Source organism: Adelges cooleyi, unplaced genomic scaffold (assembly GCF_023614345.1).
Source record: "Adelges cooleyi isolate 19-005CV unplaced genomic scaffold, UGA_ACOO_1.1 ACOO_flye_CR_arks_rails_tigmint_CR_PRNA_8, whole genome shotgun sequence".
Classification (NCBI taxonomy): Eukaryota; Metazoa; Arthropoda; class Insecta; order Hemiptera; family Adelgidae; genus Adelges; species Adelges cooleyi.
Genome location: NW_026096513.1, coordinates 2,927,230 through 3,030,933, shown reverse-complemented (window position 1 = coordinate 3,030,933; position 103,704 = coordinate 2,927,230). Strand labels below are relative to the sequence as shown.

The 103,704-nt window shown below is 30.2% G+C and overlaps 5 protein-coding genes across 18 annotated transcripts; 3 read left to right on the top strand and 2 right to left on the bottom strand.

Annotated features, from left to right (window-relative positions):
* The first annotated feature begins 2,296 nt into the window (after positions 1-2,296).
* On the top strand, positions 2,297-23,448 carry LOC126845667 (guanine nucleotide-binding protein G(o) subunit alpha). Its single transcript, XM_050584474.1, has 9 exons — positions 2,297-3,016; positions 4,263-4,305; positions 7,226-7,367; positions 12,787-12,947; positions 16,619-16,747; positions 16,812-16,941; positions 20,852-21,005; positions 21,271-21,503; positions 22,325-23,448. The coding sequence occupies exons 1-8, from the start codon at positions 2,899-2,901 to the stop codon at positions 21,456-21,458; spliced, it is 1,065 nt and encodes a 354-aa protein (XP_050440431.1). The 5' UTR covers positions 2,297-2,898; the 3' UTR covers positions 21,459-21,503; positions 22,325-23,448.
* Positions 23,449-27,381: 3,933 nt separating this feature from the next.
* Positions 27,382-72,282, top strand: LOC126845968 (pikachurin). 4 transcript variants are annotated; one of them, XM_050585058.1, is made up of 15 exons: positions 27,382-27,794; positions 41,496-41,612; positions 46,806-47,051; positions 56,614-56,815; positions 56,877-57,021; positions 58,219-58,408; positions 62,477-62,613; positions 62,810-63,033; positions 64,139-64,238; positions 64,698-64,826; positions 66,119-66,354; positions 68,982-69,212; positions 69,289-69,392; positions 69,994-70,142; positions 72,088-72,282. In XM_050585058.1, the coding sequence occupies exons 1-14, from the start codon at positions 27,677-27,679 to the stop codon at positions 70,137-70,139; spliced, it is 2,325 nt and encodes a 774-aa protein (XP_050441015.1). In that variant the 5' UTR covers positions 27,382-27,676; the 3' UTR covers positions 70,140-70,142; positions 72,088-72,282. The 4 variants fall into 4 exon arrangements, with proteins under 4 accessions (XP_050441015.1, XP_050441014.1, XP_050441013.1 ...); XM_050585057.1 differs by having other exon boundaries at positions 71,835-72,282; XM_050585056.1 differs by lacking the exon at positions 72,088-72,282 and having other exon boundaries at positions 69,994-71,804.
* Positions 72,283-72,871: 589 nt separating this feature from the next.
* On the bottom strand, positions 72,872-79,885 carry LOC126845967 (GPI ethanolamine phosphate transferase 2). 3 transcript variants are annotated; one of them, XM_050585054.1, is made up of 13 exons: positions 79,252-79,885; positions 77,825-78,023; positions 77,542-77,751; positions 77,302-77,484; positions 75,677-75,828; positions 75,411-75,607; positions 75,139-75,335; positions 74,834-75,052; positions 74,189-74,510; positions 73,952-74,126; positions 73,583-73,874; positions 73,266-73,414; positions 72,874-73,186 (listed from the first exon to the last, which is right to left on the bottom strand). In XM_050585054.1, exons 1-13 carry the CDS (start codon positions 79,425-79,427, stop codon positions 72,952-72,954), a joined length of 2,706 nt encoding a protein of 901 aa, XP_050441011.1. In that variant the 5' UTR covers positions 79,428-79,885; the 3' UTR covers positions 72,874-72,951. The 3 variants fall into 3 exon arrangements, with proteins under 3 accessions (XP_050441012.1, XP_050441011.1, XP_050441010.1); XM_050585053.1 differs by having other exon boundaries at positions 72,876-73,186; positions 74,807-75,052; positions 79,252-79,882; XM_050585055.1 differs by lacking the exon at positions 77,825-78,023 and having other exon boundaries at positions 72,872-73,186; positions 74,807-75,052; positions 79,252-79,362.
* A 195-nt stretch (positions 79,886-80,080) lies between these two features.
* Positions 80,081-82,276, top strand: LOC126845969 (ubiquitin-conjugating enzyme E2 N). The gene is made up of 2 exons (XM_050585060.1): positions 80,081-80,634; positions 81,868-82,276. The coding sequence occupies exons 1-2, from the start codon at positions 80,537-80,539 to the stop codon at positions 82,223-82,225; spliced, it is 456 nt and encodes a 151-aa protein (XP_050441017.1). The 5' UTR covers positions 80,081-80,536; the 3' UTR covers positions 82,226-82,276.
* A 1,415-nt stretch (positions 82,277-83,691) lies between these two features.
* On the bottom strand, positions 83,692-99,750 carry LOC126845618 (uncharacterized). 9 transcript variants are annotated; one of them, XM_050584385.1, is made up of 24 exons: positions 99,152-99,750; positions 98,662-98,726; positions 95,202-95,395; positions 94,816-95,124; positions 94,609-94,746; positions 94,085-94,322; positions 93,800-94,012; positions 93,584-93,733; positions 93,233-93,397; positions 92,937-93,149; positions 92,418-92,568; positions 92,093-92,330; positions 91,981-92,018; positions 91,827-91,909; positions 91,448-91,597; positions 90,346-90,385; positions 89,842-89,862; positions 87,712-87,833; positions 87,219-87,521; positions 86,280-86,462; positions 85,782-85,994; positions 85,595-85,714; positions 85,387-85,527; positions 83,692-84,621 (listed from the first exon to the last, which is right to left on the bottom strand). In XM_050584385.1, the coding sequence occupies exons 3-24, from the start codon at positions 95,357-95,359 to the stop codon at positions 84,550-84,552; spliced, it is 3,459 nt and encodes a 1,152-aa protein (XP_050440342.1). In that variant the 5' UTR covers positions 95,360-95,395; positions 98,662-98,726; positions 99,152-99,750; the 3' UTR covers positions 83,692-84,549. The 9 variants fall into 9 exon arrangements, with proteins under 9 accessions (XP_050440342.1, XP_050440337.1, XP_050440343.1 ...); XM_050584380.1 differs by lacking the exon at positions 89,842-89,862 and having other exon boundaries at positions 87,712-87,854; XM_050584386.1 differs by lacking the exon at positions 89,842-89,862.
* Between the last annotated feature and the right edge of the window lie 3,954 nt (positions 99,751-103,704).

The window sequence follows — 103,704 nt, the reverse complement described above, 5'->3', positions numbered from 1 at the left end:
TCGCGCTGCCGCCAGGTTACGTCAAGTCTCGCTCCGACGGCAGATCCTGGAAAAATTATTGATTATTATTTTATACGATTAAAACTGTGGACTGTAAGATGCTGCCATCTACCGGGTGACAAAATATTTAAAAGTTATCCGCCAACACAGACTATTATTGTCCTGGAATCCCACTATTTAGCATATAGTACTATGTAAAAATTTATAATTCTAATAATAAATACAATGTTTGTATAGATCAAACGCTTCTTTCTGTAAAAATTTTAGTTTGTACTATAACGTTGTGTTAAAAATCAACATGTTTATAAATTAATGATACCTGCAGTAAAAGTAAAAATATCCTTATCGTACATCTAAATGTTATTTTTTATAGCCCGATCATTAAAAAAAAAAAAAACTCAAACATCTTAAAACACTGTGCACTGCATGCGGTTTTTTGTCATTGTTCTTTACCCTCTTGTTCCCCTGACCTCTCGTACCGTATGATTTAAAAATAAACAATAAATAATTGGGCCATTAAAATATGGCGTAGCGTTAAACCTAAATATTGTAATATTAAGCAAAAAATTTGCGTTTTTTAGATTGTGCTATCGATGTGTAGTCCAAAATCAAAACAATATCATTCAACAATATTTTCTCTAAAAGGGGTGGTTTTCCATCCAGTTTCTTGCGTGTAGTTTAAAGGTTTTGGACTTAAGATCTAAAGCTTAAACTATAGGTTGATCTTGTGTTACCCAACATGTGCATTATTTTTAAAAATACAATTATAAAAAAACAATTTAAAATTAATGGCTAAAATTAAAACATAATATAAGTACTGATAACTATAGGTTTATATTAAATGTGATATTTAATTTCTTAGTCTTCATATGAGACATTGGAAATTTACTCATTTCCCTAATTAAAATGTTGAAAATCCAGATGTTGTCTAATTCAGAATTTAAATAAAGTGAACTATTATCCAACGTTGCTGCTTGTATAACATATTGCGCTATCTATTGGATTATTAAATCAAAACATTTTTGTCCTCGAAAACAATACTAGAGAACGGGTAAAATAGTCGTTTTTTTTTAACAAGTTAGGTTATACTAATTATGTATAATATGTAAATGATATATACTGAAGTCTCACGAAATTCATCAAGTCTCAAGATGATAAAGAAAGGGTAATATAGTGAAGGTTTATTAAAGCGACACAAAAGCATACATAATGAGTTATACCGTGAACACAAGTTCGAAATTATCTGTAGGCTGTAAGATAATATATTGTGTTTTATGGTATCTAATGACAATAATAAATAACTCATAAGTGATATGATGGAAAAACGTTAGATATATGAAATTAATAAGTCAACATAGTATAATATTATGACTTATAACAACATGGTCGATTGGATTTAATATTTTTTTTTTCACAAAAACTTTGTAATGAAATTAAATGTTTATTACTTACGAATAGATTAATAGTACAACAATATAGCTAGAAAATAACTAGATAGTAGTATTTTATATTTTAACCTAATTTGATTGAACAATTAATTCTTAATTATTTTGAAATAACTATGATAATTATTTAAAAAAACTGTTTTATTTTTATGAAGAAATTATATATTATCATTCATATTTATTAATTTTATATGGTATTTCTTATTTTGTCTGATAGTAATCTTTGCTTATGCGGCTAAACAGTACATCTTTGTAGTTAAAACAATGACAATAAGTATACGACTTTGAGGATTGAGGTCCCTTTTGCCGAGATCAACTAATGCAGGCTATTATTCGATTGGAATTTGGATTAGACCTACATCCTAATTTTAGCGATTCCCAACTACCGAGCAACAAAATATTGGTACTTGGCAAAAAAACACGATACTTTCGATCTTAATCGACCTTTTTCTCTAAATCAACTTTGACGATAGAGGTCCCTTTTCGCTTTCCTCATCACGTCATATTACCTATTTTACAAACCGCCGCCGCCATCGGCTACCGGCAACATGTTATTATGAACGGCAGCGAGCAGAGACGGGCGACGGCGCGCGCCGGCGTGGGTGAGGAAGTCGGATTGAATGAAATCGAACGGATCCCTGGCGACCCGCCGCAGTACTGAAACGGGACGTGCCGCTTGCCGCACAACACCGAGGGGTCCCGTTAAGTTGGTCACACCCAACTTGAGCAGCACCGCACCGTCCGTGCAGCCGGTGCCCGCCGCCGCCGCACTCGCACACACACACACACATCCTTCATCCGCGATCCGGTCGCCAGCGCACGCGCGTATACGCTGTACGGTCGGGCGTCAGTCCGCGTTTTGCGCTTGCTCCACGCCGTTCGCATTCGCCGACGCCGCCGCTGCCGAACGCACAGCGGTCCCCCACCCGAGTAGTAGTGTAACCGCTGGCCGTCTCCGGTTTATTATTTGTTGTAATAACTACCAGTCCGATTAGTCTCGTTGGGACACTGAATAATTACAATACAGGACGTATTCGGTCGGTCTTCTAATATAGTTTATTCGTATACTACCGGTATTAATCGACATATTATTATTTACAACGTCACGAGCCGATCGAGACTCGTGAGTTTGCGTGTACGGGAGTGCGTACGCGAATTTCGTCCTACGACTTGCGTTTACATCCCAACCGGAGGATTTCATCCTGTCCAGAACCTCGTCGAACAACGCGTCCTGTTAGTGCTTGTGCGTGAAAGGCCCGCATTCAAGGGACGGCGACGACGATGATGCGTTACGCACACGGTACTGGACGGTGTCGATGACCGGCGGCACACCCCGTGGTGGTCCGGCATCGTTGCGATCGACGGTCGGTAGCGGTGCAGTGTCGTCCATCCCCCGGCACGTATAATAGCCGCGCGCGTAAAGATTTCAGCCCTAGCAAAGGTCGGTCGCAAGATGGGCTGCGCCATGTCCGCAGAGGAGCGGGCCGCCCTGGCCCGGAGCAGGCAGATCGAGAGGAACCTCAGGGAAGACGGCCTACAGGCGGCCAAAGACATAAAACTGCTGTTGTTAGGTGAGTAGCGCGTGAACGCTCGCGTTAGCGGCCCTTACTTTACTGGGCGGTACGCACGACACGACGACGTGTCTTGGCAATGGACGCGCCGATTATTTCCGTTCGAGAAATCCGAATGTCCCGTCCCCTTCCTCCTACGCCATCGTTCTGTTTCTCCTCGTGATCCCTTCGGCCTGCGGTTTATGTTTTGGCAACTCGTGTCTGTACTTTCTGTCGCGTGGTCCAGACTAACCCGTTGTTATAATTAGGATTAAACCAAACGTCTGCAGCTGTAGAACGGCATTGGGAATATATGACAATTCGCGGAAGGGGTGAAAAAGGGACAGCGGTGATAATTCGGTGGCCTGGTACGTGTCGTTTGATCGTCACCCTGTGAAAGTCAAAGCTTTTAATGATTGTGTACAAGTGTTATTATTATTATCGGCGTCTGACGCTTTCCATCAGAAGTGGCACTTCTGCGTGCCATCAGTGGCGGTGCCCTCCTCCCCCCCCTTTCCCTCGAGAAATCGATTCACCGTTGCCGACTCTTCGGCCGCCTCTACCGCATCTGCTAGATGCTTTAATGCGCGACTTTTCCGCAAACACCGAGAGTTTCTCGTGCGCGTGAAAAAGTAAAAAAACAACAAATAGACCGTCCGTGATGTACGGATAAAGCACTGGGTAAATTGTCGGGGTTGTACACAAAATTTGAACTTTCTAAACCCTCATAAAAAGGCACATGTATAGGCCGACACTATACTGCCCTCAACTGCCTCTAAAACAATTGAAAGTAGTTTTCAAAATACTGAAACTGTGGATGTAAATTCAACGTTCGATAAACGGCGATTCAGTGCTGACCGGCTAGTAAATTGGTTGCTCGTTTGAGTTGTTATTACACCGAGTTTCGCCCGTATAGAAAAATGGTTTGTAAATATATTAAGCCCCGTCAGGATCAACACAGCTGTGAGAAAGGCCGAATAACAGTGCCGTTGTTTTCGATTAAATTCGGTTGTGACGATACTGTCCTATCTTATAGTATGCTATTTCTCTGATAAAAACAACACTATTGCATAACTTTCCAGTTTCGCGCAGTTACAACGGAAACTTCTATGTGAGATTGGAATATATTTAAATGTAATGACTAATGAGCCAATGCCACTGACTACACAACATTTCCTATACCTAATATGATAGAAAAAAAAATATTTCGTCACACAATGCGCGTTTACGTATATATTTTTACTAATTATAGTTATTATGATTTCAGGTGCTGGAGAATCAGGGAAAAGTACAATAGTGAAACAGATGAAGTGAGTTATCCAATTATTATTTTATTACACCTATGATAATAATTGCTATTATAATTTATTAAATGATGATTAACTGGTAATCAATACGCGTATTGTACCATATCATTACACTCGAGATAATACTTTAGTAAACAATAATTATTATTAAAATATATTAACTTAATATATGTAGGTATATATTATAGCTATTATTGTTTTGAATAAATTGGTCGAATAATCAACGAATTTCATTAAACTTTTGCATTAAAACTTAAGTGAACTACTAGAATTCTCAACATACTATACACCTGCAAATGTTAAACAAAATGATGCTAAATTATAACTGATATCTTACAATACGATTCTATGACAATAGAAAAGTTTTTTTATTGGATTTTATCAATCATAACGAAGAAGCACTCGATAGTGTTTGAAACGATTAAGCGTGCCTTACCAAATTAATCCTTAATGGATTTGTTAAGGGTAAACATAATAATATTTTTATATTTATCGTATTACCCGGGCTTTGTCATTTTTAAACGTTGGAAGTACCTAAAGAAGGTGAATCTATATTAAAAACCTCTTAAAGGGTTAATCAAACCATATTACTCTTCGGATAGTGATACAAAATTATCTAATAAATTACCAGAAATTTAATTTAAATAGTGATAACAAAATCATTAGCAAAATCATCATCAAGTCGATTTTTTTTCTTATTGGTAGGACCTATTGTACTTTCATTTTTTTAATCAACCATCTAAGTATCAAAGTGTTGATTATAATAATAATAGACGATTTCAAATAATCTTTCTTTGAGCAATTTTAAATGTTCTATAATTACCATAGTAAACCATTTAATGGGGTTTTTTTACACTTGAATACAGTAAAATATTATACTTCAATTATATTGAATTTATATAATATATTTTTTTAATTTAAACCAAACTTTATCAGTAACGTTTTTGGACATCGACCACGCCCCGGCATTAAATGCACCGATGTTAATGTGTACCACAAAACAAGGTTTTATGACTCCTCTGTGGCGGCGGTGGCGGTGCTGCCGGTAGTGGTGGTAGAGTCGCAGGATCGATACTTCCATGCGTCCCTTTCCAAGTTGAGCACGCGAACGCCGTCGACGTCGACCCATCAGTGACCGCCGCTGCCACTGGTCCTATGTATGAAACGTGCAAGTCATTCGGGCCGTTTCTGTTTTTCAAATGAAATCATTGCCGTATGACCAATTTAACTAATATTACAATATGTGAACGTTACTGATGATTTCGGTAATTCGGAAGTCGAGAAATATTTGAAAACAAGATAATTATCTATTTAAAAAAAAACGCCTGGTAGTCGATGATAACAAAACCATCCGTGTCATATGCCTAAAAATTGAAATGAAACCAGAAAAAATATTATACCTACCATTACTATTAGGCGATGTTATAGACTAGACTGTACGATACTTACCGACGCCACTCAAGTTTCATATACATTACAATACCTCTGCACACTTCAGAAACGCCGTTTGTAATAATAAACCGCGATAAAAATAAGCTGGTATGTCAGAAGCCCGTGTATGTAATTTCTATAGTATGACTGTCGGCTTGCTCTCACAGAAAATACACAAACGCTAGAAGAAAACATAAAATACCTGTTGTATATTTTGATTATCGTGAGGTGCTGGTGTTCCTGTTTCTTTCGTTGAGATGCATTTGTTTATTTTTTTTTATTTATGAATTCAAATCGGGCTTTAGTAAAGTCTTAATATTCGAGGAAGCATAAGAGATTTGTGTAATATTTTATTAAGCATTACATCAATTATCATAGCTAAAACTAAATTGACGGAGCTGGCTTACAGTTGACAACCAAGAATAAAGAGTCCAAATAACGTTTGCATATTTATGCTAATTAGCTTAATGTTTAATACCTACTACAGTTTGTGGCTTATAATATATGTCCAGAATAGAATGAAAACGATAATAGAATAGAATAGATATGCTAATATGTATGATTATACATATTTTAATATTATAGATGTACAACTAAATAAATTAGATATGAAACATATTCTCAATTCGTTTAAGTATTACTTTTTGTCAGTCGAACTTAATTACTATAATACTTGACTTTTAATCAATCAACCCCAATCACGGTAATGTACCTTTCTCGGAGTTCATAATTAATTTATAAGATTGGCTTATGGTAACTGGTAGATTAATTTTTGATTGGTAATTGTAGAAATATTATGGACCATTTAAAAAAAATACGTAGGTTTTTGTATGTATTATGTTTTAGTTGTCATTTGCACATTTCTATACCTAATATTATCAAGCATTAGTAGGACATTACATTTCTGGAAACAATAATACTATCAACACTTCCGGGCGATATAGTTTTGACTAGATGTCTGGGCAAAACCTGTTTATATCGTGTGATACGTGTTTTATTTAAAAAAATAATTTGTATCAAAATCATAATTTAAAGTCATTGCACGATTGTTTTGAGTGTAATGAAACCGGTGTTGAAAAAACTCGTTGGAAAAAATATTAGCAATGATAATACTCATCGAGTCAATAGCAGATCGAAGACCAGATCTACCGTTCCCGTGGCTAAATAAATGTTATATTTTTAAATTAGCTCTCTTAAGAGACAAACTAAAAGCTATACATAAATTTCATTTACAAAAATGGCAGCATTCAGCCTGAAATTAATCGCCCCGTTAGGATTTGTCCAGTAGCTCGATGGTTAATTTCGAATCAAGTGCATTGCATTGGTTTGGCATTAAAGTTTTGTTATGTAGTATTTAGCATGTTTACTCAAATGGGCGTGTAGAGCACTATAGGGTTTAGTCAGATTATTCTGAATAATATGATAATATTATAACGACGCGGTAAAAAATGTTTTACATGGTGTTAAAATGTGTTTACTTTGTATTTTCTAGAATTATTCACGAAAGTGGGTTCACGTCAGAAGACTTCAAACAATACAGGCCCGTCGTGTTCAGCAATACCGTGCAGTCGCTAGTCGCCATATTAAGAGCTATGCCAAATCTAGGGATCGGTTTCGGCTACATCGAACGAGAGGTAAGCAAAGCAAGTACATACTTGACTTTAAGTTAATGTTTTGTTTTTTAAGAAATGAGCCGATAGGTGAAAATCGAATTGGACAGTTTTAAATTAATGGCTTTCTAGTCAAAACATAACTACTTGTTAGTACACTAAAAGCTACATAAAAAATAGTGTAGAGTTATATTATTTTGTTCAACGCGATCTTGTTTTCATATTACTTTAAGTTTTAATTTTGTGGCTTTTAAAAAAAAAGATTTTTTCACGAAATTAAATCCTTATTACAGCCACCACATAATATAAACCATTTCAGAGAGTAAATGTATTTACAAGTCAAATATAGAGCTACCGGCGCGAATTGTTTTGAATTTGAGAGTAGACAAATAATAGGGCGTTATCGTGACGTGTTTCTAGATTTAAACACGTCGTCGATTTGATAGCATTAGTAGTGTAGGTACGTACTTCAGTAATATTCGTATTTTCAAGTATAATAACTACAGCTGGCTAAAGGATTAGATAAGCCGAAAAGGTTTTTTTTTATTATAAGCTTATATAACTCGCTTATACATTTTCACCGGGAGGATTAATAATAATAGTTGCCGTCAATGCAATTCGCGTATGAGATCCACCAATCATAATAGATGTAATGGAAAAAAAAGTACCGACATATTTTTTACATTATACCTACGTGCATCTAATAATAATAATGTACCGGGGACAGTCTTAGCACGCGATCGTAGCCGCCTTAAAAATGTTGCACGCAAATCGTACCCACATACAACGGACGATCGCAATTTAATTGATTAAACTTACGAAAAATAATAATAAAAAAAAAAGTCAATATCTAAAAAAAACCCGTATCACGCTGTCATAATATTTTAGAACCGTTGAAATGTAAAGACGTCTAAAGTATAATAATGTTCGGCTAAGTATAGTATACCGTTGGGTATAGATATTGTATTCATATAATACCATTGAGTATATTTTGTATTGTACGATGCCTCAATGGCTATATTACGACATAATACAACTTATATTATAGGGTTGGCAGTGTTTGCAATATTGGTCTGGGGAGGTTTTAGTAGGAAAATTGGCATTTTCAATAGTTTCCGTTAACAAACAATGCATAACAAGCTGGGGTACTACTTGATAAAATTACCGGTGACTGGTAAATATTTAACAAATAATATTGAAAACGAATAAAATAACAATGTAGGATAGTCGACAACTAGTTGACTAAGTACAATCGATAATACAATCGGTATAGATAATTTAAGAAAATTGAAAAATATCGATTGAGCTATAGCTTTCAGTCGATTGCGCCGAATTAAGCGTAAACTTGGTTGTTTGTAAATTTAGTTGAACATTTAGTAATTATACCACTATGAATACAATACACACTTACAATACGTACTAATAATAGCGTTGAATTTAAACTTGATGGATATACTTATATGTCGTTTTGTGGAGTCTCTAAGATTGCACTTTGTGACTATAAAATAATATTTTTTTTTCCACCAATCGGACTGATTGGAGCTTAAAAAAATGGTGTGTATTGAATCTATCGGATCTCCGTAAAGTAGTAGTCCCTTGTGAAAACCTTTAACCAACCGTGTGTATAGGACAAAACGCGTACTGCAGCAATTAATTTGACCTACGCTCTGTGATGGCCAGCAAATCTGGGAAATGAATTGAGTGGAAGCGCAACGCCACCAACAATAATTATTATCGGCGGGTGCTCCCCCATAGGCGGTGGCCGCGACCCTGTCCTAATTTTCAGTTACCATAAAATATTTCACACTATGTGTGCCAAAAAACAAAATAAAAACAATAGACAAACCTATCGAGAGATAAATTTATTCGCAGATAAAATTATAATATTCAAATACGTATGTTATGCGTTTATAACCCAAGACGTTTAAGAGAGTACTGCCAATTTCGATTTCTTAGAAAATTATAACTCGCAATTATTGTCTGTAACGGTTTTATATAAACTGTGTAAGCGCTCGCCGCAGTTAAATTTTATAGTTGTGTAGATATTTTTTTTTAGTTTGAAAACAATCGACCAAAAAAAAATTTTACTAACTTTTACATATAAAACAAATATATATTTTTTATCCTGTAGGCTATGGAGACATCTGTGAGAGATACGGAGAGTACCGTGTGATGGTACTCTTTTTGGTCACATATGATTTACATATTTGAAAAGTTTTAAAACTCGTTATTATTTTTGTACGCGGTATACTGTATGTCCCTGTCGTCTGTTGATTTAAACAGTGCATCAAGTTTCAAAGACTTCAAAACAACATCAGAAACATAGCTCATTAAAAACAGTAGGATATAGTTTTCCTGACGCCTAATATTTTTTAATTTTGATAGCTAAATATTTTTAGGTCAACGAATACTGTGAATCAGACATTCCAAGACATACTGTATATGGTATTAGTCATCACTGATCGCATGAGAAATGCTATACTTTAGAATATAGATTATATTTCATTGACCTTTTTTAACGGATTATTGATGGAGCTGGCATAATAAGAACACCAGTTAAATATAATACAATTAATTTTATAAATAACAGTTTACAATAATACTGTTAAAAGTATGAAAAATAAACCTAATGACTAATCTAACCTAAGTTGTTTTTACACAAAACGGTGTACATGCATTTTAGCTTACTAAAATGTAGGAACATTCACCCGCATGTACCTACAGGCTTACAAATAATTCTCTTGATGCATAATATGCATCAGCATAATATTATTATGTTGTGTTATTCTAGTTCTATCCAATAGACTTCTGTACATTGACCGTGTTCAACTGAAAATCAGATGGATAAAAATAGTTTTAAAATATTATACCAGTTATTGGTTAGAATGATTTAGAGTTTGTTGTTCATCTGCTGGCAAAAAACGCACAATACATTATAATATTAGATTTTAATTTTTAAACACATTCCGCTGCTGTAAACTGTCGCGATGAAAAATGCAATTTTTTTGTTTGAGACCAACTATTAAAGGAAAATGACACATTTTGGTTATCATTGTAATGTATGTATGTATATATTTGAAACATACCGCGTTCTCGCTATAAGGAACACGATGCGTGTATTTCAAATTCGTTTTTGTTATGAGAAGGTTAGAGATCAGAGACGACGTTGTAAAAATATATATATAAATAATAATATTACATATTTTAACAATCTTATCTAACTAAAATTAACACTAACGTGTACACATTCGAGCGGTTTTAAGTTCATAATAATAATAAAACTTTCAACGCACTGATATGTGTGTAACCCACATGTACTTTCTTAGTGGCTATTGTACATTTTTTTTAGGTAATATTATTACCGTATAGTTAATGTCAACCTCTCAATAGCGAATAACTACACGATTTTGACGCTAAATTGCATATTATTACATTGGGTATTTGAACTCCCGTCTATTACTATAATAGTAATGCTAAATTATTTTATAATACACGCATGTGTTTAGAATAAATCAATTTTATGACTACATTTTATTTTTATTGAACATTTGGTTTTATTTATATTACCAAACAACCCGGCTATTTTTCCAAGTACCGATATTTACTCTCCCCCTCTAAAAAACTATTTTTTACGATGTCACGACCGATCAACAATCGCATGTATACCATATGGAGTACTCCATTAAAAGCACACACATACACACGTGTAAGCTATAATATAGTGTACAATAAGATTCTAAAGACACGTTATATTGATATCCGTCTTCAGACAATTCTTAATATGTCAAATAGCTTAGATCATTGTTTAAAAAAAAAATGACAAGCACGTAATTTTAATTAATTTTTCGTAAAATGTCGAATTTGGTATTACCTACATTTTTTAAGTTGTTTTAGTAGTATAGACTATTTGCGTGTTATAGATTTTACTATAAAACAACATTGTATGGTTAGATAATAAGTTTACATTCACGTTTATCCTTAATTATTCAATTAATATATGTGTTTTGTATAAATATATTTGTCAATTCTATAAAACACGATCTAGTAGTAGTAACTAATAAGTTGAATACTACCAATTAAATCGAATATATTATAAATACCAACAATAAATTACTAATAAAATAAAAACAATTTTTTATTTCAAACGTTTTTACACTGATATCATGTTAAAAACTATAATATATTTTGTATACACATACTACACGAAACATGCTAAAATAATTGGTTAGCTAATGATATTAAATATTACATTTTAACTAGGTATTTGTTTAGAACCATTTCAATTACTCATGGGTTATTAGTTATTTGTTTTTTCTACAGGGTTTTAAATAATTTTAAATCACTTAAGGGTTTGTTAACTATTATGCGTGTGTGTGAGTAAAAAAAAAAAATAATGAATATAGTATAAAAAGGTTAAGCGTAAAAAATAATACATTTATTACTAATTACCGGTACATAGTAATAATTTATCGAGGACGAGCATTATAAATATTTGTAATAGAAAAGGTGGGTATTCCTTAAGTGTAAATTAGGAACCATCTGTTACCTACTATATGGTCATGATTATTTTCACTGGAGACTACATTAGAGTAAAATATTTCCCAGTACTGGAGTGTTGTCAATTTACTTCTATAAGAATATTAAGTATGTAAATATGGCTTTGTGTTCCGGAGAGAAACAGTACAACGGATATAGTTTGAAATTCGAAATACATAATATTGTTAGGATATTTTTCTATTAACCGGCACTGAACGGAGTGTACCTATGCAAATGGTTTGTATAGTAATAGTATATTATTGTAATTTCAATGTGTAACATAATATTATGCAAACTGTAGTTAGTATGCATTCATAATTCTATTATACGTAAACGATTTTGGCGAGATAAAAATGAAATTCCATGCAGACGTGTACTTGGTCTAGAATGATTTTAAAATTCAAATCTGTCACACTAGCCGTCTTAACCATACTTAACCATACCTATCCGAAAATGTATTTTTGAACATTCCATAATACGTGTCTTTTAATCGTATTTATTTTACTCTCAAATGAAATTCCGTTAGGTAAGATAAGGTTATTTCAGTCCAATAGCCGCGTCGTATATCATACATACACAGTATAGTAAAATTTATATAAATACCTAATTTCATAAAAAATATGTTAATTGTTCAAATAGTTTCTAATAGTTCAATTAATATGTATAGTATATACTGTTCAAGTTTTGTGTAGTAATTATTCATTCCAATACTTGAAGTAAATTACAGGTAATTAAAAAGTTAATCGTGTATCCCATAGATGCCAGGTGACTAACAATGTTGCTTCAAATAAAATTCACTGTGATATTATAAGCTTGCCAGTCTATGCTAAGATGTACATTATAGTTGTCATTAGTACGATAACTATATTTGTTTCTTTTTCTGATTTTCTATTTGTTTTGCGTACAGACTGATGCGAAAATGGTATTGGACGTAATACAAAGGATGGAAGATACCGAGCCTTTCTCGGAAGAACTTCTATATGCCATGAAAAGGTTGTGGGCCGATCCGGGCGTCCAAATGTGTTTCTCTCGATCAAATGAATATCAGCTCAACGACTCTGCGAAATAGTAAGTTGCAATTTATTGGTCAGAACAATATCAGAATAATAATTAATACACATCAATAACATACTCTTTAACTATAGGAAATGGAGACTTTCCTTTCCGTTCGTAAGCGTTAATGTCAAGAAAATATAATTATGAATGGTCTTGACTTTATTCGATGTTTATTTTTTTGTATTACCGTATGCTCTTACTACTCGTCATAATTTTGTATTTATGTCTTAATAGCTTGATTGTTTTTTTTATCGCTTTGCCATCTAATAATCATTATCAACGACACACAATAGACCTGTCAATATTATAACATCGTATATAATATATAGGTAGATAGTGTATTATTAGCCGTTCACACTGCTCTACATAAACGATGTAATAATTTGATTCATAGGGGAATCCGTATGATAATCGTATTATTGATCCAATTATAATGTCTAATGGGTATTTGAAATTTTCACTACTAACAAATGTTGATATTATACAATTGTTAATTATAATTAAACGCCCTAAGTTTAGAAAGCTTAACCGCCGTTAATTAGGCCGTGAGTTATTTTCGCAAAAAATGAAGTAGATTGAATAACTGTACACATAATAATGTATTTATAAGGACCTTTTTTTAGAACATATAATGTTCGTCCTGCGTGCAATACCATTGGCGTAAACGGGTTAATTTTGTGTACTACCCAAGTCTATACACTTTAAAATTTGTGTATATTCACATGTCTGACGGGCACCTGAAATACAAAAATAATTTACGTTCTGGAATAATATGACTATACCGAACACGAGTCGGTGCTTTGAAATTGAATTCGATTTCCCGCGACTTCAAGTGTGTATTGTGTTCGGTTTAAGATACCACGATTTTTAAGAAATCACAATTGGAATAATATACATCTTCTATTGTCGATACGGTCCGTGTCATCAAACGCAAAACCAATCTTGCAGATCATGTGTGAAGATTGAACACATTTTTTTACATTAACTGGATATTAATAATTGTAGTAATATTTATTTTTATGATAAATCGGTACTCGGTTTCTTATCAGTGGTTATACCACATTATAGCACAATAATTGAAAAAAAAACAAATAAATACGGGTACCTAATTTGACAAAATAACATAATACACCATCAATTAGAAGAATTTGTTCAGGCGCGTATTGGTCGGCCGTTTCAACGTTTCATTAATTGTGATTTCGAAAAGTTTTCTTTTGATTTGTTAATATATTAACCTTTGATGATTTTTTTTTTCACAAAAAGGCCAATAATTTAACGTTGTTGTGACAATTATACTCGAGCACAATTGTAGCTTTTACCGATTAGAAAACTCTTATCGGTGTGTGTGTGTGTGTCTAAACAGTATTTTTTTGAAACAGCTGCCTTTCCGTGTGAGTCCAATTCAGTGTTGTTGGATATAGGGGTGCGAGGCACCGGATAGTGTAGTTGCCGGCGGACGGGCGTGGTCCTTGATGACGTCATTGAATCGATACTGCCGTCGCCGCGCCGCTTTCCGCCGAGGGAAACGTGCAAACCCGCCGATCTGTTAGGCGTTGTACCTTAAAATATATATTATCATCATACCGTGTATCGCTCATTTACCGACAACGAGAGCCAATTAATCTATTAAGTTGTCTCTGCAAAGACCCAAAAACATTTGTAAATTTCTTTCTGTAAACGCCGGTAAAAGCACCGCTTTTTTTATACACTTCTGGCAAAAACAATCTCCTCCCAACACTCATGTAGGTTATTATCTCAAAAAAAAAAAAAAAATGATATCTCGACTAATGCAACCTATAAAAGTTATATTTTAATAATATTGTTTTAGTATAATTATTATTTAATAATTTTTTGTGCTGTAATATTAATATGTTTATAAAAATATAATATTTTTACAATACATTAATTATCTTTATATTTTAAATATTTATTAGACAAAATGAACCACCAAAATATATGATCGATGCAATTTGTTTTCAACATTTAATTCACGAGATGGGTTAGATTTAGTTCAGTACTGTTGTAGTTATTTTTTACAATAAAGTATAATTATTTTTGGACTTATTAATTAAAAGTTAGTAAAACGCTGTGAATGTAGGTACATAGTATAGTATTAAAAAGTTATTGTATGCGTTCTGTGCATCTGTATCTGATTTAAAATTCAATTGGTAAACCAATAATACAAATAATTTGTATTCCAATATTAGAGGTGCACGGTGTTATGAAAATTAAAGTGATAAATTAAGTGGAACAAGAGATAAAGTATGAAGAGTTTTTTAGTAGGCCAAAAAGTAACGCTGATTCCTCGATAAAAAAAAAATGTGAAACACATTATTGTAAAACCTTATCAACTTGTTATAAACGAAAAAAATAAAGATATTATATATATACACTTCTTTTTACAAGAATTAACTACGGTGTTGTCTCTATGATGTTGTAGATATAAAACATAGATGGAAAAACTCAGTGTTTTAGTAGAGCGCGTACAGTAGTCCCAAGTTCAAATAATATGATTTCCTAGTAAAGTTTAAGCGTAATAACTTGTAGCAAAAATAAAAAAGGACAGCTTAATATATAATGTTGCCTTACCTATAGTGGGACAATAACGAAACTTTTATTATTTTTTTTAAATATTAAATTAGTGTATCAAAATTAAGTGTTCAATGTTTGTTTAATATTTGTTTACAGTGTACATTTTATATATTCTGTGTAGTTGTTTTAATTCAATTATTTCTGGCTTAAGGGGATTGCAAGCGGTTGGTTTTTAAGGAGTTTTGTATAGGCAATATTTTAAGAGAAAAAAAGTGGTTATAATAAAATTCCACCATGGCAATTAATTTACCGGTTAATTTGTATAAGCTTCATGGTATTATTTTTAATTTAAATTATTTTGTCTATGAGTAAAAGCCATTTTAGTTAATATAATGTACATTTTTTGTTCCATCGCACAGGCTGAACCAGTGATCCGATAAGTAATCTGAAAACCGATTTGAATTCGTCATGAAGTTTACTTGAGATCGTTCAGCGAACTTTTTTTTATCTTATTCCTACTATGTAAAAACACGTTTGAACATTATGTAAGATTTAAAATTTTAAAATTAAATTTGGAAAGAGTTAAAATTAAAAATTTAAAAAGTACCCTGACCGATCGTAATTGTAGGACGTACACTAGAACATTTAAATGATAAAGTATACAATATTTTAGGTACCTACTTATTAACAAAAAACGACTATTATTTATGACACAAATAACACGGCGTATAATAAAGACAATTATATAAAACCAGTGCTCACTCTTGTAAAAACACTTGTAATTTATCTACCTTAAATTTAATAAACGTGGATAGATAGTCAAAATATTATATTTATTTGTTGAATAGTTTTTTTTCTGTATTTCCTTCGGGTTGAACTAAAAAAATACTTTTGTAAATTTGTTAAGACAACTGGCATGTGTGAACGGTTGTTAGGTACCAATACAATATTATTGTTATACCCGATAGTGGACATCATATGGGCACTTGCATTGTTTTTACATATTTATTTGAATATAATACATGAGAGGTTCTGTTATTAGAAAGGTCTTTTTTTATTTACGAAGTCTTCGGTACAATTTTACTTCCAGTACAGTAACGTGCTATTTTAATGAACTCAATACTCATGGGTGTTATTTAATTTTTGTTTAGTTTTTTGGACGATCTGGACAGGTTAGGGTCTAAAGATTACCAGCCCACCGAACAGGACATACTGCGTACCAGAGTGAAAACCACCGGTATCGTCGAAGTACATTTTTCGTTTAAAAACCTTAACTTCAAGTGAGTGTGCGGACTTGATAGATTTTTTACGCTTGTGTACTTAACTGTTGTATGGTTTGTATAGATTATTCGACGTCGGCGGTCAGCGATCGGAGCGAAAGAAATGGATCCATTGCTTTGAAGATGTCACGGCGATCATATTCTGTGTGGCCATGTCTGAATACGATCAAGTGCTTCACGAAGATGAGACGACGGTAAGATCCCATTTATACCGCAATAGTTGTTTCCATTCGCGTGCGCGACCTGATATGTCTGTGTTCAGAGTTGGGCAAAACAAGCATTATCAGAATTATGAAAGTCCCAAATTCACACTTTTAAAAATCTATGCATTTCTTTTAACCTAACAAATTTGGTTCAAAATTCTGCAAACCCAGGTTTTACCCAACCCTGGTAGTTATTATAATTAATGTAACCACAAACCCTTTATTCCCGTCTCAATTACCCAAAAATTTCTTATACGAGTGGCTGTATTACAAAACTTATCATTACTGAAATTAAAAAATTTGAGTTAGACATGAAAGCCTATTGTTAAAACCGCAAAAAGGTAAAAAAAATAGGCTCTTTACCCAAAAAAGTGGTATTCCAGTATGAAAACCGTATGTTATAGGTATAGCGGAAAAATACATATTTATACAAAAGCGAGTTAACTCCATTTAAGGATAAAATGTTTTATTGCCCATGGTAATAAAAAACAAATAAACCAAGTAATTTGCTATTGCCTAGTTATCACTTTTGTGACCTATAGATTTTATAAAAAAAAACCTTAATATTATTTTAGACCTATATAATATAGTTCCACAAGACATCAAATACGTGGAGCCGAAAAAAACTATCCTTAATAAAAAAACAAGTGGCAATGCCATGTTTTGGAATATAGCCACAAAATGTATTACTCAAGCTCGTTCGTAACTAAAATACTTCAATAAGTTCGGCCTCTAGATTTATAGTTTTGAAATGGATTCCCTCCTATTAGAAGCGAAAAAACGAAACTATGGTTAGCATAGTGTTTTTTAACATATTATAAAATGAAAAAAATATCATTATACTTAATGGCCCTTAAACTTTATAATTTTCTATTTCTAGAATACATAAATTTAAAAATTCTATAATGTATTTATTCTAAAAAAAAAACTTAGGCTACCCACTTCATTTACCTACAAAAATTTAATAAATTCGAAGTTGAATATAATAGTTAACTTGTTGATCAAATTATTCAAATAATGTACGTTTATATAGTAAAAGTCATAAGCATTTTACAGATGTACCAGTTCTTTATCCTTTCGAATAATTACCACGATAGTGAAATAATTGTAAACTTATCGATAACAATCGTTGGCTTTATAGTAACAAACCTTATAATTTTTAGGTACTAGACTAAAAAAACTGTAATAGAGTACGCCCGTGATCAAGCATATGTGTTAATATTATAATTATTTATAACTCTTTGATTCATTATAAAACGGGATAAAGGGTATATAAAAAAAAAAGAGGTCGTCAAGACTCGTATTTTTTTTTTTAATGGAGTGGTTTAATTCACACTCTCGAGACGGTCGACCCGCCTTGGCGTTAATTGATCTTTGACATTTAATTAAAACTATACACGTCGCTGTAGTTCAATAAATTATCTCATTCGTCAGACATACTGACTATATTATTATAGTTGCATGTAAAACTACAAAAACACTTGCACCGTCTGTTCAGTAAAATGATGCGAATTCTCCCACCTGTTTGGAAGCGTTTGCAGTTTTTGGCAACGCAACCACTTAGTGTTAATCAATATCCGTTGTTTAGCTCATGTTTCGATTAAAAATGAAATATTGTCCGAGATCAATAATCTAGAAGGAAACATTCAGGGGTCGTGTTGATGTTTTCTTTTTTATGTTTCTTCTTGTCACTTTTACGATTATTCAAATAATGCGATTCGAGAACCTTTGTCGACGACTCGGCTTTGAAATTTTAACGTGACATAATCCATATTAGATAATCTCAATAGAGATCACGGTGTGTAGTGTTATCCCCGACAGCTACTTTTTATACAAAGCATCCGTATTGACTTGTTGAACGTGCATCTAGACCCTGTCTTTGAGGTTTTAAACAATTTCTGATTTTCACGATCACTATTGAGTAACCAACTATAATAATTAGTAATAATAATAAAAAAAATGTATTCTGATCGGGTCGTACAAAATGTGATAGCGTATAATGTTTAGTGACCTTTTAACTAATTAAATAACAAATCCCAGTTTATTTCCTTTTATATTACAGCCCAACAGTTAACGCATCGCAATATGTTATAAACAAATAATACTAAAAAAAAAAACGAACAAATTTATTTAGCATCAGAAATTATCTTCATCTATTTGACCGTAGTAATTACGCCATTGCGAATATATAATACTTTTAATAAAATTAAAACTTTTTTTAAGTCTTTACTTCATCTTTTAATGAAAAGTTTACTATACCTTTATTAATAACGATTTTGTTGATATTCCCAAAAAATGTTTGCTGGTATTGTATACATTTTATTTTTTCGGCTACAGCATACATTATATGTTGAAACTTAAATTGCTGCACCAGATTTTTATCATTGACTGTTATTGTTATTACCCTATTCTTCCCTCGAGTTTTTGAAAACATTGAACTTTTTGGTCACATATACACATAACTGCATCATTCCCAATCAAATCAGTATATACTTTTTTTTTTTTTAAGCTTAAAAAAAGTATATTATAAACGGTAATTTGTTTTGTGCGAATGCGGCAATTATATTTTAATTTGTTTTTAAAAAAATATTATTATTTACATCGAAAAAAAAAATGTTACGAGTAAATTTTTGTAAAATACCCTTTAAATATCTACACATATACATACATACATACATATGAAGATCTTATCTCCAACGCTAGCGATGGTCGTCGTCAAGGCAACACCGCTTACGATCGATACCACCATCACCGGTAGTATTACCCCTCTACTACTTTCTGCCATGCTGCCACATTATACCCTCCTCGGTCAACCCTTAAACTATATTCAATACAGAATGTTTTCTTAACCAGTGGTTTTACTACTTTAAGCATCCGGTGTATTAATATATATATATATATATATATATATATATATATATATAAGTTGTTAGTATGGTATATTTATACAATACAAATAAATTTACCGGTTAATGATTAAAAACATAAAACTATAACCACCAAATTAATAGTACAATTAATATTATTATCAATATAATAATTTTTATTTTATTTTTGATACTATGTATTTGTATAGGCCTTCTTCTTCTTCGCCTTCGTTCCAACTATTTGGGGTCGGCCACCTTAACACTAAACTTCTATTTTGTACGACTACGGATTACCCACATCATCCAAGCATACACCAGCAGTCCTCACATTCTCAAATGCATCCTACCCCCTCTTTTTCGGCCTTCCTCTACCCCTATTTCCTCCTAAGTTGATTCTCATTACTATTCTTAGTCTTTTTTCTCTCATTTTTGGTACCATTTTTTTAGGTAAAATGTATTATAGTTAAAACGAACTATAATTCTATGTATAATTATGTATTCCTAAAAAATAATTCTTTCTAGTTTTTTGTTTATCGATTTTAAAAAGAAGCATTTTAGAGTTGTGTTACTACATAATATAGAACTCGTTCAGGAAATTCGTTTAACTTTTCTTTTTCAGTGCTGATAGTCAAATATGTTTTACAATATTAATTGTAAATGTAATTTTAATACTTTAAAATACTTGTATTTTTATAATTAAATTGTATAACAACACCACAACATCATCCAATAAACATGACATAACAGCCAATAAAAATATTTATTTTTCTGGCAGCTGGACCTTTTCCAAATTTAGTATTACAACAGTTTTTGACGAATAATATATATATATATATATATGTTTATAAACAATAAACATACATAATAAGGCTATTTACTAATCTAATTTACTAAGAGTATAACAATTCATACTAACGAGATGGACGTTAATGAGATGGCTTATGCGCGCATCATGCTTGTGTAAAGTCTTCTACAATGGAACCTGCTCGCCGGGCCACCTCAAAATAGATACATATTTTATATTTATGTTGTAGAATCGTATGCAAGAGAGTCTGAAGCTGTTCGATTCGATCTGTAACAACAAATGGTTCACAGACACGTCCATCATATTGTTTCTAAACAAAAAAGACTTGTTCGAAGAGAAAATCAAAAAATCGCCGCTCACCATATGTTTCCCGGAATACGGAGGTACGTCAAAACGTTATTACACACATTTTAAGTTCGGTCTAATAGATTTCAACAACAAATCAATTGGAATGTGTGTACAGTTATTATTAAAAAAAAAGAACAATTTAAAAATAAAAAGTTTATTTCTGTCCTGAACTCCTCGCGCACAGCGTCACTAATCACTATTGCGAATTGGCGACGGCTCTGCGCCATGTTCAATACGGATGTATAATTTTAAAAATAATAATATCACTAAATAATAACTATTATGTGTTCCGTTTTTCAGGGGCCCAAGAGTATGGAGAGGCTGCGGCCTATATCCAGGCGCAGTTTGAGGCCAAAAACAAGTCCACTACAAAAGAGATTTACTGCCACATGACGTGTGCAACGGATACGAACAATATACAATTTGTGTTCGACGCTGTTACAGACGTCATAATTGCCAACAACCTTAGAGGATGTGGACTGTATTAGACTTCGTTAACCGGAAACGCACCTATCACGGTTGACACGCTAAAGGTCTGGCATAAAATCCAAACAAAATATTTTACCTACGTTTGCCCAGTACCCCGCATCGTCATTGCTATTCAAAATATATTCTATCTACACAAAAGCTGCATTTAAATGGCATGTGGGTGTTGGTTTTGTAGCAGCAGAGTGTCCACTTCTAATTGTAAAAAATCTATGCACACAGTATCAGGCCCTTTTCTTTTTTCAATCTCAATAGATTATATAATTTTGTAACAATAAAAATAAAGTAGCAAACATTATTTTTTACAAATTATTATAAAAAAAACATTTTAAAACTAAATTATATTTTATCTTCTCAATTTCACAGAGAATTATATTGCAAAGAATTGATTTATAAAATGTCAAAAAACAAAAATTTTCTATCACCTATGTGTAAATTGTAATTAATGTTTTAACTCGGTTGAAAAAACAAATATTATCCGTAATAATCTACAATTTTATGTTCATATTGCAACTTAATACTAAATAATTAAATGATCTTACTTACGACGAATTTTCAGACGGTTTGAAATAAATTAGAACTAATAACAATTATTATGTTAAAATAGCTAACCTTTCATTAGTGTCTTCCTGGTTACATATATGTTTAGGCTAAGCAAATCCACAAATTTTCAACGGTTTTGAATAATCTTCAAATGTTTTAAGCGTATTTAACAATAGGTGTACAACTCTACTGACATAGTAAATTACAACTTTCGCCATTGAAACTGTGTAGTATAAAAAGTCTATTCGATTGATTAAAGTCAGCTAAATGTAGTATTATGAACTAGTTTTATTTAAAAAGATAATTCATGTTTTTATGTTTACAGATTTTATGTACCTACACGAAAATTCAATGCACACATTTCCAAAACAGCTTATGCGGTATTAATATGTTATTTTAAGAAGTCGTATCGTACAATACATTATATTATGTTAATGCACACAATATTACCTATAAAACGAACCATAAACGTGTTACCTAATCTATTTTCCAAACATTTTTTTTTTTTGTTATTTAAGTTTTGTACCACACTCAATACTAGCACAAGTGAAATCATTTAACAATTAGTAACTAATCGCGATACAAGTACATTCAATTGTAAACATTTTCAAGCTGTATAATATATAAATTATATTCCCCCCCCCACCCCTATTTTAAGTTTGTATTCCATAAGGGAGGGACACTGTGGGTAACAAAATGGCAACAAATGGGAATTGATTCACAATAATGGGCAAAGTTGTACGCTAAAAACACACAGTAGTTTGGAAAATCTTTTTAGGCGTTGTAAAATTTTACATTAAAACCATTTTTTTTACGAGAGGACCAAGCGGCGGGAGTAGACTGGAAAAAATCTGGCAATATTAATTATCTAATTTGTTTTGATTACATCCCAGTAAATGGTAGTGTACAGTCGTTGGTTTTTAAATGTACAGATAAGCCGGTAACTATTTTTTTTTCGAATTCCCATTATCAACAAAGGTATCCTCGTCATAGTTCATAGACGGGCAGGAATTTCGCATAAAATCGGTGGTCATTCTTGTTTATAACACAGCTTATCTATACACTGGAAAAGGTATATTTTAAAATCAATCGTACAGTTTGGTAATGTGTACCGTATCTTAAAAATATGTAATTTATGTAATCAAATGTTATAATCAAATCCGCATATCGTCCGCATAGAAAAGACACGGTTCCACTAAGATGACAATTTTTCAGTGCCTATTATTTGTTTTTATAAAGATCCAAAGTTAATAATGTAATTCAACCGTAGCGTTAGAATTCTCTTTATAGATAAATTTTTGTTTTGTGTAAATATTTAAGACAAAAATATGAATGCGTAGAATAGATTTGTTTAGCTTTTAATCACTTTAAATTAAACTAAATATAATTATTTACAACAAGTTTACAATTAGTACAGTGAATGTGAATAAAAAGTTTTACATATTATGATATTATTATTATTATTATTATAATTATTATTATTATTATAACTATTTATACTAAGGCACAACGATTTTTATTCAATGTCTTATTTAAACAAAAATGTTTTGAATTATTTAAGCAAAAATAATTAGGAGTAAATTATATTACATTGTTATTGAGACTTTCATAAAAAAAAACAATTTTTTATGTAAGTGTCTGTATATACATTTTTTTGGTGTTTTATGAAAAAAAAATAATAAGTATAACCACTTTTTTTCCATTTTGTACAAATCTCATTTTCTTCTCCAAACAAAAAAAAACAATTATAACGGAGAAAGAAAACTATGATAATAATTTATTGTTTCGCATTAAAAGTTGTTGGTTCTTCTTCGAGTGCAACATTTCATTACAATTATTATGTTTAAATATTTACCCATTTTTATTTTAGTACTATTTTATAGGTTTATTTTGTACAAATGTTTTTAAAAGCTCCATGTAAACAAATTCGGTTCTAGTCATAGAAATTTAAATTTACAAAATTATTATTAAATATATTATATAATAATAAAAATAATATTAAAAATACTACTTATAAATAATAATAATAAAATTGTCTATAAAAAACGGGTTGACGTCGTTATATTTATAATGTATTATTATAATGTGTTTGATTGAATTATTAAAAAAAAATACAAGTTTAGCTTTGACTAAATAATTGTACCCATGTTAATAATCATACTTATAAAGAACTATACCGATTCTAAACAGCCAACAAATAAAAACATTTAAAATGCTATGTATAATTTTTTTTTTTTTTGTAAGGTTATGAAAAAAAATCTACCTTTCTATTGAAGTTTATCAAGTTTATGCGAGAGGGTTTGATATGTTAAATATGATGGTGAATTTATAGTAGACAGCTAAAGTATGTTTCGTTGTACTAATGTTTTTGGCAGAAAAACAAATATTATCTTTACAATTTTCTTATGAAATTGTAAATGGGAGTTCCACGCAAACGTGTAAATATTTGTCATTTATATAAAATTATTTATATACTGACGTGTACTTGAGTATTATGTTATCTTAGTAGTTTTGTGTGCCCACTGTAATACTCTTATTTAAACATTGTTTTGTTGGTGACGCTGCCTTGTTGTTGTACTCCTAACAGTTGTATGAATCATATTAAAATTTTAGTTCTTAAATAATGGATATTAAAAAATAAGTCACGACATTCTCATATTATAGACGACTACGGGTATTTTTAATTCGAATTTCAAATATATAATTTTATTTGTTACAACAGAAAAAAGTCACTAGGGGGATTCTATATAGTAGCAAAATGACATAATACATATGAAAGCAATTGCATAAAAAGCTTTGTATTATAATTTTAAAAAAAGATTTTCAAAAAAAAAGAAGGGTTTTTATTATTCTCAATAATTTCAGGTGTTCTATTTAATTATGTATCACAATTTTCAAGGTTAATCATCACAATCACAATCTAGTTCGTATACCAACAATTAATATTATACTAGTGTAATCATTATAGATATAATCAACAATTAAATATTTTTTTTCTTTTTTAAAAGGCAATATAATTTATTCTCTAGGAAGTTTTTGGTACAAAAGTAAGACACAAAAATATTATACCTATCTGTCTAATATGAATTAAACTGACAATGGCAGTCGCATTCTACAAGCTAAAATATACTCGTAGAAAATTTTTTTTCATTAAGATACCACATTTTATTTTTTCATCATATCATCATAGTGCTAGATGCTTTTTGTTCGACGACTGTTGTAATTATTAAACTAGGATACAGCAACTGTCCAGAGAAATAATAATATAATTTCCAAATGTAAATTAATTTACAATTATTAGATTATTATATTTTGTTAGTGATTTACTATAATAATGTAAAGCCATTAAAGTATGATATAGTACCAGACCTTGTTCAAAAAGTATTGAGAGGCGAGAGCTATTGACCTACATTTTACAAAATGTATTGAAGACTATAAAACATGCTTTAATCAACATAAACCAAAACGTTTGTGAAAAAACTTATCCATGCAAAAAGTAATCAGCTGTTAGTGATGAGTACAATATTTTTATCGAACTGAGACCTACGAGAACATAAACAGTAATTGTACTATTAACTCAAAATAATAAGGTTATATGAATTGTATTCTATTCGAAATACTTGGGAACCATCTTTATACCTACTTAAAATTACATACCTACATAAATGTTTTTATGATAAAAAACATTTACAAGGTATGATTTATAAGGAGAAAAGTTTCACGATAACAGAACATCGTTAATTTTTGTCATAAATCGATTTTTTACTAAAAATATCATTAAAATTATGTTTTAAAGAACAGGAACCATTAAAACCATTAATTTATAGATGACCCATTGCTACTGGTTAGTAGTCTAATAACATTATTAAACTGGCCTAACAGCACTTTGAAATTTTGAATACACACTTTCACATAACATTTTTAATTGTTGCTTTGTTTGACTAAATGCGAATTTCCACACTGCAGTATTTCAATGCTGTATACTATACAGTGTATAGTATTGTAACATATTATATTGTATGTTCATTTAAGAAATAAATAGTTACATTTTATAATAAATATTAAATTAAATATTTACATAATACTACCTACTTATAAATATCCACGAGTACTTGTAATACAAAATGTGGGTACACGTTTTATGTTCTACAATATTGTTTTTTTGACTAAGTAGGTAAGTCTTACGAAATTCACAACTAAAAAAAAGCACAACAGAAAGTATTACAGCGCATAAACATAGATATTATTTTTGAAAATAGTAATAAGTTTGAAAGTTAGTTGGAAGTTAGAAAAAGTAAAATTTTGACATTTTCAAAACTAGTAGCCATATTGATCACGCTATGGCACGGTCAATCAATTGTTTTTTTGACACAAACTTAAGTAAAATTATATTGTTAACAAAATTACATACGTTTGTTAAGTCTGTACACCAAGTTTAACCAAAATTTTAACGATTTACCCCCAAAAATTGCCATTCAAATAATACACTTTTATTTTTAGTGCAGACAAAATAACACAGATCACATATTAGTACAAAATAGTAAAGATAATTTCACTATATCAGACAGTAAAAAAGCAAAATAGAAAATTAAAATTTTAAATTTACTGTACTGAAAATATAACAAAATTTCAAAATTGTATTATTCATTTACCATCTGTTAGAAAAATAGTGTGTTTTGATTTTATTTGTTTTCTGCGATGATATTGATCAATATGTGCCGAATAGTTAAAAACCAGTTATAGCAGTCAAAGATTAGTGGGTATTTCTCAAAAAGATGAGAGTACTAGTTTAGTTAGATTTCAAATAAAATATATCCATTTAATACCCTCAAAGATGTTGCTTCATATTTCAATTTTAACTTTTTGATGAGTAATATACGAGGTAAATGTGCAATTTAAAATAGTTATTATTAAAAAAACTCAACCAATTCGCATAATGTGATATTACAGTCATATTATGGGAAGTTGGTCAAGCATGGATTTTATGCCCAGAATTATTTCACTTAAAATTACTTACACTCGTCTGGAAAACATTCAAGACGAAACTGTAAAACTTAAAACCGTTTTTAGTTGGTTAAAAACGAATAGAGGTTAATACAGATTAACATTTTTGCTCAAAGTTGTACAGTACAAGTATTAAGTACAGTATTAAGTAAGTTAGTACAACTTGTACTAACTATTGTTTATATTGCTATGACGATATGGCGCCAAAACCTATAATGATTGTGTTCGGAAGGTCTTTGGAATTTTCCAAGGGACTTTCAGTGGCAGACACGGCTGTTGGCCATAACCGGTAGATGGCACGACTACTGGCGAAAAGCGTCGACGATTTCACCTAGTGACTATAGTGTGAACAGGCAGACTGTCAGTCGCCTAAAAGAACTTGAAAGGTCCGCAACGCATCGACTAAGGGGGTCGTGTTTGGTTTTTTTTTTGTTCAAATTTTTGTTTATAGATTTTTTTTTTTTTTATTCTCCGTTTTAAGCATATCCTGGGTTAGTCGAGACAGAATTGACGGGTTTTTTTGTTGTTGAAGAACAGTCATGATTAGAAAGTTATAATGAAGTGACAAGTTGTCAGGGAAGACAGTATGACATTTCCGCCGAGAAAACGCAAGGGCGCGAATAGTAGTTGTGGATAAATGGTTTTCGGTCATTGAAATTTGTGCCAAGTTAATATGAGTGAATATCGGTTGACCGCAATGGCCATAGCCGTTTTTTTAACGGTGGCGGTAACAGTTGTTTGCGAAACACAGACAGCGGAAAAAAATTTACAATTCGAGGCTGCATTTCAGGGTAAGTCCTCAGATTTATTAATAATTTCATCATTCGATTGTTTCTGGTTTTTCAATGACTTATGTTATAATTAACAATAGTTGCGTAAAACGTTGTGGCTAGATAAAAATGGTTTCGGTAAGACCGTTTTGTCAACAACAACGTTGAACTTCATAATATGTAGTGGCTAAAAGGGTGATACGTCTCATAAGGACCACAGGATAAAAACACTTTTTTTTGTTTTAACTTTTATTATTAGCACCTTGTTGTTTTTTAATGGAATGTTTGTCCAAAATAATTTTTTCCTGTTGGTGTTGCAGTAGTGTTTGATCGAAAACTTTTTTACGCCGCACCGCTTTTATTTTTTTGGAAAAATGTATGAGAAACTGTTCACGATTCAAACAATTACAGATTGGCTAAACCTAAAATGTATAAAAACGAATTATATATTTCAAAAATAGTAACGTGATCACATATGTCATATCTAATATATTACCGTTATAAAAAAATAAAATCATAATAAAATAAAGTGTAGTTGGTGTAAAAAAATGTAGGTCGCTGCTATCCATTATCTTATTTATATTCTTAAAATAAGAATATAATAAAAACAAATTATGTATATATGTTTAGACTAACGTTGTACGCTACTTTTACGTTAAATATAACATACATATTGAACATACATATTAAATGTCGTTTATTAAACAGGTTTTAAATGAAAAAAGGCGAACCGGCGTTTGGTGTTTAAACAAGGCGCGTTGTATATGCAAAATGAATGCAGAAGTGCGTTGCGTACTATTTATTTTAATAGACAAATCTGTTTATCACTAAATAATAATAATACTGACGTGTAATAATAGAAATGTTCCTTCCTCGCATTCCTAACCTTCTATCATAATCTGTTAGCGAAGTAACATCTAGTTAAACGTAATTACATGGGCCAACTTTAACAAAGAATTAAAATCTCATTTATCACTAATGTCAGTAAAAAGATACCTTGTGGGACTTGGGGCGGTAGATTTGTTTGGAATCGAGTTACGACCGCCACTTGACGGGTTCAGGTAGCCTTTGGGATCTTTAAAGAATCATCAGTCTCTCTCTCATCCATGTATGACATTTACAGAGTCGTGTTAAGTGCAAAAACAATTTTTTTTTCATCTACCTACTTAATCCTAATCAATACGTATTTAAGTAACGGTATACACTGTAGAGCATGTTAATATATTTTACAGAACTGCCCGATGTGTGTATAATACAAAACGGTTCATATGATAAAGTCTGGTAACTTTTGGCAACATAAAAATGGTTACTTTGTGATAATGTTGTACAACAATAGCTGTACAATATTATTATAATAATTGTATAACAATAGCAATTGTTTTTTTTTGGAGTTTTGACTAAACGTAAAGACGGTGAGCTAAGTTTAACAAAGCAACGGATATCCGGAACACCCTGTACATACTATATTATGCAGAAAAGTATACAACGGGAATTTTAGAATTGAATTCCACAAGTAAAATATAAGGATCGTGAATAACGTCTTATGTATGGCGGGCGGGGCTGGTGTTTTAAAGAGGTTTATCCAAACGACAGCCGTTCGCCATGAGTGCGATAAATTATAAGGGGTTAACCACAAGTGTTGGTGTGTGTGTGGGAGTGGAAACAAAGAAAGGCCAGTTTGGTACGTTTAAACAAGCATAAACATGCGGTAATTGCATGATACTTGTTAGAGGAAATTGCACACCCAAGGGTTGACGGACGCTGCCTTGAAAGTTTTGTCCACCCACATAACTGAGTATACTTGAGTACCTTTAACATCAAAAATGCATTCAAACCGAAAGTCCTTTGTCTAGTTTATATAATAAAAACGATTATTGAGGTTATTATAAGATTACAAGTCTAAATCTTGTTTTTTTTATTTGTCTTATTATTTGCATTGTATAGTAATTTATGGTAATAACCTTAACATTTATATTATATAGTCTCGGCCTGTAGTAAATTCTCTAGAACACTTTTGCCTGATTTAACATTTTTTATTGAGTTTAACTTCTATCAATTAAAAAAACAAAACTTATAAAGAAATTTTTCTTAAATGTATTAGTACATCAATTTTTTTTTTATTGAAACACGATTTAAACAAAACAATTGTTTTCTTGTATTGAGATTCTAATGAAATTATTTTTTTTTATCAAATTTTGATAAAAAATCACCAATTCTATATTATTAAAAAGGATTTGTTCAATTCTGTTAAATTGACACTGCCAATTTTTTAAAAGCAATATTGAGTAGGCGTCCGCTTAAAGCGACAATGAAAATTAAAATAAGGACCACCCTAATACACACCAAAAATTATTATTATGAAATCGTTGGAAAATCCAATTACGTGTTGGGGGAGGGCGAGTTCCATAAAATTTAATTTGAAGCCGGCTGTGAAGTTTGCAATCAGTTGGTAAGCGCACACGTACCAAAAGTATATAGATTTGATCTCGTCACACTCATAATCGCTTTGTTTGCCGATAAATATTAATAAAAATATTAACAATGCCAAACACCGTATTGTATGCATTATACACGTGTAAGTATAATACCCTAAAATGATAATTAATTACATGCATTCATTGTGTAAAGTCACGCCGTCACGTACAACGGTATAATAAATTACAATATAAATTATAATACATTATATATTATAATCGCTGTACTTAGACTTTTTGTACTTAGTAAACTATTTATTTTAAAGTTCTTTGAGTGACTATCCCACATTTATTCGATTATATTCAACTATCGACTTACTTGCGTTTTGCGGATTTTTTAATGCATATTTAAGCCCATTATTATAGCTATCTTTTTGTATTCTTTTATTCTATATATATATATATATATGTATATATATACATTAGTTCTTTTGAACCTAGAGTTTCATATTGAATAGCCAACCTAAGACCAGCATTGCATAGTGTACCGACCCCAGGGATAACAGTAAGTGCTATAAAAATAATTCTTTTAAATTATTAATAATAAGTTAAACAAATAATATTATTGTAATTTATACTATTAATGTTTTATGTTATTCTAGTTTTTATAATAATGATTAATGTTGTAAGACTTCTAGTTTCAAACTTAAACCATAGTTAAGTCAATTGAAACTAGAAAGCATTATTTTAAATCACGTTTTCCGCTATATATACATTCGTAACTCGATTATCGATTGTGTTTCTTTGTTGCATTATTATTTTTTAATTTTTTTTTTAATTACAGTATGAACGTTTTTGTTATGCGCTTTGTTGCGTTTAGGTATGTAGCACAAAACCTTGTCTTATAATCAATAAACATACACACACGCACACGCATACGCCGAACACGAATCAGCCATCAGCACACATTTAATATTGATAAACTTATAGCATTACTTGCAATGTTGCAAGTCTATCAACTCATAAATTCACATTTAAGACTACAATAATTTATTATCGATGAATTACAGTTTTACAAACTATTACTTTTAACGGCGTATCATTAATATATAATGATTAATATATTTATATACTTACTGCCAGTGAGTTTCTACCCTTTAAATAGTAAGTTAGTTCTATGTAAAGTTTTGACATTTTGTATATTTTTTTATTCTCATAAGTACGATTTTTAAACAAGAACCAAGATACATCAATTATTTTTCCGCTAAACTCGCATCAAAATTTCTCTAGCGCCTCATTTAGTTATTTTTATATCACTTCTAAAATATTAAATAACTTGCAAAACAAAAATCAGAATCTTCTATTTTTTTTTTGTGTGTGTACCTGTAAATATAATTACGAATTGATAAGCCAATACGATAAGCCATAAGAGGATCGAAAGAATATTTATCATTTGCTATCTATTTTCTTTATTTATTTTAAAGTGACTTCCGTATTGGGAAAAATGTATATATATAATACTCGTGTATTTGACGAAAATATGTGATTATGATTTATATTTTAATGTTTCGTATTCGTGAATAAGTCATTACATTGTTGTCTGATTTAGTTTAATGTTCGTTTGTGGCTCAAAGTATAGCGGTCGCAGTCGGGGATAATTGGCGAATGCGACAGCGATGGCGGTTCACAGGTGTGCAACAACAGGGCCGGCTAAAAAAAATCAATTCCGACATAAGTTTGGCCAAGGTTTAACAATCGCGTGGTCGCTTTCTTTCATTTTTTACACCTCTACGATGCAGATTTTGTAGACACTTTCGTCGAAATGAGAGAATCTTAAACTTTTCGTTGTTCGAATTTAGTACGCCGATAGAAAGCGTCATGTTCATAGCTTATTCTGGTCTAATTGACTGTGTAAACGCGGGATGTCCTTCCTAGCGCTTGGTTAAACGTTTAAAAGTGTTAAAAGAAAATACGGGCTTTATCCCTCGTCAAGAGGGACAGAACAAAACACTCGAGGGCCTACTACGCAAATAGAGCAACAGGTCCGCGTATAAATTGCTGTAAAATGATTTATACACTGGCATTTTAAAATTTTCTAAAATATCGACAATGCAAACCACCTGGGCGAATCGAGAACAGACTCGGATTGATGCTTACAAAGACCATTCGTCAAACAGCAAACGTCGACGATGACGTGAAGGGGTTTCACGTGTTTCGGCCATAAGGTCGTTAAACCTTTAAGTGGGGCGAGTGATACGTATTATATACATACAAAATCCATTTATATGTTTAATATGTTTATAAGTATAATGTACATATTACTCTATTAGAGGTACCTGTGTGTATATTCGACGGCTTTTCCTGGCGTCCTTGTGTACCGCCGCGGCGACTGCCGTAACAGTCTCGTGTATTGATTAACAACAAATGCCCCGGCGACAGGAACGGTCGGGGGTTCGGTTCACCCCCAAACACGTCTAGCTATCATCCACCACACAATATACCACAAACTATAACAATGATGATATGTTGTGCCCACTCGCACTATGACCATAGAAAAAAGAAATCGTTTTTTTCTTATGCATCATTAAGCACAATCACTCCAAGGTGAGATCTTATCATCACTCTGATGGTGAGAAAATGGCGTCTCTATTAATAGTATTATAAAATATTATTTTCAGATCACAAGAGTTTACTGTAATGGACATATATATTTGTATTGGGTGCAAACGAGTGTAACTTAAATCATCGACCATTCCAACAGCATTTAACAACACATTCATAATGTGTCATTTTTGCGCAATCATATTTTGGAGGAAAAAAGCCAGTACAGTGGGGTCAAGGCATAGTGGGGTCGAAGCATAGTGGAAACGGGGAGGTAACAGGTCAACAGGAATTATTGTAATTGAATGAGTTCAATTTTACTCACTCATTACTTGTACTTTTACTTTATGACGGTGTCTACAGTAGCTAACTATAGGTATTGTAGTGCAAAAGAAAACAAGTGATAATATTAATAGAATGTCAGACAATTATCGTTTTGCTGCATGTATGAACTATGGAATCATCCCCGATTGCCCGCAACCGGTTAATTTCTGTTATTATTTTAAATGTACATCTTTGGTTGTATTTTAAATGGTGACACGGATGTGACTCGCGGCCAAGCTGATAGATATAATCAGTATACTCGAGCTGCGAGCGCAACCTGATGATGGTGCTCAAATTATTATTGTTCATCTAATCAATTCTATGGACCCAAAACCAGTTATCAGCTCATCACCGACTACTGATTTATTGATTATAAGTTGAAACCAAATAAATTCGATTTTAATTGAGCGCGCACCTCCCGTCTGGACCTTTACACAATATTACCTAGCTACTATATTTAAATAAATACATAAAAAAAATCACATTAACGATAAGAGAATGTTTAATATATATTTTAAATGACAAACGCCAGTTGTGTATCTGGTTTTTTCTTTTTTAATATTTTCCAAAAAATTGTGTGACAGCGATTTTTTTTTTTTTAGTTTATTATTTTTCGTGTTTGCTTAAATTATTTTAGTCTACGTACACACGTATACGGTTATAAAATAAAATGACACGTTTTATAAATTTTATTTGTTACCAAATTGTTATTACATACAACAAAAATATCTACAAGTCAGATATACATAATATTAATTCGATTAATCTACACTGCAAATCGGTAATTCGGTGCTAACGGTATTTAAATCAATCCCGATTGTAACCTTTCCCGCCACGTCGTATGCGAAGCCCAAATTGTAGAACCAACTGCCCGAAATTTCACTAACGCAAATTCAAGATCTCCTTGTATCTTCCCACGACGTTGGATTTGTCCACTGGCTTCCGGTTCGACGATATGGCTTCAAGTATTACGGGTATGGGATCCGTGATATCTTTGCCGTTGTTTATTAGAAAAAAATGTATTATTTTGGAATTATACACAATAACAGGTTATAAACTAAATTTCAAGTTTGTAAACCTATAATATTATTCAAAGTCCACATTTATTGTGTTAAAATTTAAAAAAACACTATTTAGGTTTTTTCATTATAAATAAAAAAATATGACTATAGATTTTGTTTTTCTTACACATCCTATAGATGATAACGGTAATGATTTTATGCATTCATGTAACGATAATTTACAATTCTTTTTATTATTATTATTGTGCATGTATGGATAGAGGCATTTCTAATGAATGTTCTATAAAAATTTCGAATTGATCCGATCATTTTTCGTGAAGTTATAGCTAATAAAAGTTGACGGTTGAAAAAGTTTTCCCGGTTTTGGGGATGAATGAGTGGACTTTTTCTACTTTCGACCTACCAAAGAACCATCTGCATAAGATTTCAGATATGTAAAGAGAAAAAAAAATACATCAATATAAAATCAATATCTTCTCAGCTATCGCATCAAAGCTAAAATATTTTCCAAACGGTCAAACAATTTTTAAAATGAAATTATACTCCTTTAAGATATTTAAATACAGAATATTTAAAAATGTTTGAAACAGTTTTTATACCGTAGCTCGTATAGTATTTGTGTCATAAAATTCTGAAGACTGTTCAACAGTTTAAGATTCCAAAAAATGAACAAGAAAACTCGGATAAATTGCTACCTAAGACTTATAATTAGTCAATTTTTTTCAAAATATTCCTCTCTAAATTGATCATTAGAATTCCATTAACTTATATAGTTTTAAAATTCACCTTCAATTTTTAATTATTTTATTTTCTTAAGACAAAAGCTTTTATAATTAATAAAGTTTTAGGCAAGGTGAAATTTAATATATTATTTTTATTAACACTCTTAGCTCACTCGTACTACAACGCTAATCCTTATTTTAAACTGCATTTAATTTGGGAAATAATTATTCATAAATGCAATTTTTATTTGATAAGAACCTTTTTAAAATAAATAAACAATTAAATATAATAGTACCGGATTAAAATAAATAAATTAGAACTTACATTGGTAATAATATGACGCAGTTTGAAGAAGAGTGCGATTTTGATACAACTTAATTAATATTAACAAATATTAACATGGGTAATAGTAGTTTTACAAACTATATAGAAGTAGACGTTAACAATGGTATTTTTCCATAAGCAATCAAAGTTAGTACTGGATTTGTATTTAACCATTTTCGACGATAAATAATACATATAAGTTTTATAAAACCGAATTGGCGTCATCACGAGGTGTGCAAACGATGAACAATTGTTACCTGATAGTTTACAAAAGTACACTTAGTTTGTTATATGTATTTACATAAAAACTATTGTAGGAATTATTTACCTATTAACTAGGACAAAAGTGTTTTGAAACAACTGAAAAATACACTTCCTGTATTTTATAGAAAACAACACTCTTGTAAACTACAACTTACATTGTTACATAACATTTTTAAATAAATACAATTTTCTTCTTAACTAAATATTAGACATATTACAAGTAAACGAATTATTATTGGTTTTTAAAAACTACATTGATATTCTCGTGTGCTTATATAAAAAATTGTTGAGCTTCGATTATGACCATTTGTTAAAATGCATTTAATGCTAGTAAAAATTATTTATTGATAACCTCTTAAAATATATTATTGTTAATGTACTTGTTATTATTAGTTTTTTCTAATTGGATTAATTTATTACAGTGTTTTAATATTTAAAATATTTACTTAAGCCTTTGGGGCGTTAATTTATTATAGAAGTTATCTATGATGTATATTTTTCTTTTAAAGGTATCGTATCTATCGTTACTATTTTTTCTCGAATTCAAACTTTAGCATTTTATCAAAATGGTTATTATCATTTCTATAGTCACACTCACACATATTATACTTTATGTGTCGCAACCATTTTGAGCGAATTACATTTTAACCCATATAAATAAAGCTATAGAGATTTTCTTTATTATAAATTTAGTTTGTTGCAAAAAATATTAAAATATATTTTCGAACTTAATAAAAGATAGCTTTATGTGATTATCAGTTTCGTCTTAGATACTAGAAAATATATAACAACGTTGGTGTTTTATACGTATATTTTCTTTAAAGATTAGTTTTTTAACAGTGAAAAAAAAGAGTAAAACAATTTTTTGTCAGATTAATTATTGAATTTAGTCTGATGTTGAAACTGGTAAGCAAAGATTTAGGACTGTAAGATTTTTAGCCGTTCCTCGAAAACAATGCAATTTTAATGAAAATGGATACGGTCCAAAAACGTTTAATTGCCTTTGCCGTGGTACTGTGGTAGTATACGATCTTTTGGACCGTCTATCTTTTAGACAGAAGATTAAAAGCCTGTGCCAAGACACACGTGTTGACACCAATTAGATTATCGCCTTTCTCTGTATAGCAAGGTGGAGGGTTGAAATTATTCCATTAAAAATAGTTGATTTAATTCAAAGAAAATCCTACCTTCAATTTCCTCTCATCCCTTGAAACTAAACGCTGCTTCTAATGTAATATTTATTTTACACAATAAACAGCGTACAATAATAATCTTTTAAAATGTGTTTTTATGAATATTAGTGTGGGAGTATATTTTTTCCGACCATAAATATTAATATTAAGCATTGAATATAAAAAAAGATATTATACTACAAAACAATTAGAAATAAAAAATAAAATAAACGAAATAAGAATGTTAAAATGTAAGTAAAATTAAATACAAATTTGAAATGGGAATAAGTGTGGGGAGACAATTCGGAATTTGTATCAGAAGGAAGAACTGAAGGAAGTTAAGCTCATTAGGTCAGAGCGTACTGAAAGAATGGATACAAAAATTAAATATAAACGAAGAGGAGAAAGTGTGACTATAAGAAAGCAGGGAGTATGAATAAATATAGACAAAAGAAAAACTGAGCCTTAATAATACGCTAGGTTTGTGAAATGGATAAAGTGATGGCGGAGGATTCAGAAATATGAATGTAAATTATGAATGAGATTAATAAACCCCACATTAAAATAAAACAAAATAAAGCGGAAAACTATGTAAAATTGTATCAGTTATAAATACAATATCGGTTCTAAGTGTAGAAGGAATGAGAATATAAGAAAATCATGAGCTTTTGACTCCGTGATTTCATAATAGTACTTACTACTTACCTAATATGGTAAGTCTAATCACATATAAGTTAATTACCATCAGATGTACTTTTTACACTGTACTACAATCAACTCGTAATAGTAAACCAAAGTTACCAAAATACATGTATTTATTTTTTTTTACTAAAAATAGGGAAATCTTTTTGAGAAATTGCTAATATTAAGTAGGTATCGTCTATGAACTGGAAGAAGACATTTTGTTACAAGACCGGTGACCAAGATGGTTATTTCTTGACCGGATAAACAATATCACTTGTATTACGACAAAAAAGTTCATGATGTAGTAATATAAACATCATTCTAACTATGGCTGCGTTTGTATTGTTTAGTAATAAGACGTTTAAATAAATAACAGTTTAAATTTAAAGTAAAATAATTTAATTACTATTAATTTATTGGTTAACTGTTAATTGTATGATAAAGTTTTTAACTAATTTATGTAATACAATTACTCTGAAACTTTGCACGAATGTCTGAATATATTATTAGCAAACACCTGAAGCTCAGTTATGCCTGTTTCCTCTTTGTTAAAGTACTTGAAATTAATTTTTAATATTATTAAATGGCGGTTAACTACCTACTAACCTCCTTTTAGAATTTACATGAAAATCACATTATGTGATTAAAAAAAAGGTTTTGAGCGTTGTGCATAATTAATTTCAGTGTCGAAAACCTGATCTAAGGATTTTATATCCGAGCAGGGATGTTTCGTAGGTTTATCAGTAGGTACTTCAAAACGGGTGTTTTACCGTTAGAGTTGGAGTTGCTTGCAGTTATTTCTAGTTATCTAGTTGAACCACATGATTTTTAAAGGGAAAATCGGTAATTTTCATCGAAACATTTTTAGAAATCAGACCGACAATAATAGGAAACGGTTTTTCGTATATGAGCCATTTTGGTTTTAAAAGTATAATATATATTTTATGTTCATTCGTACATTAGTCACCGCCGCCGCCGCCGCCCTTGGTCGTCCAGAATAGCAGTAACAAGAGAGAAGGGTAGTAAAAAAGCTGCTTTGATAACTTTTTTTTTTTCGCTCGTCCCGATCGATTAGTTATACACTCTCGTGTACGGTGTATTATTTATTATTGTTGAGTGCGCGAGGGGTCGCTGCCAAATTCGTGAGCAGGTAACATTAATAATAAAAAGCGTTACCGAACAAACGAGTGTATCTGTTTTAAACACACCGCAGTCGTACTCTGCATATATAGAACCCGAAGAATGTTTTTAATAATTTATGTACAACACAAGCCGTGTAAATGGAATGAAGGGCCCTTTAACAATACTACAAACAATGCGAAAATGTATAAAAACGAAATAGCTGTACACGCTGTGCTGCCAAACGTAATAATAACTATTGCATGTCCCCATGCCGATAGGACTTCAATTTGATAATTTAGCTATTTATAGTATATTTTGAGAAACAAAACAAGACGAGTGGACAGAGTAGTACCATCTGCTTGGCCATTTACTTCGTAGTAAATTAAGGGAAAATTAGTTTTTCGTCCCAATATATTTTTAAAGTCGTTCTCTACACATTTAGGTAAACAAAGTCTTACTCTGTCTACCGTGAAAGCACTTCTATTTAGAGTATACGAAATATGAACCCCGCACTGCTCTAGTGAAGTTCTACCACTGTGTATCCCAAGATGGCGAGATTTAATTAAGTTAAACTAGTTCCACGGAGTATGCTTTGATCTTTCATAACGAGCTTGACAGATTTTCAAAATATCAGGTTGAATAAACATTTTGATAGATTTACGTTACATTAAAGTTTAATTGACAGACCATGGTTTAATGTTTGATGTCTCAGACTATTATTATGAATGTTAGAGGGCTCATTAAACTTTTAATGAACGTTTACGTTTTACAATATTATACAATCTCACATTAACTTCCTATTTTATCTAAGAAATGAGTATTGTGTTGTTTTCTAAGCGTATCAAATTGTATTTTTCTATGAGTCCGTTCACATTACTTTCCTATTTGGCACTATCGATTTTTGATTGCCTAACAGCACCACAACTTGTACGGTTTTTTCTATTAATACTGAATGCACACACAATATGGTGATGAGGAGTTGGCAATTACTAACTAACGTTTTCCTCGGTGGAAGTACCGCGACTACTATGTATATAGACGACTGTATAAAATGACAGTATAACATTATTGTAATAGTGTTATGTAAACGAGAAACATAGTTTACGCATTTAAACTCAAACAACTCATAACCATCTAAGGGCGTACTTATATAATCGTACCCGTAGCTCATTCTTATAGTTATGTTCTTGGCATCCAAGCTTTTATTTAAAAGACTACACTAAAAAAAAAGTAAGGATCGGCTAAAAATGTACTTTTCAATACTTAATATTAAACGTTTTCATGTTTTCTTTTGTTTTAATTTTTAACATAGATTAAACTATAATACAGTTAACTCAGGGTAATTTAAAAATCAAAGTTAAAATGAAGAAAAATAAAAATATAAAAACATTTTAAATAGAAACTTTTTTACAGCGTTGGAAGTTAAAAGAGACAAATTACTTGAAAATGTAAAACATTTTATTTTGTTTAAGTTTGTGATATTGATAATCAACTGTTTTTTATTTGATTTTAATATATGTACTTTCGTCAAGAGCTAATAAACATCCATTTATCCATTAGTAAACATTAATCAAAAGTAACCAGCATACATATAAAAAAAAATATCTTCTTAACGATTGAAAAACTTTTGCCTCATTAGACAGTAAGGATCAAATAAAAAAAAATGTAGCATTATTTTTTTTTAAACATTTTTCACGCTTCTCGCGTACTTATATTTTATTATTAATATTGATCAAACATAATATATACTTTAAAGTACTAAAATATAACATAATATTCTTTCTAAGAATATATATTTTTTTTAACCCAAAATATGTTTAATTCTTAAGAAGTCTGTTTCTTTGATCATAATAAAATTATGTAGATGCTTTGCATATTTTATACAAGCGATGAAAGGAAACTTGTTTTGTTCATGTATTTACACCAAAATAATCTTAAGATATCATTGTTGGTTTTTTGTACTAGTAAACTTTGTAACTTTTAACTTAACTAAGTCTAAAAGCTTCGATAAAAATAAATCTCTTATCGAAGAATTGTTCTTCATTGATAAAAATAATATATATATATATATATATATATATATATATATATATATTGATTTTTAACAGGAAATATGAATAATATTACTCTAACAACTCTTCGATAAGAGATTTATTTTTATCGAAGCTTTGAGACTAAAATGATTAAAATTATGTGGATATGAGGTATGTCCAGGAAGTATAAACTAATAAATAATTTATGAAATAGCTAGACGTAACTCTTTAGTATAAAATTAAATGAGAGAAAACAAGTTAAAAGATGATTGTTACTAAACAAAATGGAATTATTGGTGGTATACGTGAGTACCCATTTTGTTTTAGATGTTGTATTCATATTTTTCATCTAGTAAGTGCATGAAAGTAATAAATACAAATCATTATTATGCTACAGTATATGTGTAGTTTTAAGCGGATTTACTATTAAAAAAAAAAAAACTAAACAACCAGAATATAGACCAAACTTGTTGGTTGTAATATAATTATCATTTTAGATAAAATATTTTAAAACGCACTTTTTAGTCAAAACTCTTCTATGGTTGGAATAAAGATTATAAAACGTCGCAAATTATACTTTATACAAGAGTGCAAAGCCTCTGTAGAAAAAATAACAATAAAATATTTCAACAACTTCAAAAGTTTAATCTCCTAAGTAAAATACGCTTTCAAATAAAAACCAAGGGTCGAGATAATCAACATTTTCCTAACGACCACCACCACGCCTCTTCGTTGCTATTATGTCGTAACCGTGTTCAATGTTTCTTCTTCTTTGGCTTCTTGAATCTTGTTAGATTATTATAAAAACAAAACGAAAATCATATAATAATATATATATATATATATTATTATATGATTTTCGTTTTGTTTTTATATGTATATATTATTTTATTATTATTGTAAACGAAAAATATGTGCGATTATCGGTGTTAACGTTTATTTTGTGACCACAACGGTAACACCATTGATTTATATTTAGCATGTTTTAATTTTGCGATTTTGGCTTTTTAATTTATTTAATTCTCGTTATTTTTTATAGGTCGTTGTGCTATTGACAGCCCGTGTCAACAACTCTGCTACGAATTACACGACGGCATTATTGAGTGCGACTGTAAAACAGGATTTACGTTACACGAAGACGGCTATACTTGCACAAGTGCGTGTGCATGATATAAAAGCATAGATATAAATATTGTCATTAAGGCGATTTGTGTTGCTATTTATTCTATTTGGGTAGCTGTAATATAGTAGTGGTAGTGATAACTCGTAGATGTAGTATAATGCCGGGTCGCACCAAATACTATTTGCACAGAGATAAACTCGTTTGACTGAAGTGAATATTAATTCTGTTGCATAAACCATGTTTTAAAATTGTATTTGTTGTTAAAAATATACTTTATCACGAGTTAAATTACACGGTCACTTATCGCTGTGTAAAACCGTATATTATTAAATAGTTAAATTTTGTTATCGATAAATGATGATTTACCAGGCATTCGGTCATAGGCTTCCCTAGATGGTCAGAAGCTCCCAAGTTTCCACAGTGGTTACTGTTATCACAAAATATAAATGTTTTAACTTTCAATTATTAATGCTAAATGAAAGTAAAGTATTACTAAAATTAAATTTTAGTCTAGCATTCCAGCATAACTTCTGGGAGAGATAAACAGATTTCAGCATTAGGAGTCTAGACTGGATTAGATCACCCATTTAAGATCACTCACATTATACATTTTAAGTATGCTAATATTATTTAATGTGACCACGAATTCTTAAGTGTAGCTTATACGCTTTATATATACATAAAAATGTTGTTTACCAATCGTGCACTGTACGAACGAAAGCCCAATTAGCCATAAAGACATAGTTGTAATTGTTATAATCCAATTAAGTCTTCAGAAATGCACAATATTAGTACCTACCTAATATATTTTATAAAACATAAAATACAAAAAAAACGCAAAAATAGCAAGTGGATTATTAGATAATAAAGAAAAAGCTATGCCAAGTATAATTGACTAGGAACAGAACAATTTTAGAGACTTGCAAAGTTTAAAGAATAAAACTACTATAACTATTTATTTCTATAAGTACTTTTCATAAGATAAATTATATATTTGTTACAGCTTAATAGAAGTTTATAATGTAAGAACATATTGATACAATTGAATTAAAAATAAATAAATTTATAATAGCTAATGATGAGTTTCCCAAAATTAACGCGCCTCATCATGCTATTGACATAAGATATATTTTTTTGTTAACAAATATTATTGATGGAGTTGGAAGAGCGAGAATGGGGCAGTTGGTGTTTTGTTTGATAACCCATTCATCAAACAAAACACCTTGTCATTTGAAATAAGAAAAATATGGAAATTGGAATATAATTCCTTTGACTTGCGATGAATTTTGTAATATTGACCACTAGCTTACTAACTTTATTTACTCTTTAAAAAAATCTTACTAAAAATAAATAACGAGTTAACGCCAAAGTAGTGATGATAAGTAATTAAAATAAAAACTATAAGGCTTAACAAAAGTTAGTTTATTATGATGGTAAATAATTTACCAATAGATAACGACAAGTTTGGTGCAACCGGGCATAATAATATTATTAGCAACAGACTGAAACCGTTAATCTGTATATTAGAAAATATTCATAAATAGTCACACTTCGAGTTATACCTATATCATTGGAGTGACGCCAAGTTATTTTTTAAGTGTGTAATGAAACATAACTCCTATACTGAGGTACGCGTTTATGAGGAACTAGGCATTATTTTTAGTTTACAACATTATTATTTCTATAATACTCTACTACTTCCAGACTAGCATTACGTATAATATTGAGAATATAGAGAGCTGTTGCTTTTATATGCAGTGGCGTAAAAATAAAAAGTCGGTCCAGATGCGATTATCCAAAATGGACCTTTCTTATTCAGTTTACACGTAGAAAAATAAAATTAGCTACATGCCTTTAATAGTGATGAGAATCCGAAATTCAGATTTTCACAAAAAACCGCTATTTAACAAATTAAAGCCCTAAAACTCGTTTTTATACAAAACTAGCTAATCACAATAGTTTCCTATATGTTGTTCATTAGTGAACCTCATAAAAAATATTTAATATTATGAGTTTTGTTTGAAACGGATACTCCTTAACAATAAAAATTCAAAAACGATTATCATTGTTTTATATGAAACTTTATTAATAAATGAACATAAATAATATGTTTAAAGGTAGTTTTAGAGAGTAGTTTTTAAAATGAATTTAAGAGCAATGAATTAACATCTCAAGTCATTTGTAATTATAGATTAATTGATAGGCACAGTATGTAGTTATATTTAACAATATCCAAATTAACGGAAATTGTTTTTGAAGTGGACATTAAATTATGATCCCTAACTTTTTAAATATTACCTGAGATTTTTTGGTTCTATAACCGAGAGAATATTTAGTGGAGTATAAGGTAGAAACCCCATTCGAATTTCTCTTTGCTCGCCTTGATCGAAATTGAATACTTCTACTATCAAACGTGTTTTGGATACGTAAATGATTAGGGAAACAAAATATTTCCGCATATAATTAGTTTGGAATATGAATAAAATAAGAAGGTCTACTCAAATTTCAACAATATTTCATATAATTGTGACTTGTTAGCTGTTATGTTCCAAAAATGTTGTGTCAAAGTTTAATTTTAGGGTTTCAATCACTATAAAGTATAAAACGTTTGAAACAAAGGTTGTTCTCTGTCATATCATAAAAGTTATTTAATTACAAAAAAAATAACGAAATAATAAAAACGGCAAAGGACCCTCTAATTTTCAATACAAAACATCAAATTTTTTTGTACAAATACTTTAGTATCACCATTATAAAACGTTATACATCTGCATTGTATATTATTTATTAACCGTTATTAGCAATTTTTACTCGGGTTTTAGAAAGTTTCATGATTCATGTTGTTCCTGTAGAATACCATAAGAAAATAATATAAAATCTGGGCAACATTAAGAACGATTTCGAAGAAAATAGCGGAACTTTTAATCATAAATACTAATATCGCGTTCAAATTTAGTGGGTTGCAGTCGCATTACCTTAAATGTAAAGCTAATACATATTAGCATTTGAGTTTACGCAATTTTTAATCCGGGAGTAAGTACTCATTTTTCAATAAAATTAAATCTTATTCCGGGATTAAAAATCATGTATAAAGTCCCAAGTGTTATAATGCGAATTATCTTTGAAAAAGTTTTGTGCTTGATATAAGTAGTGGGATTTGGTTAACACGGTGTTACATAAAACGAAATTAAATAGTAATAAGTACTAAAATATTGTCATTAAAGACCTCTTTATGCTAATTATTGTCAAACATTAAGAGCTGTAATTTAATGTCAAATAAAATATAAAGCTACCCTGAGGAATATTTTCTGGATAATAGTCATAGGCTTTTTGCATACTTTCAGGTCTTGCCGTTGTTCGGTTAAACGGGCTATTTTTACTCTCGAGAGCGTGCAACATAATAATGCTGCTATATTTTTTAACGATGTTGTAAACTGGAGTGTTAACGATGTTTTGACTTTATTCATAAATATTATAGCTAAACACAAACGGCTTGTTTTAACGGGTGACCGGATGAATTCACATCAGAGGCGCATAAATTATCAGGGTTCTTACGGAATATAGGCGCATAATTATTTCAAAAAACCATTTAAGATGGATTTAAAAATAACATCTTATTACACCAAGCTAAAATGAGAACAACACAAGCTGCGGGAAACCGGGCAGTATCCGGTGTCAGAAGTCACTAGTTTTTGTTTTACCTAAACGGCTAACAAAATACGATCAATTGATATAATATAATTAAAAAAAACAGATAAAATAAATTTCGATTACTAATTATTAACTAATATTATAATTACAGTAATACGATAATTTAGTATTTCGCTATAGTAGATATAATAAGGTACGGTCTAAGTACATGACGTCATTGGATCCAGTATAATCCGGTTGAAGATTATAAATTGTTTTAAAGAAGTGTCTCTAAATTAATACTGTAATCGCTCGCAACCCCTCCCAGCCACTATTGTCTCGGATTTGGCCATAACTCTAGTTTGTGCGTATTGTCGTTGGATCCACCGCATTTTCTGGCATTGTTCGCGAGGTTCAATTGTTCCAATTGTTCGTTTTGTATGTCGAAATCGCACAATCTGCACAATAAAGAATCAAGGGTAAAAAGTTTTTAAGAAACACGGGTCTCACGCATGCCGATCGCTAACCTAACTTCTATACAATAAAATCCATAGTAACACACTCGCCCTCGGTCCCTTACCGTTTGTTGGGATGGTGATGTGTAGACGGGCTAGGAGTCCTAAGGGAAAGGGGATGAAAATGAATCGTTATTAATAACGCGTTCCGATTACACTTTGTGCTCCGGGTAGGTGGTATACGCTAGTGGTTGGAATGATTTTTTTTTTCGAAGAGATAGAAGAGAGAACGAGGAGGATTAAATTTCGCTTATGGTAACTTTAATAATTATTTATATAAATGTGTGTGTGTGTAAAATATGTGTTATTTAATTAAATCCGTATCGCTGTTGTGGACCAATTAAAACGCGAGGGTTGCGTTAATAACACACGGTCGCTCAAAGTTTTCCCGTGGGGTGGCGCCATAAAAATTCGGTAAACCTTTATTGTCCATTGATTGCAACCCGAAACACCTACTACCGCACCTGTGCCGACGACCATCGACCGACCGTATATAACCGTTTAACGGTCCGTTTCCGTTCCTGAAAATATTTTCCTCGTGATTACTGACGACAATAATATAATTTAATAGGCCATTTAAAAAAACGACATGAGTCGTTGTTTTTACAAAACTTACTTTTTATCAATTTCGATACTTATACACGTAGCCACATATTGTATATAAACACTATGTTATTTTTTTATTATGAACCTCTAACCCTTTCAGACGAACCACCGGCAAACGGCTTGCTTATATTAACAACTATGGAAAACTTTAAAATAGATTTTTTTTCAAAATATGGTCGAAATACACTTAATTAGGATTCTAACTGTACAGGTTTCATGTTGATACCACCATTAGCGGTTAAATTACAGTCGGGAACACGAGGTGTTTTATTTCACCTTTTGTGTGTCGTTTAGGACCTATAAATAATGTATGATAAAAATGTAAAACATTTTTTTAACTATGTAGCACACCCATTAGGTGATTTCCCGTGAAATGTCAAACATACCGTGTAGTCATTTGGTAGTGATGTTATTAAATACAATGATAAATTAACTTGAATTTTAATAGTGGTTTTATATGTATATGGTTACACAGAAAACGATTCGGTGACGGACAAGATCAAAGAGTTTGAAAGGGACATTGGACTGACGTTCATCGACTCTAATGACATTGACTCGGAGGACAGCGTTAGGTTCGTCAAACCGTCGGGTCTTACTTCCACTACGGGCAAACCGGCCAAGTGCACCCGTCAATGTGGCGAGGGTGCTTGTGTCTTTGACAGCCATGGCAAACAGGCTTGCCGTTGTCCCTTTGGCAAAACAGGATCCAACTGCCAAACGAGTGAGTATTGAATAGTATTATGTCTATAACGGTAGTTCATTTTTATTTGATTATTTTGAAAATGCTGATACAAAGCCAGCCACAAACCCGTGTCGATTTTACAATGATGTTTTTTTTTAAACGTGTATGACGCTATATCTACTGGAAGCTTGCACCACTGGACCTATTTACATATTCTACTTATGAGGCCCACTATATGACCGCAGTAGGGTAATATTATAAACAAACAGGGACAATATAAATGCAATTTTTAATTAATATACTACAAATTCATATATTTTTCCAGAAAAAGAAAGACATTTAATAGCATATTAAAAAAAACAATCTGCCGTCAAATTTTCATTATATAAACAATTAAAAAATATAACAAATATCACATAATACCAAATAGGTCTCCGGTATCCTTATAACTGAAAGGTTATGTTGCATCTGTATTGTGTTATTATTTATAAGATTAAAGGATAACTAAAAATCCTATTTAGTTTTTGTAGACCGTGGTATAAAAAATCATTTTGTTTCATCTGTGCGTTCATCCTAACTTTTTTTATATGAAAAATTGTAAATTTGACCGAATCATTTGCATTGTTAAAGTAATATAAATATTTTACAAATACAGTTTCTCTATTTAAGAAATTTAGAGCCAATACTATTTTATCTTTTAATATATCAACACCTAATTATATGTAGAAAATTATAGTTTTCTCAAAAACTCCAACGAATCTTTTTCTCTAATTATGTCAAAATGTATGATTTGTATTTTCGTATTTTTTTTTAAACCTTTATTTTGGATTATCACAAAATATAATCATATAATGTTTAGTTTGAGTCGGTTTTTTTTGTAATTGGTTTTACATGTTTTTGTCGACCAAAAAATAACAATAGTATTTTAACAAATCCATTCCTTTCTATATGTTTGATATTCTTAATATTGCCAGCTCGATGAACAGTGTTACATTATCGTCGCTCGGAAAAACTTAACAATTCTGGGAATTCTTTTATTTTATTGGAAATCATCAAGTTGAACTGGGATCTAAAATCAATATTCTCTACCTGTTTAACACGTGTTAAGTAATTTAAACAGTACCGTAGCATCATTATTTTTAACATTGAAATAAAATGACATTGAACGTTATATAACGCACTGATATGTCCATGTAATAATGTTTCTGGATATAGCAAATCAAAGTTGACGGTTAAAAAACCGGTAAATTTTTTTTCTCGGTTTTTCCTGGTTTTGAAGACGAAGGAGTTAACTTTTGCTACTTTTGACCAACCAAAGTACCATCTGCATGCGATTTCGGATCTATAGAGTTCTGTCCACAGGAAAAAAGTTATCCATGTCTATAAATTGTACGCCATGTGTTCCTTAGTTACGCAGGTTTTTCATTGGGAATTGGCCGTATTTATGTAATTCAATAGATACTATGCCATCATGTTAAAAGTGTTTCGACACCACAATGGAATTATTTACCTTTTGATTTAACATTAGGTTTTAAAGTGCTAGTGCGCAGAATAACGAAAGATACCATTCTCGATTCGAAAGAACACATTATTATAAAACCAGTACTTTCTCATCTAAGCTAAAAAAACATCAACTACAATTGCCATCATTCTCGATGTTATGACCTGTAAGAATAAAAAAACGTCTAAAATCATTAATATTTCAGGAGTTGCCTCGATTTAGGATGGTAAAAAGTGGGTTTCGAGCTTTTTAATTTCCAGAATATCAACTTAATAGGATTTACGATAACAGTATAGAGGTGTGTCTCAGAGAAATTCCAGTGGTACTTGATGTATGGTACAAACATTTAAAAACAACTTATAAAATCAATACAGTGACTGACGTGGGTGCAGGGAGGCAGCTACCCCTGGGCACATTCTATTTTAGGGCGTTTTTGTTCAGTTTACTATACACGTTAACATGTAATATAGGGCGCAAAAAAAATGTCTTGCTCCTAGGCGCTTTAGTATCTAGTTACGTCACTGAATCAATACCCTTTTTAAATCCGTTATTAGAACGATTTCTTACATTGGGACTTATAAAAACATTCCTTAAGTACACGCAAAGGTATAATCTATTAAAACCAGGACCTGATTTAATGAAATTAAGGCCAAGTGCACCAACTTCGTTTGAGGCCCCAAAGTCAAAAATTTTCCTGAAAAAAATCTGCAGAGAGTGGAGGAAAAAACGTTGGTAATCAAAAAAGAACTTTTGTTTAATATGTTAAATACTTATCTAATAACTGTACTATAAATACAATTTTGTTACCTACTTGGTTATGTAAATTAAGGATAATAAAGATATAATACTAATTAAATAATATTACAAAATTATACTACATTAAAACATTAAAAATACTTACGAATTTCAATATAATTTAAATTAATTTGCAGTCTTGCATAAAAACGGAAAACTAACTTATTAATTTAACAGTGTGTTTTATATAGTTAAATTTAAAAAAAAAGGATGATACATTTCTTTTTTTTAAAACATTTTATCATTAAAAAGTTTAAAAATAACAAACATTTATTTTTTCACTGCAAAAGTTTCAATTACCGAGTCAAAATTGAATGATGATGTTACAATATACTGTAAAAATATACTGAACTTATATGGATTTGATGAGAAAAAAAATTGTCTGCAGCTTGCGGGGCCTTCAGCATTTGGGGGCCAAATGCAAGTGCACCTTCTGCACTTGCATCAGGCCCTGATTAAAACAGTAAACAGTAGACTTCGATAAAGGTCTAGAAAATAAATAAATGTAAACACTGTTAAGTATTCAATAATTTCATATTATGAAATGAATAGCAACGAAAATTATAACTATAACAATACTGAACCTAAGAATGAATGAAAATATAAAACTCAAATTTTTTATCGTTATAAATATTCTAATACAAAATACAACGTTTTCCCTTTTTTAGGTAGTTTCAGTCGTTCCTACTTATACCATGTTTATGCAACACTTACCTACCTACCTTGTTAGCATAGTTTTTTCTCTCTAACTAACCATTTTAAAGTACATAATAATAAAATTCAAACTTAACTAAGTATAAAAAGTGATAATGCAAAAACTTGAAGTTAAATTGGCCTTAAAACAAAAGTAGTTTACATAAAATTTAGGTGCATGTAACATCTTATATTTAATGCACAAGTGCTTACGCGTAAAGTTTTTACCAGTAGTGCATTATTTTTTTAATTCTCAAGAGATAAGTTTGTAGAATAGTTTTTAAAATAATAACAAATATTCACACTATTTACACACTTTGCGGTTACTCCCATTTGATTAACTTGACTAGTTTGATGTTGCTCATACGAGCAACATCCAACCAGAGCCCTGAAGATGGAACACACAAGTGTTTCGAAACGTTGGTGAACCAGTGAAGATAATCAAATGGACTTAACCCCAAGGTGTGTAAATAGTATAAATATAATACCCAATTCAAGTTTTAATAATTTTTTAACATAATATTTGTTTTAATGAAAACAAATTAGGTTGTACCTACTACTTACCATACATATTTTATTTGAAAAATGCTATCATCCTAATTGTTTTATTTAATAAACTATTGTTTATTGCTTTGACAGATTAACGTATACTAATTCATAATTATGAAGGACTATAATAAAGGAAAAGTTTTTCAAAACATTATCTCACTTTACATTGGACATTTGGAATAAAACTTAAGTTTACATTAGTTGTATTGTTATACTTGTCAACTAGTTTATCAGACGTTTTTAAGTTAAAAAAATAATGCACTTGGGGACATTAATTTTTAGTGAACCGGATTTGAAGAACCCAAGCATTGTCATACATTTTAGTCGAGGTTAAAATCTATAGATAATAACGAACTTTGACATAGGCTTTAAAAATAGGTTCCTTAACCCAATGATTTTATTTCTGAGATAACGCTATAACTTATGGCTGTTACATCCAATATAGGTCATAAAAACATATTTTATACCCTTTATAAATTATAAAATATGGTATAATATGATATAAAAATGATTGTAGAACGTAAATCGCTTCTATAATATATTAATAATAGTTGCCCGAGAATATTCTAATATGTTACAAAAAATAGGATACATAATATAAATATTTGATACTTATTAAATTAAGTTTAAAAATGTTTAGCATGATGACTACAGAATTGGCTATTAAACTTTATCATGTTTCCGAAACGTATAACAAAAATAAATAATACTTAAAAGAAAAGAATATAACTCAATATAACTGATTTAGAAAACATAATATTGAGTGCTGATATTTTTTGTTTCCGCAGCTGTGATTTAAACCGTTGGGGTTCAAATTGACAATTTTCAATCTATTTATTTTTCGTTAATAACCTATATTGAAATATTTATGCACTATAGCTAAAATGTCATCTACATACTTAAAATAGATTTTCGGAAAATTATTGTGACTATTTTTAATACATATTTTGAACCTATTAATGAAAGTTTTTGCCAAGAAATATGATAAAGAGGACTCATTGTTGTGTCTTCAGTTTGTGTAAAAAACTCATTCTGAAACTAAAACACGTTTTCTCATACATCATTTTTTTTGTACTAAAATACTCCTACGTACAACTTCTGTAAAGTGTACTATTTGTACGACAAAAGTTATTTTTAATATTTAATTATTTTGTTACTTAACTATATTATATTATCACGAGTTTTGCGCAGGTGTTTTTTAGAATATATAACAATTATTGTTAATTCATGTTATTTCATACGTATCATACAATTTACCTCCACAATAGAAATCTAAATATTGCTGTGGGTTTTCAACGTCGAAATGTATGAAATGAAGCTCCTTCAAATATTCATTCGGTTTCATTTTAAATTCTAACGTCTCCTATGCGTGTTACACTTAAATATTTCAAAATGAAATTCGATCCATTCGAGATTCTTGTCCCACTGAGCCGCAGGGATTAGGTTGGGTCGACAGCTGATTTATCAACTATATTATAATAAAAAAATATGGCATAACGTTATTTAAATTTATTTTTAAAAAAACTAAAGAATTAAGAGTGTTTCACACGAACACATAAAATATAAAATGTTTTAAAAATAAAAATAATGTAGGTCCTATACAAATGACCGAGTTAATCCGCGTTTTAGGGTTTTAGAACGTTCCTATTACATTAAACGGGACATCTAAAAAGGTTTAATCTCATGGCGGTAGATTCAGTTGACAATGTTGAAATTCAAAAATAGATTTACACACTTACAAACTTTTTTAACGATACGGTCATATATATTTTCGAAAGGCATTCGATACCGTTCATCATAATAAACTATTGTTGCTATACTTATAATCTTTTGTTTTCGTGAACCAAAGTAATCATGGTTTTTTTTTATTTCCAAGAAACAGATTGCAGTGAGTTAAGATATTTGGAACTAGATCTAAAGTTTGTCCTGCTATCTTAGGCATGCCACGTCGTTGCTGTTTTCATTATTTGTCAACAATTCAGTACAGCCCAGCTGCCTATTTTGTTTAATGTTTTGCATCCATTAAATGTTAATTTAAAATTAAACATAGCTAAATATCAAGAATAAACATATTTGGATGGCATATTTAGCTATTTTTTGTATACTCTAATAATGGTATTCCTCTACTTGTGGTTGACACGAGTATGCGTGATCAAGATTTTGTTAATAATTGTACTCAATCACTTAATCCTTGTACACACATTATCGATGTCACATTGTCGTCACATGCAGTGTTTCGGCAGTAGTTTCTCGCTGTAATATTAAGTACAAGGCGTAGACACTGCTTGATGGAATAGGGGCCAAATGAGCTGTAGTGAGCTTAATTCCCAATAATACACTCTTTTCATCTCATACAACGGTCATACCCTCGCCGTGATAAACCAGGCCTCGGATGTATCATACGCTAATCCACATTGCACCATTGTTTCAACCAATGTAATAATCACGGAAAAATGACCTACACCAAATGGTATTTAATTTACTTTTGTTGTGAACCAGCTCGTTTTATTATAAATGAAAAAAAAAAAGAATTATTTAAATGAAATTTATGTATTGGTCTGCCCAATAATTGTCAATAATTGAAATATAATATTTTTACACTTTTTTTTTTTTAATACTTACAATCTGTTAACTCAAAACAATAAGAAAACTTGAAAACATAATACATTTGAATGGCTTGAAGAGGGGGCTGTTCACTAACGGCACCTCAGAATTTAATAAAATAATAATTAAAAAAATACTTAACCATAAAAATTATATACTCTCCGCGAATACGAACGATGTTGTCATCTTCAGCGCTCACGACAGACTGAGTCTATACTGAGTTATATTACATATAAGTGCTCAAGTTTTTTCTAGACCTCAGAATTTATCTTTTAATAATGTTGTAGTTTGTATAACATACAAAAAATAAAAAAAGAGTATATTATACTATTTTTTTGTAATTTCCATTTTTTTTTATAAATCCTGACACCAATTTCTTTTTAGACGACGTTGGATATTGTCAAAGTTGGCTGTACCACACAATTATAGTTTACGTATTGTCACTGCAAATTTTATAATATCATATTGATGTATTGGTTATAGTGTTTTTAACAATAATCTCTTAGGCAAAATCATTACACACAAAGATGCTTAGTGGAATGCGTCAATCTAAATGAATGTGTTAGAATGATATTAATTCCTAATATTAAAAAAAAATGTTAACCTTAACGTAACGGTTATTACCTTAATATGTGTAATATAAAATATTTAAAAGGAACGTGGAAGTTGTATACTTGTCTCCAGAGATTCAATATCTTTTGGTTCAATGGCTTAAAAACGTTTACAACCTTATACATGAACTACACTACATGTTTGTATATAACATAAATCACCAATTGAATAAGTAGTTAACCTAAAATTATTCGGTTTGTTTAAACACTTTTTTTTTTTTAATTATCATATTTGATAAGATGTCACGGGCGTCATTTCTGGTCTTGCAGATTTCTGGCAGCAATATAATATTATGTATACTTATTGCGTTTATTGACTGTTCGGTAGCGCATGTCAGGTCATACGTGTCAAATCAGGTGTAATGAATTGACTGAATCAAAATATAGTCATCAGAAAAACCGTTGCCTTGATAACCATTAATAAGAATACACTTGACGATAAGAAGATAAGAGTGTTTTATTAATGGATTCTATAAAAACCCAAATCCCTGTATAAACTCTTTTACTTTGTCATCAATAAACCAAATATTACACTAATAAATTGTTTCCTCTCTCACTAGTGAACAGTATATGTACTTTATAATTGCATTATATGGATTCTCTCTTATTATACCGTTCCCTATCATAAACGTTGAAACGGGTAGTATGCTTCTGCACTATAAATGAGGGCCAAAGTAGCTTTTGTGTAATTATAACTGTTATTTTTTTTAAACTAAATTCTAAATGATATTCATTTATTTTATTTTAAGTAAGACCTTATAATAATATTGGACCTCTATGGTTAAGAATGGGATGTCGGACACCTTTATGCCCTTTTTTTGAATTTGCACTTTTTGTCCAGAATGTCTCGCCACGCCTATTTTTCGTATTGTCATGATTAGATACTATATAACTGAATGTTTCTTTATTCTACATTTTTTTATCAATATGAGTGTTATAGGAGTTGGCGAAAATCGGAAGTGAAGATAAAAGCTAACCTAACCTAACCTATCTGTTGGGCATTGATACTAATAATAAGTGATTATAAACAAGACTTTTTTCGGTCCGTGATTAAAACGTCGGGTCGGCACGTGACCTCGTGTAAATTGTGAAAGTTCAACAGATTCGTGACAAATGTGTTTTTGACCCGAACCTAAGGGGCTCGCGTGACCGCCAATACTGGTGGCGTGACCGCACCCCGACACACACCCCGGATGTTTATGCCGACCACCCCAGAGGGCCCGCCTTTGCCACGAAACTTACAATCGTGCCTTTAAAGTAACATCCATTAAAATATATATATATATACCGATACTATGTATATAGGTTATAGTAGGTGTATATTATATTATGGCCGGACATCAAGAAAGATCTACAGTTATTTTATATGGTGGTACGTGTGTGCGGGTTATACAGTTGCAGTTTGCCGGCCCTATGTAACAACGGCGAACGCTTCGGTTCCGATAAAAGTCTGCACCTCCGATAAATTAACTATTTTATAGCTGCCTAATGTACGATATTGCTGGCGGTAAAGTTTCAAACCGAACTCGGCAAGCACTTAATAGGTATACAAAATGGTCTAGACTCCGAGAACTTGTTCGGCAGTTTATTACCAGCAAACACCGTCTCCGTAAATTTATAATTACCATATTATTATTACAGAGGGTAGGTTGTATAACCATAGTTATAAAATAGCCAATATACTGTTGTAATAAGCAGGGCTGTAAGCGAGTGGCTTAAACCTTCGTGTTCAACTTACCGAACGTCGTGGTTATAAGCACAAGTCTATTGCGTTATCAGACCTAAAAGTCAGAATAATTGTACCTGCAATTAAAATTACTCGATACTATTATTATTTTCAGCTTTCAATAAACACCATTTCCACTTCTTCTTAAATTATTCATATTATCAAATGCAGTGGCGTTAACGCCAACTATACTAAGGTCAGACCTAGCTACCTTTTACATTTTTATTAAAGTTTTAAACGTAAAAAATCTAATCAATTTTAAAAAAGTTATGCTAATCATAATGAAGTATCGGTTCGGTTCACAATTTCTGTTTGATATACAATAAATCGGTTCACCGATTAAAAATATATAAAATTCGTCGAAACTAATTATATATTCTGAACGAGTTTTAAATTTGAAATGTGTGCGATTTCAGTCATAATTTGTCAACATGTAATGCAGTAAACTAGGCTTTAAGATAAATTGCTCCAGAAATGAAACATTATCTTGTATAATGATTTTAGAGTTTTGACCCAAAAAACAAATATTTACTGTAATAAGTAATACCCGAAAGCTAAAAATTAAGCTATAAATCCCCTAATAAATTAAGTAGATTACCTACAATATAAACAGTTAGATGATAATAAAAGTGCATCGTTGGCTGTAAATGGACAGATAGCTATTTGCACTCCCTATTACGCAAATAAATACAGTCCACACCATAACTTAGGTTTAATAAAATAAAAATAGCAGAATAAAAATATAATTTTCTTCTGTTTAATGCGTCATAAAACTGTATGAAGTTTTTAAACTCTACTCATTAAGTACGAAAAATTTTATTTCTTTACGTCTCGTCCCGCAATATTATAAATTAAAGCACCGCAAATTTCCCTGCACGCCGAGTCGTTGAACCGCAAAATATGCTAATAGTGTTAAGGTGCTAATGCTAATGATTATAATTGTTTAAAGGATTAATGAATATAGACAGCAGAACGCGGTAAAATAAACGTTTCCTTTTCCAGTTTCGCGTCTGACATTTTCACAATGCATTTTACACATTAACATTATTAGGTATCTTATTGTTAGCGCAAAACCAAACAAATGATATTGTCCGCTCAACCAATGTACATTTTATTTTGCAGCTAATCCAATCAGATATCCACGGTTTAACGGCCTTGGTTGGCTGGCGTTCCCGCCACTTCGTGGGGCCTACAAGCACGTGCAAATTAGCTTAGAGTTCAGGCCAGAGAGCTGGGACGGCATATTGTTCCTAGCTGGCGAACGAGACGATTTGGTTGGAGATTTCATGGCGATTCTGCTTCACAACGGTTTCTTGGAGTTCAGGTAAAATACTAAATCAACGTTGAAACTATTCATATCGTATAACCGTTGCTGCTTAATGTAGATTCGACTGTGGATCCGGATTGGGAGTAGTCAAGTCCGAAGAGACGGTCGTTTTGAACGAGTGGAACACATTGTCTGTATACCGGCACAGGTGGGACGCGTGGATTCAATTGAACCAAGGAAAACGCATTGCTGGCAGGTCCAAAGTAAGTTGATTTATAACTGACCACAAAGGCTATGTTCAATATAGAATGATGAAGTGTTATCATTAACAACCGACCAAATTCCCATGTATCTTTTTAAAATCGGGAAACCAGAAGAAGCCATTGAAAAAAAGAACCTTATGTCAACAAATTTTAGCTAATAGTTATTGTTTTAAGTTTAAACTTTATGAAAAATTGCCTACACAAACATCTCTAATAAATAAATGTTGTGTGGGAATTATTCTCTTAATGAAAAGCTTAAATATTAAAGCCATTACGACTCTTCACACAGTTAAAAATTTTAATTAACGTAGATTCGTTTATACCCAGTAAGTTTTTGAATAATAATGATATTATGTTCTCAACAGATTATTCTAAATTTATATACTGAAATATATTGACATTTTTATTAACATAGATATATCTTATGGCTGGGGTCATTCTGAAAATTTGCGACATGTTATACTAGGATATAACCATATATATATATAAGGATAGTTAAATGAATTTGTTAGGTACTTTACTATCATCATATATCGGAAGGAGATTATAAATCGGAATTAATCTTATAATTATTTAGTTTTTTATAATAACTAAAGCTAGAGCTTTTAATGAAAAATTAAACATACTTAAATAAATATTTAAACATTTTTGTACAGTAATTAAAAATATGTATTTATTATTAGTTATATGTTTCAATATCTTCTCAAATTTTGCCAAATTTTGTCGTACAATAAACCTTTGTGCTTTATATAAAAATAGTTTAAATTTTATAAATGCAGTTTTTTTTTTATTAGGATTAACATTTTATTAATTTAGTTTTGCTAAGCAGAACTAAAAAATAAAGAAACGTCTTCATATTTTTTCGTTAAATTAAATGTACTTAATTGTCAACTTACGTTCAATTATAAGCAGCCTGAGGCTTTACGACCCCAAAAAATTCAATTAACTGCTTCAGCTAACAATTATGTAAATGCCGGTTCCCTGAACATTTTCTTTTAGACAATTACCTAGTCTAAAGTGATGTCTCGACAGTGTTAATATATTTAATAAATGGTTAAAATGTTTTTTGATACTTTTTAAAAGCTGACTTTTCAATTTTATTATTTAAATATACACGAGAAATGATTAATGTCGCGGCAACACTTCTTGCGTTTTTTTTATTATAATTTACGACGTTAAATGTTTTTTTTTTTAAAGGGCTTATTTTCACGGATCACGTTTCGCGAACCCGTGTTCATAGGTGGTTCGGGAAATACATCCGGTTTGTCCGAACGTTTACCCACTGACCGTGGGTTCGTCGGCTGCGTTCGACTGCTGCAGGCCAACGACCATAGATACGATTTTGGCGAGGCACCAGCCGGTGATACGGTCAAATCTCGAGGAGTCGGTAAGTGCATAAGTACACATATAATAATATAGTATATTGTATTATGGCGAGGATAATCGTGTATCGCCTTTAAATCATAATAAGACAATGCACGCGAAAGACGGGAGAGAATATTTTAATTAGGGTCGAGTTGGGCAACGCCATTTCAAAACAATTACCCAGTAAAAGCTTCCGCGGATCCACCTAAAAGTACCTACTCTTTTACACACTTTACATGGCCGTTTTTTCATTGCGACAAATCGATCCACAGTGGATCATCCACTTGAAATTAATTTTAAAAACTTGATTGATTTGCTGTCGTCTGAGCTGTTGTTATGCGGACTGCAGATTGAAAATATTATTTCTCCGCTGTACGCATTGAATACGGCGTAATGGTTCGACTAATCCGGAAGTGCACGAGGTTCATTTGAATATCGGCGTGTAATATAATGTATCGATTTATAAGCGTCGGAGGGAAAATATTTACCTGCTCTCTTACTTGTCTTTTTTCGCAAAGACACCCGCTGGAAGACGGGACGGGACTTAAAATATTCACGACGGTGCGGTAGGATAAACGTGACCGAACTTAGAGAAACCTTGCAGCCAGAAAAATATAATAATATGTACACTCATCTTAAAATATTTATAATATCGAGGAATATACCATAACAACGGACGGGATAATCTCCACCATAAACTTTGCAGAATCTCTAAACTGTTTAATTTGCGAAAGACTATGCGAGAGGGGGCGGCAATGACGAAAAGTTTTCCCGGAACTTACATAATATTTCAACGGTGGTGTGTGCAGGAACTCGACCGAATTATAAACCGTATAGAACACATATGGGGCGCTCGGAAACTCCACGGTAGTAATTACATATTTGTTTTAATGTGTTGTTTTCCGAGGTGCAGAAAAACTTTAGTGATGCTGCGAAAGCGCGTTTATTTCCCACACGGCTAACCACATATTATATTTATAACAACTATAAGGATTAAACAACGACAAGCTCGGTGATGGTTCTTAAAGTCAAACAAGCGAAATAGCGCGATTTAAAAATTATCCAGCACTCTGCCAGAGATTTATTGTCAGAGCGTGTTATACACAAAAAAAAACATACATAATGGAAATATTTCAATAGCAATATGTTAAAAAGTACAGAAATTGAGTATTATATATAGTAAACAAATTACAGTAGTAGTTACAAGGGTCCGGAAATTGTTCTTAAAAACTTCCTATCCGATATAATTTTTTTCCGTGACAAATAAACTTGTTTGTTCCGGAACAAAAAGATGAAGAAAAATTAAAATCAACTTTGAAGTAAACAGAGTGATTTTTTTATCGTGAACCTTTTTACAATGTGATCTAAATTTTCCACAAATATTTATATTCTTACCCCCCAACCGAATTAATTTTTTTATATCAATTTTTGGAACTTAAACGGTAACGCATACATTTCAATAAGTTTTTTAATTAAGAATAATGTACTAAACATTTTGACTGGTCAACACCAGTTTTGGCTAACTATTTTTGAAGTTTAAGTTTAGGGCAGGCGTAAAGGTGAATTGTAGTATTATTTTTATTTGCGCGCACTTCTTCTCTCGTCGTAACTTTTCAACTTGTATAACTTCAAAAATACTTATTCAAACTAGTTATTAACCAGACGGCATTTTTAATTTAAAAATAAAATAAAATATATACGTTACCGTATAAGTTTCTAAAGTTGATATAAAACTTTAAATAGTTTTGCAACCCCCCCCCCTTTATCCGCTTAAGTGTTGATTTTGGAAAATCCTTACTTAGCGAATACCAACGTCGTAAATACTGTATAATAATATATTAGTATACTTACAATGTGTCTATAATATCTATATACAGTATGGTTATATTATAAATGATTACAACGTGTCAAACGACTAATTAAAATATGATTCTTTAAATAAAAATAAATATTTGTTTTTTATCGTGCAATAAATTCAAATGCGATAATGAGTGTATTAATTATAATCGAATTATTTGAAAGAATACTGCGTTATTTTTGTATTTCAAATAATGACACGATCGATACAGGTTATGGTAAAGGGGTAGCTGCTGGTTGAACTTGGAAAAAATAAATAAAAAACAATCACTGAAGGCAAAGTTGTATACTAGGGGTAGGGTATATGTTTATTAATGTATAAAGTTAATAATTAACCTGGAAACGACAACAACGCTGAGAGAGTGCAAAAAAACGGCACAGATCAAAAGCGTTCAAGGTAGCGAAATACCTTTAACGGCAAAGCAAGAAGAACGGGTGTATACCAGCACCCCTTCTTGCTTAGCACATTCCACCGATAGTAATTAATTTTCCAGAAACCTTCATTGCTATCGAGTGTTTGCATTTTATCATTAACTAATCTGCTGGCACCGAGCGTTAGAACTGTAAATAATAATAAATGACCAACCAGAAGAAACAACCGATTATTTTTCAGATTCTTCAGCGAGACGATAACCATGAGTTTACTTTTTATTTTTGCTCCTTTTGTAAATAACATTTCTCCTGCTGATTTTTTAAATTTTATTTAGACAGCAGATGTGAGTACTTTAAAATCGAGGACCTGTATAAAAACTATTGTAAAGCCCTGTTGACATTCAATAATAATGCGGACTAATGAAGCTATTTCCAGAAAGCTTTACTAAGCAAACTTTCCAAAGTTAATTGATCTGACACAAGATCCAATAATGAATTTAGACGACAAGTTAAGTAGAGCTTAAGAGAAACTTAATCCAAACACGTTTTAATGCTGAATTAAACACCCATTGATAAATAAAAACAATATCTCATCCAATAACATTTAACAAAAATAAAATTACCAAATCAATAAACTCATCCCGTTCATGTCAATAATGTATCATTTAGTCATGTGGTAAGTTAAAAATGATTTAAAGAGTAATTAATTTAAGTTAACAGTTCAAAATTAATTTAAATAAAAGTTGTATTCTATGCAAACTACTGATGTTTATTTTTTTTACTTACAACATTAAATAGTACTACAATATTTATAAGAGCTGATACTTAATAATAATTATTTTATCATGGTAGAAAATGTTTTTGTCATAAATTAAATGATATGATTTTTTTTACAAAGGCCTGATTTCTTCATTTTTAGAACGATTTAAGATATTGCAATAGTTGGGTATTAAATGTATCAATTTTATTTACTTATTTAATAAACTGTACCTATATGTTTAAATCATATAAACTAAAATATATAACGAATTTTTTCAAATAAGTTGTTTGTTATTAGGTATTCTAGAGATAATTCATTACACACACACACCAAACACTGCGGAAATCCGATAACGTCGTTTCGTTCTGTTTAAAATTATACTTAGGGACATCTTATTTATGTCTATGAAACTTGAAATTAAGTTTGTAGAGATCTTGCAGATACAGATAATCCCATTTCTCAACTTGATAATGTACATTTAATCCTATTTCTTCATATATTTTATTGTTAAAAATTAAATAAAACAACAATTCACTCACATGGAATGTAATTTGTTTAAAATATACATATAATATATAAGTAAAATTTTAGTAATTTTATCTATTCAACAGTTGTAATAATTTACTAAAATAAAGAGAAACCTCATTGTTGAAAACAAAGTTGGCCATAACCAGTTAAGTCAAATTTCAGAAAAAAATAAGAAACCAAATATGTTGTACTCGGAAAAAAATTGATCTACACGCATGTAAAACACTTGAACAATATGAAATTTGAAATAAATTAACATTTTATACGCTATTTTGAAGTTTTAATGAATTTAAAGATACAATCTACGTTTTAAAACATCCCCTAGCTGTCGAACAATCGTAATAGTTCAATTTTTTTATATCTATCACAAAATGAAGGGTCAATCATAATTCATATTTTAGATGTCGTTGTATCGAGTTCGTTTAAATAAAACGTCGTTTGATTTACTCGTCGAGTTAGGTCATCATAACATAAGAAAGAGAACACCCAACGTCAGACGAATAAAAGAACACTGCACGATAGTAACTGACGCGAGGGCAATGCAAAGTTTATCCGCATGATTTGTTTTTACAGAGGAATGTTCGACGGACAGGTGCACCAGATCTCCTTGTCAGCACGGTGGAAAATGCGTTACATCAAACAAGACGTCACTCTGTCTATGTCCACTGGGATACACCGGAGATTTGTGCGAGACTATATTGGATTTACAGGTAATTGTCTACGTTTTGTCCCGTACAACAACCTTTGAGTTATTGTTTAACCCGGACGAAACAAAATTGCAGTGGTATATCCACTATACTGGTGTGTATAGTGATGTCCACAGTCCATAGTCTTGTTAATTAGTTTCTAAAATTGATTTTACTTAAGCTCTCGTAAGTATAATTAATATTTTATGTAATTTTACAGGTGCCGTCTTTCAATGGATCCAGTTATTTGAGGCATCCAGCTTTGGGCGATACAGCTTTGTCGTGGCTCAATTTGGACATATCGTTCAAAACTCAATCATCAGATGGACTCATATTGTACGAAGGATATCAAAAATATGGAACAGCAGATTTCATAAGCATTTACATGATCGGCGGTTACTTAGAATTCGCGTATAACCTAGGCACGGGAACGGCTTTTTTAAGGTACACGAAATACTATAATAGTAATTGACAATGATTATATAAATACTCATATTTATAATCAATGTCAATGGTAAATTCAATTTTGTCTCATTTCGCCTCTAGATACAATATCAACGATAAAAACTTAACAGCTTTTCAAAATTTTTAATATATCACTTAAAGACTTACAATTTAACCGAACAAAGCGGTAATAATTATTTTTGTTGAACTACAACGCATTAAGGTGGTGGCACTTTTAGTACTTTGGTATAATACACGAGTAGAAAAGGATTATTTGTGTAATTACAAAAAACTGTTGAAATTAAATTAAAACTCCTTCCTACAGTTATATATACCCACGGCAGTTTTAAAAACAATGTTGTTAAGGCTTAATGTTTTATAAAGAACACCTTAATTGAGTTTAGACCAAAACCCTAACATACATTTTCTCGCCAAATAATTACAATTTCGTAGTCGTTCTTTTTGAAATATTTGTTTTTATGTTATTTCAAAATATCATACAATTACCAGATATTTACCTTTTTATGTATTTTCCAACTTTTTAAACTTAAAGGGTAGCGTATGTATTTAATTAACTTTTTAAAATGAGAATAATTGGCTAAACGTTTTGACGGTTCGATAACCAGTTTTGTATAATTACTTTTAAAATTATTATTAAAGTATAATATTTAGGACGGATGGAATGTAATATTACTTTTTATCTACGTGCGTTACTCAACCGCATTCTACTTGCTGTCCTAAACTTTAAACTTTTATCATTTTTAACAGCGTAATAAAAAATACCAAAAACGGTAAATACTTGTTATTTATATAATATATAATATTTTACCCTATAGAAACAGTGATATCGCATAATATTTCTTTACAATAATTACAAGTGAATTCAACTTTCCAATCGAAAAAGTAACTTTGCAAAATATATTTTTTTTATAAGGCATTTAATTTTGTCGAATTAATCTTTTTTCATTACAAATTAAACACCATTAATTTGACGTTTAAACAAATTAAATTATTTTATATTATATGCTTGTATTTATGATTTTTTTTTTTTAATGTATCGTCGATCCTATTTTATTATACGGTTGTATTTTTTATAATTATGTAGGAGCACAAAGCCAATTACTTTGGATGAGTGGCACCGAGTGTGGATATCGCGAACGGGACGACTAGCAGTCATGCACATGGACAATCAACCGCAAGTACAAGTAAGTCGAAGTGGTTTTTAAAACAACTTTGAAGTAGTCGGTTTGCTGCCAGTAGGCAATTTTGAGTTATTTTCACTATACTGTAGACAAGACTAATACCAAACAATAGTTATATAATTTTTAAAAAGCAAATTACTTATAAATTAAGATGCTTAACGATGTTTCCCTAAACAATAATAATAACTATATCATAGTATTTTATCAACAGTGATCGCCACATTTAAATATATTCAATTAATCAATAATAATATATACACTATTTTATACTAAAAGATATAGTAAAATTGAACTAGAACTCAAAAGTACATAGGATATTGAACTCGTATTCTGAATGTTGAATTTTTTTTTTAACATTATAGCTATAGTAAAAAACCCGCATGGGAATTGGGTGTTTACAAATAACATATTTTCGTTGTTGTTACAAAGTACACCGGGGTTAACGTGTAATTTTGTATTCAGGCCATGTCACCGGGAGCGTTCACTCAGCTGTCGTTACCTCTGAGCATGTACATCGGAGGCATACCGGATTTCGGAGTGGTGCCGCCGGACGTGAAAACCAGAGCTTCGTTTAAGGGCTGCATTCAAAAAGTAAGTACAACCGCACCATAGGGGCTATGGGAAACTTAAAAAAAAACGTTTCGTCTCAAATACATGCTGAGGATGACTTTTTATCGCGGCGACCAGACAACAGCCGTAATGATGTACTCCCGGATAGGTTTTACCGGTGTATATTGCGGGGTCGGTGCTACTTTTCCAATATAATCGGGTTGCAGATGTTACCGGACAATCCGGGACAAACGGGCAAAAGTCAACGGCGTCGTATCTCATATTATGTGTAGAAAACATATAATATTGAACATTTGACGCTACCGAAATTGACACCCCATTTGGTACCTAGTTATCGAAAAATGTCTCTCACCTACCCACACACTGTTTTCTGGTTGTTTCTACTTGTGTGGGCGAACGACAAACGTGAAGATATGCTATCGATTCAAAAAATAACAATAAATTGAATGTATATCTCATTTTATAAGTACGCACTTTTTGATATTGCCTTCGTTTTTAACCCTACAAACTATCTCAATGTTCTTGTGAAATTGGATACTTTCCATTATGGTCAGATTTTTTATGACAAAATTCTTATATAAACGCCACCTAAGACGGTAGTTTTTTCTCGCGTTCATCTATATAGTGGGTAATGTTTCTGCCAGAAGTCAAATAAACAAACAATTTCCCCGCGGAAAAATTTATCAAAAGCGTTCGTAGGATATAATATACTGTGTCACAACCAAGTTTCAACAGAAAAACGTTTACAATTAAAAAGTGCATGTCCAAAAAAAAATTGGTTGAGTTATATTTGAACGTAATAATGCATTTTCCTTACTCCGTAATTAATGTAGTTTCAAAATAATTTTTAAATTGCATTTCTCTTATGATAAACTAAAAATCACCTCCATAAAGCCAATATTTTAGACACGAGATATTGGTATTCCATAGTTCATAAATCAAATTGTACATAATTAACGTTTAGTCAATGGATTTTAGTAGTTCGATATGTTTTTACAACAATAATATATAATCATGGAACATGTCAACTATAAAAAATAAATAACGAAAAGTAAAAGCCAAGAAGGTCTTACATTAAAAAAAAAAAAGTTACTTTATGTAAAAGCTTCTGATTTTTAATTTAATAATATACTAGGTTGACAAACGTTTGTTTAAATTTTAACGGTTCCTTAAATTGTTGTTTATTGTACACAGAACTGAGTTAGTCGGGTATTACATTCACAATGATTTAATTGTCTGTACTGTATAGGTTTTAGGCTTGAGAATCGAATAAAAATATTACTACATTTTCTATTTTTTTTTATAATTCACAGATAGTGGTCAACGAAAAACAATTGCGAATCGTACAGGGTGCGCTTTCGGGGGCAAACATCGCTAACTGTCCTCATCCATGCGTGGCAAAACCTTGTGGTACAGGTGTTCAGTGCATTCCTGTATTCGACAAATACAAGTGCGTTTGTGACAAACACTGCAATTCGACCGAGAGCGACCAAGTGTCGTTCGACGGTAGCTCGTTCGTCCATTACACCAGTGCGGAAATACAGAAGAGGTGAGCAGCTTAACGTTCTACCAAAACATTTATTTCACATTGCTTCCCGTTGGCCATAACAAAAAAAAAAAAAACATTAAGATGAAAAACTTTATAACCATACAAAATCTAAAGCATGCACCAATTAACAAACACAAAACGAATCATAGCTTGTAGTTTAAGAGGGCGTCGCACCGCCTATTTTTAAGGAGTAAAGTATAGACAATTTTTCACAAAATCTTAATTTAAAGGTTAAACTGTGATGTGTAATTATTAGTTCAATAACTAGGACTCTATTTTGGTAGTTAATTTATTTTTCGAACTATCACAGCATCCTTGAAAAAGATTTTAAAATGTTTTTTCATCTCTACATGTTTAAGAAGACTGAAAATAACTCACTTAATTTTGGTTTTTAAGTAAAAGCACCCATTATAAAATTAAAAGAGAACAATATTCCGGAGGGCAAGACGGTACGTTTTTTTCATTATTCCAAGTAAAACGCTCAATACATAGTTTAGAAGTAACGAATATTTTAATATTTTTAAATAACTGTAACTTTTCAAAAAAGTTTTTTTTTTTTAAAACGCACCGTCTTGCCCTCCGGAATATTGTTTTCTTTTAATTTTATAATGGGTGTTTTTACTCTAAAACTAAAATTAAGCGAGTTATTTTCAGTCTACTTAAACATGTTTTTACCACTGAAAATCACCGGTGCGACGCCCTCTTAAAAACAATTTGTTCAGATATTCCGATAAAATCGCTAAAAAAGAAATTAAATTTAACGTTAAAAGTGCTTTTTCTCAAACAGTAAATTTAAAAGGACGTTTCAAAGATAAACAAATTTAATATAAATATTGATTAGAAATTAAATATAACTGAAATATTAATTTATGTGTTATCGTTTACTGTTTATAAATTTAGTATTCTAATTGTCAAGAACCATGTGTAGGGCACAACAAATCTACACAACTGCAAATATTTCTCCTGGAAATGTATAAAATAGATAAAAAAAATTTGAGATAGATGTGTAGTGACTAGTTTTGACAGAATTCGGAATTAGGAAAGAATAATATGACCGAAGAAGTGGGTGAATGTTATAGAAAAAGTTATCGAGATATATGGAGTGGATAAAGAAATAGTATAATGGATTTGTAGAGTGAGCGGATTTGTATGTCTTACCAATTTTCATAGGATAGGTGGAAGAAGAAGAAAAAACATTTACATTATATTAGATAAAGATCGATAATAACATTATACCATAATCACAGCCCGTTATTATTCCTAATACAATTGCTCATGGCACACATATGTTGCTATCGCCTTCAAAAGATTAAACACTCGGCAGCCATCGCGATACACATCTTTGTTGTTTACGATTTGATCTTTTCATATAAACTTTAACACTGTAAATGTATCTGTACATTCTTCTTCTACCGCTTTTACGGTCCTTGAAGGACTTTCGCTGCCTCCACTACATTCCTCTATCTGTTTCTATCAGCTATGCTGTCCGCTATTGTGTGCACTTGTTTAGATCATCGTTGACCCTATCTACCAGCGCTGTCTAAGGCGACCCCTAGGTTTTTTACCTTTTATTTTTCCTTTCAAAGCTTTCTTTAAAATTCCGTTTGTTCTCCAGACATGGCCTGCCAAATCGATTCGTTTACTCATTACGTATGCATTGATTCTGGGTTTTTGGTAAATTTGCTGTACTTCTTCATTAGAAACATTATTATTAATAATAAGTTTGAAACTTTTGGATGAAACCCTCTTCATTCATAATTAAGTTTCCATCGTGATCCTTGACCATAGAAGTTTGAGCTTTAACACCTTCCTTTATCGATCTGCATTTTGTAAAGAATAACCTTGGGTTGAACCTATGTTCTTTTATTTTTTAGTTAGTTCTTTTTCCGCTGCTCTTTTATGTGCACACCTACTGTTTACAAATTGTAATGGGATAATTAAACCAAACGAACATGTCTGGGAACTATAGCATGGCTTATACTTTTATAATTATATAACAACACAACATGACTTTGTACTTGATTTATGTTTATACTTCGTACTTCGTTATTAATGTTTATTCAAATATGTGTTTATTTACTTCATTTATACAAACACTACGTATAAGTTATAGGTTTTATTTATAATAATATATGAACACATTTATCACAACGCTCTCTTCTATGAAACTGTACTTAAAACAATTATAATTTATACTCGTGAGTCGTGCACGTCTGTATATAAGATAACTGTGCGCGGTACCTAAGGTATTAAAATTAATAATTACAGATTATACTGAACGGTCCGTAAAAATTAGAAAATTAAATAGGTAATCGTGATCAAAAAAAAAATAATAATAATAATAAAGAGTTAAAGTTAGACGTGAAACTATACAATGTTATAACTAGTTATTAACATGTAAATAACTGTGGCCAGGATGAACCTATAGTAGCCAGTTCAGCGATTTATTTCTTTAAAATGGTCCTCAGTTTTTTTTTTTTTTAATGTATTTTCTAAATGAAAACAGCCCCTTGTACAATATTTTATAGACATTTTAATTTTAATCTCTGCCAACTTAAGGAGTAAATTTCGAATTATATATTTACTAACAATGTTTTATTTTTATTTTTCATTACTATTTTACAAAGAATCACGGATGAACATCTGGACATAAACATGCGATTCCGAACGACGGCCCTCAGCGGTCTCATACTGTGGACTGGACGATCAGACAGGTCAGCCGATTTCCTTGCATTGGGCTTACAGGACGGTCGTATCGAGGTGGCTTTCGATTTAGGAAGCGGTGAAACGGTGTTGAGGTATAACACAACCGGGTTGCCAATAAACGACGGGCACTGGCACAGAATGAAGTTCACCAGGTAATGCAATTGTTGTATAAAGAACAATAATAAAATACGATACGGTTGCATTATTAATTTTAACGGTTTTTCATAGAGACGAACGCCTAAGTGCGTTAACAATAGACAATGGAACTAAAATGTTTACCATATCCAACGGAAAATTAAAACAACTCAACACGAATACGGGCCTGTATTTCGGTGTGTAATTAATTATATTTATTTTAACAATTATAGAACGAAAATAAACGTAAACAAAAAATAATATAGCTAGGTTCAACGACAGGGGCGCCGTTTAGGGGGTGGTCATAGGGGCCATGCCCCCCCCCTAGACATTTTACTTTTTGATTTTTGACAGTACGCGTGTCGCCATTCAGTTAGTTTGAAGTTAAATAAGATAAATAAATAAATTCAGCTGCAGTGGTAATTAATGTTTTTTTTCTGTAAAAATAAATATAAGTTAAAACTTATATAAGTACACATTTATGCATATCAAAAAATATTGGCCCCCCCCTGGGCAAAGCACCAAAGCCGCCACTGTTCAACGGCAAAATGTTAAAATCAATATTTATTCTTGATACTAATAAACATTTTCATTTTTGACTTTACCCCCATTCATTTGGATAATATTCACTAGTCTTAATTGTTATAACTAATAATTTTGATAACATTTTGTTTTATACAAATCAATCGTCGTTATATAAGTTATAAAAACAGTGTGCATTATTCGAATATTTGAAGCACAGATTATATTGGTTCGATTTTTTTTTTGTAATTTAAATAAGGATATTTTTTTTTTAAGGCGGTACTGAAGATGTCGAAAAGTCTACGGGGAAAAGGTACAGAAAAGGATTTGTCGGTTGCGTTTCCGACTTAGTCCTGAACACGGATTACCGAGTAAAACTTTCTTGGACCACTGGCGGTACAGAAAATGTTTGCATATCATAAAAAGTAATATGAACGGATACGGTTCCTTATTCCTTCTCTCTCGCACTCGCGCGTTGTGTGTATGTAAGTGTGTACCTTGAGCTTAATACTGTTTAAATAAAAAAGAGATTTTCATACTCGAATAACAATAAATATTGAATTGGTGTCCTAACGTTTGGAAACTACTATCTAGTCATATTTAGTTCAAATTATTTAAATAAATACCGCCTTGTCTTTATACGTATTTAATTATGTGTACCTATATGTATATGCAGGGTATCCCATGCTGTTTTGATAAATGAGAAAATTTGTGTTCTGTTCAATGTTTTTAGCTGGCTGGTTAGTTCTTTGTAATGGACATTAAAAATTGTATTTTAATACTGTTAATTGTAAGTGTATATACATATGAGCTCCTATTGTATAATTGTTATTACAACAACTTAATACATTTTAAATTTATACCATATATGCAAAATTAAAAACAGCTATTTAGCTTGAGAATGATCTATTGAAATTTTGCAGACATAAACTATAGGCTCTACAAGTTATTATGGTTTAAAATATAACACTTCAAAATATGAGCAAATGAAGGAAATCGGTGCTTACAACACTAGCTAGTAGCTATAAAAAATTCACCCAAATTATTAAAGGAATAAATGGTTTTACGACTGTAACATTTTCAGTCTGTTTTAGGTTATAGAGGATTTACTCGCATAAATAGCTAGTTAAAATTTGGCAAGCTAAACAGCCAACTGTCAGAGTTTCAAAACCAATATTAAATTACATAATTGCGATGCCAGAGTATGATACTCATCCTTATGTAAATAATTACTATGTGTATTTTGGAAAAACAGCATGGGAGGTCCTGTATATATACATTTTTTTTAAATTTATATTATGTAAAAAAAATCACACTTCACTATATGTTTGTGTAACAATTGATATTAATTTAAATGTTGTTTATATAATTTGAAATAATACCTTTAAGTACCTTAATGCAATTGATTTGACTGTCCGAATTCAAAACTACATATTATAATAAACTTGTTTTTATAATCGTGAAATCTAAAAAAAGAAGACGTGGAAATTTAACATATCACTCGTGTTATAAAATATGTTTTTAAGAGAAACTATTAAGGATTTCGACGGTATAATGAATACAATTCACCGTACAAAGAGGTCTTTGTCATCCTGATTTATCTGCAAAGTTTCCATACAATAATACTTTACTCAGCTAAAGCAAGTTATAAAAAAAATGAACAAATTTCTCGACCATAATAATATTATTATAGAAATACCTACCCTTGTGTTAATCGATACGTTTTGAAATTGGACTAGTCATAATTTCATAATAGTCAATTTGTTTTATTCGATTGGTTTTATTTACAACAAAAAACTGTTCTAAGAAAATATTTTTCTACGTACTTGTGAGCTTTTTTTTGTGTAACCACCCTTTTTTTGTCATCCAATTACTTTATTTAATTAAAACAATATACATTTGCGCGCGAATCATAGTTTAGCTAAACAAATTATTAAATAATTTAATTTACAAGGTGTTTACGTACATATCTTAAATTTAGAAACAACTGTAGACAATAATCATTAAAATTATTTATTATTAGAGCTCTATTATATTGTAATCACTAATTATATGCATAAAATCATGTGTGTATCTAAAATCATTTTAGATACATTAATAAAATGTTTTTTTTTTAGATGTTAACTTTATCCGACACACGGTTATTTTCGCCATATGATATTCCTTAGATACTTCGTTTTTTATTTTTATATTAGTATAAGGAATTAACACGTCTTGTAACTATTAATTGTAATAAAGCCAACATATTATGTTTGTTCAACTCGAACATTGCGAACATGAGTGTATACCTGTCAATTACTGTGAAAGAAGTAATTGTGTATTAAAAAAAAAGTAGTCACGACTAACAGATTTGTGTCTTTTTTTTTTTAGAGGGGAGTCATAAACAATTTGTTTGGTTCCATTAACTATTATCGGATCAACGCTATTGGTCCAAACACTATATACATGTAAAAAATAGTGTTTTGTACAACCCAGCATTAGTATAACTCAAATATTATTTGACATTTGTGTATCTTTATTATGTTGTACATACAATTTAGGGACTGATTCAAAAATATAAAAAAAGTTGTATTTGCCTTGAATTTATTTATTTTACTCAAAAACCTACTATATTCTCTAAGGTAGAAACAATTAAATTTTAAGAAAGAAAACTGAATTTTGCACGACACTAATATTTTTCCCAAGTGCCTATTGGACCAATTTTGACAAACATCAATAAATTGGTCTTGTTTCTGGAGCCTACCACCCTAAGATCTCATTAAAAAATATTATTTATTTGTCAGCGGAAGATGTTTACTAACCATAAGTTTTGCTTTCTAAATAACATAATCAATAAGTATAATATTGGAAACTGTACATATATTTCAAGTGGAATACACTGTGATGGGAATTGGAAATATTCACATAGTTAAAGACGTGACAAAAAAAATTGGCTTCCTTTGTAGCCATCTGGCACCTACATACGAGATATACCCATACAGTGTCCCAAAAGGCAAAGACATTGTAAAATTGTATTCAAGGTTAATACTTTTCTAGGGTATTGGCAAAATGTGTTCTTGTTAAACATGATTTAGGTAAAAATATATTCTTCTTGTTAAAACAATAAATAGTATTATCTAAAAGTACATACTTGTTTATAAAAAATTGTATGTTACATTTCTTATATATGCCATTAATATAAAATTTAGGTACATAAAACATATACAATTTTTTTATTACAGCATGAAATCAGTTTTAAAATAAATGATTATATTTGAAGTCTTGGTAAATATTTCTTCCACATAATGTCATTAAAATAATAATGATTGTAGAAAAAAAGTATGTAGTTAATGAAAAAGTCACAACATAAAGCAATTTTGGAGAAAATACTGACCAGATAAACAAGTGATTGCGAAAGAACAAGATAATTATTTCATACGTTAATGTTTGAGAAACACTCAGTACACACAATTTGTGTAGTCCTGAAAATCTAAATTCATAATATTAAAAAATATATAATGTTAATATTGTAAAATAAGATTTAAACATTAACAAAAAAATAACATTACTTGTGATCAAGTATTAGGAAAAAATAAACCAGTAGTGGAAGACCAAATGTATGAGTGTAAACATGAATCGCAGCCACGACTAGATTGTAATCAGTTTGCCCAATGAATCCAGGTACAATATCAATCGTACCCACACTATTTGAGTTACCCTGAAAAAGTGTAAATTTTAGCCTGGATGCAGAGCTGAACAAATATTATTAATGGTTTTTTTTTTGTTTAATTATTATTATTGTAAGAAGTACAGATTATTACTATAATCTGTATACATTAAATTCTACAAAAAAAGAAAGTTAAAATTAAAAAAAAAATCCATTTACCTGATAGAAGAAAAAAATTAGCGACAACCAATAGTGAAGTATTGTTATTGTCAAAACACTCCACTTTTCTAGTCTTAAAAGTTTGCACGTGAACACTAAGACATATGGTATCAACATATTATGTGGCCTTAATAAGAGTGCAACTCGTAACAACAACAAAACGATCAACGAACAGACTGAATTATCCCATTTTTGGTTATAGTGTTTGGATTGTATTATTACTGATAAAAGACGACATCCGGCCAGTATATACCAAGCCCAAGACCATGATGACAGAGGAAACACAAGTGCTCTACAAAAATCATGTTATATTGATATTTAACAGGACACACGTAAATAAATCTAATCTTATATCCAGAATATATTTACAGTATATGATGGCCATATGGAGCAAAAACTTCTCCTGTTTCTACTCTGTATACAAAAATGCAGCACAATGTCCAAAAGCATAAGATAATAGATAACACACTTAATAAATCAAATTGATTGTTGCTCAAACCAACTTTGTGTACATCAACACAGGTAATAAAAATACAAATGAGTCCTGAAAATAGACAAATAGTGCATAAATCATTCATTAAAACTTTTTAAATTGTATTTATTTACCCAAAGTCAGAAGTGCCGTCAAATATATTTTGTTTTGTGGTTCTCGGAACCAGTCTCCTAGACTATATAATTCTGACCACTGATTACTAGCATAATTTAAATCTTTGCAGAATCGATGTAACAACATACATATAAACCATTTAATCATTTTTAAATAGCTTTGTTTACTGAATGCACTGTAAATTTGAATAGCTGAAAACCCGGCCCAAAGATGATAGAGAAGTTGGTTTTCTTCTTCAATGAAGCTAGATGAAGAAGAACTGAATACGTGGATCAACATTCCAGAAAGGACATATAAGAAATTAACATTAAAATTACTTATCTGAAAAAAAATGGCATCTTTAAAACTCAATAGTTGAAGAACGTCAATTTTTAATCATAAAAAAAATCTCCAAAAGTGAAATTCTTACAAATTACATATTTATCTATATTATTTGAAAAGTTAGTTGCTAAAATGTAAAATTATTTTGAAACAATTAGAAAAAAAATCTATTTTTTAGTGAATAGATATGTTTATTTTTTATCAAATTTGATACTTATAGAAAAACCTACCACATTATTTATTATTGATAATTAATTTTGGAGATATTTTCCTTGATTTATTTTTAAAATTCATACCACTTTACTAGACGCCACTGAACACACTTGAAAAAAATTCCATTGAAAAAAACTGCTAAAATTTATTATGAACATGGCGGCGATGACAACTGTTAGCATATTAGGTACTAAAGTAAATTCACATACAATACTTTCACATTGTAACCAAATACAGGCTCCCCAACGAATTATCAACATAAGTGCTAAATATTTTATTTTTATGGAATTCATATGTTTGCACTGAAAATCAAGAAGTTTCAACCATACCTAAAATGCAAAAACATTAAATAAGTTTTATGTTTAAAAAAATTGATAAAATTGAAATTGTACTATTTAAAACACTATCGTTTTACCTGTCCAATTAATGTTATGGAGCTAATTACAAGGAATAAGTCAAATTTTCCAACCGAATCAACAAGATAAGTTCTCATACCACTAAGTGCATAATCATATAAATCTATGATTTGAAGCGCATGATCATGAGATGTCGCTTCTTCTTTTAACCAATTATAGTATTGCATTGTGGCTTTGTTATAAGCTTTTATAAAATCTGTAAGTAAAATTTAACAACATTTTAAATCATTTTGCTAAAAAAATATCCTATAAATTTCAACAAACAAAATACCTGTTTTTAAAGAACCACTTTTTGCAACATAGTTTTTATATACTTGTTGTGCATTATAATGATACGCATAGAGTATTTCATTAACGTTAAGATGTCCCAAAACATTTTTTATAATTTTTCCTATATTCCCTGAAGGTATTGGTAGACCCATAATAGCAGAAAGCGATGGAGCAAAATCAATTTGCAAAACTTCCCCTCTATATAAAAAAACATAAAATACCAAGAAATTCACACGAATAGAATAATATTTTTATTAGAATTCTTACTCGATTTTACCACCACAGTTTGTGTTTTGGATGTTTAAAAACAGTGGTACTACTACCTCACCAGGTGATGAGCCCCCATGACCACCATTATCACGCATTCCATGATCCCCACACACAATTAACACTGATGGTAATTCAGAAGTACTGGCTTCCTAGTTATAAATTAAAAAAAGTTTTGTTATATATTCAACGATAAAGACTAATAGCATTCCATCTTTGTATCAAAACTAATAATAATATATATTGTTACTACTCTATTAAAATATATAGCGCCACTCGAGTTGATGAAGGGAGCCATGGAGATTATAGATTTACGTATACCGTAGTAGAGAATTTAGGGGAACAGAAAGCACTAAATTTTATATGAATAAAGACTAAAACGCAAACACTTTCTGAAGTGTTTACTGAACCGATTTAAAAAAAATGTTTTTGTTATAAGATCTTTATTTTTTATTTTTGTTTCCAAACTTGAAGAAAAAAACTTTAAATAACCCTTTCCGTTCCCCTTAATAGTTTGGGAGCCGTTAAAAAATTGTAAAGACACAAAAGAACCGTGGAATGAAAAATTTTTAATACCACTGTTATAATATTTAATATTAAAAACAGGTTAAATGTTTTTATTTAGTAATATTAAAGCAATAATTTTTTACTCTCCTGTATATAATATGTCCTAGACTGAGTAAATGTTATCAAATATTACTTATTTACTGTAATTTATGTTTTGAACTAGGGTTAATCTTAATTAACCTATCACACACATATCTAACAATGTAGATAATAGGTATAAATAGGTATATAAAAAAAATTTAAAAATTAATATTTATAAACTTTTAAGAACAAAAAAAAAATTAAATCTTTCGCATAACATTTGAATAACAAGGGAAAATGTTTTAAATTAAAAGCTATTGATAACTAAAATGTTTTACATTTATTTTATTTGTTTGAAATTTAAACATTATTAACTAATTTTCTTACGCTTTAATATCAGTATTATCAAAATTATAAACTATTATAATTAAATTATAAATCAAAACATAAATTTGAGAATATTTTAACTAGTGTCATGTTGTATACTTTGTAATTGTTATTTTTTGAAAATTGTAGAAAGGGATATTTTACATTTGTATATTTTTATTTAAAAATATTTTGAAGAGATTAAAATCGTTTTTAAGCCAAAATTTACATTATTTAACATAAATAAAACAAATGTTGATTAAGATCATTAATGTTATATTAATATTGTAAATATTATAATATTATCTATATTAATATTTTATTATATTGTATGATGTTTTATTAGCTCAAATTATTTTAAACTTGTAAAAAAAAGTCAATTAAACCAAAAATTAAGTTGTATCTTTTGAACATAACTTTAAAATGGTTTAATTGATTTTTTTTCAAAATCAGTTAAGCTACCTGAATACTATTAATCATTTTTATCAATATTTGTTGTAGATATAAGAAATAACGTAGATTTTAAACTGAACTACTGTCAATCTTTAATAATTTGGCACGGTTATTAAAGTGTATTAATAATTTTACTATCAACTAGATTGCAAGCATATTCAACATAGTAATTTGGCATTAACAAAAAGACATTGAAGCTAAAATTATGAACTGCCTACCAACTTATCTATGATACGTTTTATAATATTATCCATCTCCAATAATTTGTTTGGCATTAAAGAACTCCTAGGTCCTGCCATGTGACCTATATGATCGAGTCCTAAATAATGAAGTATCATTATGTCCCAATCAGCTGTGGGTCTTAATTCATGATCTAGATGTCGTGTGATGTTATGATCAACCTTAAAATTATCAGTAGATTAACATACTTAAGAATAATGTGTTATGAGGCAAAATACTTCAGTATAATCAGATATATAGAATGATGTAGTGCCATCAGATCTTATAAATGATTTTGGAAACAGTTTTAACCATGTTTCATCTCCGTAAAATACCAATGTTTTGTTGGCTCCACGAGCTTGACTAATGATACTGTCTTGTTTAAGTGCTGCTGTACCCAGGTTCAGCACAATATCAATAAAATTTGGAACCGTGCCAGTCATTAGTGCCTAAGACATAATTTAGACAACATTTATTTACATAAACATTCATTATGAATTAATGCATACTCTAATTATGTACTTTTATTCTGGGCATTGTAACTGTAGGTGCATTTACTCTGGTACGATATAAACAACTTTGGTTACGGTTAATACGTTTAGTAACAAATGGCATGTGCTCATAAAACTCAGGTTCAGTAAAGAAATCATAACGAATTCCATCAATAATCATCAAAACTACTTTGTTTACTGACTTATGGTATAGGCGTTGAGAATCAAAACTATAAAAAAACAAAAACAATATAGCACAAATTTTAGATAACAAAATGCAAATGTCTTCATGGATGTACATAAATTTAATTTTAAATGAAAATTAACATCTGCTTGTGTCCTACATTATAATTATATTTTTTTGTTACCTAATGTAATGGTGCCAAAGTTTATCTTTAAGTATTATGGCTACATACTCAATAGCATATTAATTAAATAGGTATAAATGGGTTCTTGCAAAATATTATTTAACACCTATTTATCAGTATCCTACTACTAAATAATTTCTATACTATTCCAAAAACAGTCTCTATAAAAATAGAGAAAGTTTAATATTTACTAAATAAATCAATTACACCATTTGAACGCGTCACAGAATGCATAATGTAAATTATTTTTTGTCTGTACCATAATATTGATCTGCTGACAATTCTCAATTTTTGAATTATTTATGTTCTGTATAATATTATATATTTTTGGTAAAATTCCTACACATGATAAAATAGACACTGATTATGCCCTTCTCACATACCTCGTGCTTACTTGAGAGGAACATAAAACTTAAAATATCAGGGGAAAACGTAAAGAAATAGCCATAGGTATGAAAACGGCGTTTATTTTGTCCTTTGGTTTTACTTTTAAAGGTTAATGAACAAAAATGTCATTAATTTCCTTTTTTTCAAAATGTAATGGCTGTAAAAATGTACTTTTTCAATGTTTATTTTTCAACTTATTTTATGTAGACACTTCAAAAGACATTGGAGTCAGAAAGTGATATTATACTAACTTTCTAGTTAGCAGCCTTAACTTGCCCTACACTTTTACTTTTTGAGATATCAGATAAAAGTTTTCAGTTTAATATTCATTAACATAGGATCTTCTTCTTTTTTGCATAATTCTATACAAATGGGATATGTCAATTCCTAAAGTTAAGATAATGTAACATATTTTTTTTATTCTAAATGGGTACGAAAAATGTTTATTGAATTCTGGCTCTACGAAATTAATTCTAAAATGAAAAAAGCAGATTTAAATATATCTTTGTTAAAATTATTTTCAAGTAAAGAAAAAATAAATTATTTAGAGTCAAAAAAGGAAGTTCAAGAACCAACAAAAGTTAATTTTACCATCAATATCAAGAATTACATATTTAAATAGTATAAATCAACTGGTAACTGAACTGTATAACAGCAAATAATATCAACTAGCAAAACGTATTTTTTTCAAATAATAAATTACCGCCAATAATCCGAGTCATTTTGACCACGTTGAATTGTAGATGGAATATCATTTAATGTAGACTTGACGTTATCATTATGATCAAACGAGAAAAATCCATACAAGTATAACAAGTTTGAAAATAACGTGCACGACAGTAAATACAACAGAATAACCGGTTCTTTGGTCGCCTTCATGATTTGAATAAGACTTATTTATCAAAATATGGAATACTTTAAATGATAATCATCGTAGTTGGACAGAAGTAATTTCGTTATGTAAGAAATGATCTGGAATCCGAATTCCTAAGCAAAAATGATAATTTTTCATCCCCAAATTATTCTGTAGCAGGTAACAGTAAAAAAAACGTTTAAAACCCATCAACGAAGAGGTACAAATTGTCACTGGAAAATATAAATAGCTTATCTCTACTATCTACATTTATCTGCCCCCTCCCATTGTTTACTGTTAAAAATTATCTTATATCAGCTGCTATCACGGTAGACCAAACGACCAATGTCGGTTATATTTCGCATAACCTGAAAGTGAATATTTGAAGTTCGATCCGTTTCTTACATAAGACCGGATGAAATATCGTAAATTCGATTCACTAGAATTTAGACATTTCGAGTGAAAATAATGTCGATTGTCGACGACCATGACGAAGGCAAACAAATTACTAACACCACATTAGGTGAAATTGTTCCTATTTAGAAAAACAGTTATAACGAAATAAATATATTTGACGGTTTTCATATAGACGGTTGTATATTTTTAATATACATCCTCCAACAGGAATTGGAAATGTTGAGAACCCATTTCACACGCCATTTTGGTACAGTTTTTTCACCATTTCGTGATTTGTCAATTTACTTTTGAGGCAAGAGCGGCAGCGGTGGCGGAATTATAAGCAATTTTCCATAACATACTAATAGTATAAAAAATTATACAAAATTTAAAAAATATAGTCTTTTTTTATGAAAATCTCGTTCAAACTTGAGTTATCAGAAACAGCAACATGTTCATATCATACACGTCGGACGGGCATGTTTTCATTTCGTGATATTGCCTTTCAGTTCTGACTTCTGAGTTCTCCGTTGTAAACACATGCAAAAAATATTCTGCTTGATAGTGTGTTGATGTGTTGTTGAAGAAGGCAGCAGAAGTCCATACACACACACAGTGTATTAGAAAATTTCGAAGACAATAGGATTAAATTAAGTGTTACTGACGTCATTATTATCACCACTACTTCCCTCAGGTTTCCTTTGTCAAGCCGACTATTTTGTAATAAACTACCAATAAGATGTCAGCATTACCGCGGAGAATTCTCAAGGAAACTCAACGTCTAATGCAGGAGCCTGTGCCTGGAATCAGCGCACAACCCGATGAGGGTAACGCACGGTATGATGTTTAAGAGAAATATGTGTATAAATCCCAAACCTCTTAAATATCCTATTCATACCTCCTGTTCAAGCTGCTTCCAACTAGTTACATATTTTTAATTATTTTTTAAAGTTAACACTAATATTAGATGTAGAGTTCATAAAGGAATGTGCATACTATTTTAAAATCGGATAATAGTTAAAACTTAAGATTTTATTTATAAACTATTCTATTTATAACAATTTACTATATAATTATTAGTATAAAGTTTCCAAAAATTATGTTTTTTACTAATTGCTATAATAATAAATACGCCTAATAGATTATTTGGCTATGTCTTATTTAGCTTATCATTGAAACTAATAATCAAACCACTGTGAAATCCATAAATGCAGGTATAATAAGCAATGTAGCTGGTTGTTACATTAGTGTCTTTATCTATAACATATTTACTTATGAAACTATGAAATAAAATAAATTGTTAATAACTACAAAATCCAAATCCTTTAGGCTTAACTAAGGTTCGCATACTTATTATATTATTGTTTCTTTAAAAAAGTCTTCATGTAAGTTTTTAAACACCAAATGTTGCAACTCTTGAAATTCAAACAATTACATTATTATTATATTCTCATATTAACCAAGATTGATCTTTTTGTTATAAGAATTTAATAAATGAGGTAGTTGTTTAGTTTCTCTCTTGCACACATGAACAAAATAGTTCAGAGAAAAAGAAGTGTAAGGCAATTGACCTCCCTGCAAAGCTAATATATTAAAAGTGGCATTGATCCTTGTATCAATCATCATTTATACATTGTAAATCATACCTTAATGTTAAACATTTTAAGTAGATTTTTTTGTATTTTTAAACAGAAAACTGTGACAAATTCAGTAGTGGATACCTCGTTACATTTTTATTACAAGCAAAACAATAATTTTTGTGAAAAACAACCAAGTATGATAAGAAAGGTTACATACAATATACAACATAATAATGTTGAGTATTTAAAATTAAAAATGATAAAATAATAAGTACTTGCTAAGCGGCCATAATGTTACAGTTATTGTAAAACAGTTATATTGAACTTAATATACTCGTAAAAGCAATTTCAAGACATCATCCAAATTTTAAGCATCCTGTAAAACATTACATGTACTACTTAAATTAAATATAATTTGTATACTATTACTATTCAGTCATTTTTAATGATACCTACCCGTGTTTAATAATAATAATAATTGTTATTTCAGGTATTTTCACGTTAAAGTGACTGGTCCAGAAGATTCACCATTTGAAGGTGGTCTATTTAAACTTGAATTATTTTTGCCTGAAGATTATCCTATGTCAGCTCCAAAAGTGCGTTTCATTACAAAAATCTATCACCCAAACATTGACCGATTAGGTAGAATATGTCTCGATATACTTAAGGATAAATGGTCTCCGGCACTACAGATTCGTACAGTTCTGTTATCCATTCAAGCTTTACTTAGTGCACCTAATCCAGATGATCCATTGGCAAATGATGTAGCTGAGCTTTGGAAAGTCAATGAAATAGAAGCCATACGTAATGCAAAAGAATGGACGCGCATGTATGCTACAGAAAACTAATCAGATTGCTTTAACTGAAGAGTATATATTAAAAATTATGAAAAAAAAAAACTATTATATAAATATAAATACTCGGATTGAAAACCATTATAAATCGAGCAATATACTTTATATATTTTTTCCAGCAGTTGTCCTTTAACTAAAGGAAATTTATTAATAATTATAGTAAATGGATTTGAAGGAATACTTGTTAACGTTTTGTTTCCTAACTGATATGTGTCTCATAATGTGTTATGTAATCAAAAATAAACTTGGAAGGGTAGGCAATTTTTTATTAGTCTATTCACTGGAGAAATGACAAATATTCAGTGAACACTAGTAAATACATACATTTTAATGTGTATAATAATTTTTAATATTGTACTGCTTTTTATTCAATTTGTCCATAATAATTTTTAGTTACACTTTTTTATTATAATTATAATTTATTTTCAACACTGTTATTTCTGAAATTTCATCATATGTGTGAATAAAACAAGACATAGCTCTTGATAAAGTTGTTATTATGGAGTGAAATATATTAATTAAACACCAACATTTTTATTTTACAGTGTTCATAAAAATACATTATTGTTTATCCTCGGATGTGTTTTATTTTACCACCTAACTAGTAACTTTAATTAAATTTCTAAAGATTATTTAAAGAGTAAAAAAAAGTTAGAATCGGAATAGTTCTATAATACTAAGACTTATATGGTTCATAGTCGACAGTATTTTTTTTCTCCAAAATTGCTGTATCATCGTATTTATTTGTGTTGAAGAAATTCTTACCAGATTAAGAATAATGCAATGTTAAAAAATTTTATTTTCCTATAATCTACATTTAATAGTTGGACAACCTACAGTCGGCACATGAGTGCTTTTGTCAATTTAGTTTTTAATTCAAAACAACATAATTTTTTTGCTGTAGCATTCTATTGAATTAAAAGTTATTAAAATTAAGTTTAATGTCATACAAGTTGATAACTGTAAACTTTTTACTTGCAAGAATACTATGAATTAGGTATTTAGCGATGTGTGTATAACGCAATATTATGCAAATTACATAATTGTGATTTATTAACATCCTAATTTCTAAGCAAGTTTGAAAAGGCGAGAATCAAAAGGGTATAATATAGGTACTTTTACAGTAAAGCAAAATTTAAATTGCAATGTATTCTTATTGGTTCATTAGTATTCTTAAGTACAAAATAATAAAATAAGGTCTTGTTGACAACTATTGTATGGTAAAAATCATGTTTATGAAAAGTTACACCTTTTTGCGGTTGTCACTTGATTATCACTCAATGATTTGTCTTAGATTATGTATCCTAACAACACTAATTACTGTACACCATTTTTGTTGTACTTACTTATCTATTACGACTAAAAATAACACAAAAAAAAAATATATCAACTTAAATAGTATTTGAGTTCCAAGACAACTTAGTTCCAATATTTAAAAGTTCTTTAATAGACATAATAGAAAATTAAATAAAGGCATAAAAAAAAAGTTATGTATACATGTAATTTGTTATAATACATAAGTTAATAATCTAATGACAATATTATTATATTATAATAATTAAAAATACATATTAACATGTACATTCACAATGATGACTAGAATAGATAGGAATTAAGAATTTGTCACAGCTGCTGGGTCCACAGACATTTATACACATTATGATATTTGAATTTGAGTTGTTCAAATGACACAATGCTGATACGTTTATGCAATTTTGTTGGAACTGCATTGCATTTACATTGTTAACCAAATAATTATCACAAAAAATTAAAATAAAATAACAATAAAAAATAGTAATAATAATAAAAACAAACTAAATAAAATTTGATAAAGTAAAAAAAAATTGGGGGTTTGGAAAATCAATTATTATATTGTATTTTAATACTAATTCTCTTCTTGATATGGCAAATTGTTGATAAATGTTTCTAACTTACGTTTTTACTTACATCAAATAATAGTTTCTCTTACTATTCAACGGTCACAGAGAGTTTATAAATCACAAAGGCAACTTGTGAAGAATATATAAAATAAATTAAAGCTTTACAAATGATTTTCATAATTTCAATTCAATAATAACTCGCATTAAAACTATTAAAGGGAACGGGATTAAAAAGGAAGATATGCCCGTAATATTGTGCAAAAAAATAAACCCTTTACTAGTCCATATCTAGCTAGGTAATATTATATATTAAGCCAAAAAAATGCACAGAATATGAGCTAGTACCAGGTTCAATGGTAGGGTAGTTCATAACTTTTTGTACAATTTTCAATGGCATTTAAAAGGTTTTATTTTATTTAGGACAAATTATGTCCTAGACTAGATGAACACAGGTGACTCCTGACCAGTCAATAATCGAAACATTGATGTAGGCATAGTTTTCATTAAAATCTGAAATTTTAAAACATAAGTTCATTGAAATCATTTAATCATTTTTATACAACAATTTTTTATTGGCTTATTTTAATAAAATAATAAGCAGAGAACATAACAAGTTGTTTTAATTAAAAGAGTATTTTAATGGTTTTGATGGCTAAATAGCTATTTGCTGAAAGCGACACAAGCTAAAGAGAGATATAAACGTTAATTTGTCACATTGATTTAAAATTTATTAATAGGGTTATTTTATGAATTATCAAAATTTAAATTTTGTACTGTACACACAGTCAAAATGTAAATGAAAATTATTTGAATAGCAGGAAAACTGTCATTTACAGCAAATAGCTTTTAACTGTTGACTCACCAAACAAAATAACTAAATAATATTATTGATGGTGACACGGGCAAAAGGGTCTAAGCGACTTATTTCATAGTTTTCAGGATGACCACTAAACGTTGTTTTTGTGATTTTACTATTTTTTTTTTTAAGTTCCTAATATCTTTTTTTTAGTAAGAATTGGGAATTTTTCAATCATATAATTATATTATAATATATATGAATTATAATATATTTTTCTAACCAATAGTATAAGCTGTGTCGCTTAGACCCTTTTGCCGTGTCACCATCGATATATATATATTATACATGTATAATATAATATATAAATAATACATATATCATTATTGTTTTACTTTTTCTTTATTCATAAAGCCAAAAACTATTTTAATAATAATAAAGATACAATAAGAAAAATATGAAAATCTAAATATACTTACTTCTCCAACAGAAGTAGCGAGCAAATTAACAATTTTTTCATGTGGTACTGCTACTACACTTTGGTTATTTATCTCAATAATTCTATGACCAACTCGAACACCACCGCGCTCTGCAATTCCACCTCGAAGTAGGCTACATATCTAAAAGCAATATTAGTAATATTATAAAATAAAATACTGAGCGCTTTTCAAATTTAAAAGCACATACCACTCCATTTTGTACGCTAAAACCAAGCTGATACTTTGTGTCTGGTCTTTTGATTTTTACTTCAACTACTGGAGCGCACGGCACCACAGTCAGTTTAATAACAGTTTGAGGCTTCGAGTTCTATTAATTAAAATTTAATATTAAAAAATAAAATTGATTTCAATACATAAAAATAAAGGCTGCTTACCTTAATATAATTTTGACATGTAGATAATGGCAACCCGACAAGCGATACACCATTAATAGCTATAATTTGATCTCCGATGTTTAATTGTCCACAACGTGCAGCTGCCCCAGCAGGCGCTAAATTTGCTATGACAACAGTTGGTAACATAGAACCCCAACCAGATTCAACAATTACTACACCAAGTATTTCACCTTTAGATTTTGGTACAACAACCTGAAAAAAAAAAATCATACACGTGAAAACTAAACGACTAAAGAAAAACTGTTAATAGTTAGCACTTTTTGTAAATATTATATTCAACAAAGAAACAAAAATTACTTTATTCTACAATACAATATTAAAATAATAATTGTACATGGAGCTAATACATGTAATTTACATTGAACGATTCTATCTGATATTTTTATCTGTTGCATAAAAAATATAGCAGTGGAGTTATACAAGATTGTTATCTATTTATTAATTAGAACATAATAATTATTGAATACATTTATTTACTTCTTTTTGAAGTTCTTTTTTTGCAAACATTTGTAATTCATCTCCAAATATTTCCTGTGAATTTAATACTTCTTGATAGTCCATTTCTTTAACAAAACTATGATCTTCAATGCCATTTGCTTTTAGAAACTCCATATAGGCCACTTGAAATGCTTGACCAATAGACTGTGCAATAAATTGAGCCTAAAAAAAAATAATTAACAAAATTAATTTATTAGCAGAAAATGAAAAATCCTTTAATTTTTATCTCTATGACTTTAAAATATAAAAATTGACAGTTTTTATTTACTATATATTACCATTGTATGTTAATGGAAAATATAGGAAGTTTCCTGTTTTTAACTCTTTGTAAATGTAATGTAAAATATTAGTATGATAGGTTTTGGTTTTGGTGAGAAAGGGTATAGGTAAATTGTTTTTCAACACTTATCGCCTGTTTACATTTTTTTATTCATAATTGTAATTTTATAATTAAAAGTAAAAAACTCTAAATACAAATTATTAAGTTTTTTGTCTTCTGCAAAATCTTATAATTTGACTTACATCCTTCCTCACCAAAACCGTCCAATAATATATCTGTATTTCACAGTACATTAAATATAATATAGATAGTAACAGTTTTCAAAATTATATGAAACATTAAACACAAGTTAGAAATACGTGACAACATACATGAATATTTATGCCTAAGTAATTTAGCTTAACTTTTAAACAAAAAGTGTTTTAATAAAAATGGTTAGAAAGGCTTAGTATTATGCTACACTTTAAATTATAGAAACTAGTTTTTAGTGTCTACAGAGAAAATTCTGAAGAAATTATATTATATTTATTTTCTTCTAAACATTTTTATACACAATTCCACTGTTATGGACAAAAACAATTACAGTACCGCTATGAAGTACAGACTATAGTATTAAGACAATTACTTTAGTGCCTTACCTCATCACTTTCGAAAACATGACATATCATTTTTGGTGTTCTATTGTTGGGCGTTTTTTCTACCCCATTCACACCAGTTGGAACTAAAGTTGTTTCTGTAGTAGAGTCTGATGTTTGATGCGTCAAAAAGCAACGTCTTCGTGCCATTAATACAACTAGTTCACCAATATCAGCAATATACGATATAGTTCGGAGAGCATGATCCATCATGATTTCTTTTAAATCTGTATTTAGAACCATTATTTTTTCAGTAGATATGAACAAATCTACTTCAGTACTAGGTTGTGTTTCTCCATCGGGTGCCTTGAAAGAGAACAATAAAATAAATTAAATAAAAGAAAACTAATTTTATTCATAATTTGTTTTTAAAAATAATGTATTGCCTATAATTCTAACTTACCAATGCCTAAAATCCATATAGTTTGCGATAATAACGGAAAAATAACATAACATTATAATATATACATAAGTTTAGGTAGAAACAAAATACAACCTTTATTCTTGACACAGCTTCTTCTGCTTGCATCATTCGGGTACTTTTAGTAGGCTGCCCTTCACAAGCCAGTTGCGTAGATCCCAAATACCTCGCTCGAAACAGAACACCTTCAATTAACACTGCAGGTTCGTGAATCATTACTATATGAGCAAAAGAAAAAAACAATTTTAATTTAATAAACCATTTTTGATAGCAGTGTATTTTTAATAAAATATTTGTTTTAATACACTATATCAAAGATTAGCTAATTTTACTGTAATACTACTGATTATAGATAACTGGTCTCTCTAATATTTTTACTTAAAAATATTACTTTTTCATATTACCTAAACAAAAAAAAAATTGATATTTTTAAGTTAAAAGTTTTCTTATTTATTTGTATGGTAAGTTTAGATAACTTTATGTAATAAACTATCTTTAGTTATAGCTTAAGTTGTGGAACACTTTGAAAATGAATACTTATTGGTTATCAAATTATAAATATTAAGGCATAACCTTTAAAAATACCAAATGTGAAGAAAATAAATATTTAGCGACTAGCACCACAGTCGTGGCATAAGTAAAGTAAACAAATATGTACATAGACAACTAATTTATTGTTATAGTACTACTACTATTGTGGTATTATCACTTTGTACTATGACATATCTTTTAGAATGTTGATACATTTAAAATATGTGAAATAAATTTATAAACGCATAATACTAGAAAAAAGTAATAATAAAATAGATACTAAAAAAGAAGATCAGATAATATACTATTAATATGGCTCTTATTTACAAAACATTGAACTATATTTCAATCCTATCTTATTTAGTAAATAAGACATTATCAACAACAATGCAGTGGTATAAATTGAGGAAATATAAAATATTTTAAACATTTTGTATTCCAAATATTTTTCCCTATTTTGAATGTTTGTTTTTACTACAATTTACCAGTTAATTCTTCCTAAATTAATTATCTATACTGATTTTATTGTTGAGACATGTTGTTAATGGACTTACCGTGCAATCAAGTGCAATATATGTGAAAAATCCGTGTTGTGCGGTTGATAAAAAATAAGAAAGCAATGTTGTTAGTGTTAATAGATTAATAAATTTGGCAAAATAACATTAAAAACAAAATAGTATTTTGGAGAATTAATATTTAAATAATTAAAACAACTACATATACAAATTTCATTACTAATAACTGTGGTTAAGATTTCAAACACAAGATTCAAATTAAATCTGAACGTAAAAACATTTATTGTATTGAACTCTAAATAAACTAGAAATATCCAATAACAATATAAATAACATATAATTATAAATAGGTTACTATTATTTAACCAAAGTAAACAATTTGTTTCAGGTAATACAACAATTTAGGGATGAAATATAATTAATTTATAAGATTAAATTTGCCATTCAAAAAGTGTCCAAAATTATTTTTAAAATAGCATAGGGAATACAACATATAGAAAAATAAATAAAGCCAATCAATATTTTTTAAATATAACACTACACAATATTTTAAATATGCACACAAGAGGATGTTATACCCCCATAGATATTTATAATAGCTTGATAAAGGAAATTGTTTGCAAAATTTTAATTTAAAGCATATAATGTATTGTGAAATTATTTGTTCAGTAATTAGGACTCTTTTTGACAATTAATATATTTCGTACTATCACAGTATCCTTTACAGCCAATTTAAATATTTTTTTCATCTAAATATAGCTACACAGAATGCGTTTTGCTCAATCCATGGTAGTTTAAGATCGAAAACACCAATTATAAAATCAAAAGATGATAAAGTTTTAGTGGCAATGACATACCACGTTTTTAATATGTTCAATATTTAGCTAGACACTAATGTTAAATGGAATTTTGTAAGTATTTTTTACTTTTTAAAACAATTATAATAACACCTTTTCTAGGAAATATTTTGATAAAAGGATGTCTAAAATATTGATCTAATTTTGATTATAGGTGTTCAACCTATAAAACTATGGTCCGAATAAAATACATTCTGCATAGTAAGGTTTTCACACTAGATAATTAGGAGGGGTTATATGACAAAAAAAAAAATCATGCAAGAATGATTAAAAACTCAAAATTGTTTGATAATATAGCGTACCTGTTTGGTGCTGAGGTACTCCTAATGGTATATGTATGTATATGTATATATATATATATATATATAGAAAAATAACAACAAAGCTATTAACATTTCTCAAAAAAAGTGGCCAATAGTGTTATAAATAGTTGTGTTTTGCATATTATTTAATGTGCGTCTATAATCCAACTAGTAGTTTAATAAGATATTGAAATTGTTATTTTATTGTTTAAATTAAATATTTAGTGTATTGTGCTAACAGGCAAGCTGATAGCGAGCGAGTGTACGAAGCGTTATTCAAAAGAATATTAATATTAATTGCAGATTTTCTGTTAAAAAAATTATTTATACAGTATTTCATTAATTTAATATTTTCATTAGCATAAATCAAATTATTTAATATTGCAGCTATTACTTTATTTTTATTCATGCGACAAAAATATATTTATTTATAAGACCTTTGTACACTTAAACTGATGAAATAATTATTGATAATAATTAATATTATTTCCATAACATACTGACCTTCTTTGTTTCGCGCTTTTTTCTTTGTACCATCTTTTTCCTGAAAAAAGTTGGATAAATATTAGAACACAAATAAGCTGACAGAAAAAAAATTATACTTGTTGTTAAAAAAATTATACACAGTCGAGTTGCAATATATCAAACGTAACATAGAAAATGTTCTTTTTGTTTCCCTTAAATTCAACTTATCGCGACTTGACTGTATAATATTGTCCACTAAAGTAATATAATAATGGAAAAATAGTAAAACCATGCTGGGAAAACCATTTAACTAAAATGCAAAATATAATAAACACACATTTTCTACATTAATAAAAAAAACTAGTAATCATTCTACTAATATCATGCCTAAAATATAATCTCCCCTAATATGTTAAGTAACTATTCAGTAAGCATTAATTAAGAATAATTTAGTATTTAGTCACAACATTTTCCATTACTATTTAAAAACAATTGGCATTTACTAGAATACGGGAATTTATAAATTTCATTTTTTTATATACTTTATATATTTTCTAACTTAAATAATAGCTTTTTTTTTTTTATGTTACAGCTAATTGCTAGATTTATATTCAATCCTTCTAATAATTACAGACAAATAATTATTCAAATCTTTAGGACAAAAATTAAAAAATATTAGGTAATCATTGATCGAGTATTAAACCCTAATATTTTTATCAACTATTAAAATATTTTGCAAAAATTGTTAGCTTATTCTAAATCAAGCTTTTTAAAGACACAAGCTGTTTAATCAAACATTTCAAAATCAAAAATAAAAGGTTTATAAAACAAAAAACCTTACATCCAAAAAAAAAATTATTAACTGAAGTATTTGTTTTATGAAGTATAAATTCATACGAAAATTAAGACTAGTTTGAAAATAGGAATTAAAATGTAATAATCTAAAGATTATTTTCAAAATGTCTATGTTTAAAAAGTGTATTTTTTCATTCAAAGATAGCACACAAACATATGACTTAATCAAAATAAATAGAGCATAAAAATGGTCTAGATAAATTAAACAAAAATTTGTGAAAACTAATTTGCAAATGAATTAAAGAACAACATGTAAATAAAAGGAACCAAAAGCATTTTGGCAAACCTTTTTTGTAGGATTTAAGGTTTGGGGTATGATGAATGTTTTTTCATTACTAGCAGCCGGATCTACGGATGCAGGATGCGAGGACGTATTGCTTGAAGGCGACGTCAAAGTAAATGGTAATAAAGACCGTGATTTCAACTTCCTCCAGTCCTGTGATGATATTATATACAAAACTGGTTTATTTTGTTTTTACTTATTAATAATTGAATAATAAAAAATAAGTTAAAATTTAAAGTAGTGAATAAAAAAAGCGTCAACCAGCTTTCTGAGACATAGCAGTTAATCAAACAAAAGATAGACCACTTGAATACATATTAGAACCTATCAGAGGTTTTTGAAATATAAGGAATAAAACATTAAAATAAAAGTTAAAACTTACGGTTTTATCATCAAAAAATCCAGTATCATCAGTTCGCTGTTGTCCCAGAAGTCTATCAGTTTCTAAGTCTGTATCTGCTTCTTCTAAAACGAATGGAAATTAAATGTATATATTATGTTAATATAATTTGTGTTGTTAATAATAAACTGGTTACCTTCGTCACCACTAGGACCCGAACCAGTCCCTCTGTGCCTAATAAATTAAAAAAAAATGTTGAACAGATAATATAGAATGTTTAAAATTGTCATCAGTTTATATCGGTATACCTAGGCACCCAAATTGGTATATCTTCAGTTTTGGCTGTATTTGAATTTGTACTATCTTTGCTAGGACTGCAACCTGGTGATAAGTCATCATCTACGGTAACAGCTTTTAATGACTGACTCTGTCTGAGATTGGATCTTATTTCATTAATAGCAGCCTCCACTAAATCGGTAGATTCATTAATTGTGCGGTGTGTTGATGGCGCTGGTGGGGGAGGGGTTCTGCTCTCATCGGGTCTTACTAAATTATAAATCAAATATTTTGTTTTTATCTTCCTAATTTAAAATGAATATGACAAGAAAGTTAGTATAATAATATTGAACCTACCTAAAGAATCCAGCAATTGTAAGCTCGTTTCTTGACTAGTTGCATGCGTATCAGTTCCACTAGCATCACTACTATCACATTTAATTACTCTGTTTGTTCGTTCAATAATTTCTCTCTCAATTTCACTAATTTGCCTCTTCATTAATAACACCTAAATACATATAATGTTAAAAATTGTAATCATAAATAGCTCTTAATTCAAACACTAAAGTGAAACATTTCACATATGATTTATGATAATTATTTATTATAGCTACCAAGCTATGAAGTTAGCATGAATGAATATATATTCACAAGCTAACGTTCAGTTTGTAAATTAAAATTTTATTACAAAAACAAAACAATACTTGAAATATGACATTCTTATTAGCCATTAAATATGTTTAACTAATATAATTTAATATATTGTAGATAACAATTTTATTATTTATAGATTTCAGTTAGAATTACAACTGAGCAAATATTTTTCTAGTATATTAATTAACTTAACAAATAAATTATACATTTTCAATTACTTACAGTCGGATTGTTGTTGTCTGTATCACTAGTATGTCCACTAGATAACCCATCTTCTAAAACTGGCATGGTAATAGAAGTTACACCACACAACGGAATTAGGTGCTGACCATCAACCATGGATGATGATTCACCATCGCTACCCATTCCAGTGTCTTCACAGTCAGTTACTTCAGGAGATAAAGTCACGTTGCGATTTAATCGCCCAACACAACTCTACAATATTCATATAAATGTTATACATTTACTGGTCAACCATAATACATTTCTTTAAAAAATGATCAAAACTACTAAATTACCTGATGAATACCAGCCAAACAACGAGATTCATCTATTGACGAGTTAAGCTTAAGTGGTGATAGCTGAGAACTTTTGTGCAAGTCTTCATTAGAAAGAAGCATGTTTAAATATGTATTGTTTTGTTCGGATACTGGTATTCTTCTTCTTAGTTCATACTCTAAATCCTGAGAATATACATTTAATTTTTTATCAATTAAAGTATTCAAATAACTTGTTATGTATGAACTGAGGTTTGGAATTCTTATTAGGAATGATATAACATTTAAATACCTACCTGGTTAAATACTATTATGCTTTAAGATATGGTTATAATTTTTTAAAACTATTAAAGATTTTACTAAAATAATTACTTGAAATTGCAGTTGTTGAGAATCTTGATTTTCAGTGCCAGATTTAAAGAACTCTTCTAAAACTTTTCTCGTCTCAGAAAACTCATATAAATAGTCAAAATTCATAGTTGGAGAAGGACTGGAAGATCTTGAATCATCTTCTACCACTCTCTGAAATTAAAGTCAAAATTGTTTAATTTTCAAAAAAATGTTAATATATAATTTTGTTATTAATACTTGAGGAAATCCTGGGCGAGGTACATAAAGAGTAGGAGACGATAACAAAGATGGCATCAAATGTTCTTCTTCTCTAAAATGTTTTGGAGATCCATTAAAATCATTTGTCTGAATGTCACATTGCGACCTTAATAATCCATCTGTATTTTCTGTGCTTGATTTTTCATTACAACTACTATTGGCCATCACATTTATGTCACCATTTTGATTAGACTAAAACAAAATTCCAAAATAATGAATAATTTATGAATGTTAAAAAATAGTAATAATAATCGATATAAGTACTTTGTAGTTTAAATGATGTTGACATGGATCAATATTTTGACATGAATTTTTATTATGATGCAGACCATATTGACTTATTGAAGAATCGTGTTGAACTTTATCCCATACATCATTAGGGATGTCATCAAACAAAACAGGATCATCTAATTGCCGTTGATGTTTGGATGATTTCCCTTCACTTTGAAATACAGATCCTGATATTTCCTGTGAAGTCTCAGTGCTAGGAACATCTAAACCTCTAAATAACAAATGTTTTACTATTAGAACATTAAATTTTAAATTTTCTTATTAAATGTCTTTAATGAAAAAATTACTATATTTTATACCTAATTTGATTTATAATATTTTCATTAAAAATATTAACATAATTATGGATTATGCTTAAGTATATACAATTTTTTTTTAGAATTCAAGGTCATAATTATAATAATATTAACAGAGCATTTTTTTAATACTAGCTTTAGTATTTGATACAATATTTTTTTATTGTTCCACTCTACTGTAGTATTGACTCCAATATTTACCTATTACGAAGTTCCCAAACACGGCCAGGTGATTTGACCCAGTCTACATCAGAATGTACAGGTAATTGACGTGTTTTTCGTCCAGCTTTACTGCGACTTTGACTATATACTTCTCGGCCCCCAGCTATTTCTATTATTCTATGAATATAATTTTATTTCATTATAATACTTCATTTCAAAAAACACAAGGAAAAACAAATTACTAACCTTGAATCTCTTAATTTGTAGGTAGATTGTTTTGAAGTCAAACTCGTTTTATTTGGATTTCTTGTTCGATTGGTTGTGCTATTTTCTGTACTGCACTTGACTCCAGATTCACAGTAAATGTTTTTGATATCAGATTCGTCGTCTTCATCTTCATCCATATTCTCAGGAAATTCCTCCTCTTCATCTTCTACACTAGTTTCTAAGGATGAGTCTTGACTCACATCGCTATCACTTCTTCTTCTGGTTCGAAATTTTTTAATTCCATGTATACTATGTTTTCTTGCATTGTTCCGACGTAAATTATCACACCTGTTCAACAACACCAACAATAAAACTCATACAAATCATTAAAATATTTTATCCTAAGCGAGTGTTCATTAATATACCTGGTTCTTTGACGTTCAGATATTTGAGTTAAATCCATATCATTATCCGAAACTTCACACAGAGGATTCAGATTTAAATCTGTTGAACGTACTGTGGCTGGCCGACATTTAGGAAAAAGCTTTGATAGATCATCATTATCTAGCTTCAAGCCTATCATAGCTTTTCAAAATACGGATTCCACCGTTTCTGAAATCTTGAAAAAAAAAAAAAATTATGTAGTTTTTCAATCCTATCAAAAGAAATATATATTAATAAATAGTAATAATAACTTATATTAACACCAAAAAAAATATGTTGGGATGAAAGGAATAAAAACAATACAAATATATATACAACCATTTAAGACATTTTGGATACATAACATCCGGCAGAAAAAACTACAAATCGAAGAAAATTTTTGAAAAGTATACTGGTCAGTTGGAAGAGACTCTGAACTATCATTTGACAACAAAGATCTCTTGTACATAGCCACCATATCAAGCCGATTTAGACTTATGACATTCAACTATAGGCAGTGGCGACTCGTACTGATTTGACACAGGAGTGCGATAAATAATTAGAAAACCATAACCCAAAATCATATAAAATCTATTTATTTGAGGAAAATACATATAAATACAAATTACCTTTAAAAACAATAGACTTCTGAAAATGTTCCATAAACTTGGGTCTAAATCTGAACATAGGTTATTAAACACCGAAAATTGCTTTGATTTTTTTTTATGAAATTTTTTCATCGTGTCCACGTAAAGGTAATTTGTGATTTCCACAAAATTTTACACAATTTAAATTTTTTTCTAAAATATCTCGATTTTTAGAAACTTGTTCATTATGACGTTTAATCCCTGGTTATAAAACCACTATCAATTTGACTTCTTATGTCAATAGTTCCCAACACTTTGAAATTTGCCTCATTCTGTAGATGTTTAAACGAATTTTCATGTTTATTTATTTTGGCTAAAAGATGTATTAAATCTTTTACACCAGTCTTACTCCAGATAACGATACAGTAGTTTCAAAACTAGAAATAGATACTAAGAAAAATAATAACAAAGTATTCCTTAACATAAAATATCAAATCAAATATATAATTTCTACAATTTAGTTATTTCTGTAAGAAGTGCGGCCGCGCCGTCGCACATAGCCACGAGCCGCCACTGACTATAGGGTACTGTCAGCCAGTCCAATTTAGAAATTATGCAATGTTGCCAGAACACCGCTCTGCATACCATTGTTGGAGCATATCAGTACGACAGATACAACTTCATTTACCACGACATGATGCTGCCTACAGTAGCCAAAGATATTAAGAAGTTTGCTTGTGTATTAAGAAGATGGGGTTCCACATCAACCTAGCGGCAATACAATTGATGGATAATTTCGAAGACGGCAGGCGTCTCAAGCGCAAGAAGCCATACAATCTAGTTTAAGTTTAAACTAGATAAGCAGCTAACTCACTGGAAGTAACTTCTTCGTACCTGTGTTTGGTATACCATGTATACCACCTATTGTGATTTGTATTGATAAAGACTTATGTTGTTGTAATAAAAAAGCTATATGGCAACTAAAAAAAAAAATAATAAGACTAAGAAACTTAAACTGCAGATTCAACAGATTCAGGCTTCAAAATGATTTAAATGATATAATTCTTTCAGTATTAGAACAGTTACTACTGTCATGAAACCTGACAATGTCAACGTTGACATGGCAACAGAAAACTAACATTAAAAGTTCAAGAAAAGATCAATTAGTGTGTATATACGTATATTTCTATAGGGTTTTTTGTGTATGACCAACTTGATGAAAAATGTATTGTATTATTCATACAATATATATTTTATAATGTATGTATGATTAGTGCACAAATATAGTAAAAAAATCACTTTTTAAACAAATACATAAATTCAAACATTAATCTATAAAAAATAAAGTTAATATATTATCATCATTATCAAGCTTAACGGGCCTTTAAAGCCCAATGCTGCCATCATGAGATGATGCTTTCTAAACGGATTTGCTGTCTGGGATGGGTCGTCAGTCCGTCGCCGGAGGGGAAGATGGGGGTTTCTTTTCACCAGACAATTGCTCGCCCGGTAAACGGAGCGCCCGTAATCAAGTGTCGAAACGTTTACAATGAGCAATAACACACTGCCGCCTGACCCACTCGCCCACTCTTCCTCCTACTCTTAATATATTATAAGTGATAGTATTATTCAAACAAAATTAAATTTGTCACTTTTTTAAATATAATAAATAATAATATAGGTACAATATTTTTCTTTTAATCAGAAAACTATTTTTTTTAATTTTTAGAAAAAATGTTTAAACATTATTTGTTGTCGGAGACTAATTGTACAAATTGTAAACACATGGAAGACTAATGTAAGATAATCCTTTTAACTGTTTAAATTTTTTACTTGGCAATCATCATTTTTATTAATGTTACTATAAAAACAGATTCAAATCTTATGTATTTATTTAACTTTGGTCATTAACTTATGTTAATGACCAAATACACTAATATATAACTGAAAAAAACTGCTAGCAAAAGTAAGATAGCTGTAATTACAATAGAAAGGTAATTTAAGTATTAAGCTTAATTTAAAACTACTTGTTTTATTTTAAATAGCAACTAGTATTTAAAACTAAACCTTAAAGAGCAATAATACATTTTTAAAAAACCCTGAACAATCCAAATAAGTCACAGCTAATAGTACACTTATTTAATATGATCCGTTAATAATTCTATGGTCCGTAGTACCGTATTGTTAAAAAGAAAAAAAAATGTGTTTTGAATAATAAGAACCTTACAATGACCACTAGTTTTAGCCATATTATTTAAAAAGTCATGTTTAAGGAATTATTCAAAATTAATATTTAACTATGTATTCTTATTACCTCATATAATTACAACATATTTTTATCAAATTTAAGAAAACCATTATACTAGGGAAATTGTTAAATTATCCATTTTGTGGAATTAGAAATACATGTTTCTATAAGAAAGTACAGCTTCTAGGTCATAGTCCAAAGCCAATCTAAATGGTCAGTTTATATTGAAAGAGTAATACAGATGAAAACTCAATACTGAATACAATAGTACCTAACATTTGAAAGGTTTTAACATATTTATACAATATTATTTAAAAAGATACAAATAAATATAGTATTTCTATTACATCAAAATCAGCAATCGTAGTGGAAAAGTATACTGTTTTAATGGGTCACCAATCTGACAAGTTACAATAATTATTCCTAAATCCGTGTACTTATTATCATAATAATAAGTACATGGATTTAGGAATAATACAACAGTCTACCATAGTAACTGTTGTACCCACGAATATATAACTATTGGTTAGGATGTACCAAACTACTGAGTAATTAGCACTAACTAAAGTACACACGTTTAAATATGGTTATAATGGTCCAACAGACACACGGATTCAAATAACTTACCTTGAAGAAAAGACAGATTTACTATGCCCAGACATCAAATCGATAAGGCTGAATACGAGTGACACCTGCAATCAATGATCACAGACAAACCAATTAGTCTGACGATAAGTGAAGTAAAATAACAACAATAACAATGAGTAGTTACATAGATGTGTGTGTCGCTAAAAGCAAGAGCACTACCTATTTTTCTGGGATGGCGCGTGTACCTATATTGATAACGCTATTGATTTCTGAAGGAAAACGTGAGTCATATATGGCGGTAATAATCCTTGAGGCTCGCTACAGTAAAACGAGGCGTGATGGGGAAGGGGTAAACACACACTTACCGCCGAGACAAGACAGAAACAAGGTTGACCGCTGTTTACTTTAAAAAACGTGTCGCGGCCGTGGCGTTGATAACGCGCTTCCCAGACCGCCGTGGCTTGATCTCGCCGTTGAGATGGGAAATCTGATGAGAATACAATAATAATATTGTCGTTAGCGAACTCACCAATGGTATACAAGTCGTTATCGTCTGGTAAACGAACACCGCCTTCGCTTACTCGTTCGACGCGGTCGCCGACCGTTGTACGATAAAAAAAAAACTGCGCGACCTTTGATATTTAGGTATGCGGTGTCGTATAGCCACGGGGCTGTCCACTGTGTCGTTGAATACGCGGCACGTATATCTAACGCAGGACGTGGCGCCTGTGGTCGAAAACGAGATTACGGGGATTTTCCGCCGCTATTGACTGCAGGGGCGGTGTGGCGCATGTGCGAGTGAAATTTTATGATTATCGGATGCTGAGACGACGGCGTCCACTCTGCCATCGATAGACTGGGGCGGACGTGCAATTCCCGCTCGGCAATACACAAGCACACACATATATATGTATGAATCGAAAGAGGAAGAGGGCGTATAACGGTCCAAGGAGATCGACGATTCCCGGAAAATGCTCCTTGCGCCACAATATTCGACGGACGACTGTTCCGTTCCCTTGCGATGTGTCCGGTGCAATCGGCAATGTGCATTTTCACGTGTCCGCGAGACCATCGGGTACACGGGGGACACCTACGATTTGTCGTCACCTTACTTTCAACGTTAGGTACACAGTAAATGAGTAAATACTAAATAGTATGATAAATCTTGGTTTTCTTATCCTTGCGCAACACGTTTTTTTTTTAATTTTGTACAGAAACACCGAACCAGTGTATACTTTATTTTCGTTTTATACAGTTTTTTTTATTACTTTTTTTTTATTTAAATGAGATATATACAATCCGTACAATAAGCCTATAGGATAAGTGTAGAAAGAATTACATGGATAAAGTTTTGAAGAAACAAACCACTCATTAGTGACACTTCCCATGATTTTTCTTAACTTTTATATTTATATTAATTAAATTGACTTAATTATATATTGTTATTAAATAATAATATTAGAAAGCAGATCACGGCACCACTTACGTTTTAAACGTTTGGGTGGGTCTCCGGGTATGGTCAAGTTTGAAAGGTTTTTTATTGGTTTAGTTTGGGAGAATAATTTATTGTGGAATCTTTTGTAGAATGAAATGGCTTCTTCATGGACTGTTTTTATGTTAAGATCATTATGGAGTGTATAATTAAAGATATAAGGAGGTGCATTGGTTAATTTTCTTAAAGCTATATTTTGAAAGCATTGGATTTAATTGGTATTGGGTTTGAACATCGAAAAAGACAGTGTAATCAGATGTTGGAGTCAGCCTTAGTTTTTGAGTTACAGTAAAATATTATTAATTTTTAAATTAAAGTTTTATACTGTTAATATGTTTAATATAACTACCTATTAAATTTAGTTGTATCTTGTATGTGTACATTTTTTTACCCCGAGAACGCTTATTTGATTAAAATTTACTTATCCCTCATATTTTTTGAGAGCATAGACTATTTTGATACATTTTATCTCCATTACTACAGTTAAAACAAATTACATGTTATTTCTTTTATTTGTATTATTATGAACGCTAGTTTTGATTAAGAGGACGTTACATCGCTTATTTCTAAGGAGTAAAATATAGGCAATTTTCGCAAAATTCTAATTTAGAGCTTGAACTATGGTGTATACTTTTTAATACAGTAATGAGAATTCTTTATTGGTTGCCAATTTTTTTGCCAGGCTGTAACAGTCATTTCTGTAGGATAAATTACAATTATCTCTCCATCAAAACTGATTTGCGCAGAACTAGTACATGACTAGTAAGGGAGGCAGTATGTGACTAATATTAGCAATATATTACCAAATTTTCACAATGTATAGAAGAGAACTTTATCTATGCCAGAGCATTTTTATTTTTTGAAATCTATACTTAATATTTTTTTATAAAGAAATGAAAAAAGAGAAAACTGAATAATTTTGATTGTGTTCGTTACAATAGTTATAACTTATATGTATACAGAAATAACTAATTCACTATGTACAAATACTGGAAGCCAAATTTTCAGCTGCTTAAAGGGTTAGGCCTTAGGGGTAGTCAGGATTTTCAAAAATTAGATTTTTTTTTTGCATTTTCTTAAAATCTGATGTCTCGAAAATATTATCTGAAAATTTCAAGTTAATCCAAGGAATAGATGACTCGATGTAAGTAATTAAATAATTAATATTTCTTTACATCGATCGATTAAAAATCTTTTTAAATGAGTTTTTATCGAAACTATGTTTTCAAAGTAAGTGACCACTGTAATTCAAAAACCACTTGACAGATTTGAATGAAGTTTATAAAGCTTATTGAAAGCATAAAAACTAGTGCCTAATCGAAGGATTTCTTTTTTTTATTAAATATTATATTTTTTACAAACAATAAACTAGTGGTTTTTTCCTTGAAATTCCGCGAGTAAACGACCAGAGGTCACCATTTTGTTTATTTTCAAAAAAAAAAAAAATCTCCGATCAGGCACTAGATTAACTATTAAACTATAATGATTTTTTTAGGTTTGATTGATTTTAGATGATTCAGTAAAATTGTATGTTGGTCACCGCAAAACACGACTTGTGAGACGGGGTCCAACAAATAACTTTATATTATTTGTTTTATAAAATAAATTAAACTACTGTCCAAAAAATATTATTTGAAATACTCATTTTTTGACCCCGCAGACTACCCCTACCCCTTAAGCTCTTATTGAGTTTATTATATGAAGCATTAGCCATTATACATTTTTATACAGCTATCCTATCTCATGATGCCCGATGATGGCAGCGTTGGGCCTTCATGACCTGTTAGGTTACATGATGATACAGCTATTCTGTAAAATTAAAAAAATGTATTTATGACATATTATTATGTAACAATAAGTTATATCTTTTAATTGATAATTCATTTTTCACCAGTCTGTCCATCTTACCATAATATTTTATCTGTAGTAATCATAGAACTTTCATATGTACGTAATTACAATTATTAACATGGAAGGGAGGAGGGGTTTGGAAAATTGAATGATACTCGGGTCCGTGGTGGGTTCGTCCTTTGTATTACAATTTACACTAACTCATTTCAGATTAAAAAATAAACACAGAACTCTTAATTATTTTAGACTTTGCAAATATATACTATACCTATACACATATGGGCAAAAACGCCAAATACAAACGAACTTTTAGAGCACCCCCCCCCCCCCCCGCAGAACTTTTTGAAACGTGCCTTGCATGTCTGTTACAATAAAATAAATGTTCTCACATTTTTTTGCACTTTTTTTTCCAACTATTTTGGCCATGACTGTATAAATATATATATATATTTTTTTTACTCATCTTTTTTATTGTTTTTTTGTAGTATCTTCGCCAGTTATTAAGAATAGGTTAGTTCTGTAAAATAATCTATTTACTGATAAGAATATTAATTTTGTTTTTCGATTAACTGAAAGTTATTAAAATTTAGTTTATAATCTAAAAAGATAGTTTTTTTAGTGTTGCTCAACATTTGAAAATTTGTCTATTATTTCTTTTCAGATAGCTAAAAAATGTTTACATAAAATGTGTAAATTTCAAATTAGGTTCTCCATAAAAATGCTAAGAAAAAAATCATAGTCATGTCAACAAAACAGGAAATGATCTTATTTTTACACATAATTATTGAAACTATTTTGATAACTGTGGTCCCTTTTTCCCGTTTTTTCGAACTCGGCTGATTTCTTCATATAGGAAATAAAAAATTGTGCACAAAAAGTACTTTCAAAGCCAACAATTAAATACTATCACCTATTTCCTTTTAAAATTGAGAAAATGACCCTAAAAATGTATTTATAACAAGACACATCATCTTCTTCCTGCTTTACCGCGGAATGTACTGTCATTCTTCATGCGCTCCTCTATAACATTTCGTCACAAAAAACCCGCTTCCTTATCTGTTCTGATTCTCAAGCGAGTCTTCTAGCTCTAACTACTAATCTTTTCAGCATCTATATTTCCCCTGTAATCCTTTCGATTAGATCCCTTTTTACTCAAAATTCATTCTTCCGGGAAAGAAGTCTACTTTCAATCGGTCACGCTGGGATTAGGGGTAATGAAATTGCCGATTCCCTTGCTAAAGCCTACTTCTTGAATCACTCTATTTATCCTTTATTTAATCTTTTATCCCTCGATGCTCTTTCTTCCTTCAAATCCACCATAAATAAAGCTTGGCTAGCCAAATGGGCTGCCCTCCCGCATAATTGTACACAATGGCATCGGTTTATTACTCCTATTTCCTCCAGCTTCCCTTGGTTTTTATCTACCTGACCTTCTCCGCGAGAGTATTTTGTCTGCTTTTGCAGACTCAGATTGGTCACAATTTACTCCCGGCCCATGCCTTCAAAATGAAGCTCAATTCTGTACCTTACTGTCATCTGCAAGAGGAGAAAGCTATCGGTGACTTCTCTCATTTCGTTTTCGAGTGTCCCTCCCTTAAATCCGAAAGAATCTCAATTTTTAATTTCCTTGCCATGCATGGCATCTCTGGTCCTACTCCTGTTCTCATCCTTAACTCCCGCGTTGTTCCTGTAATTAATGTCACAATATAGTTTACCTTGAGCTCTGGTTATACTATATA

Excerpts from the sequence above, each read along its gene's own strand:
- LOC126845967 (XM_050585053.1), bottom strand. The coding sequence starts at position 79,427 with ATGAAGGCGACCAAAGAACCGGTTATTCTGTTGTATTTACTGTCGTGC. Across the intron at positions 77,485-77,541 it reads ATATATCTGATTATACTGAA|GTTGATCATAACATCACACG; the intron begins GTATTTTGCCTC and ends GATAATTTTAAG. Across the intron at positions 75,829-77,301 it reads AACGTATCATAGATAAGTTG|GAAGCCAGTACTTCTGAATT; the intron begins GTAGGCAGTTCA and ends ATTTATAACTAG.
- LOC126845667 (XM_050584474.1), top strand. The coding sequence starts at position 2,899 with ATGGGCTGCGCCATGTCCGCAGAGGAGCGGGCCGCCCTGGCCCGGAGC. Across the intron at positions 3,017-4,262 it reads CATAAAACTGCTGTTGTTAG|GTGCTGGAGAATCAGGGAAA; the intron begins GTGAGTAGCGCG and ends TTATGATTTCAG. Across the intron at positions 16,748-16,811 it reads TTTAAAAACCTTAACTTCAA|ATTATTCGACGTCGGCGGTC; the intron begins GTGAGTGTGCGG and ends TGGTTTGTATAG.
- LOC126845969 (XM_050585060.1), top strand. The coding sequence starts at position 80,537 with ATGTCAGCATTACCGCGGAGAATTCTCAAGGAAACTCAACGTCTAATG. Across the intron at positions 80,635-81,867 it reads CCCGATGAGGGTAACGCACG|GTATTTTCACGTTAAAGTGA; the intron begins GTATGATGTTTA and ends TTGTTATTTCAG.
- LOC126845968 (XM_050585058.1), top strand. The coding sequence starts at position 27,677 with ATGAGTGAATATCGGTTGACCGCAATGGCCATAGCCGTTTTTTTAACG. Across the intron at positions 27,795-41,495 it reads ATTCGAGGCTGCATTTCAGG|GTCGTTGTGCTATTGACAGC; the intron begins GTAAGTCCTCAG and ends TATTTTTTATAG. Across the intron at positions 41,613-46,805 it reads AGACGGCTATACTTGCACAA|AAAACGATTCGGTGACGGAC; the intron begins GTGCGTGTGCAT and ends ATGGTTACACAG.
- LOC126845618 (XM_050584385.1), bottom strand. The coding sequence starts at position 95,359 with ATGATAGGCTTGAAGCTAGATAATGATGATCTATCAAAGCTTTTTCCT. Across the intron at positions 91,910-91,980 it reads GGGTCCTAGTGGTGACGAAG|AAGAAGCAGATACAGACTTA; the intron begins GTAACCAGTTTA and ends CATTCGTTTTAG. Across the intron at positions 87,834-89,841 it reads AGTACCTCAGCACCAAACAG|TGTTAATTGAAGGTGTTCTG; the intron begins GTACGCTATATT and ends ACGAACCTGCAG.